General features: G+C 34.7%; 2 protein-coding genes across 2 annotated transcripts; both read right to left on the bottom strand.

Annotated features, from left to right (window-relative positions):
• Window positions 1-7,943: 7,943 nt before the first annotated feature.
• Window positions 7,944-66,851, bottom strand: LOC141494319 (liver carboxylesterase 1-like). Its single transcript, XM_074195431.1, is given in 15 exon segments — window positions 7,944-8,067; window positions 24,415-24,487; window positions 26,787-26,936; window positions 28,980-29,128; window positions 29,813-29,892; window positions 31,036-31,176; window positions 35,055-35,093; window positions 37,003-37,107; window positions 37,379-37,395; window positions 37,835-37,922; window positions 54,516-54,660; window positions 57,250-57,383; window positions 58,640-58,784; window positions 65,766-65,853; window positions 66,791-66,851. Coding segments are annotated over 15 exon segments (1,539 nt in total).
• A 4,117-nt stretch (window positions 66,852-70,968) lies between these two features.
• LOC141505447 (liver carboxylesterase 1-like) lies at window positions 70,969-97,144 on the bottom strand. The gene is made up of 14 exons (XM_074211285.1): window positions 97,037-97,144; window positions 90,997-91,201; window positions 89,569-89,713; window positions 87,848-87,981; window positions 86,130-86,283; window positions 84,804-84,908; window positions 83,820-83,924; window positions 82,113-82,151; window positions 78,196-78,336; window positions 77,322-77,402; window positions 76,089-76,236; window positions 74,783-74,914; window positions 73,515-73,587; window positions 70,969-71,508 (listed from the first exon to the last, which is right to left on the bottom strand). The coding sequence occupies exons 1-14, from the start codon at window positions 97,116-97,118 to the stop codon at window positions 71,352-71,354; spliced, it is 1,701 nt and encodes a 566-aa protein (XP_074067386.1). The 5' UTR covers window positions 97,119-97,144; the 3' UTR covers window positions 70,969-71,351.
• Window positions 97,145-121,896: the final 24,752 nt, after the last annotated feature.

The following is a 121,896-nucleotide window of genomic DNA, read 5'->3' as shown; positions in this document are numbered from 1 at the left end:
TTCTACCTCCTATTATTTTCTTTAAAATTTTTGCATCAATATTTACAAGGAAAATTGGTTTATAGCTTTTTTTCTCTCTACTCTTAATCTTCCTGGTTTAGGTATCAGAACCATACTTGTGTCCTAAAAGGAATTTGGAAGGAATTCTTTGTTGATTTTCCCCCAAATTATGCATATAACATTGGAATTAATAATAATTTAATGCTAGGTAGAATTTCCCTATAAACCCATCAGTACTGGAGATTTTTTAAGGGAGTTCATTGATGATTTGTTTGATTTCTTTTCTAAGATGGCATCATTTAAGTATCTTAGTTTTTGATCCAACAATACCAGTACTCAGTCTGTATTTCAAAGAGATTTTTTTAAAAGGGGGTAGGAGAAGGAAGTATTTGTTAAAAAATATTCAAAGCAGTTCTTTTTTTTAATGGCAAAGAATTGGAAATTGAGGGAATGCACATCAATTAGGGAATGGTTAAATAATTATTGTTTATTATTGGAATGGAATATTATCATGCTAAAAGAAATGACAAAAAGCATAATTTCCAAAAAAATCTGGAAAGACTTATATGAACCGATAGAAAGTGAAGGAAACAGAACCAGGAAAGCATTTTTATACAGTAAAAGCAATATTGTACAATCAATTTTGAACAACGCAATTATTTCCAGTACTACAGTGGTTCAAGACAATTCCAAAAGAGACATCTAAAGAAAAAAATGGAGTTTGAATGAAAATTGAAGCCATTTATTTTATTTTGTTTTGTTTTTTATTCTATCTTCTTTTACAATACAACTAATATGAAAACATGCTTTGGACTATTATACATGTATAACCTATTAAAACTACTTTCCATCTCAGTGAGGAAAGAATTAGGTAAGGGAGGGAGAAAATCTAGAACTCAAAATGTTTAAATGAATATTAAAAATTGTCTCTACATGTAACTGGGAAAATAAAATATTATTTAAAAGAAAATCAGACAAACAATTAAATGACTGATTTCACAGATATGTTTTTTCCTTAAACTTTTTTTTAAAAAACTGATATTAACTTTACTAATTAATCCATTTATATTTTTGTTCCACAAATCAGCAAGATTTATTCAGTAGTTTTTAATCTTAGAACAAGTACCTCATATACTAAGGTGTTAAAGTTTTATGAGTCTTAAGGAAGGACAGTATAATAAGCAGAGAATATTGACTTTCTCCTGTTTGTAATTTATAGATAAACCTATGATTTTATGGGTGTGTGGAAACTTAAGATATATTGTTATTCTCCCCAACTGAAATTAAATTCCCACCCTAAAATCTAGGTGTGGGGCTAGGTCTTGAACTCTAAGTTCTTCCCAGTTGCCAGCATGTTGCAAGACTCCAGAACTATTTACTAAACTTAATTACTATAAACTGCTAGCAAGTCTGGTAAGATCTTAGGACTGCATTTTATAGGTGAAGAAATCCTAAAATATCTTGGTTATACCAAATTTACAGAAAGTTATTACCACCATCTAATATGTTTCTAAATAGTTTTAAAATATATTGGCATGATCTTTTGAACAATTGAATCTAAAAACAAAGAGGATTCAGATTTAAATAATAGATTTTCTTTTCTAACAATATTTCTAATACATGAATTATCAAATTTATGTTAGGCATTATCTTTATCCACTTTACAGATTAGTGAACTGAAATAAAGCAAAAGTCACAGAACCAATAAATTTCTTGATGCCAAATAGCAATTGCAGTTTGTGGAAAGTTCTAATATACTACAATTACCCCCGTAGAGGAACACATTTAGAACACATTATGGTTTAGTTTCAGAACATATTTTGACCAAATTAAATCTGAATTTTTTGAATAATTCATGGTGACTTTAAAATCTCAAAAATTTCTAGCAGCACTTCAAAATTGATAGCAATTGTTATCAATTAGCTCACTATTAAAGACAGGTGATGGCACTCCCAGTTCTCAATAATTTTTGCACTATTTTCTTTTCAAATCACCCAAAAAATCTGATGCAGTCCTTTTGCATCAATAATATAGCCCCCAACATTTCTTACCTCTCTTTTCTAATAAAGAGATGTCCTTTGTGGCAGCTTCAAATTCCCATCCCCCAACTTTGGAACCTAGGAATTTCAAGCTACAATTTTATTACTATAGTTTCCATATAATAAAGAATAAAACAAATGAATTATTTTCAAACTGAAAGACTCTTCCTTGACTCCTTCCCTATAGGGTGATGGTCTCTGTTTCCCCAATGCCAACTAGAATATTAAACACACAAATACCATTTAATCTGTGCCAAGGTTTGATTAACAAAGCTTCTCTGAGAAATTTTTATCAGCAAATATTTCAGCTAGATCTAGTCCTACAAACCTTCTAGTATTTTCTGCATTTAATTAGTATTTGCTAAGGACCTTATCAACAAAAGGGAGAGTTAATCAAAGTCCCAAGCAGTTTTTTTTAATCTTCTTATATTGATACCAGAAAGGAAAGGAAAGCACCTGAAGAGAGACATTCATCACTTGCAAAACTGTTTATCACCTCCTGTTTTTTTACTTGTCCTTATCTGCAGAATGCTATATTGAAGCTCACAAATTAGGGAGAAAATCCCACCTTTCTTGTCTGTATCTCCTGTCAACCTTCTAACTTTGTCAGCATTAGAAGATAAAGGAAGATACTTTCTGGAGAAAACAAAAAATAATTTGCTTACTATCTAGCTCTTTGGGATCATGTGGCCCCAGGAAAGAGCTAGTTTGACTTTAAATCAGTTTGGGAGAGGGAAGCACAGAGAAACACACACACAAAGCCAAGGAGAAAAAAAAATAGACCATATTTTTGTTGCCCCCTCTTTACACAACTGGAATCAGGAGCTATTCTTGCCCTTAATGAAAACTTTTCTCAATTTTTAGATTGAAGAAGGAATCCTTAAAATGTTTAAAATACCTCAGTCTAAGGTCAAAATCCTCCTTTAGAGAAGGCTCCTCAGAACAAGTAAATTTTCTGATGTTTAAGATTGCTCCAAATTGGGGTAACAACCCCTCCTGATAATAAATCTAAAAGCCTCCACCCTCAAAATAGAGAGTAACAAGTTCCTTAGGAAGACTCCCCCAGCTATATATTGCCCATTATTTTCTAATTATTACATTGAACTCAGAACAGCACTCTAAGACAAATATAGAGAGAATTGTAATTTTTCCCTAACTGGGGATGTAATTCAAGGCTTGGGGAAGATTTAGGAGGAGTTCAAGGGGAGTTCCTGCTCTCACCCTGGATCTCTAGAAAAAGCCTTCCCTTCAGGTGGAAAATTCCTCCAAGTGTACCTAGAAGAAAAGAGAGGTGTTCTGACAAGAGAGTTTGGGGAATGAGGCTCTCAGTGGAGCCTCCAAACTGTATTGAGTAAGTTCAATAAAATTCCATACATTTTCCAAGTACAATTTTATTAATAATGACACATATAGCTGTTAATAAAGCACACCAGACTTTTTACTTCAGTAAAAAGAGGAGAGAATGGGAGAGAATTTTTTTTATTGACAGATAGGAAAACAGAGGGTCTAACTAGTTGGGGAACATTACAGTTAGTAGCATTATGATGAGTAAAATCAGTTTGTATACAGGTATGGCTCATCATGCCCCTCTCTGACAATTAAGGAATGATCATTGTTTTATGGGATTCATCTGTCTCTTATAATCTTTATTAGTACCAATACCATTAGCCTAACTGGTCAATTTTCCCTAATTTCACAAGGACAAAAAACAAAAACAAAAACAAGTGGCACCGAGTTTAACCAGTTGGGATTTACAACCAACAATTAGATATCCCAGAGGTTAACAGCATAAATGATAACAACTTTTACTTTAAACTAACGTGGAGGAAAAACTAAATTCCTGCGCTTAACTCAAGAATGGAGAAAGGTAGTACATTCTTGAGCTTAAATCAATGATGGATAAATGTGGTTTGATGAAATGAGCCAGTAATAAAATGTAGGGTCATAGAATGAAGTATTATATGACACAGAATAATTTTAATTTCCTTACTTTAATATTCTTCCTCCTTGATCTCTTTTCATACTATGAACCAACAACTCAACCTCTCTTCCTTGATTTTAAACACCAGTTCCTGGTTTATTCTGTCTAGTCACTTCTTCTCAATTCTTTAACCTAGGTCATCATCCTTCTCCCATTACCTATAATAAGTAATCCCTCAAGGTTGCATTCTGAGTCTTGGTCATATTCCTTTTTTATACTCTTATGTTTTGATGATTTCCTTTGCTCCCATTGATTCAGTAATTACGTCTATACTAGTGACTTTAAAAATCCATTTTTCTAGACTTAAACTTTCCCCTGAATGCCAATCCCAGTTTTCCAGCTGCCCATTGGATATCTAAATCTGAAAATTCTTTTGTCATCTCAAATGTTACATTCAAATTTAAACTCAAACTTCCCATAAAAACCTCCACTTGCATCAGCTTTTCCTATTTCTCTTATGGGTATCAATTGTCTCAGTAACTGAAGGCATAAACTTGATTCATGACCTTGGAAACATTCTTGATTCTTCCCTTTAACCCTCCATATCCAATTAATTGCAAGATCCTCCAAATATTTCCTAATCATTGTCTTTTGTCCCTTCACACACCTATAATCCTAACTCAGGTCTTCTAATCTAGACTTTTATGATACTTTCTTCTAGTCTAGACTTTTATAATACCTTTCTCAATACTGCTTTCAGAGTACACACGCATGACTATCCTCCATCCATAAAGCTGCCACAACTTTTCCAAAGTACAACTCTAAACATCATGATTTAAAAACTTTCAGTGGATTCCTATTGTCTTTATGATGAACTAATTGATTAGACCTATGGCCTCCACAAAGCAGCTCTAACTTAATTGTCTAGCTTTATTTCATAGTGTTCTCCTTGGTTTCAGTAAAACTGGTTCACTAGCTATTCTGTTATCTCTATGCATTCTTTCAAGTTATGTCTCATGCCTATAGAATGGGATGTTCATATTTCCCTGTGAACAGAGAAAATCTCTGAAACTTAAACAGGTCAGTTTTCGGTAATTGGAGTCCTGAACAGTAAGCATTGTTTTCATCCCAGTCTCAGGGAAATGCAGACATTGGAGTTTGTTTATGGACTCAGGAGAGTGGGAATATATCTGGGGAAAAAACATAGCCATAGTGCAGTGCTGCTGAGGGAGAGATTTGATGTCAGAGTACAGATACTGGAGTCTGAAGTGTTGTGGGTTGGCTCCAGGACTCACAGTTTTCTACTATTTTTAGAAAAAATGACAAAGTACTCTTTCATGAATAGCTATGAGTATGGTTGATAAGAGACTGAATGAAGTTTACTAAACTATTGTTGCACCTTGAGATCTGCAAAATCTACAGGTGTTTAATTGCTTGAGCAAGCATTTTCTACATAATTATGCTATTTCTCTAGTCAAGTATCCTTTATTGCTTTAAAAAAACTAAGATTAATCACAAAGACTCTGTGATATATACATACCTTAATTTGCAAAGGCATAAGGATGATTAAGCAGACTTAGAAAATATAACAGGTTTGGTAAAAGTTTCTCAGATAACCTCAGACTGATAATCTTTCTCCATCTTTGTTATTTAAGGAAGGCATTGGGGTTAAGTGACTTGCCCAAATTCACACAGCTAGGCATGACTTGAAGGCCAGTGCTCTATGCATTGCACCACCTAGCTGCCCCAGACTGATAGTCTTAGGTAGAGTTTTCTCTGTTTAGGTTTCTTTTCTTTCGCATTTTGTCCTTGATGAACCTGGAGAAGAGTTGCTGCCAAAGAAAAGTCCAGAATTGGCTGGCAAAGGAAGGAACATTTTTTCACATAAAAGTGTAAACTTCTTCAAATGGAATGATTTTGTGATTATGGCAGGAACACAACTATCTCACCTCCAACTCTAAGAATCACATTGTGCCATCTTGACCATAAAATTTTGTATGAGTTTAAGGATTTTGTCCTTCTACTTAGTACCTTTGCAATTCAGTTGTAAGAGGTCAGTCTTGGCCTCTTCTCACCTCTCTCTGACTTAACCTTATTGACTGAATGAGTACTGCCTCACTCAAACTGTGTCCAAGAAATGACCTACTTTTTAAAAATCCAAGGTCTTCCACTTTCATCACCTGATCCATATCTGGACAGTGGGTCCAGATGGTTCTGAAGGGGAAAGTCAGGTTGGTGACTTAGCACAGCCCCCCTCACTCAAATCCAATTCACTCGCATGTCATAGCATCACCTCCCTGATGTCATGGTCTTCTTTATTAAAGATTGAAGTACATATTTGATTCTTGTCCTCCTATCCTCCAATAAGTTCTATGGAAAAGGAAAGGAAAGTTTCATTATTTTCTTTCTGTTCTCATTCTTCGCCAAGTACCTTACCTACAATAGGTGCTTAGTAAATATTATAGTTTATTTTCCCTTGTTTCAGTTGAGTCCAACTCTCCATGAACATTTTTGTATTTTTCTTGACAAAGATACTGCAGTGGTTTGCAATTGCCTTTTTCATATCTTTTTCTATAAGGGAAAGTAAGACAAACAGAGTTGAGTAACTTCATAAAGACCACACAACTAGTAAAAGTCTTATAGTAGTGTTTACTCGTAAAAATGAGTCTTCCTTATTTCAGGGCTAGCATTCAATTTAATGTCACCTACTTTTTTCATATGAGCATTGATAGCTTGGCTTTCTTCCTTGGAAAGGTACTTCATCATATCCTTCAACCATCTAACAATTGGGGAGGGGTTGTTAATCTTACAAATTTTAGTTAGTTCCTCTATATTTTAGATAAGAGACCTTTATCAGAGAAATTGGTCATAAAGATTTTTTTCCATTTTACTTCTCTTTTATGTACAATGGAAGAAATAACTTTTTTGAGTTCATGTGGCATATAACTTCTGTCAATATATATTTATAATAATGGCAGAAATTACTGAGGTAAAAAAATGCTCTGGCGCAGATATCAGAGAAAATCTAAACAGTCTTGGATATTCTGATAAAGCCTCTTAAAGGCAAAATTGCATCAGAGTGACAAAGAAATATTTCTTTTACGGATTGAAAATCTTATACATTACTCAGGCTATAAAAATTAAAGAGGGAATAGAATCATAATCCCATGTTTCCTTCAATATCATAAAACTTAAACAATCAGATGCAAAGTCTCTTAAATACCCTAAGAAAACAGATCTCATCAAACTATGAAGATAAATTAAGTTACAGATTAAACTACTGTTGGAGGGTTCACAAATAGGTTGGTTGAGGAAGAGGATTTATATATGACCAAGGAGTCAGTAACAGTTGAGAATCTTCTCTTGCTTCTTATGTAAGGAATAATTAAGGCTCTAAGTAAAAGAAAATGACAAACTTCTTTTCTAAGTATCTTTTCTAAGGAAAACCCCAAGGAAAATAGTCTACATCCTACAGGATCATATAGAATTTGATATAATTAAATGTCTGAACAACAAATTTTCACAGCCTAAAAAACAAATTTTGGTCAAGCAATGAAGGTAATAACAGGAAATCAAAAATATCTATGACATAATTTTAACACTATATTTCTGCAAAATGTTTTTAACTTTATTGAATCAATATAGTTTCTTTTATCTTGTGTGACTATTTCTAACTCTTGTTATCCATAGATATCAAAGGTAAGTCTATCCTTCTACTCTAATTTTTTACCTCTTATATCAAGATCATGTACCACCTTAGCTTATGGACCAAGACTGGGGGGGGGGGGATAAGGGAACATTTTAGCTAAAAGAAATTTTACTAAATATGGGGGAAAAGCAAAGGAATTTTAAAATTCAGTGCAAGGTACTTTTTTCTAGGAAATGATGAAGCACAACAAAATCAGAAATAGAGAAATGGAATCCAGGGTGTAAAATGAGCAGTGAAGGACAGCAGAAGATACTATATTTTTAATTTGAATCTTTCACCAAAACTCCAAACTCTTGTCCTTCAATTTCTTTCCAATAGCAAGATTTATATCAAATTCTAAGTGTTGTTTATTCTGGTCATATGCTGGCCACTTCAGCAAACCTTCCCCATTAGGATCCCTGGAACTGAAATTGCTAGAATTAATTTCATATTTATAGCAATAGTAGCAATAAAATAGAAATTAGTTGTCTATCAATTGGGAAATGGGCAAACAAATTATGGAACCTGACAACAATTGCATATTGCTGTACTATCAGAAATGAGCGTGAAAAAACAGAGAAGCATGAAAAGACTGACATACAATGTTGCAAAGTACAGCAACCAAAATCAGGGGGAAAAAATGGTTACTCCAACAATGTAAAGACAAAGAACAAAAGTAAAAAAATTTAAAAATTGAATTTTGTGAAAATTATAAAGAACAAATTAGCCCCAAAGAAGAATCATGAAGAGATACCAATTCCTGATCCTTTACAGAGGTAAAAATGAACTATGTGCAGAATATTTCATTTTTTCCTAGATTTTTTTCATCGATCACTTTTACTCATCCTTTTTTCTTCTTCCTTTCTTATTTTATATAGCTACATATATATATATATATATATATATATATATATATATATACACATACATATATATGTAGATTATTAGGGAAAATCTCTAGGAGATAGATGGTGAAGTATTTGGAAAAAAGTCCAGGCAACATTAAAGAAAAATGTTAATTTTACTTATGGAAAGAATTAAATTGAATAAATATTTCAATCCCCGATTAGGTAAAAGTGTCTGTTACATCTTTCATCTTGATCAATGCAAAATTAGATCAGTATATCATTATTTTTTCTAAATTATTCCCTTTCCTCAGTAGTAACTCAAAAAAAGAAAATAGAAAGCTGAAATGATAAAGGATAGATAAAAAGAAGAGGATGGATAAAAAGAAGAAAAGGGGGGGAAGAAAATGAGGGAGAATAAAAAGAAAGAAAAAAGAGAATAGCAGTAGGAAGAGAATAAAGAAACAAGTAGAAAAACCAAATGTCAAAGAACAAGAAGAAGCAGAATGTGCTGGATAAATGGATGAAATAAAAACAAATAGTAGAAGAAACATAAGTATTAGATATTGAAAAAGGACAAAGAAAATCAAAGGAAAGAACAGCAACATCAGAAGCAGAGCAAACAAAAGGAAAAGAAGCAACAAAAGATACAAGAAAAGAAGCAGACACATCAAGAGGAGAAGATGATGAAAGCACCATGCCATGATGGAAAGAACTGGACAGTTATTTAACCCTCTAAATCTCAGTGGTCCTTATTTTTAAGATACTTTGAAATACGACCAGTAAAGATACTGGAGTTATGGAAATATAGGCAAGGTTTCCCCACAACTCTTCTACAAAGATCTATAAAATACACAAAATAAAACTCCTCCTTTGAAATACAAGTCTTCATACAGAGCAAACAAAAGTTTGGGAACTTTGTGTAGGCAGGAACACATTGCATGGAATTAGCCAGGTTAGGACTAAATGAAGGTCAGCCTGCAGTATGCCAAGAAGAGATCCCTTATCTTCTTGGGTAGAAGGAACAAGGGCTCTAAAATTCATTAACCAATTCTATGGCAAAGATTCAGGGCAGGCTGAGAAACGGAGATGCATCATTGACTAATATTTCAGGGAAAAGAATGATCACTGATCCTAATCTGTCTACTGAGCAGTAGTTATGTGGTCCTGACCCCCCAGAGAGGAAAGGGTTATCAGTAACAACACTTAGCCTAGTCTGAAACTTCAAGGGGAATAACTGGGAATGGTATACTAGGCCAAAAGGAAGCCTACAATTTTGTCCTCTGAACCAGCGGAAGTATCTTTGTCTAAGTCCAAAGGCAGTCTACTAAAACTTCAAACAGAGACCAGTCCAAAGTTTTGATTCTCAAACAGAAACCCAAGACAGGAACTTACTCTATTCAGACCAAGAAGGAAGGATGTTCAGAATTTTCCCCAGATTACCCCATGTGAGAACACTAAAATGTAGTTCTCAGTGTGAGCTGTTTCTAAGATGCCACAACACTCAATAATTTGAGAAAGTAGCAAAAGGACACTAGTATTACCTATGCATCCCTCTATATTTATGTAAATCCTGGACATAACATAAAGTCTAAAGTCAGAAGTAGGATAAAAGAATGTCACCATCACAATTTAATACAAAAACATAATCCTTCATGACACAAGGCAAGAGGAAGAAAATGAATTCAAAATAAAACAAAAAATAAATGAAATAAGAGATTTTTTTAAAATTAAAATGTTCAAAAGAACAATTTGGAACTATACCCAAAGTATTATAAAAGTTTTCATATCCTTTAACTCAGTGATACCACTACTAGGTCTTTATCCCAAAAAAGATCAAAGGAAGAGAAGTTATATCTACAAAATGTTTATAGTAGTCATTTTTTGTAGTAGATTGAAACACACTTATTCATTTCATTTCTTTGCAATAAACCTAATATAGAAATATGTTCTACATCACTTGACATGTATAATTGATATCATAACGTTTCTCTTCCCAATATGTGGGGAAGAGACAGAAGGAAAGGAGAGAATTTGGATCTCAAAAACTTTTTAATGTTAAAATAAAGTATATATATATATAATATATATATTTACAAGTTAAAATGATTTTTTTTAGGTTTTTGCAAGGCCAATGGGGTTAAGTGGCTTGCCCAAGGCCACACACCTAGGTAATTATTAAGTGTCTGAGGTCATATTTGAACTCAGGACCTCCTGACTCCATGGCCAGTGCTCTAGCCACAGTGCCACCTAGCTGCCCCAAAAGATACATGTTTTAAATGATTTTAAAGACAAAATTAGAGTTGTAGAGAAAAAATGAAAATAAATGAGAACCATGAAAAAATAAAAAACAAAATTTATAGTTTGCACAACTAGTATGAAACCTTATCCCAGCAATACATTCCATGAAACCTAGAATAAATCAAATAGAAATTGAAACAATAAGAATGTTTTTTGATTTCCAAAGTCTATAAAAGTAGAAAAATATGACTTCTCATAGCAAAAACAGTTGACTTGGAAGACAGATTGAAACAAAAGAGATAATTTAAGAATAACTGAGCTATGAGAAAAACATGGAAAAATTTTTAAAAAGTTTAGACTTCATGTCATAACCTGAGTTAACATGCGACCTCAGAGACACACTTGCTGTGTAACAATAAGCAAGACATTTTACCCTGTTTTTCTTCAGTTTCCTCATCTGTAAAATGAGCCATAGAAAGAAAGGGAAAATCACTCTAATAACTTTGGCAAGAAAACCCCATATGGGGAGAGCTAGGTGGTACGGTGAATCCATGGTACCTTTTAAGAAGCTATAGATTCCTTTCTTATCCCTTTTAATAAGATGGTTTTTGCTTTAACTGCATATGAGATCAGGATTGCTACCCCTGATATTTTTTACTTCAGCTGAGGCAAAATATATTTTACTCCAACCTTTTACCTTTACCCTCCCTGTATCTCTGTGCTTCAAATGTGTTTCTGCAATCCACTTCCATTTTCTGGGACAGTTGATCCCATTCACATTTACAATTATGATTACTAATTCTTTATTTCCCTCCATGCTATCTTTCTCTGTTTATATTTTTCTCTTTCCTCTGATTCCTCCTCCCCAAAATTTTACTCCCTTTCCCCTTTGACTTTTCTTTTAAAATTTGACTTTCAGTTTGCTTTCACTTTTACCTTTGGCTTCCCTTTTTTCAGTCCCTTCTTCCTTTATCTTTCCCTTTCCCTGTTGCCCCTTCCCTGTAGATTAGTATAAATTTTTAAACCCAAGTTGGAATGTATCTTATTCCCTCCCTGGGTCAAATCTACTGAATAGAATTTACTGAGTTCATACTTTCCCTTCTTTCCCTCTAAAATTATAAATCTATATGCCTCTTCACTTAGTATTATTTATTGCTCTAGTACTATTGATAAGGTACCATTGATCACAGTTTGATTATTTGATTGCTTGATAAACTCACATTGTTAGCAAAGTATCACCACAGAGTGCTTGCTTGATTGCTTGATAAACAGCATTGTCTCAAATTACATCAAATTATAATAATAATCTTTTTCTACCTTACCCCCTTTTCAAGTACCCTCCAAGGATTCAGTCTTCCTCATGAGCCAAAGTATCATCCAAAGTGAAATCATTTCTTGAACTATTTGTGCCTCTCCCCACTCTAGATCTATTTTTCTCTCACACTTTACACACCCACACACACACAGGCAGTATTTAATCTCTTGTTAAGTGAACCAATGCCTATTTTCTCTCTTATTTTCACCCACTCCCAGCTCCAGCAAAGGTATTTTATCTCTTGTCAAGTGAAGTACAGTTTACTTTTTTCTCACATTTTACCCCTACACACACACACACACACACACACACACACACACAAACACACACACAGAAACATACACACACACAAACACACATATTCCCAGGGTATTTAACCCCTAGTTAAGTAAAATTTTACCCACCCCTTCCCTACCCAGGGTACTTAAGCCCTTGTCAAATAAGGGTGAGTTAGATCAAACCCTGATCTAATTAACTGTGAGAATCTTAAAAGGTCTCTAAGTACTGGGAGCTCTGAAGGTCTCACTTGAGAAGTTTGCAAATGATTATAAGTTACAGAGCCACTGACTTAGAACCTCAGTTTCTCATGCCCTCATTGTACAAGGTGCTAAGACTTGTCAGCACAGCAGAATTAATTTAGGTCAAAGGATAATGAAACAGTTAAATATTAAATTAATATCCCAGCTTTTCATCAGGGCTTTTTGTCTTAAACATAGTGATGTCATCTTGGATCTCTTCAATAGAGAGATAAGACCTAACTGTACTCATATCCTTTAAATCCAATCTCTTCCATTATATTCAAGCTTTTAATTATACTAAGAGAAGTAAAGTTCTCAAGAATTAGAAGTGTTATATCTTCTAGGGTTGTATACAATTTCATGGTCTTGATTAACAGTTGTTTTGTTTTATTTTGGTTTTTCCTTCCCTTTTTCAGTTACCTTTTTAATGCAATTCTTGAGTCTTATATTTAGCAATTGAATTCTATGCTCAGCTCTGGTCTTTATGTCAGGAAATTGTGGAAGTCTTCTGTTGTGTTGAACATCCATCTTTTTCCCTGACACTATATGCTGAATTTTGCAGGGTAGCATATTCTGGGTTGTAATCTAAGGTCCTTTGCTCTCTAATATATGTTATTCCAAGTCTTCCAATCCTTCAGTGTTGAGGCTGATGGGTCTAATGTGAGTCTGATTTTGTTTCCTTTATATTTGCATTGTTTTCTTTTTCCTTCCCAATATTCTCTCCTTTATTTGAGAGCTCTGGAATTTGGCTATAAAAGCCCTTTGAGTTTTTATCCTGGGAGCTCTTTTTGGAGGGTTTCTGTGGACTTTTTTCAATGGTTATACTCTTGCTCTAGCGGATTTGCATAGTTCTCCAATTTACTGCATGGTTTCCAGGTTATTTTTTTGATCTAGGCTTTCTGGTAGTCTGCTGATTTGTAGATTGTCTCCCTTGGATCTATTTTCCAGGTCATTTATTTTCCTAAAAAGCCCTTTTCTTCATTTTTTTCCACTGTTTTTATTTTGTTTGATGGAATCTTGTAGTCTTGTAGATTTGCTGTTTTCTATTTGTTTAATTCTAAATTTTAGGGCTTTATTTTCTTCAATTAGCTTTTGTGTTTCCTTTGCCAGTTGGTTATTTTAATTTTTAACTGACATGATTTTTTTTGCCATTGTTGTTTTGTTTTTTGTTTTTTGCAAAGCAATGGGGTTAAGTGGCTTGCCTAAGGCCACACAGCTAGGTAATTATTAAGTGTCTGAGGTCAGATTGGAACTCAGGTACTCCTGACTCCAGGGCCAGTGCTCTATCCACTGCCCCACATATCCTCCCTGGGGACTTGATTTCTTTAGGCATTTTTCATAATTTTTCTCCATGACTCTCATTTCTTTATTCATTTTTCTCCTTCCTCTCTTCTTTGTTTTATACATTTTTTTTAAAGTTCTTCAATTAGATTTTTTTAAGCTTTTTTTTTCAAGGCAAATGGGGTTAAGTGGCTTGCCCAAGGCCACACAGCTAGGTAATTATTAAGTGTCTGAGGTCAGATTTGAACCCAGGTACTCCTGACTCCATGGCCAGTGTTTTATCCACTACCCCACCTAGCCACCCCCCCTTCAATTAGATTTTGTATTTAGGTCCAATTAATAGACTGTTTTGATAGTTCCCCTGTGAGTGATTTTTTTTAATCTAAAAATAAACATATGCAAATGTATGAAAAAATAAAGATGCTTCTCAAAAAACGAAGAAGGGAAAATTCTACAAGACTATAGGTAAGTGAGCTTTACTTAAGTTCTTAAGAATATTCTAGATGGGATCATTAAGGAGACCATTGGTAAATATCTGAAAGGAAGTACTGATAGACTTTACTAAACTTCTGGGGTGGATCCAAGATGATTGTGTGAAGCTAATATGTTCCCAGAGTTTTTCCCTACCAAAGATAAATGAAGCCTCTACTCTGACCTTCAAACTACAGATACCACAAAGAAAAAGAGAAGATTAAAACAAGCTTTGAACTGTAGACATCATAGAGGATCTTCTCTGTCTCTTTGGGGGGAAAAGAGAAGTAAAGTCTAGGAAGTTGGAGAGTAGGGAAAGCCAGCAGGAGGCTTTTAGCCACAGTGCAATACAGGTCGTGACAGTTTGACATCAGCAGAGGTTCCACAGCTGGATAGCAAGTTAGCGAGGAAGATTCCAATCCCAACCAAAGACTGAACCCTGGGTTCACGTTAGCTTCATACTAAGAAATGAAGTAAAGTTCACTTGCCTTTAGTTTTGTAGAATGAACTATGTGCAGAATATTTCATGTTTTGTTAGATTTTTTTCATTGCTCAGTTTTACTGGTCCTTTTATCTTCTTCCTTTGTTATTTTATATACATACATACATACATACATACATACACACACACACACACATATATATATAAATATATTTATATATATATATATATATATATATATATATATATATATATGGATTATAAGGGAAAATCTGTAGCAAATATATCGGGAATTATTTGAAAAAAATCCAGGCATTATTAAAGAAAAATGTTAATTTTACTTCTAGAAAGAATTAAATTGAAGTTAAAGTAAATATTTCAATCCCTGTTTTTGTGCATGTGGCTGTTATATCTTTTATCTTGATAAATGCAAGTTTAGACCAGTATATCATTATCTTTTTCTAAACTATTCCTCTTCCTCAATAGTAACTCAAAAGAAAGAAAATAAAAAGATAAAATGATAAAGGATAGAAAAAAAGAAAAGGATGGATAAAAAGAAAAGGATGGAAAAAAAGAAAAGTGGAACAAAAAAAAGAAAATGAGGGAGAATAAAAAGGAAGAAAAAAGAGAAGAGCATTAAGAAGAGAATAAAGAAACAGAAGTAGACAAACCAAATGTCAAAGCACAAGAAGAAGCAGAATGTGCAGGATAAATAGATGAAATAAAAACAAATAGTAGAAGAAATATGAGTATTAGGTATTGAAAAAGGATAAAGAAAATCAGAAGAAGGAACAGCAACATCAGAAGCAGAGCAAACACAAGGAAAAGAAGCAACAAAAGATACAAGAAAAGAAGCAGACACATCAGTAGGAGAAGATGATTAAACCACAATGCCATGGTGGAAAGAACTGGACAGTTCTTTAACCCTCTAAATCTCCATGGTCCTTATTTTTAAAATACTGTGAAGTATGACCAATAAAGATAGTGGAGTTATGGAAATATAGCCAAGGTTTCCCCACAACTCTTCTACACAGATCTATAAAGCATACAAAATAAAACTCCTCCTTGGAAATACAAGTCTTCATACAGAACAAACAAAAGTTTGGTAACTTTGTATAGGCAGGAACACATTGCATGGAGTTAGCCAGGTTAGGACTAGATGAAGGTCAGACTGCAGTATGACAAGAAGAGATCCCTTATCTACTTGGGTAGAAGGAACAAGGGCTCTAAAATTCATTAACCAATTCTATGGCAAAGATTCAGGGCAGGCTGAGAAACGGAGATGCATCATTGACTAATGTTCCAGGGAAAAGAATGCACTGATCCTAATCTGTCTACTGAGCAGTAGTTATGTGGTCCTGACCCCCCAGAGAGGAAAGGGTTATCAGTAACAACACTTGGCCTAGTCTGAAACTTAAAGGGGAATAACTGGGAAAGGTATACTAGGGCAAAAGTAAGCCTACAATTTTGTCCTCTGAACCAGCGGAACTATCTTTGGCTTAGTCCAGAGGCAGTCTACTAGAACTGCAACCAGAGACCAGTCCAAAGTCTTGATTCTCAAACAGACACCCAACTTACTGCATTCAGACCAAGAAGGAAACGATGTTCAGAATTTTCCCCAGATTGCCGCATTTGAGAACACTAAAATGTAGTTCTCAGTCTGAGCTGTTTCTAAGATGTCACAACACTCAGTAATTTGAGAAAGTAGCAAAAGGACACTAGTATTACCTACACATTCCTCTATATTTATGTAAATCATGGATATAACATAAAGTCCAAAGTCAGAAGTAGGATAGAAGAATCTCACCATCAAAATTTAACATAATAACATAATCCTTCATGACAGAAAGCAAGAAGAAGAAAATGACTTCAAAATATAACAAAAAAACAGAAATGAAATAAGAGGGTTTTTAATTTAAAATATTCAAAAGAACATTTGGAACTATGCCCAATATATTATAAAAGTGTTCATATCCTTTAACTCAGTGATACCACTACTAGGTCTTTATCCCAAAAAATATTAAAGGAAAAGAAGTTATATCTACAAAATGTTTATAATAGTCATTTTTGTAGTAGATTGAAACATGCTTATTCATTTCATTTCTTTGCAATAAACCTAATATACAAATATGTTCTACATGACTTCACATGTATTATTGATATCATAATGTGTCTCTTCTCAATATGTGGGGAAGAGACAGAAAGAAAGGAGGGAATTTGGAACTCAAAAATTTTTTAATGTTAAAATAAAGTATATATACATATATATATATATATTTTATTACAAGTTAAAATAATTTTTTTTAGATTTTTATAAGGCAAACGGGGTTAAGTGGCTTCCCAAGCCCACAAAGTTAGGTTAAGTGTCTGAGGCCATTATTTGAACTCAGGTCCTCCTGACTCCATGGCAAGTGCTCTAGCCACTGTGCCACCTAGCTGCCCCTAAAGATACATGTCTTAAAATGATTTTAAAGATAAAATTAGAATTGTAGAGAAAAAAGGAAAATAAATGACAACCATGAAACAATTAAAAAGAAAATTTATAGTTTGCACAATTAGTATGAAATCTTATCCAAGCAATACATTCCCTGCAAACTAGAATAAATCAAATAGAAATTGAAACAATAAGAATCTTTTTAATGTCAAAAGTCTATAAAAGAAGAAAAATACAACTTCTCATAGCAAAAACAGTTGACTTGGAAGACAGATTGAAACAAAAGCTATAATTTAAGTATAACTGAGCTATCTGAAAAACATGAAAAAAAATTTTAAAATGTTAGACTTCACATTTCAAGAAATTGCGAATGAAAAATGTCTAGTTCCCCTTGAACCAGAAGGCAAAGTGAAAATAGAAAGAATCTCTCAATTATCTTTTTGGAAAAAAAACCCATAATAAGAACATTATAGCCCAAATCCAGATCTTCCAGCTCAAAGAATAAATACAGCAATCAACCAGAAAGAAAGAATTCAAGAACCAAGGACATAGAAATGTATAGGCTTACACTCAAGAAAAAAATTATCCAGAAAAGATAAATATTAGCCTATAAAATAAAAACAGACCTTTAATTAGACAGCTTCCAAATATTCTTAATTAAAAGATCAGAACTAAAATTCAAATAGAGGAGAGAGGAGAAACATAAAAAGCAGAGAGCAATACTATGGATTAAAACAAGGATATGTTGTTGACATTCTGATATGTGAAGAAGAAACTTGTGTCCCATCAGAATCCTAACATCATTAGGGATGAGAGAGTTTGCTGGAATGTTTTGCTAAATTTTATAGACTAGAAAGGGAAAATAAAGGAAAGATAAAGATATTGCATATAATTTTGGTGCACAAGTAGAAATTGATAAATAAGTAGAAATGAGTGTTAAAAATGGGCCATACTTGAAACTTACTTTTACCTGGACTTTTCAAAGGAGGGAAGAAAATATGTAGTAACTGTAGAAATATATTTTGCTTAACATAGAAAATGGAAATGGGGAAAAAGAATGTCAGGGTGGAAAAGGAAGAGTAAATGAAAGGAGGAATTAGTCTTAAACCTAACCATGATCAAAAGGAGATCTTGAAGTGGGGTTTAAAAGGAAAGGTAAAAAAAGAAAAACCTGTGATTAGCCTCTGGGGGTGGGGAGAGAAGAGGAGCAGGGGAACAGAAGCAGATTGCATCTTTGCTAGAGCATCAGTAATGAAGACTTTGCCATCCCCTTCATAAACAGAAGAAAAACAATAAGAGGGAATATTAATGATAAATATATTATGTATTATATATCAAATAAATATAATTGCATATCATATAAACAAATTGATAAAATATTCAAAATGAATCATAATCATAAATGTGAATTGGGTAAAGTCACAAATAAAGTAGAAAGGATTGAATGGAATATATATCTACTAAAGCAAATGGAAGAAGATTAGAAAGCAAATTCAAATAATATATTGCTTACAAAAATATATTTGAAAGAATATGCATTCAGTTAAAATAAGGGGATGGATCAAGATCTATTATGCTTTAACTTCAGTAAAAATAAAGGCAAGGGTGGCAAGTATGATCTCTGATAAAGTAATAAAAACATTTAATCAAAACATATAGATAAATTATGTTTTATTGAAAGGTATCAAAGACAATGAATTTATATCAATGTTAAATATATCTTCCAAATGTCATAGCATATGAAGAATTACAGGAAAAATTAAATAAATTATAGGTAGAAATAGATAGTAAAATAGTAATAATAGCAGAAGAGCTTTATGTACCTAAACGATACTATACGTATACAAGGCTAAACCCCACAAAATTAATAATTTAAGAACTTGAATATAACTTTAGAAAGAAATTGTAAAAGGGTAGCTAGATGTCTCAGTAAATAGAACACTAACCCTGGAGTCAGGAGGAACTATGTTCAAATCTGGCCTCAGACACTTAATAATTGTGAACTTGGTCAAGTCATTTAATCCCATTGCCTTGCACCTCCCCCCATACAAAAGTAAAACATCTCAAAGAAAATAGTGAAAATATGGGAAGGAAGGAGATGTAGCATTATAAGAGCTCAAACTCTACTAAAAAGCAGTAATCACCAAAACAAATTAGAACAAGCTAAGAAACAGATCCTGATAAGTAGAGCAGATTAATTACACAATATTTTGTTATTGTTATTGTTCAGTCATTTTTAATTATGTCTGATTCTTCATTACCCCTTCTGAGGTTTTCTTGGTAAATGTACTGGAATGGTTTTCCATTTCCCTCTCTAGCTCATTTTGCAGGTGAGGTAAGTGAAGCAGAGTTAAGTGACTTGCCATGGGTACTAGGTACCTGAAGTCAAATTTCAGTTCAAGAAAGATGAATCTTCCTGATTGTAGACCTGACACTCTAGCCATAATGCCAGCTAGTTTAAATCAATTTCTCAACAAACAGTGCAAGAAAACACAGTAGTCTAGTGTTTGATAAACTCAGAAGTCCTAGCTATTTGAGAAAGAACTTACTCTTGAACAAAAATTACAGAGAAAATTGAAAACATTCTGACAGAAATTAGGTGGAGAATGATCTCACTGTAGACCAGGGTATGCTCCAAATTGGAATATAACTTAAATATCAAGAGTGACATCATAAATAAATTACAAGAAAAATCTATCGATAGTCGAAAATTTCCTGACCAATCAAGGACTTAGAGAGGCTCACTGGAGTAAAAATGAACAATTTTGATTACTTAAAAATTTTAAAGTTTTTGCACAGGCAAAACCAATACAGTTGAAATTAGAAAAGAAGCAAGTAATTGAGTCAAGAAGATCTTTGAAGAAAGACTCTTGGATAAAGGTGTCATTTAAAAATATATAAGGAACCAATTTTATCTTATAAGAATTATTGCCATTTCCCCAAAATGATAAGTGGTTATTTGTTTTTATTCTCATTTTGTACAAATGTATTTCTTTACATTAATAAAATATACTTTTTTACAAGTAAACAAAATACCCCTCCCCCATGAATATAGATAGACTTGCTTGGGCAAAAAAGTAAAGGGGGGGAGAAAAAAATTAAAATTAAAAAAAAATAATAGTAATAATTGTAGCTATGGCCAGGTGGTGCAATGGACGAAGCACCAGCCCTGGAGTCACAAGCACCTGAGTCCATATCCAGCCTCGTAAGCCCAATAATCACCCAGCCATGTGACATGCAAGCCACCCGATCCCCACTGCCCAGCAAAAACCAAAAAGAAGAAGAAAAAAAGACCCAAAATAAAATAAAATAGTAATAATATTAGGGGTGGCTGGGTGGCAGACAGAGCATTGGCCCCTGAGCCAGGAGCACCTGGGTCCGAATCCGGCCCCAGCTACCCAATGATCACCCTGCTATATGGCCCCAGGCAGGCCATCCAGCCCCACTTGCCCTGCACCCTGCCCCAAATAATAATAACAAAAAACGTGTTTCAGTCTTTGTTCCAACACCATCAACTCTGTCGTGAGTGGATCACATTCTTTATGATAAGTCCATCACAAAAGTTACTTCCTTATTTTTCCAACGTTGCCATTGCTGATCCCAACTCCCTCCTTTCTTATTTCTCCACTACTGTGTACTATATTTTCTCTCTCCTTTCACTCTGCCTCTGCTGTAGGGTTGCTGAGTGGCACAGCAGACAGATCCCTGGTCCTGGGGCCAAGAAGTCCTGAGCCCCCATACCACCCCTTAGGCCCAGAATCCACCTGGCCCTATGGTCCTGGGCAGGCCATCCAATCCCAGCCCCTTGCAAGAAGTAAAAAAAGAAAATGTGTTATATCTGACCACTGTCCCCCCATGGTCCATCCTCTCCTCCTTTATTCACATCCCCACCCCTTCCCCCTACTCCCCCCCTCCTTCTTACTCCAGTTGTCTATAACCCATTGAGTATATTTGCTGTTTCCTCTCCTAGCCATCTCTGATGAGAGCAAAGGTTCCCTCATTCCCCCTTGCCTGCCCCCTTCCATATCATTGCAATAGCTCATTGTAATAAAAAAAAATCTTATTATGTGAAATAACTTGGACTATTCCCCCTCTACTTTTTCTTTCTCCCATTCCATTTCCCTTTTTTTCTTATTGACTCCATTTTTACACCATATTTTATCTTCAAATTCAGCTTTCTCCTGTGCTTCAACTATAAAAGCTCCCTCTACCTGCTCTATTAACTGAGATGGTTCATATGAATATTATCAGTATCATTTTTCTATACATGCAGTTCATCCTCATTAAGTCCCTCATATTTCCCCCCTCTCCTCCAATCTCCATGCTTCACCTGAGTCCTGTATCTGAAGATCAAACCTTCTGTTCAGCTCTGGACTATTCCAAAAGGGACCTTTGAAATTCCCCTGGTTCATTGAAAGTCCATCTTTTTTCCCTGGAAGAGGACATTCAGCCTTGCTGGGTAGTTCATTCTTGGCTGCATTCTAAGCACTTTGGCCTTCTGGTATATTGTATTCCAAGCCCTACGAGCTTCCAATGTAGCTGCTGCTAAGTCCTGTGTGATCCTTACTGCAGCTCCATGATATTTGAACTGTGTCCTTCTGGCTGCTTGTAATATTTTCTCTTTGACTTGGGAGTTCTGGAACTTGGCTATAATATTCCTGGGGGTTGTTTTTTTGGGATCTCTTTCTCAGGGGGGGGATCGGTGGATTTTCTCCATTTCTATTTCGCCCTCTGCTTCTAGAATATCAGGCTAATTTTCCTGTAGTAATTCTTTGAAAATGATGTCAAGGCTCTTTTCCTGATCATGACTTTCAGGTATTCCAATAATTTTCAAATTATCTTTCCTAAGTCTGTTTTCCATATCAGTTGTTTTTTCAATGAGATATTTCACATTTTCTTCTAAGTTTTCATTTTTTTGGTTTTGAAGTATTGATTCCTGATTTCTGGTAAATTCATCAATCTCCCTGAATTCTATTCTTTGTCTGAAGGATTTATTCTCCTCAGAGATTTTTCTTATCTCTTTTTCCATCTGGCCAATTTTGCTCTTTAAAGCATTCTTCTCTTCAATAACTTTTTGAACTGTTTTATCCATTTGACCTAAGCTGTTTTTTAGCAAGCTATTTTCTTCAGCATTTTCTTGGATTTCCTTGAGTACGCTGCTGACTTCATTTTCATGTTTTTCCTGCATCTCTCTCCCTTCTTTTCCCACTTTTTCTTCTAACTCCCTCATTTGATTTTCAAAGTCTTTTTTGAGCTCTTTCATAGCCTGAGCCCAATTTCTGTTTTTCTTGGAGTCTTTAGATGCAGGAGCTTGTGCTTCCTCATCTTCAGACTGAGTATTTTGATGCTTCTTGGGCTCATTTGCAAATTATTTCTCAATGGTCTTCCTCTTGTTTCTTTGTTCATTTTCCCAGCCTAAACCTGTTTTTGGGGGGTGCTTCCTGAGCTTTTGGGACACTCCCACAAGGGTCTCAGTGTGTGAGGTTCTGTCCTTCCTCCTGGTCTGTGAATGACCATAAGCGCCCCCCTCTGCCACGGGGCTGAGGTGGGGGGGGGGGGCTGCTGTTCTATGGGGGGGCCTAGACTGGGATTAGGATCTGAATGTGGTCAGAGTCCCAGAGTCCTGTTCCAGGGGCAGAGGACAGAGTTCTGCAGTCTCTCTCTTTTCACTCCCCTCCCTCAGCTCAATGGGCTCATGCCCTGGGGGCTCCTGCTTACTGGCTCCACCTGCTTCTGTTTCCTGGATTTGAGCTGCCAAAAGACCAGGCTGCTGGCTGTGTGCCCTGAGGGCTGGGCTCCATGTGCTCCCTCTGGCAGAGGTCCCCTGCTGTTCCCCCACTTTTTGCCAGTGCTCCCCGGGGTGCAGCTCAGGAGACTGCCCCACTGCTGTGAACTTAAGGTCCCAGTGCCCTGGGGCTGCCTCCAGGAGGCTGAAGTTCTTTGGCTCTGGTGGGCCACCCCTCTGGCAGGCTGCCCCTCTGGCCCCGGGGAGCAGAGCCTTTCTTTTTCTAGGTTACCTTGAGTAGAACTGCCTCCCTGAGTCCCTTTGTGGGTTCTATCTCTCAAAAGTTTAGTTAGAGTCCTTAGTTTATGAGTTTTTATCAGAGAGCTCCTAAGACTCGATCCCTTCATGTCGCCATCTTGGCTCCGCCCCAGGAAAAAAAGGTCAAAGGTTTTGAACAAGAAATTTTCAGAGATAGAAATCCAAGTTATCAATTGTCAGATGAAAAGAAAATATTCTAATTAATTAATAATTAGAGAGGTTTCACTTCATGCAAATGTTTAAGTTGACAAAAGAAAAAAAAATGAAGGTTGAAAGAGTTTTGGAAAAGCAATTACATTAATGCACTACTGGTTGAGTTGTGAACTGGTTAAGTCATTTGAAAATGCAACTCGAATTATACCCAAGAAATTTTAAACTGTGCACACAACATACTACTACAAAGTCAAACAAATAGGAAAAATATTCATAAGTACAAAATGTTGATAGTAGTTCTTTTTACTGTAGGAAAGTGACCATTAATTGAGGAAATAAATTATGGTATTTGAATATGATTGAATGCTATCATGCTCCAATAAATTTTTAGAGAAATGTGTGGCCACTTATAAGAAATGTTAGAGAATAAGGTAAATAGAACCAGGAGAACAATTTATACAATAACAATATTATAAAGACAAATAACTTTGAAATATTGAAGATCTTTGATCAATATAATGGCCAATTCCAGGGACTTTATGATGAAAAAGTACCTAATTCCTGACAGTTCTGTCTGTCAGGACATATCTAAGAGCAAATATTCATCCAGATGTATATACATGTAATAATATATGTATATGTTTCCAAATACACATACATTTGTATATAAACAGCTATACAAGTTATATATAAAATAGAAAAAAATAGACAGCTAGATGGATAGATAGATAACATTATACATCTCTTTCTCTTGATAGATAAAACAAATAATGTTTTGTTTTGTTTGACCATTCATATGTCTTACAAAGATTTTTGTTTTCCATGGGAAGAGGAAGGAATATTTGCTAATTCAAATAAATCAAATTAAAAAGAAAAATGAAGAGGTTGAACTAGGTGGACTTTATCATGATCTTAAGAACTCTATAATATTAAGAAAAAATAGGATAATCATTAAAAATTCTGAGACACATAATCTAATATTTAGGTACTAAACTCTCACCTTCCTTTGTTAAAAAATCTCACCCATTTCGAGCAAAGTTGGCCCAGTATTTCATCATTGTCCTGCTTAGTTGCTTCTCTTCTTCTGAAGCACCCTCTGAAGGTGAATATCAAAGATATTAGTATGGGATGTATATAGTTAGAAATAATATTTGTCTTTAATTCATACACCTCTCTCCTTTCACTTCAATTTCCTCTTACCATTATGGTTATCCTTGATCTTCTACTTTACATGATGATCCATCCTGACATATCAAGGCAATGCCTTGAAGTTATCTATAAACCTCCCTGTTTTTTTGCATTAAGTATTCCTAAGTATTAATTTTTAGAACTGATAGAGTGAGTGAAGAAGATAAAACTGATAGGTATTACTTAGGAACTTTTTTTAGAGCTGTAAGGAGCTCTATCTAGTCCAATTCTTTCATTTTTTTAGATAAAAGAACTGGGTACCAGAGGAGTTAAATGACTTGTCCAAGTCATAATAAGGAACACTGCTAGAATTTGAGCCCTCAGTCCCTGACTACAAATCCATAATTTTAATATTTCCAGTTTAAAACGTAAAATCTGAAAGCCATTGCTAGTATTGACCCTTAAATGGCAAACGTAAAGGAAGCCTAGACTTAGATTTTTCTCTCAGAGTAGGGAATACCTAATTGCCAGAAGTCCAATGGTGACATATAGACAAAATTAAACTGGAGTAAATTATAGGGGGCCAAAGCTTTAAAATGCATTAGTTACAATATCATGGCAATTTCATTAACCTCAAAAATGCTATTGGACATGTTCACCTAGAATTATGGAGACTTGTCCATGTATGACATCAACATTGATTCTCTTCTCTCTCCAAGCACCTTCCAAATCAAAGTAAATGATCTGTGATTAAGCCCTTGGAGCTAAGCCTTCTTGAAAACCCATGGAAATAAACCAATAGAAATGAATTTAGCATCAGAATATCTCTGATTTTGTTCCAATTCATCATAAACAGGTATCTTCTCAAGAATATCCACAAAAATAGTGATCAACCAACCTCTAATATAGGACTACAAACAATGGAGAGCCCACTACCTCCAGAAGCAAAATAAGAATGCTTTTAGACAATCTTATCATTAGGAAATGTTTCTTTATATTGGAACCAAAATCCAAATTACTGCAACTACCATCCATGTTGATTAGTTCAGTCCAAATATCCCTAGTATCACATCCACAGGATAGTCTTTCAAATATTTGATGGTAGACATTTAGTCCCAAAAATATCTTCACTAGAGGCTAGATGATGCCAGTTCTTTCAAGCATTCTTCATGTGGTATGGTCATGCTGACAGGACTAGGGTTCTCCCTATTTTTCTGCACTGTAGGGATTAATTTTCCGCAAAACACAATGAACTTTTTGTTAAGATCTTATTGGGGAGCAGCTAGATGGGACAGTGGATAGAGGACTAGCCCTGTAGTCAGAGTATCTGAGTTCAAATCCAGCCTCAAACACTTAATAATTACCTAGCTATGTGACCTTGGGTAAGTCACGTAACCCCATTGCCTTGCAAAAACCTAAAAAAGAAAAGAAAAAAAGATATTTTTGGTCTATGACTTCCTTAATGCAACTTCTCAATCACTTAAGACATAAAACAGTCTTGCCAATATGGAGTCCAAACCTATGACTCTATTGATAGCTGAAGATCTGAGAATCGTCATGACCAAGTCTATTGAGGCAAAAGGGTTACATATATAGAAACTAAATGCCACTATATACTTGTTATGTGACCTCACCACATTAGGACTAAGTGTACCACCTTTTGTTAATAGTTCAGGGCAATATGTGTGTCTCATTTTGCCTTCAAAATTGATCTTGAATTAAGAGGGTGCTAATGTTAAACCTGCCCCTAATAGTCCTGTACCATCCTGTTTACTTTCCTCTGGATAATCTCCAGCTCATTAATGTCCTTATTAAAATGTGGTGCCCAAAACAGAGGAAAAAGAGTAGAGCAGAAACATCCTCTGTTCCTCTTCTCAAAACTTTCCTTCTGTTAATGTATCCTCAAGGTCGAATTAAGCAAAAAGAGATATTTGTTTATTGCTGACACATAAGATTAAGGACAGATTGCCTGGTCAAGTTAATCTGGGACTGAGAGATAAAAGACCTTTGCTCTAGCCCCTTCTCTGTCATTAACTTGAGTCAAATCATTTCATTCTGGTCCTTGTTTTCTTACCTATAAATTGTGAATAATAAAGCCTAAATAATAAGTAGCTCTTCTATTTATCCAGTCCTTTTAATCCTATCAAAAGATCTCCAAATTTTTGCTCTCATTTGATTCTTTTTATCTCACAATGTTATTGCAAGAAGCAAGATAGACAACAGAAACTACTTGTTAGTAGTCAATTTTTTCATAAGGCTTTTCTAACCAGCATAGGTTCATCACCTTTTAAAAAATGGAGCCCCCAAGACAGGGAAAATATCATCCCTATGGTATGCCTTCACAGATTCTGGTTTCATGTTTCCCCAAAAGCTTGACCGATGTAAAAATTCATACATGTAAGTGGGTGCACCTGAAGCTGAAAGGAAAGAAAATAATGGAAAACTCAATATTTCAAGCCCCTTAATCTGGATATATTTAAAAGGGTCAAGAAAGTTCAGAGACGATAGTGGGAAATCTGTGAAAAGTGTGTGATCTGGTACCTTATGTGAAATTAACTCCCATCTCTAATATTTATTACCTATATGACCAAATCACTTCACCTTCTTGGACATTGGTTAGCTCACCTGAAATGAAAAGGTTGGGCTAAATAGTTTCTGAGATCCCTTCTGTCTCTTGACTTATGATTCTATAATGCTATGACTCTAGATCCTAGAGACACAGTAGACCCAAAGGTGCCAATGGAGACATACAGGGTGATGGGCCACACTGAATAAAGACAATCTAATATTGATGCCTATCCAATGATAATTCAGTAAGCAATATGTTCTCTGGGTCCCTGATCAAAGAAAGTTAAAGTTGGCTAAAAACCTAGAAGTTATATTGGACAATATATCCTTATCTGATGTAGGATTCTCCTTTGTGGCATTCTCAAATGCTAGTCATCAAGATAATTTCAACAAAACAGCTCATTCCAGATTCTAGGCTCTGAGTGTCATCATGATGTAACTAGCTGAATATTGGCCTAATTCTATGAAGAACAATGTCTCTTGATAAGTGACCAGCACTGTGCCATACACTAGGCATAAAAAGAAATGAATTAAATAATTAAATTATTGTAATTCAAGGAGTTACATTCAATTGAGGAAAATAACACATATATATCACTCATAACTATATACATAATATATGTAAAATATGAGGAGACTTTGGGAAGGAGGACACTAGTCTCTGGAGGATCAGGAAAAACTATGAAACTGTGTAAACAGTGGTGCTCAAGATGGGCCTTGAAGGAAAAAAGGTGGAAACAAAAAAGGGTGTTCTTTGCATCAAGGATTATAATTAGTACAAAGAAAAAGAGATGGAAGAGAAGTTCTGGGTGTGAGAAACAGCAAGAAGGACTGTTTAGCTAGACTGTAAAGTTGCAGGAAATATATATGTCTGTGTGTGTGTGTGTGTGTGTGTGTGTGTGTGTGTGTGTGTGTGTGTGTGTGTGTGTGCGAAATGAAGGTAGAAAGGTAAATTAGAGCTAGGTTTTGAAAGGTTTTAAGTGACAAAGAGAAGGATTTATATTTCTTCCTAGGGAGCACAGGTAACCACCTGAGCATACTGAGTAGGTGAGTAATATGGTCAGACCTATACATAAGGAAAATTACTTTGCAAGTTTGTGGAGTACAAATTAAGGGAGAGAAGGACTTGGAGTAGGAGATCAATGAGAAGATCATAACAACAGTCAGTTAAGAAGTGATGAAGATCTGAATTAGTTGTGTGAGTAGAAAGAAGATGTTGTGGAAATAGAAGTGACAACTTTTTTAACTGGTTTCCCTATAAAAAAGTGAAGGAAAATAAAAATAGAAGGATGAAATTTAAGTTATATAATAAAGGATTCTTGATAGAAATAGGGAAGTTTGAAAGAGAAATGGAAAAGAGTGGAGCTAAGTGAGAAGAGAATAAGTTATGTTTTAAACATGGGTAATTTGAGAAATCTCTGGTAAATACAATTTGAAATGTCTAATAGGCAATTAGTGATTGAAACTCAGGAAAGAGACAGGACTGAAGAGAAATTTGGTAGTAATCTTCATAGGATGATTATTCAATTCATGAAAGCTGAAGGGATCACCTAGTAAGAGTGTAGAGATTAGAGATGATAGCACAGAGCAGGGACTGGTTGTAGCCCCTTAGTTAGGGAGTTGGGGTATGAAATAATAAGCCATTAAAAGGGAAAAAAATCACTAAAAAATGAGGGGAATTATTTATTGTCCTAAATCCCAGATACAATTTGGAGATATATCTTCATCTATCCAAGTTCAGTACTCTTTTCCTTATGTGGAAAAAAGTCTACTCAACTTTTAAGTAATGCCTATCCCAAATAGCTTTAAGACTTAGCATCTTTGGCAAAAACACAGGAGAGCTAAAGTTGGTTTTGTCATTACCTTCTTCCCTGTTTTCCATCATAATTCACCCATATGAAATCTTGCCACCATCACAGCTGAGATCCCAGTGAAGAAGTCTCCCAGCATTTCCATGAATAGAGATTTCTTTTTCACAGTATCATTTGTAATTCCAAGATACTCCTCACTTATCAAAGGAATAAGATTTTGGGGGATTTTCTGAAATGAACAAGTTGAGTAAGGAATTTAAAATGTTTAATTATTTATTCATTTTTTCTGTTTATTAATTTTATACTCCACATAACATTGTCACAACCAATTTCTTTTTAACAATGTTAATGCATTTTAATATGTGCTGAATCCATATATCACATTCTTTGGAAAATACAGAAATGAATAAGAAGAGCTCTACTCCTCAAGGCTTACATTTTAATAGTGGAATTATATAACAAGCATAACTATAATAAAAAGTTTAGTATACTAAGTGAGATATGAACAATATGCCATGGGGCTGTTTCAAAGGGAGAACAAACAAATTAATCAATATGGCATTAAACCATTACATGAATTTTCCCACAGGCTTTTACTGTATCTTTGGGAGAGATCATAGTTTAATTCTTCTACCAAGGTAAAATACTTTCCTCTGAGAATGTTTGTATGAATAGGAAAAATCATGATACCATGGAATATACATAAACTTGGTTCAGTCACATGATATTTGCATGACTTAAGGGAAATAATTTCTCTGGTATACGACTTGGTTTGCCCAGTTTATAAAAGAAGGATGTCAATTTAAATGTTTAAGTTTCTTTGAGTCCTTCTATGCTTTAAGATCCTTGCTATCCCTAACAACCTATCATTTAAGTTCCTTCCCATTTCTGATAGTCGTTATTCAAGCTCTCTTAGAAATGGATAGGACTTCCAAACCAGCAACATCGCCTTCTCTTGATCCATTAGGTCTTCAATTGGAGGATACTTCATGAGCTACACAAAAGAACCAAAGTGCACATAAAACACTAGGAAAAGACAAACATATGGATTTAAAGCAGCCTGTGAGAAAGAAAGAAGGAAAAACTCTCAGTTTGGCTGTGGAACAAAATTCTCTGATGTTAGTTCAGTGAATTCATTTGGCTTATAGCAAAAATAAAAAGCAGTCACATAAAAAACAATTTTTAAATCATGGAAACAGAAGATAGCATATCTTAAGCCTCAAAAGGGTCAGTCAGCATGCAGTACCCAGCTTCCTGTCTGAAAGGATTCATCTGTGAAGGACCTGAAACACTGAGATTGAAGATGTGAAAATCAAATGAGGTAATATTTGGAAAGTATTTAGGATGATGCCTGTTACAAAGCAAGAGTTTAATAATGCTTGTTTACTTCCTTCCATTTCTAAGAATAACAATAGAGAACATTTCTTCCATTTGTCTTTTGTCTTCCATTTGTCTGAGCTTCACTCCTTTAAGTCACCTGTGTGCCCTTATTAGAATGCAAGTCTCACTAATAGAGGTAACATACTAAACCATGAACAATAGTTATTTATTACTGAGTATGAGTTCATTTATCACAGAATTTAGATCATCTAGGGGAATGACCTCATTTTACAGATAAGAAAACCAAGGTCCAATAGAAATGACTTGATCAAGGTCATATAGATAGCGAGTAATTCAGATAGTTCACATTTAGGTCCTCATATCCCCAAAATGGCACCTTTTCTATCATGCCATCCATATTTCCTCTATATTGCACAAGAAGTTTGGACTTCAATCTAGGGCCTCATACAAATATTTTTTTTCACTTAATAGGAAGGAGGTAGAAGAGATCACAAGGTATTCATGATTAAAGTGGAGTTCATGAATTTTTTTTTAATTTTATTTCAGGATAGTTTATAATTATGATCCCATGTGTTTAATTTGATGCATTTAGAAACATTGCGTAGACAAAATTTCCATAGACTTCACCAAGGTTAATAATCTTATTCGTGGAGGTAGGATTTAAGCGCATGGAGTTCACTGAAAAGCAGCAGGAACAGATATATCTTATCAAGTCATTAATTAATTTAGTAAGGGATTACTGCCCTGTAAAAGAAAAGAAAGAATTAAATTCTAGAAGAAACCAAAGGACCCTTACAGTTGGAAGAAGCCAGCTGAATTCATTGTTGTTGATTCCTACAATGTAGGGGATGTGATTGTACTGCTTTTCAGCAAGGAGTTCTTTGGGGTTTTTAGGGAAAAATACTCCATCCAGGATTGCAGTTATGAATGAAATTTCCTATAAAAAATAAAAATTATACACCCACTCTCCTTTCCCTCCCTTGCCCCCAAAATTGAATTGTATAGTTTTGTATGACTATGACTTATAGGGTGTCATATTCCCAGTAATTAAGGATTGGCACAACAGAGAAGAGGACCTGAAACTTTGAATTGTGTCTCTGAATGACAAGACAAGCTATGGATAGTGTCTTTAGCTCTAATTATTAGTCATTAATAAATGGTTATTAATCAATTACTTTTGCCAATCTTACAATTATTTGCTGCTAACAAAAATAAAGAAAAAGATCAGAATACAAATTCTGATCCTTTAGAAAGATTGGTCAGGTTTAGTTAGTGAGTCATAAAAAAATGCTAAGAAATTATTGGATCAACTATTCATTTTCACCTCATTTTTTTCAAGGTCAAAACCAAATTGAAACTTCCCTCCTCCCACAGCTCCCCCTCCCCAGAAATCCTTTCCTGATCACTCTAGCTCTCTCCAGCATCTGAAATCATTTATTATTCCTTGGGGCATAAAAAAGGTACTGAAATTAGAATTTTAAAATTAGGGTCCTGACTCTAATACTCCAATACTTCCTTGTTATGTTGTCACTTATTTATTCTCTGGCTTTCTAAGATGGGAACGATAACACTTGTATTGACTATTTCTTAAGGTTGTAGGAAAAAAGGTGTGAAGTAGTATTCCATCATTGTTTTCTTTCACATCTTTATGCCATTTATGCCTTGACATTAATTTATACTTTGTGTAATAAGAATAAGGATAGGAAGGACAGCTAGATGGTACAGTGGACAGAGCACTGGTCCTGGAATCAGGAAAATGGGAGTTCAAATCGAGCCTCTGACACTTGCTAGCTGTGTGACCTTGGACAAGTCACTTAACCCTGATTGCCTCACATCCAGGGCCATCTCCAGTCATCCTGATTCACATCTAGCCACTGGACCTGGATGACTCTGGAGGAAAAAGTGAGCCTGGTGACTTGTCACAGTGCCCCCTCACTCAAATCCAATTCACATGATTGTCATGGCATCACCTTTTTGATGTCATGTACTTTTCAAAAATGAAAGACAAACATTATTATTGTTTTAAGAATATAATGTCTATATAAATTTAGTTAGTGTATTTAAGTTTATGTAAATCTATAACTCTATGCTTAAATCTATATAAGTTTATACAGTTTTAATTCTCTGTTTTCTGTCTGTTTAGAAAAAAAAAATCACAAAATCTCAGAGTTCGAAGGCACCTAAAGGAATATCTGATCTAACCTATGCCAGAAAAGGAAAAAAATCCCCACTTCAACATCACCAATAGGTGTTTTGTAGTCTTTTACTGAAGATTTTAAATGAGAGGTTGGGAGAGGGAAGGGTTGATGGGAAACTTGCTCCTGTGTAAGACATGCAATCAAAATTAACCTCCTTGAAACTTGCACTCCATGCTCCTAATGTGTCTAATCCCTCTTTAGAATAGACCTTTAAGCTCTTAAAGACTGCTATGATGTCCTTCAAGTCTTCTACAAACAAAATATCCCTGGTTCTTTTCCCACATCGTAAACCAGAAATAAGCCTCTCACCATCCTTATCTCTATCTTCTAGAAGGTGGCCCCCCAGAAATGAATACAATATTCCAGATTTGCTCTTACCAGGCAGAAGAGGAGCATCAAGGTACTGCCTGCTCCTTATTGCAGGGCTAATAGTCCTTTTGATTTTTTCTTTGCTTTTTTAGAATTACGAACTTAAACATACAAAAACATGAACATAATTCATATAGAAAGATAAGACAGGATTCAGAACATTGGATCTGGAAGTCAGTAAAACCTGGGTTCAAATCAGCCACAGGTACTTCCTAGCTGTAAGAGCATGGATTTGTTACTTAATGTGTTTGCCTCAGTTTCCTTAAATGAGATAGCATTTGTAAAGTGATTAGCACAGTGCCTGCACTTAATAAATGCTTATATCATTCCAAAAGTAAAGAAATAGAATTTAATACAAAACCACAAATTCCTATTATATACAGCTATTTTAAAGTATATATTAAGATTAGTTTAAAGATACTAATAAATACCCTACTTCTCCATGTCTCCTGAATTTTCTTCTGCTCTCTTCTATGTGTTTTTTTTAAGTTTCACTGAGGCAAAGTTATGCCTTTCTTAAAGCAGCCCCCAGTTTCTTTTTTCACCAACAAATATATCTTTGTGTGAATAGATGTATATCAATCATTCTTTCCAGTTGACAAAGCCCTTTCACATCCAATATCTCATTGGCTCTTCACAATGCTATGAATTAGGTGGCATCAGTATTATCCCCATTTTACAGATAAGGGAACAATCACAAAAGAGTTCGAGGTCCTTTGGGGGCAGAGCAACAAGGGACCTTAGTCCCTATTCAATGAATGGAAGAAGAAGGAGGGGGAAAAAACATTTATTTTACTCTATTATACTAAGTAGTTCCCTTGTAATTGATACTGTACTGAGAGTTTTTTATATTACCTTTTTGAACTTTACAATAATTCTTCAAGATAGTTATTATTAGTCCCATTTTACAGGTGAAGAAAATGAGACAAACAGAAATTGCCCAGAAAGTAAGTATCTGAATCCAGATTTGAATCAGGTCTTCCTAACTCAGTAAATTTTCAAATCAACATACATTTATTAAGAGTCAGAGTCATGTAGTGTTTAAAGTCCTGGACTTGGAATCAGGAGGACCTGGGTTCAGACCCTAACTCAGTAAATACTACCTATATGACACTGAGCAAGTAAGTTTCCCCTCTCTGTACTTCAGTTTCCTTTAATGTAAAATGGAGGTAGTTGAAACTTGGTGTTCTCCAACATAAGGCCATTTCAGCTCTTAAGTCTATAGTCTTCAAATATATTTGTTATGTGCTAGTCACTGGAAATACAAAATTTAAAACCAACTAATACCTGCATTCAGTAAACATATTCAACTGTAAAAAAGGAATTCTATGTTCTCTACTTATACAGATTAGGAAATTGAGGCTCAGGAAGGGAGATATGAGTTTATCATGTTCTCCTAATTGATAGATGGCAAAGTCTGAACTTTTGGAATAATCTTCGATCTCCTGGCTCTTAATCAACATTTCTTTCTACTATTATTACATTGTCATTTATTTAAGCTAGAATACGCAGATAGTCCTTCAGTTTATTATGACAATTAAATCAAAAAGAGAGGAAATATTTCCATTTTGTACAAGTCAGGACTGAAGAAAAGTCATGAGTGATGAGCTGGAGAGATTCAGGAGGGGCCCATATTTAGAGACAGTAGAGTTAATTAGTCTTCTACTTATTCTAATAGGACTTCTTAAGTATAAATTAATGTCAAGGCTTAAGAGAAGGGAGTCTAAAGTATTCTATGAATACAAGGCAACTAACTAAAAGGGACAACTAACTTGGTACTGATGGTGATGGGAGATGAAGAGCTGAGGAGAATGTTCCGTATTGCTAAATTAAAAATTGGAATCTCCAAAATGTCAAATCATTCTTTGATTTAATAATTAGTTGAAACCGTATTGTAGGCCATCTTGTACCAAACATTAACCTCACAGGATAAAATAAAAGTCAGCCAGGTTTCTTTGAGGCCTTGACCTTATTTACAAAAGTTACTGAAGCAGTCAGCAACTCAGCTGAATAGCTTCCTCAGGTATTTATCTGAAATACATAAGGTCAACTTCTAAAAGGGCCCTACAGCTATGTACCTGTGTATCTTGGACTGGGTAGGTCAACACTACAGGATTGAAATGATTCCCTGTGAGAGAACGAAGTTCATTCCTTTTTTGATAAGGAATAATTTAATTTATTTTGTTTAATTAGAACTTAAATGAACCAAGATTTAAAATTTCTACTTAAGAAGCCCAGGACAATTTACCTTTGTAGATTCTCCAAAAACATCCAAACTGAATAATTTCTGTGGGGGGAAAAACAACAAAGGTGAAAGAACTTCTCAAAAAGAGTTGGTCTTGCTATTTCTTGAAAATATCAAGTTCTGTTCAGGGATGAAGTAGACGAGGTTCTGATCCCTACCCCTCACAACACAATCCACAGAAGTGGATTCTATTAAGAATGATAAGACCTATTGGATCTCAGCTTTGTAGTTATCCTTCCAAGTTCTGAATCACTCCTCCCACTTATCCTTAATTCTAAGATTCTGAAAAAAGAGTTCTGAGAAATGTAGGTCTGTATATAACAAGGATTTTTTCCATCGTTTGTATAAGGCAAACTCTTCAACATCCCTCTCTTTTTTTCACTCATCTCATTACTTCAGATAAAAAAGCAAAGGAAATAAAAATACAGCATTTTTTATTTATATAATCCTGCAAGTAAAGTTGAATTTAGTAGAAACTTTGAAAGTGGCCTTGGAACTAAAATGGAAACAGTTCCCTCACTATCTCCTTTATAAACTATCCAGGGATGACATTTTCTAAGACATTTTGAATGTTTCAAGATTGCTAGATTCTACAGATTCCCAACTAGTCTAGGGAAAAAGCAGAGAATTGTTGCATTTATCTAAATTATTCAAGGGGCAGCAAATATGTGTATACCCTTTGATCCAGCAATACCACTACTGGGTCTACACCCTTAAGAGATTATGAAAAAAAGGTAAAAATATCACTTGTACAAAAATATTTATAGCAGCTCTGTGGTGGCAAAGAATTTGAAATTAAGTGAATATCCTTCAATTAGAGAATGGCTTAACAAACTGTGGTATATGTATGTCATGGAACACTAGAAACAAGGAGGGTTGGGAATTCAGGGAAGCCTGAAATGTTTTGCATGAACTGATGCTGAGCGAGATGAGCAGAACCAGAAAAACACTGTATACACTTAAAGCAACACTGGGGTGATGATCAATAATGATGAACTTGCTCTGGGCTATCTGCAATGGAGAATACCATCTGTATCCAGAGAAAGAATTGCAGTGTTTGAACAAAGATCAAAGACTGTTACCTTCAATTTAGAAAAAAAAAATGTAATCTTATTATGTAATTTTGCTATATCTTATAGTTTATTTTTCTTCCTTAATGATTTCTCTCTCATCACATTCAACTGAGATCAATGTATACCATGGAAACAATGGAGCCACTAACAGAATGCCCTCTCTGGGGAGTGGGGGAGAGGGAAGCAAGAATGGGAGGAAAATTGTAAAACTCAAAATAAATAAAATCTTTCTAATAAAGAAAAATATCCAGATCATTCAGGCCCCTACAACCTGTCTACTTCAGTTTCTTCAACTGTAAAATGAAAATAATAATATTATAATCATAGTATCTATTTACTAGGGAGGATGGGAGGATCAAATGGAATAATATTTGCAAATCATTTAACATAGCAGGCACTATATAAATGTTTATTTGCTTCACCCTCTTCCATGTTGAGCATAGACCCCTTTGTGAGGGAAGGGACTGATATTTTGGCTTTCTACCACTCCTAGGTGTCTTTCCACTCCCCTCTACCTTGGTTTTCCATGGGATGATAGATTCTAGAAGCAATTGACTATTTGAATAATTAAATAATGAGGGATTTCTAATTATCTTCTAGTCTACCCTCCTTGGCCTCAGACAAATGGACACAAAGACAATGGATGTGAAAGCCTGAAAATAATTTCTCATGTTATGGGTGATTTGTACATTAATCAAAGTGAATTGAAGAGCTAGTTTAATTCATTCTTAAAAGTACAACTACCTACAATTCTGAATATCAGAGTTTTGCAGACATGGGAGCCCATTCATTCTGCCTGGAGGAACTGGAGAATTCAAACATCATAATGTACAATGAAACTTGCTAAAGAGCTATTGGGTCAGAACTCTGTCACCTACCATCTCAAGAGTTGTATTCAGGATCTCTTCCTCAGTCTTCTGCTGTATACAATGAACCATGCTGGCTGAAGTAGTTATTTTACACCCAATCAAGGTTATAATTTTCTGCCAAAGGAAAAAAATACAAAAAACTGGGTATAACTAACTTTAGCTATTATATCTACTTCTCCATTGATATCTATGTATCTATCTCTTTTATTTCTATATTCCAGGAACAATTTCTATCTATATAGGAAGAATAATGAAAAATTAAATCAATTTTACCAAAGAAGAGCTACTAAAAGAAATCAGTATATTCTTAAAGTATGATCTCACAGGACAGCATATGCAGTACTAGATATGATGTCAAAGGACCTGGATTAAATCCTAGGTGTGCCTCCTTATGACTTCTGACTTTGGACAAGTTATGTCTCTGGAACACATTTGTCTCCTATGTAAAATGAAAAAGCTGAACTAGAAAATTACTGATGTCTCTTTTAGTTCTAAATCTTGTGTAGGGAAGCTAGTTGGTGCAGTGGTTACAACATGGACCCTGAAGTTAAATGGACCTGAGTTCAAATTTGCTCTCAGGCACCTGACTCTTACTAGCTGTGTGACCCTGGGCAAGCCAGTTAACCCTGACTGTTCCCCATCCTGGACATCTCTAGTCACACTGATCCATAACTGGTCACTGGACCCAGATAGCTCCAGAGGAAAAAGTGAGGCTGGTGATTTTGCATAACACACCCCTCACTCAAATCTAATTCACATGTTTGTCATAGCATCACCTCCCTGATGTCTTGTCTTCTTTGAGAATGAAGGAAAAACAAAAATGCAAGAAGTCTACCTCAGCTGTTAGAACTATATAGAGATTCCATAAGGACAACTCCACTCTGGGAAATAGCCTGGTGGAAGAGACTGTTGGTCAAAGGAGATAAAATCTGAAAGGAACAAAGTGAAATTAAAATGATTTCAGAGCAGAGCCATAACTGCATTGAAGCAACTGACTTTTCCTAATGCATAAAAATTTAGAGAATATGACAATGGCTATTATGTCCACAGCATAAAATAATGGAGCTTAGTTCTTAATTATAATAACAATTAGTTAACATAGGAAGTTAACTACTGTTACACTTCCTCCCCCAGGTGAATTCCTTCCCAACCTGCATCACACCTGCAAAAACTTCTAACTCATCCATGTATATGTTGTTGCTCTCATGAGAAATGTAAGCTCCTTGAGAACAAGAACTTTTTCTTTTTATCTTTGATTCTTAAGCTCTTTCCATATTGTCTTTTATCTAGTGTATACTTTATAAATATTTATTTAAAAACAAACAAAAAAGAGTCCTCCAGTCTCTCCAAACACCACCTAGGTTTGTTGTTTCAAAAGTCTTTCCCTCCACCTCAGTTAGTCTTCAGAAGATAATCCATTCAATGATTCATATTTTTTCTTTTAGGTACATTTTCTAAAACTTGCCCTAGGTACCCAAATTGCTAGTTAAACATACCATCTAGACCAACAAATAGGGTGGGTCAGGGCTTAAATGCTAATGGATGAGCTGTCCATTCTTCTGGGACAGGAATAAATGATAAAAGGATTTTAAAAAATGTATTTATTTTTTCTTTAGTGACCTGATATTACCAAGGTTGACTTTACCCTAGAATTTTGTTTTTCAGAAAGAACATCAGAAAAAATTAACCAAGTAGCATATGTATGAGTGATATGAGCCAAGCATATGTGACAAAGTTTTTTTTTTTATCCTAGGAAAAAGCAGTTGTAATTTTCTTCCAGCAATATCCCTCTGCTATCTTCATTCACTACTCTCCCTTCTTTTTCCTGTTCCTACCCTAAAATACCCCACTTCTTAGGGAAAGCTGCCCACAGAAGTATGGATAACTAAAATGTAATAGTCTGATCCTCCTAGAGTGATTTAGGTTTTAAGTGTAAACAAAGCTTAAGTACAATGAAATTCTATTAGAGTATCAGAAGCCAGTGGATGCCTTTTAGCACAAGGGAACTTCCAGTAGGCTCTGAAATTATGGTTTGCCTATAAACATGGTTCTGTATTCATCTGCTGCCAATTGGCAGTATTGTTACCAAAAAAAAAAAGGTTTAAAGGGGATTAAAAATTGTATTAAGTCAAGAAATATCTCACTAATTTTCTATGTCAGTTGAGGATCAGAAAGGTTGAGATCAACAAAGACAGACCATTTCTTCAGAAGCCATCCCTTTTGCTATATTACTCAGATAATTCTCAGTGGGGCTCCTGCTGGTGAGAAGGAAGTAGGAAGTTTTGCTTTATTCATGCCCCACTATAAAAGGTTTAAATAGCCTCTCCCTATAACTATTCTAATATCCAAGCCAGAAAGGGAGAGAAAAATACAAAAATAGGGAAAGGAGAAGACAATAAAGAGAAAAATGGGGAGCTAAAAGGAAGAAAAAGAAAGAGAAGAAAAAGAATTTTCTTCTTTAAATTTTTCTAATTTTCCAAATGCCAAAACTCTACCTTTTTACTCATAATAAGTAACACCCTTCACTTTCAGATCTCAAAAAATACTGTTCTGTACCACTAATGCATTTTATTTATATTAAAAGTGTTATTCAAAACATTGTTGATAAATGCAAAAGGCTAAACTTGCTTAATTATTAACATGCTAATTGATTTTTTAAAATTTTTATTTATTAACTAAAATACATAAAAGAGAAAAAAAGAACATTTCCCTGTACACAGTAGAGGATTCAATGTAAAACCATGAATTTCCATTTCAGACTGTTTGCTTTTTTTTTGAAAAGCGATGTAATAAATATTACACATTGCTTTCAAAACTACCTTGTTTATCCTGTGCTTTCTACCAAGTTTTCTTTTGTTCTTTGCCAAACAGTTTTTATTTTTTTCCTCCATCCCTCCATGGCTCTCCATAGGACGCTATGATTAAATATAATTATATAGAATATGCATATATTTACACAATCATATACATATATATACATATACATATAGATCTACATATATATGAAAATAATATCATGGATACTTCTATTCATCAGTTCTTTCTCTAGAGATCTATAACATCTTCCTCCATGGGTCCTTTGGTTTAAGTATCTATGATACTAAAGATAAATTAGCTATCCAAATTTGTTTTTAGCACAAATATTTCTGTTACTTTGTACCACATTCTCTTGATACTACTTATTTCATTTTTCATTATTATATGTAGGTCTTTCTATGTTTTTTAAACCAACTACTTTATAATTTCTTATAGCACAGTATATGTCATACAATCAAGTATCACAATTTATTTAGACATTTTTCAATTGAAGGTCATCTATCATTTCCCCAGTCTCATAAGTCTAAGATTATAAGATGTCATCTCAAAGTTGATTTAATTTACATTTCTCTAATCAATGATGATTTAGAGCATTCTTTCATTTGACTATACATAGTTTTGATTTTTTCATCAAAAATTATTTATATAACCTTTGACTATCAGTTCAGTTATAACTTGTAATGAATAAATTTAATAAATTTGAGAAATGAAACCTCTAGTTGAGAGACCATCTATGAAATTTTTTCCCAGTTTTCTGCTTTCTGTTCTTGGCTACATTGATTTTATTTGTATAAAACCTTTTTAATCTAATATAATATTTTAATTAATTCCAAAATCTAATGGTTCATAACATTTTTCTTAGGCTTTCTAAGTCCCAAACAATATTCTTTGTACATTTATTCACTTTATGTTCACTTTTCCTCATGTAAAATCTTAGAGAAAAGTTTTCATTTTGCATGCTGGGTGACAAAAAGTAATATTCTATGTTAGGTAAAGAGCTGCTTAGGGGGAAAATATGGCTCTTTATAGACATGTAGAGTTCAGAGAGGAAAATTCCTCAGTCTTACCTACACTGATGCTTCCTGTCCTCTCTATGTCTTGAAAGAGAAAAACTCATCAAAGCCCAAAACAAGATCTGAATAGTTTTTCAGTTCCCGGGATTAAATGGCACTATTTTTCTCTTTCCAGAGAATCCCATCCATGAAAGATAGATATATTGCTGATCAAGGAATCAGATTAGCAGTTTCGGAGATTTCAAACTTAAGACTGTTGTCCTACTGTTAGCAGGACAAATAGGTGGTACAGTTGATAGAGCACTAGCCCTGGACTCAAGAGGACCTGAGTTCAAATTCGACCTCGGACACTTAATAATTACCTAGCTGTGATGACCTTGGGCAAGTCACTTAACCCCATTGCCTTGCAAAATAAAAAAGACTACCAAGCATTCTGCTTCAGAATACCAAGCCTGAGAATAACAGAGAAAAAGCTTTCTCCAACAGACCAGAGAAGCATAGAAGAGGAGTGGTTGATGGGTGATACTACCCTTTTCCTGAGGAAATCACAGACAGCCAAGCTTGCCATCCAGAATTTTGAATGGGTTACCTTTTACACATTACTAGGTTTCTGTCAGCATATTCTCATTCTCCCTACAAATAGTGTTGATATTGATGAAAATGACTCAGATTTATGAATGAGCTCTCATGTTTGAATATTACAGCATTTGATTTTTAGTTAGAAATTGTTTAATATTTAATAGTAAGTGTCGTTATTTTCACTGATTTGTATAAATGGAATAATCCACTAGGGGACACTCATAAGTTATAATCAATATTTTAATGGATATTTGTCCCCAATAATGGAGGTACTGCTGGGATTCTGAGAGCGATTTATAGCAATGTGACAGTTATATTTGGCTTCTCCCTGGGATTCCACACCCCCCTGCCTCAACCTTCCACCAAGAGTGAATTTTAAGGTGAAAAAGTCAAACCAACTGGAGATGGTATACATTTGCCACATAGGATCCACAGCCTCTATAATCATATGCTCAAGTGTGTATACTTTGTATTAGTATATTAAGGTCTTTCTAGATTTCATCATGTTCCTCATATGTGGTAGCCTTAATTGCTTCATAGACTTCTTTTATGCTAATTTTCTCTAAATTTGTTTAACTTTTCCTTTTTTATTTTCTCAACATTTATCTTGTGATTTTTAAGTTACAAATTCTCTTGTTCCTTAAAACCCTTCTCCTATTCATTGAGAAGGCAAACAATATAATACCAGTTATACATGTAAAGTCATGAAAAACGAGTCTCCATATCAGGCATTTCACAAAACTGATAATAATGTGAGCAAGAAAATAAAATGAAAAAATAATATGTTTCACACTACACTTGGAGATCATCAGTTCTCTTTTAGGGAGGTGGTTAGCATTTTTCATCATGAGTCCTTTGAAATTGACAGGCATCATTGTATTTATCATAGTAGCTAAGTCTTTCACAGTTTATTATCATGACAATATTGCTGTTACTGTGCACAGTATTCTTCTGGTTCTGTTCACTTCACTTTACATCAGTTCATATATAAGTCTTCCCAGTTATTTCTTTTGACACCATACCCTTTGTCATTTATAGAACGACAGTATCTTGTATTACCATATCTAACATACCATATACCACATATGTTCAATAACCACAACTTGTTCAGCCATTCCCCAAATGATGTTATCCTCTCAGTTCCCAATTCCCAGCTCTACAAAAAAGAGCTGCTAAAAATATCTTTCTGTACTTGGACCCTTTCTATTTTCTTTGATCTCTTTAAGATTGCACTTGCTCCCCACAGCCTAACCAGTATTTATTGTTTTTATCATGTCATTGTGTATGATGAGTGTCTGTTTCTGTTTTTTACCTCTATTATGTCAGAATAGGGAATATTTCTTTCTCAAAATTGTGTTTTCCATAGAAACTAATGCAATATTTTATAACAAATAAATACTTTAGAATGTTAAAGGAATGAAGAAAAGCAAAGAAGTAAATGAAGAGAGGAGGAAAGGAGAGAGGTAAGTTAGAGGATTTAAGTGCCAAAAATCACACTTTGCCTTCCACTCAAGTTTTCCAAGTTCATCCCTCTATCAGAGGAAAGTAGGGAAGAAGCATTTGACAGAATTTAAAATAGTTTCCTTTCTCTTGGAAAATGAGTTGTTTGGAAAGCCCTTAAAAAACTATAGCACCATCATATTTTATTCTATGCCTCCTAATGCTCTCAAAAAAACTTAATGAAAACTATTCTCATTCTACTTTCCTCCAAACCATTTGGACCACCATGGAGAGACATTGGGCTATTTATCATTTTATTTTGCTCTAAGCCACATTGAGTATACAACAGGAATTAGGAGGAATGCTCTAGATTTGAGGTCAGGACCTGAGTTTGATTCCCAACTGTCATACTCTAACTTCATGAACTTAGGCCGGACACATTCCATCAATGAACTTCTAGTTCCTCATCTGTAAGACTAATAGTTGTATAACCTATCTTGTGAGATCGCTATAGGGAAAGTTCTTTTGAAGCACTATTTTTAAAAATATTATTATAACAGAAATAGTATTTTTCAAATTATATATATTATATATATATATATATATATATATATATATATATATGACACCTTGATACATACTTTTATATTAACTTTTTTTTTCAGTCAAGAATCTCATGTTGGGGGCAGCTAGGTAGGACAGTGGATAAAGCACTGGCCCTGGAGTCAGGAGTACCTGGGTTCAAATCTGGTCTCAGACACTTGATAATTACCTAGGTGTGTGGCCTTGGGCAAGCCACTTAACCCCATTTGCCTTGCAAATTCCTAAAAAAAAAATCTCAGGTAATGGGGGGTGGAGCCAAGGTGGCAACAGGAGAGGAACCTTTCTTAGGTGCTCTCTGTCTGACATTTCCAGTTTCCTGACCTACACCCTGGTGAGCATCGGATACAACTAGAGGGATGGGGGGGGGGGGGGCTCTGCCAGAACAAGCACGTGAAGCCCAGCCCTCGGGCACTCAGCAAGCTGCATGGCCTTGGCAGCCCAGATCCAGGAACCAGAAGCATGCAGAGCCTGGTAAACTGGAGCCCCCAGGCTTGAGTGCTGAGCCTAGGCAGCGGTGTGGAGAGAGACTGCCAAGGGCTGTCCTTTGTCCCTGGAACAGTACTCTGGGGCTCTGACCACATTCAGATCCTGATTACAGTGTAGGTCTCCCATAGAACTGCAGGGCCACCACCTCGTTTCCATGGCAGAGGGGTGAACTTGTGGTCATTCTTGGACCAGGAGGGAAGGCATAGACTCACACACAGAGATCCTTGTGTGTGTGTGGGGGGGTGTCCCAATAATACTCAAAATCTCAGGAAGCACCCCAAACCAGGACAATGCTGGAGAAATGAGTAAGCAGAGAAAAAAAAGATGAACACCATTGAGAAATACTTTGTCTATGATCCCAAGAAGGATCAAAAATATTCAATCAGAAGATGAGGAAGTCCAAGCTCCTGCATCTAAAGACTCCAAAAAAAAAAAACCAGAAATTGGGCTGAAGCTATGACAGAGCTCAAGAACAACTTTGAAAATCAAGTGAGGGATGTGGAAGAAAAATTGGGAAAAGAAATGAGAGAGATGCAGGAAAAACATGAAAAAGAAGTCACCAGCTTAGTCAAGGAGATCCAAAAAAAAAATGCTGAAGAAAATAAAAAAATGTTAAAAATCAGCATAGGTCAAATGGATAAAACAGTTCAAAAGTTATTGAGGAGAAGAATGCTTTAAAAAGGAGAATTGACCAGATGGAAAAGCAGATAAGAAAGCTCTCTGAGAAAAACAAATCCTTCAAATGTAGAATGGAACTGAGGGAAGCTGCTGAATTTATGAGAAAACAAGACACAATACTTCAAAACCAAAATAATGAAAAATTAGAAGAAAATGTGAGACATTTCATTGAAAAAACAAGTGATATGGAAAACAGATTCAGGAAAGATAATTTAAAAATTATTGGGATACGTGAAAGACATGATCAGCAAAAGGGCCTTGACATTATTTTCAAAGAATTACCACAGGAAAACTGCCCCGAGAGATTGAGAGAATCCACCAATTTCCCCCAGAAAGAGATCCAAAAAAAAAACAATTCCCAGGAATACTATAGCCAAGTTCCAGTACTCACAAGTCAATGAGGAAATGTTGCAAGCAGCCAGAAGGACACAATTCAAATATCATGGAGCTACAGTCAGGATCACACAAGACTTACTAGCATCTACATTAAAGGTTTTTAGGTATTGGAATATAATATTCCAGAATGCAAAAGAGTTCAGAATGCAACTGAGAATCAACTACCCAGAAAAACTGAATGCCCTCTTCCAGGGAAAAATATGACTTTCTATGAACCAGAGGAATTTCAAATGTTCCTTCTGGAATGTCCAGAGCTGACCAGAAAGTTTGATCTTCAAATACAGGACTCAGGTGAAGCATAGAGATTGGAGGAGAAGGGGAAAATATGAGGGACTTAATGATGATGAACTACATGTATTCCGGCATAGAAAAATGATACTGATAATACTCATATGAACCTTCTAATGTAATACAGCAGTTAGAAGGAACTTTTATAGATGAAGCACAGCACAGGAGAGAGCTGAATTTGAAGATATAATATAGTGTAAAATGGAGTCAATGGCTAAAAGGGAAATGTAATGGGAGTAAAAGAAAGGAGAGGTGGAATAGGCTAAGATATTTCATATAATAAGATTTTTTTTATTATGAGCTATTGCAATGATATGGAAGGGGGAAGGCAAGTGGGAAAGAGGGAATCTTTGCTCTCATCAGAGGTGGCTAGGAGAGAAAACAGCATGGGATATAGATATCTAGAGTAAGAAGGAGAGAAGGGGGATGGGGGAATGGGAGGAGATCTGAGTGATGGAGGAGAGGATGGACCGTGGCGGGGAGAGTGGTCAGATATAACACATTTTCTCTTTTACTTCTTGCAAAGGGCTGGGATTGTATGGCCTATCTGGGACCATAGGGCCAGGTAGATGCTGGGCCCAAGGGGGTGGTATGTGGGCACAAGACCTCTTGGTCCCAGGGCCAGGGATCTGTCTGCTGTGCCACTCAGCTACCCTACAGCACATTTAACAAGAGGGACAGAGTAAAAGGAGAGAGAAACTATAGTATATGGTAGTAGGGAAGTACAAATGGAGGGAGTTACGATCAGCAATGACAAAGGTAGAAAAATATGAAAATAGCTTTTATGATGGACTTATCATAAAGAATGTGATCTGACTTCTGGCCAAGATGGCAGAGAGAAAACAGGCACAGTTCTAATGTCTCCTGATCTTTCCCCCATCTATCATAAGAAACAAACCTTTTAAAATAAATCTGACCCACAAAACCCAGAAAGAAAAGCCAGGAGAAAGAACATCTACCACAGGATTTGTCTCCCTCAGCAACACTGGATGAATTTGGGCTGGTGAGTCTAGGCTCAGAGGGAGGATCAGGCCCAGATCAACCAGATTAGCAGCTGAATTTTAGCCAGGAGTCTGAGGGCCCAAGGGCCGCACCTGTTGGATTAGTGGTTGGGCTAGACAGCAAGGGCTTGAGTCAACTAGGGAGCAGAGGCACTGGTGTTGGTGCTGTCCCTCTGGAGCTTGCCTACAGGGCTGGGGGGAGAATTTTCCAGTGCAGGAAAGCTGCAGACATCATCCCTGGGCTCCTCTGGTCTGAGGAACTCAGAGTCCATGCCTCCATTACACCTGAGACATCTTCTCAGAACAAACAAATGAAGACTACTTCTGCCCTCAGGCCCAGGTGTGTGAGCAGAAGAACCAGCCCAGCTGATGAATGACCTCAGGCCAGGGTAAAGAGCACCACTGATTGAAGGCAAAGGAATTCAATAGCTCCAACTCCTCCCTTCATGCAAAGGGGGAAGGCCTCAATCAAGGTCACAGACACTCCAGAGAAAGCAACCAACACCTCCTACTGGCCAGCCAGAGAAATTGCATTCTGTGAGTAAAGCCTCTTGTGATCCCAAGCCCCAGTGAACCAGCCCCTCCCCAACTCAAGGTCTTAGCAAAATGAAGAAGGGTCAACCGAAAGATGGATCCATAAAAAAATTCTTGGAAGGGAAAGACCCTAACTCAGAAAGACCTAGAACCTCTGAGGAGAATATGATCTGGTCTTCAACACAGAAAGACTTCCTTGAAGAAATAAGGAAAGAGCTTAAAAATCAACTGGAAAATTTGGGAGAGACAATTAATACCTTGCAACAAGAAAACTAATCCTTAGAAAGTACAATTGGACAAATACAAAATGAGAATAAATCTCTCAGACAATCAATTGGAAAATTACAAAATGAGAATAAACTTTTCACATCATCAACTGGATAAATACAAAATGAGAATAATTCTTCGAGATCCTCAATTGGGCAAATATTAAAAGAAAATAATTCTCTCAAAACCTGAATTGGTCAAATGGAAAGTTCTTTCAAAAGTAGAATTGACCAACTGGAAAAAGAGTTGCAAAAGATTAATGAAGAAAACTCCTCCCTAAAAAAAGAATGGAGTCTCCAGAAACTAATGACTCCATGAGACAGCAAGAGCCAGTTAAACAAAATCAAAAACTAGAAAAAAATAGAAGAAAATGTAAAATACGTCATCAATGAAACGACTGACCTCGAGATTAGGTCGAGGAGGGTCAACCTGAGAATTATAGGACTTCCTTAAAACATTGAAGAGAACAAAAGCCTGGACTTAATATTACAGGATCTAGTGATGGAAAACTGCCCTAATATCATGGAACAGGAGGGCAAAGTAGTTATTGAAAGAATACATTGATCCCCTCCAGAAAAAGATCCTAAAATGAAAACACCAAGGAATGTTGTGGTCAAATTCCAGAACTATCAGATAAAAGAGAAAATCCTGCAAGCAGCCAAAAAGAAACAATTTAAATATCAAGGAGCCACAGTAAGGATCATGCAGGACCTGTCTGCATCAACATTAAGGGATCCAAGGGCCTGGAAGGAGATATTTTGAAGAGCAAGGGAGCCTGGAATGCAGCCAAGAATCTACTATCCCATAAAGCTGAGCCTTCTCTTCCAGGGGAAAAAGATGGACATTTAACAAAATCGAAGAATTCCAAAAATTCCTCATGAAAAGACCTGAGCTTAATAGAAAATTTGGACATCAAACAGGAGGTTCAAGAGACACATGAAAAGGTTAAAAAAAGGAGGGGGGGCATGGTAAAAGGAAAAAAACTTTTATCCAGTAAGTTGAAACTGGCTATATCCCAGCCTGGGGAAAAAAAGATTCTCATCAATCTGGAGAATTGTAACTCTAACAGAGAGAATATACCTAGCCAGAAATGATGGATATTCATGACCTATCCATGAGACTGCTATCTAAAGAGTTGTAATGGGCTTTAACCCCATTTAGGTTAATAACTCTCAGGAATTTTGACTCTATTTAATAGAATATACTTAACTAGAAGTGACAGACACTCAGAATTTTCTATGACTAAGAATGATCTAAAAAAAAACACCACCTCCTTAAAAAAGGGGACAGGAAAGAGATGGGAGGAGGGAGGGGATTGAATGGGCTAAATCTCATTACACTAAGAGGTACAAAAAAACCTATGGTAATAGAGGGGAAGAAGGGAGCAGATGAGAAACACCTGAATCTTCTTCAAGTCAGACTTGACTTAACCTACACATACTCAGTTAACTTATAAAACATCTAATCTTTCAAGAATTAAAAGGGGAAAAGGGGAGGGAGTGGAGAAAGGGAATGGGGAGTGGGGGAAAAGGGGGGAACTAACAAAAGGAAGGAAAGGGAAAAGGGAAAAAGGGAAAGGGTAAAAAAAAGGGAGGGGTGATATAGGAGGGCAAACACCCTGAAAGGGGTGGTATTCAGAAGCAAAAATACTGGGGAATATGGATAAATGGGGGGAAAGGGGGGGAAATACAAACAGGGGGAAGATAGCATGGAGGGCAATAAAGAATTAGTAATCATAACTTTGAATGTGAATGGGATGAATTCTCCCTTAAAATGTAAGCAAATAGCAGAGTGGAATAAAAACCAGAATCCTACAATATGTTGCTTACAAGAAACTCATCTGCAGCAGAGAGATACATATAGAGTAAAGGTAAAAGGCTGGAGCAAAATATATTTTGCTTCAGCTGAAGTACAAAAAGCAGGGGTAACAATCCTTATCTCAGACAAAGCAGCAGCAAAAATAGATAGCATTAAAAGAGATAAGGAAGGAAACTTTATCCTCCTAAAAGGTACCATAGACAATAAAGTCATTTCAAAATAGAATATATATGCACCCAGTGGGACAGTACCCAAATTCTTAGAGGAGAACCTGAAAGAATTACAGGAAGACATAGACAGCAAAACTCTAGTAGTGAGAGACCTCAACCTCCTGCTATCAGATCTAGATAAATCGAATCATAAAACAAACAAGAAAGAAATTAGGGAGGTAAATAGATTGTTAGAAAAATTAGATATGGTAGACTTATGGAGGAAAATGAATGGGGATAGAAAGGAATATACCTTTTTCTCTGTAGTACATGGAACTTATACAAAAATTAACCATGCACTAGGACATAAAAACCTAATGATCAACTACAGAAAGGCAGAAATAGTGAATACATCTTTCTCAGATCACAATGCAATAAAAGTCATATGCAATACTGGGCCAAGGATAGACCCAGAAAAAATTGGAATCTGAATAACCTCATTTTAAAAAATTAGTGGACCAAAAAACAAATTATAGAAAGAATTAACCATTTTATCCTAGATAATGATAATAATGAAACAACATACCAAAACCTATTGGACTCATTCAAAGTGACTCTCAGGGGATATATTATAGCTTTAAATGCTTACATGTATAAATTGGAGAAAGAGGACAAAACATGCAACTAAAAAAATTAGAGAAAGAACAAATCAAAAATCCCCAATTAAATACCAAATTAGAAATTCTAAAAATTAAAGGATAAATTAATAAAATTGAAAGCAAAAAAATTATTGAATTAAAAAATAAAACCAAAAGTTGGTTTTATGAAAAAAACAATAAAATTGCTTAACCTCTGGTCAATTTGATTAAAAAAAAGAAAGAAGAAAACCAAATTGCTAGTATCATAAATAAAAAAGGTGAACTCACCACCAATGAGGAGGAAATTAAAGTAATAATTTGAAATTATTTTGCCCAACTCTATGCCAATAAATTTGATAATCTAAGTGAAATGGAGGAATATTTACAAAAATGTAAGTTGCCCAAGTTAAATGAAGAAGAGATTAAATACCTAAACAACCCTATCTGAGAAAAAAAGAAATTCAACAAGCCATCATTGAACTCCCTAAGAAAAAATCTCCAGGGCCTCATGGATTCACAAGTTAATTCTACCAAACATTTAAGGAATGACTGGTTCCAATTCTATACAAACTCTTTGGGAAAATAGGGAAAGATGGAACTCTGCCTAACTATTTCTATGAAACCAACATGGTGCTGTTACCTAAACCAGAGAGAGTTAAAACAGAGAAAGAAAATTATAGACCTATTTCCCTGAGGAATATAGATGCAAAAATCTTAAATAAAATCTTAGCAAAACGATTACAACAAGTTATCACTAGGAAAATATATTATGATCAAATAGGATTTATTCAAGGAATGCAGGGTTGGTTCAATATTAGGAAAACTGTTAGTATGCTCAATTATATCAACAACAAACCTATCAGAAATTATATGATCATATCAATAGATGCTGAAAAAGCTTTTGACAAAATACAGCATCCATTCCTACTAAAAACACTAGAGAGTTTAGGAATAAATGGTCTGTTCCTTAGAATAATTAGCAGTATCTATCTGAAACCATCACCAAGCATTATATTCAATGGGGAGAGGCTAGAGGCATTCCCAGTAAGATCAGGGATGAAAGAAGGGTGCCCATTATCACCACTACTATTCAATATTGTATTAGAAATGTTAGCTTCAGCAATTAGAGAAGAAAAAGAAATTGAAGGAATTAGAACTGGGAAGGAAGAGACAAAACTCTCACTCTTTGCAGATGACATGATGGTCTACCTAGAGAATCCCAAGAAATCATCTAAAAAACTACTGGAAACAATTAGCAATTTTAAAAAAGTTGCAGGTTATAAAATAAAACCTCATAAATCCTCAATTTTTCTATATACGTCTAGCAAGATACAGCAGGAAGAGCTAGAAAGAGAAATCTCATTCAAAGTAACCACAGACAATATAAAATACTTGGGAGTTTATTTGCCAAGACAAACTCAAAATCTTTTTGAAAACAATTATAAAACACTTCTCACACAAATTAAATCAGATTTAAATAACTGGGTAAATATCAACTGCTCATGGATAGGTAGAGTTAATATAATAAAAATGACAATTCTATCAAAAATAACTATCTGTTTAGTGCCCTGCCAATCAAAATTCCAAAAAAATTACTTTAAGGAGTTAGAAAAAATTGTAAGTAAATTCATATGGAGAAATAAAAAGTCAATAATTGCCAGGAGCTTAATGAAAAAAAGTGCAAAAGAAGGTGGATTTGCCCTACCTGATCTAAAATTATATTATTAAAGCATCAGTTATCAAAATTATTTAGTATTGGCTAAGAAATAGAGTGGTGGACCAGTGGAATAGACTAGGTACATTAGCAGGAAATGATTATAGTAATCTGCTGTTTGATAAACCCAAGGAATCCAACTATTGGGATAAAAACTCTCTCTTTGATAAAAACTGCTGGGATAATTGGAATTTAGTATGGAAGAAACTTAGATTAAACCAAGGTCTCACACCCTTTATGGAGATAAAATGCAAATGGTTACTGGACTTAGGCATAAAAAACAATACTATAAGCAAATTAGAAGATCGAGGACTGGTTTACCTGTCAGATAAATGGAAAGGGGAGCAGTTTATGACTAAGGAAGAGTTGGAGAACATCACCAAAAACCAATTAGATGATTTTCATTACATTACATTAAAAAGCTTTTGCACAGATAAAACCACTGTAACTAAGATCAAAAGAAATGTAGTAAATTGGGAAACAATATTTACAACTAATGATTCTGACAAAGGACTCATTTCTAAAATACACAGAGAATTGAGTCATATTGTTAAAACAAAAAGCCATTCCCCAATTGACAAATATTCAAAGGATATGCAAAGGCAACTTACAGATGAGGAAATCAAAGCAATTCATAGACATATGAAAAAATGCTCTAAATCATTAATTATTAGAGAAATGTAAATTGAAGCTTCTCTTAGGTACCACCTCACACCTCTCAGACTTGCCAATATGATCAGAAAGGATAATGATCATTGTTGGAAGAGTTGTGGGAAATCTGGGACACTATTACACTATTGGTGGAGCTGTGAACTCATCCAACCTTTCTGGAAAGCTATATGGAACTACACCCAACGAGCAACAAAAATGTGCATACCCTTTGATCCAGCAATACCACTACTGAGTCTATATCCTGAAGAGATGATGAAAAAAGGGTAAAAACAACACTTGTACGGAAATATTTATAGCAGCCCTGTTTGTGGTGGCAAAGAATTGGAAACCAAGTAAATGTTCAATTGGGGAATGGCTTAGCAAACTGTGGTATATGTATGTCATGGAACACTATTGTTCTATTAGAAACCAGAAGGGATGGGGTTTTAGGGAAGCCTGGAGGGATTTGAATGAACTGATGCTGAGTGAGATGAGCAGACCCAGAAAAATACTGTACACCCTAACAGCAACATGGGAGTGATGATCCACCTTGAAGGACTCACTCATTCCATCAGTGCAACAATCGGGAACAATTTTGGGCTGTCTGCAAAAGAGATTGCCATCTGTATCCAGATAAGGAGATGTGGAGTTTGAAAAAAAAGTTCAAGGACTATTCCCTTTAATAAAAAAAAAACAGATATCTTATTGTCTGATATTGTTACCACTTAGACTTCTTGTCTCTTCTTTAAGGATATGATTTCTCTCTCATAACACCCAATTTGAATCAAAGTACAACATGGAAACAAAGTAAAGACTGATAGATTGCTTTCTGTGAGGGGATGGGGGGAGTTAAGTAAGATTGGGGGGGGGAATTGTAAAAGTCAAATAATATCTTTAATAAAAAATAAATTTAAAAGAACCTGCATGCTCTACCTCTCAATGAATTCTAAAATCAGCTTAACTATCTTGGCTGGCAAAACACAGTTTTAATCTTGGGTAAAGTTTACTTCCAGAATGATAAGTTCATGTGATATGTCTCTATAGTAATTAAAGTATATAATAATACAGACTCTGGTCAAGTAATTTGAGGGATTGTCACCCAAACGAGATAAAATAATGTGGTATTCAGAAAAATCAACTTTTATAAACCCACTTCAAGCATTTTTCTCAATTCAACCTAAATTCAATATTCAGATATAGAATCCCTGCCATGGCTTTAGCATGCCTTTCATAAGTACTCCTGTTAACAACTAATAGCAGTCAGAATTAGAAAGGAGAGGATAATGAATCAGTCGGAGTCTGAGAAGTGGTCACACAGAGGAGAGAGAAGTGTCATGGAAGCCAAGAAGGAGAGATTACTATGAGATCAGGATAATAGGCCTGTCTTATTTGGTTGTAATTCTAGGGAATAGAAATTTACAGCAAAGCCATATGGATAGATCAGATATTTTGATTCTAACAAACCATAGGAAATTTCTTCCTTCATGGGAAACTTTGCTGCCACAAGCAGAACAATAGAAAAACACCTGTTCAGCTTGCAATAACTTATTGACCTGCTCAAATATTACTTGTTCCCAGAATGTTCCAGTCAACTCTGTATAGTCTTGTTTAGTCTTTAAACTTTGTATGCCTTCGTCTATCTTGTCAAGTACTTTCATTTGCTTCATTTTGTAGTTCTTTCTTAAAAGAGTATAAACCTATTCTTCCTGTCCAGTTCTGGAGAAAAACTATTTTCCATTACTAAGTCTATGTGATTGTGTATAAAATTCTTCTTGCTTTATTGCTATAAGTAATAAAGAATGTTTTAGTCCAACAAAAAAAAGATCCACTTGCAACAGAGCTGGAGGTGGTGAAACACAGAATGAAGCACATTTATTATTATTATATTATTATTTTGGGGGGGTTGCAGGGCAAATGGGGCTGGGTGGCTTGCCTGGGACCACACAGCTTGGTGATTGTTGGGTGTCTGAGGTTGGATTTGGACCCGAGTACTCCTGGCTCCAGGGCCAGTGCTCTATCCACTGTGCCACCTGGCTGTACCTATGATCATTTTATCATTATCATCATCATTATTATTGTTATTATTATTATTAGCTCTTTGCTTTATCACTCATGCAAGTCTATATTTGGGGGGCATTATGTTTACTCTTAAACAAGAATATTTTAGTAATGTATAAAAAAATCATTTGAATCATTTTTTTAAAAAAAGAATCTCAGGACATGGTCAGTTCTCCCTATAAGTCTTACATAACTTTCTCTCTGGTTCTAGGTTTGCTCCATAACAAAGAAATTCAGTGCCTAGAAACATAAATAGATTCTTGGAGACTATTGGAAGAACCAAGGAAAATTTTGATATTAACCACAGTTGCCCATACCCGGGGCTACTGCTCTATACCAACAGCCATTGATGGAACCCTCCTGAATCAAGGAACAGCATCCTGGAAACTCACCAGGGCGGAAACACACCTGCATCCTCTGGACTCGCCAAATATGGTCACTAAGCCTCCAAAGGTAGCAATGTTCTTCTGGATCCAGTGGAGTGCAGCCACTTGGTCTAAGTAACCCCAGTTTCCCCTAGCAGGTTCATCACCAGTACTGTGAGAGAGAAGACAGATGTAAGCAGATGGTATCTGGAAAGGAGAGAGAAGGGAGTTCAGGCAAACATCCTCAAACCAAAGAGGTCAGGGCAGGGGAGGGGGGGAGAGGGGAGAAATAGTAGCTTATTTATGAAATCGGGAAAGAGGCTGAACTTTCCACCTCCAGGGAACTCAGGGATTCATTTGCTACATTGGATATTTTGGGATCTTAGTTGTGGGACTTGTTTTCTTATTAGATACAATTTCCCTGAAGGTAAGGATAGTATTTCTAGCTCCATATCTCAACTGACACTAGGAACATTATCAATATTCATGACTAGATTCCCTTTGAGAGACCTGAAAAACATCTTCATGCCTTTGGCATCACCTTCTTTTTTGGTCCTACCTATTCCTTGATCAGGCCCAGATTGAGAACTAGCAGCAAATGGAAAGGGCCTTATTCTAGGTCACTACAGCCATAGTAGGTAGTGGCTTGTCCAGGGTCATATAAATAATAAATTTAGGAGCCTAGATTTAAAATCAGGTATTCCTGATTCTCAAGTCTAGCAATCACTATTCACTGTGTCATCCACCTGTGGAAATATTGGAAATACCAATATTTTTGGCTTTCTAAATCAATCACCTCTCTGTTCCATGTTGCACACAACTGCCTAATGATTTACTGAGATTATGCTATTTCTATAATCAAAAATTTCTCAGGACTCCCTATTGTTTAACCCATAAACTCCTGAACTTAGCATGCAAAGGCATCTACAAGCTGGTCACAACCTATATGTTCAGCCTTTTTTTGTCTTATTCTTCTCCTTCACTTATGATCATTTATCATTCTGATTTCTTATGTTTTCATGTCTTTGTTCTATGTCTAGAATGATCTCCTCTCCTCTACATATATGTGTGTGTGTGTGTGTGTGTGTGTGTGTGTGTATATATATATATATATATATATATATATATATATATTGACTATCATGTTTTCCTTCCTTCAAATCCCAACTCAGGTGCCATATTCTTCATTGTGTCTTCTCTGATATTCTCTCCATCTTTATCACTTTAGATTTCTTAAAGGACTTTACCAGAATTTCTCCTTTGCACTTCACTGACAAATGTAGCATAATTTTTGATGTACTTGTTATTCTCCCCATATACTTTGAAGACAGACTTCTTTTAAAAAGATCTGTGTTATATCTATTTTTGAATTTCCAGAATCTATACTCTAGAAGATACTTAATAAATGTTTGTTTCAATTAAATAAGTAAGAATCTTATAGCTTGTGAACTCGTCCAACCTTTTTGGAGAGAAATTTAGAATTATACACAGAGTACAACAAAACTGTGCATACCCTTTGATCCAGCAATACCGCTACCTGAAGAGATTATGAAAAAAAGCAAAAATATCACTTGTACAAAAATATTCATACCAGCCCTGTTTGTGGTTGCAAAGAATTGGAAATTAGGTGAATGTCCTTCATTTGGGGAATGGCTTAACAAACTGTGGTAAATGTATGTCATGGAACACTATTGTTCTTTTAGAAACCAGGAGGTGGGTGGCTAGCTGGAGTAATGGATAGAGCACCAGCCCTGGAATGAGGACTACCTAAGTTCAAATCCAACCTCAAACACTTAATAATTACCTAACTGTGTGGCTTTAGGCAAGCCACTTAATCCCATTGCCTTGCAAAAAAAAATGCAAAAGAAGGAAACCAGGAGGGATGGGAATTCAGGGAAGCCTGGAAGAATTTGCATGAACTGATGCTGAGTGAGATAAGAAGAACCAGAAGAACATTATACATCCTAACAGCAACATAGGGGTGAGGATCAATCTTAATCGACTTGCTCATTTCACTGGTGCAACAATCAGGCACAGTTGAGGGCTATCTGTGATGGAGAATACCATTTGTATCCAGAGGAAAATTGTGGAGTTTGAGCAAAGACCAAAAATTATTACCTCTAATTTAAAAAAAAATATCTTATTATGAATTTTGCTGTCTTTTATACTTTATTTTTCTTCCTTAAGGATATGATTTCTCTCTCATCACATTCAACTAAGACCAATGTATATCATAGAAACAATGTAAAGACTAACAGAATGCCTTCTGTGGAGGGTGGGGGGGAGGGAAGCAAGAATAGGGGAAAAATTGTAAAACTCAAAATATATAAAATCTTTAATAAAAAAGAATCTCATAGCTTTAGTATAGAAGATATTCAATAAAAATTCACCAAATGAATTGACAGTGGTTCAATCCACGTTTGCTTAAATTGGGCTGACACCAAATAACAGCCCCAGTCTCATATAACCAACTATTCAGGGGGTGGCAGAACAACAATGAATTAAGATACATATAATGCTATGCCACAATCCCTGATCTCAAGTATACATCATAGAAGATGCCCATCAGACCCATCCATATATAAGTGAAATTCTAAGAGTTCAAAGGCAAAAAACAGGAATATACTCTGCTAAGAAAAGTTGACAATTTTCATTTATTCTTTGAGGACCACTGGAGAATCATTGCCATAAATCTGAAGGTAGTACCACAGTGATGAGTGTGCCAAATATGTCCATTGGGTTCCTGAGCTCTAGATCTTACTTATAGAATCCAAAATTTCCCAGACGGTACTGAATGGTCATAACCACAATATTTTCAAGAGTTGAAAGAGCCAGCCCATCATAAGTTAATGCAGCACCTGTCAACAAACCTCCTCCATGGATCCATACCATCACCTAGAGAAGAAAGGAGGAATTAGTCATGGAAACACATTCCAGTCCTGGCCAAGATCTTCCTACATGCTTCTAGAACAGTTCCTCTCTCAGTGTGCTAAGGGAATGCTAAGTCATTTTCAGAACCTCCAGAGGAAAACAGAATTAGAAAGCTAAACTTCCATCATGAAAATCAGAGGGGGGAAAAAGGCCAAAGACAATCTGAAAGGCTAAACTTGATCACTCATATTGCTGTTCCCCTTTGATCTGTTACTGATACTTAGGATCTGACCTGATCTATTCATTTTATGAAATATATGAACAACTAGATGGCACAGTGGATAGAGCACTGACCCTGGAGTCAGGAGGACCTAAGTTCGAATCCCATCTAAGACACTTAATACTTACCTGTGTAACCTCAAATAAGTCACTTAACCTCATTGCCTTGCAAAAAAATATGAAAACATGTATATAAATATGTACATATATGTTCATATAGATACATATATGTATATATAACTATTTGAATATATATGTGTGCATATATATATGAATTGTGTGTGTGTGTGTGTGTGTGTGTGTGTGCGTGTGTATGTGTATTACTGATTTGCCTAGGCTAGTAGAACTTTGAACTAAAAGTTAAGACACCAGGACTGGAAAATCAGTTGTAGGAAATGGGGACTTCCAGTATAAAGAAAAGAACTGGGTCGGGGACATGAATAATGTCTTCTAGTCTTTCTAGTCTGTCATGTGGGAAAAGATTCAATTTTTTTTACAGAAAATAGAAGAATCTTTATAGAACATACAGAACAGAAGATTTAGGTTCATTGTCATAAAAAAAAATTCCTAACAGTAAGAACTCTCAAAAAGTGGAATGGGCTGCCTTAGGAGGGAAGGCGTTCCCTATCACTGAATGTATATAAAGGAGATTCTATGATATTGTGATAGTTCCAACTCCACCACTAACCAGCTATGTGATCCTGGGCAAGTCAATTAGATTCTCTTAATCTTCTTTTTTCAAATAAGGATTATAAAAGGATATGTAGAAAAGTTCTTTGCAAATGTAAGACATCACCATTGTTTTCCAACATCCCAATCCATAGTTAAAGAAAATTGAGACCCAGTTAAGTGAATTGTCCTGTTTTCCAGGTCACACAGACTGACCAAGGGAGAACTAAAGATCTCAAAACACTGATATTTCTATTTCTTCCCCACTATAGATGCAAGAAGTAATCCACAGAATCCAAAGTTTTGATCAACCATAGCCTTATTATCCTTACAGGTAACTTCATCATTTTTGTAAGATCAGCTGGACTATAAATGTTTAAGTATAAACAATCTTCAGATATTTTCAAGAACACTTTTTCATTCCAGTTTGTAAAAAGGTCAGAGAATATTTGTCCCCCACCTGGATCCTGAGTGCACCTATGTGATAAAACGTAAGACCATTTCTTTTCAATAACTGATAGGAAATCTCATGGTTTTCTTTCTTTTCCCTAATCCTTTTTGTTCAAAATGACTAATGTTAATAGTTAAACAGGAATGTACATGTACAACTTTTAGTAGACTGTCCCCAAGGGGAAGGAGCAGGAAGGGAGGGTAGTAGAAAAATGTAAAACTTTTAAATTTGAAAATATATGAATATTGAAAAACTACCATAGTATTTAATTGGAAAAAAATAAAATAAAATATCAATTAAAAATAACTAAAGGAAGAATAAATTGGATTCACAGGATCATATAACTTAAATCTTAGATTTTGAAAGTAGAAAGATCTAAGAGAACATCTGGTTAAGCGATTTCATTTTGTTTTTTTTAATTTTTTTAATTTTTTCCATATATATATATATATATATATATATATATATGTATATGTAAAGGTAGTTTTCAACATTCCTTTTCTGTAAGATTTTGAGTTCCACAGTTTTTTCCCTTCCTCCCTTTCCTCTACCCTCCCCTTGACAGTAAGCAATTTGATATAGGTTATGCGTGTACAACTATGTTAAACATATTTGCATATTAATCATGTTGAAGCACCCTCATGTTAGGGATGAAGCAACTGAAGCATAGAGAGGAAGTGTGTGCATAAAACTCAGCAGTTTTTTGGGGGGGTTGGATTTTTTTTTAGGTCTTTGCAAGGCAAATGGGGTAAAGTGGCTTGCCCAAGGCCACACAGCTAGGTTATTATTAAATTCTGAGGTCAGATTTGAACTCAGGTACTCTTAACTCTTAGGCTTGTGCTCTATCCACCGTGCCACCTAGCCTCCCCAGTCAGTAATTTTTCAATGGGATATTTCATGCTTTTTTTTATTTTTTCATTCTTTTGATTTTGTTTTATTTCTTTTATACCTTATCAATTCATTAGCTTCCACTTGCTAAATTGTAAAACTGAAGGAATTATTTCTTGATTGAGTTTTGTACTCCCCCCTTTTCCATTTGACCAATTCTACTTTTTAAGGAATTCTTTTTCTGAGTGAATTTTGTACCTTTCCTTCAGCATGGCCATATATTTATATATTTAATTTAATTTAACCATATTCATACAATTCAATTTAACCATACATACATACATGTATATATATATATATATATATATATATATATATACACATAATTTTTGTTTAATTGTTATCATCTCTAGGGCAGGGAGGGAAGGTAGAAAAAATTAATTAACATGATAACGTTTATTTGAAAGAAATAGCAAGTTGTGCACAGTAGTTTGCAGTTTCATGTGCAATCATCTTGTTATTATATTATGTTACAGAAATGTTTATTTTATTTCATAAATTTAAAATAAAATTAAATAATGAATTAAAAAAGGAAATGGAAATTTGAAGAACATGTATCATATTAATTATCAGACACTGATGGTGAAACAATTTATGAATAGACAAGAGATAGCAAAAAGTGAAATGGGAATAATTGAAATTACAATAAATAAAATAAATGTAGCCAATATCAACAAGAAAGCAAAAATTGGGAGAGGGAATTTATAGAGTTTCTTAGATAAAATTTTCATAATTCAAATGCATCAAGAATTTTGCAAAATCTGTAAGATTATGAGTCATTCCTCAATTGATAAATGGTCAAAGGAGAGGACTTCCAGCCAAGATGGTGGAGAGAAGCCAGGCATTGTCCTAAGGTCTCCTGGCTTTTCCTCAGAACTAAGATGAATCAAGCCTCTTAACAGAATTCAAATCCACAAAACCCAGAGAGAGCAAAGGAGAACATCTCCCAACAAGGTCTGCCTCAAGGGAACCTAGGTGAGCTGGGGACAGAGAGCAAACACTGGAAGCAGGTGAGACTGTGGTTTAACCTGAGAAAAGCTGCAGAAGCTCTGGCTGTGTGAGGAGGGAGGAGAGCTCCAGTGCAGCAGCTAGACATCAATCCAGCCAGCTCTGCTTCCTAGAAGCCCAGGGTTTTGAGGCCCACATTTTCCAGTTTAATGCCTCCCCCATCCCTGTGGAAGAGAGAGAGACTCTTTCCAAGGACAAACACAGTAATCACTCCCCTCCCAAGGTATGGGCAGCAGATCTCTCTCAGTATTGAATGAATAATAAGATTTACTATATAGCCCAAGGGTCCAGCACACATTGTTCAAGGATAATTTAGACCCTGCTGCTCTCCCCATTCCACCCTCAGACCTAGGGAGTGGGCCACAAATCTAGGTCACAGACACTCCAGAGAAAGCAACCAATACAACCTATTGGCTGGCCCACTTGGAGTTACTAAGCCCAGTGAGCAAAGGCTCTAGTGATTTCAAAACCAAACCTCTGTGAGTCAGCCCCTCTCCCAACACAAGAGCCTAGGAAAAAGAAGAAAAGAGTGGGGGGGGGGGGCATAGAAAGCTGTCTTGAAGAAAAAGATTCTAACTCAGAAAGATCTAGAACTTCTGAGGAGAATATGATTTGGTATCCAGTCCAGAAAGACTTCCTTAAAGAAATCAAGAAGGGATTTAAATATCAATTGGAAAAATTGGGAAAAGAAACACATGAGAAAATTAATACCTTGCAAAAGAAAATTAACACATTGCAACAAGAAAACAAATCCTTGGAAAATACAATTTGAAAGAGTGCAAAAAAGAAAATAATTCTCTCAAGACCTCAATTGCGCAAATGGAAAAGGAGTTGCAAAAGGTAAATGAAGAAAATTCTTCTCTAAAAAAAAAGAATGGAATCCATGGAAACTAATGACTTCATGAGACAACAAGAATCTGTTAAATAAATGTTCAAAGGATATGAATAGGCAGTTTTCCAATGAAGAAATGAAAAGTTTATAGTCAGATTCAATTGAAGGTAAAAGTGATAAATGTTGGAGGGGATGTAGAAAAATTGGAACTTCCATTCATTGTTGATGGAATTGTTAAATGATCCCACCATTGTGGAAGACAATCTTGAATTATGCATAATGAGTTAGTAAACTGCTTATAATTTTTGACCCAGCAATACCACTAAGTAGGTTTATTTTCAAAGATGATACAGAAAAAGAAGAATTGATAATATTCTAAAATATTTATAGCAGCTCTCTTTGAGGTGATAAAGAACTGAAAATTATAGGGATTCATGTTGAGGAATTACTGAAGAAGTTGTGGTATATGATTAAGATAGAATACTACTGTGTATAAATATGATGAACTCAAAATTTGAAAAAGAAAAAGAGCAGGGGTAGAAGGTAGAGAATTTGGGGTGGAAAATAAAAATGAATTTTTTAAAAGATCATTGATAACTTTGGAAAGAACAGTTTTAACTGAAAAAATATATCAGCGAGAGAGAAACTGCAGAAAATTAAGAAGAAAATGAAAGAAAAGGATGTAAAGCACCAATTGTAGATGATTTCAAGGAGTTTTATCATAAAAAAGAGGATAGATATGGAATCATAATTAACAGAGTTTGAAGGATAAATTAAAGATTTTCTGAATGTACCTGTAGGCAGTACAAAAGTATCCAGTAGACAGAGAATCCTTAAAGATAAAAGAGTGCTACAAAGAAAGTAAGGGGAACGAAAAATCAATACAAAGTATCAAAAAAGCAGAAAGCAAAGAGGAGATACACTATGAACAAAGAAAGTAAAAATGAACATACATGAATTGATATACAAAATATTCTGTTGGGGACTTAACAGGAACAAGTTATGCTGTTATTTTATGCTATGAAATTAAAGCATGGAAATAGCCCCTTAACTCAGCAGCAATGGGGAAAAATATCAGAAAAATCAAAAAAGAGCCCACATGGCTTTATCAAGAACTGGTTAATCTTTTGACTCAGCAGTACCACTACTACGTTTATATCCCCAAAAGAGAAAGGATGTATCTTACAAAAAATATTTATAGCTACTCTTTTTGTGATGGAAAAGAGTTAGAAATTGAGTGAATAGCCATCAATTAGGGGGATGGCTAAACAAGTTGTGGTACATAGTGGAATTCAATCATGCTATAAGAAATGACCACAGCATGATATCAGAAAAACCAGGAAAGACTTACATGAACTGATGCAAAATGAAGGGAGCATACCAAAGACATTTTACATGCAATACTGAATGTTGAGCAACTGTAAATAACTAAGTTATTTTCAGCAATACATTGATCCAAGATAATTCTGAATGCCTTATGATGAATAAAATGTTATCCTTCTCCAGAGAAAATATTAATGGAGTGTGAATGCAGATTGAAGCATAATTTTTTTCCTATCTTTTTTTAGGAAAGTGATCCTTGTGATTTCTTTTGTTATATGGCTAATATGAAAATATATTTTATATGACTGCACATGTATAAGATACAATTGAGGAAATGCTAATCCATTGAATTGATCAATCATGGAGTATATAATTGTAATGGAATTATTGTGCTGTAAAAATAATGGCAAAGAAAATTATATAGCAATAGAAATACTGTAATGATAAGCGACTTAGCTACTCAGAAGACAAATAATCCAAGACAATTCCAAAGGTAATGATGAAAAATGCCAGCTACCCTCAGAGGAAAGAAGTGATGAATTCTGAATGCAAACTGAAGCATGCTTTCATACTTTATTTCTCTTGGGTGTTTTCTTATGTAACATGACAAATTGGACATGTATTTTCATGACTTCACAGGAGATACTGATATTAAATCACTTGTCTGCTCTTATGTGGGTAGCAGGAAAAGGGAGGGAGAGAATTTGGAATACAAATAATTTTAAGTGAATGTTCAAATATAATTGGAAAATATTTAGCAAGATGATATATATTTTAAAATATCACTTTATTTTTTCATGTTGTGTTCTACCTCAAGGATTCAGAGATGCCCCAGGCTGACCTTTGCATAGGGTCTTTCTTCTGTCTCTGGGTTTGGAATTGACTAGAGTTCTACACTAGACTTCCTTCCCCAACTAATATTCTCTGGGTGCTTCTCCCTCTTACTAAACTCCTCCTTCTATTAATTTTGGAGATTAGAGGGTCTAACTTGCTCAAGGCATTTCTGCAGTTTCTGAACTTTGACTGCCAGAGCTGATCAAACCTGGAGCTCCACAATGAATTGGCCTGGAAATGCTTTTGGTTGCACTTAAGGTGAACTTCATCCTCCAAAATCAGTCTCATATTTACTACATCTGTATCTTTATTTTAAATCACTGTAGAGAAAGAAATAAAACAGGATCATGACTGAAGAACATAGGGAAAACAAGGAAAGGAAACAAAGAATAAAATTTTCTTTTATTTGCATGTTCATTTAGTTTTGTCAGTTTCATTAAAGGATATAAGTTTTGTGTAAAATTTTGCTATTTTGTTGATTTTTTATAATTTAAAAAATAAGTCTATTAAAAGATATCTTTTCCTAGTCTATGGCTTAAATATCTCCATTTCCCTATTTCCATTAGTTCATAAAAGTAATAGAATCATAAAATTTATGCTATGAGAGATCTTTGACATCATCTTTTGTAATGTCTTCATGGTAAAGGTGATGGCACTTGAGATCAAAGAACAGCATATTGTCAGTATTTTGTTAACCTACTATCCCTTCCTTGAAAAGTTAGCCAAAAGTTCTCAGAAGACTTTCTTATAACTGATCTCCTTCCAGTAAACATTGCATTCTTCTCAGCATTCATTCATCCTGACTCTCCTGAGAAGCTTATAGACAGATGGATCTGGAAAGGACCAAGCTCATAAGCTGTTCTAAGAACACTAATTTCCTCTGACCCACAAAAAGCAGCAATTAACCTAGTGGAATTGGAGACCAGTAGGAATGGACCCTAGTCTACCTCCATACCTCAAACTTTAAATCTGTTTCCATGCACAAAAATACACAGAGTGAAGAACTGAATTATATAATGGAGAGTCACAATACTTAGATAAGAAAATTTGCTTTTCATTTATAATATTAGGGTTCTAGGCAATTACCTCAATTTACCACATAACTTACATGTTTGTTCCAGCCAGAGCAATTTACCTTTAAAACCTGTCTATGCTAGCCTCCTAAATTCATTCATCCAACACTGAATCTTATTGAGACAGCTATTTTGGACATCAATAAGAACTTATACTTTTTCAGGAGAAATCCCTCCCAGCACTGTTTTATTTTCCTCTCATCCTTTCTACCAATTCACACTGATCCTCTCCTTTCTCTAGATTGGTTGATTTCACTCAGTAATACTTCATGTCCCTCAGGTTCCCACTTTTTAATGCAATTAAATATTATAGACCATTACAGAAGAAAAAAATTTAGATTTCTACAGAAAGTCAGCATGCTATAAGAGAAGCCACTTGGCTTCTAGTCAAGTCTCTGTACCTGGCTAGACTATCCCTTCTCTCAATTCCCATTACAAAATGTGAGTATGGGAATTGATTTTCTGTGATTTTCTCTTTTCAATACTGACATTCCAGAACTTCAATTTTCTAAGTTAAGGGAAATTTTTTTTCTTTTGTCTTGAAAATCTAGAAAATGACTGAAACACTCCCTTTCACAGTTTTAGACCCATTGTCTTTAAACAAAGAATATTTTGATTTTTGTTGTTGGATTCTTATTTTAAGTGAGTCATTCCTTTCCATACCAAAACCAGAAACCCTGAGACTTCTCTAAGTAAACCATCCTGGAGTTCAGATGGTCCACAGTGTCAGCTCCCTTTACCTGTTGCTGAATTCATAAAATCAAAATCTTCTCCCTGTGGAAAACCACAGAAAAATTAGTTCAAGTTATGGAATTCTATCAGAAACATGATTCCTTTTGCAACTGAAGTTATAGTTTTATACTCATTTTTTTCACATTGAAATATTTGTGAGTATAATAATAAAATTCATAATAATTTTTTTTCAAAAATTGACCAAGTGTTGCTGACTTTTCAACTAAGACACTATTAGCAGTTCTAAGTAGCTCTTTTTCTATTCTTTTTGGAAGGGGGAAAATAAAACTAAACAAAGGAAACACCCCGAATCTTACCCAGGCTGATGATCACAATAAAGGAGCAGAGAATCAGGGAAACCAACCACATCTTGTTGAGAGCCGTTCTTTGCCAATCTGTGGCACCCTAAAGGAATGAAGCTGCTTCTATACACAGGTGTAAATTAAATGAGTGACACCCCTGGACTCAATCAGAGAAAGACAAGTTTGGAAAAAGCAAAAGAGAAATTCACCTTCTTCTAATATTACCCTGGTAAGAGCCAAGATTGGTGTCTTGAGCCTCCACCCACAATTACTCATGCCCTTTATTTGAGGGATTCTAATCATAATATATTTCTATGAAAAAAACTGAATGCCATATCAGCAAACAAGATAAAGGTTACATAAGGTGTATTTTAACCCTGAAAGATATTTGAATTTTATCTCTGTCTTCAGTGTACAACTTGGTGTGCTAAGAGTGAATGGGGTCCTGCCAGATCCACCTACTGGCTTACTAGGTAATGTTAAAGGATGTTCCATTTCTTGTTGTTTTTACTTTTCATCAGAACAAATCTAGTTTAGGAGGGGAGGAAAGTCTGTGATTTTTCAAGGCATATTGAGTACTGATTGAAGACTGCATACAAAATGGGAAGAAAGGAAGAAAACATAGAGAACAGACCAGTCCTTATGCAATTGAAACCTAATTTTGACAATGCTAAAGTTTATTTGGGAAAAACATTCAAATCAAGGAAATATAAATGACAACAGGATAAAAATAACTCATATATCTCAAGTATTGTAAAGTGTGAACTTTTCTCAAAACTCTATAAGACAGGGGCAGCTAGGTGCTACAGTGGATGGAGCCAGCCCTGAATTCAGGAGGACTTGAGTTCAAATCCAGTCTCAGACACTTAATACTTACTTAACAGTGTGACCTTTGGCAAGTCACTTAACCTCATTGTCTTGCAAAAATCAAACAAAAAATACTCTCAAAGACAGGGTAAGTACACTGTTATCCTTTTTTCAGATGAAGAAACTGGCCATTTGAGATGCTGTTTATTTACTCAATTTCTTCCAAGAAATACCAGACTGGTATAAGATTCGAATTTCCAGATGTCCTGATTTGAGATCAAGTGCTCTTTCCATTATTCTAACAAACAGCTTACAGGAAAACATTGGAGGGCAATTCAACCTCCCCTTGGTGTTCAGCCTTTCTGGTGCCATCTGATGTCCCCAAATGTCTGATGTTTTCTTGCAGTTCACCTAAACTTTTTCCATAGTCCTGCCCTTTTCTCAGATGGCCATGTGTCACAGAGACAGAGCACTCTGCTAGGCATTGGGGAGAAAATGAGAAATGAAATACATTTTTTTATCCTTTATCCCCCAAACCTCCAGTTATTTATCTTTTCTTACTTCAAAATACAGCTAAGGCACAGTGAATAGAGCATTAGCCCTGAAGTCAGGAGGATATGAGTTAAAATCTAGTCTCAGATACTTAAAACTTACTTAGTATATGACCTTGGGCAAGTCACTAAGCCTCATGGCCTTGCAAAAATAACCTCAGTTGCCATCTTCTACAAAAAGCCTTTCCTCATGCCTCAGGTTCTTAATATTCTCACCTATTATTTTTTTTAGTTTTTTTTTTATTTGCAAGGCAAATAAGTGACTGCTCCAAGACTACACAGCTAAGTGTCTGAGGCTGGGTTTGAACTCAGGTACTCTTGACTCTAGGGCTGGTTCTGTATCTTCTGTGCCACCTAGCTGCCCCATATTTTCTTATCTTCTTGAAGTTACTTGGTATTATTTTGTGATTTAATGTTTCTTCTGTGTACATGTTTCTCAACTTTGGAGAATATTTTTGTAGCATTACTAATTCTTTAAATTTTTGACAAAATTCTTCTGTGAATCTTATCGTACTGCTTTTTTCCACTTCATAGTGGAAAATATATTTTTTAATAATTTTTCTATTTTTTTCTAATTTTTAAAATATTTTTTTCTAATTTTAATATTTTTTCTTTGCTTTTGGAGATTAGATTTTTAAACATCCAGATTGGATCTTCTCTTTTTTTGTTTTTGTTGAGTCATTTCAGTACGATTCTTTGTAACTTCATTTGGGGTTTTTCTGGCAGAGTACTGAGGTGTTTTACTATTTTCTTCCCTAGCCCACTTGAAGAAACTGAGACAAACAGAATTAAATGAGTTTGGCCAGAATCCCACTAGTGTTTACTAGTCTGAGACCAGATTTTAACTCAGTAAGATGAGTCTTTCTGACTTCAGGTCCAGAGCTCTAACCACTGTGACGTCTAGCTGCCCCTTATCTCTACCTAGTCTGTGTATTTTGTACTTCTGAAAATATTCTTTAGTTATTTTATTTTCTCAATTTTGACATCATTTTTTATTTTTCTGAGTTTTTTTAATTTTCCTCAAATATTTGCTTATTTTGATTTGATCTGTCCTCTTCTATTAAATTCACGTTATTTTCCTGATTATTTCTAAGTCTCTTTGGATTCCATTCAATATATTTCTCCATTTTCATTATTTCATTTTTTGTGATTATTTAATGTTTGTGCTTTGAATATTTTGAAGTACACGTTCAGTTACTTAATCTTTTCCTTTTCTCTTTCTTTAGTAAATTTATAGGGATATGATTTTACCCTGATGACTGCTTAAGCTATATCTAAGAAATTTTGGTATATTTTTTCACTATCTTTTCTTTCACATAGTTTTGTTTATATGATTTTTATTCTGATCTCAAAGTTTATGATTTTACTGAAAATTTTCCATTTGTCAGTAAATTTATTTGTGCTTTAAGAACTAATTATTATATTTTATTGCCTGTATATCTATATATGCACCATGTACATACATATATTATATATATGTGTATGTGTGTATGGGTATGTGTGTAAATGGATTATCTAAGTCTTAATATATAGACAATTTTTCTAAAAGTTCAATAATACTGAGAAACATAGATGTCCTAAGTATTTTGGCTCTAAATTTTCCATAAAGTTGTTCAATTTTATATTTTCCATTTTTAAAATTTTCTGTTAGATTTGTTCATAGTTGAAGTTTCCTACTATTATTACATTATTATATTACTCTATTATTATATCTATTTGTTTCTTATATATCAGTTAATTTTTCTTTGCTTTCCTTTTCCTTTCTACAACCTGGTACCATTTTTTCAACCTTGATCTCATATAATACCAGTTCTCATTCTCTTTGTTTTAGTTGAACTGAACAACTGTCTATGTCTTGAATTCATATTGTTCTCTTATAACTCTATGCTTTGGTCAGGAGATTAATATTTATTTTTATTTCTCCCTTATCATACTACTGTCCTCTACTGGACAGTTTGAAAACAGACTCGACAAAATTTCATTCTTATATGTTAAAGAGCAACATCTTACTTCAAAAAATGATCTTGAAAGATTAAAATTTTTTGGGGGGGGCAGCTAGGTGGTGCAGTTAATAGATCACCAGCCCTGTGGTCAGGAGGACCTAAATTCAAATCTGGCCTCATATACTCAATAATTGCCTAGCTGTGTGACTTTTTGCAAGTCACCCAAACCCCCTTGCCTTAAATAAATAATGTTTTTTAAATTTAAATTTTTCTACTATTATAAAAAATTCTATCTAATTTGAAAAAAACTTGCTCAAGTAACATCTCTTGAATAAACTCAAAAAATGACACCAATTTTATTAAATCTTATCAAAAATCTTCTGGTGACCACCAATTTGTCCCTAGGATTTGCTGCAATCATTATATTGACTAAAACTATATCACATTTTAAAAAGTGACATGTAAATGATTTTTGACTAAAAGGCTTGGGCCATATCTACAGCTGAGAGGAAGAGCTGATGTATTGGAGTCAAGATCAGAAGAGAGAAAGAATTTACAGAACTTGAAGAAAGATGATAATATTCTTCCTCCACTTATTGTCCTATGTTGCTATGTGGTGAGGTGGATTCTAGAAATTTTGAGTGCTAATCTTAGCTCTTTTACAACCTAGAAAACCTTTAGCAAATTTGTCTCTTTGATGCTCAGTTTCTCTATATGTAAAATGGGGATAATACATACTTTCAATTGCCTGTCTCACAGGGTTGTATGGGAAAAATGGCTGTAAACTTGTAGGAATAGGAAGCTTCTATGTATCAGTTTGTGTATGAGGGGGACAATAGAGAAGTTGAATATATTGAGGACAAGGAAAATCGCAGTTATTTAGGGTTAAAGATCTTAATTCTAATCTTGGATTTGAAGCTCATTAGCCAGATGTCTTCAAAAACAAACAAGCAAAAATTGAAAGTTTCAACACTTCCATTCTTTCATATGTCAGATAAAGCTAAAACCCTTGACTTATCTGTCTAATAAAGATTTTGGGAAGAATAATTGAGGCCAGAAAGAGGAAAAAGAAGGTGAGTGAAGAAGAAAGGGGGTAATAAACAGGTTCATTGTTTCACTTTAACCCAATATATTTATCTGACTTCAGACCATGTTTCACATTCTAATCAGTTATTTACCATGTCACCAGACCTATCCAGGGCCTTGTCATTTATTAGAACACAACAGTCCCTCCTCCTGGTTTCTCTTTCTTTGTATTGCCAATTGGACCAAATCAATACCACTATTCTTCCTGGAAAGGGATGCAACAATCATGTGACAATCTATATTTCTTCTTGAATATAGTATTCTAATATTAAGCTTCTTGTGGGCAGAGCTGTCTCTCTTGTGTGATTGTTTGCATAGCACCCAGCATAACAGCTACCTACAAGTAAAAACTCTCAAAAATTTTTGATTAAATAAAAATAGGGGAAAAAAGGAAGTATAGAAGCAGAAAAAAAGAATTTTAAAAGGGAAAAAAGGAAGAAGAATAGAGAAAGAAAATAAAGAAGAAAAGAAAAATAAAGGAAGGAAGGAAGAAAAAGAGAAGAATCTTAAATACATATCATGCCACAACTACTGGGGGACTTGAAATAGATTGTGATAGAGTGGGTCTGACTATAAGCAAGAGGCTTCAGAGGGTAGGAAAGAGAAATGGTACATTGAAGATATGTGTTACTTCTTGGTGTCCAAGGATTTCAGTTCATGAGCAAATGGCCTTCCCTAATCTTTTTGGTATGCCAAGTCATATGAGGAAAATAGAGATTCTGGGATGATGCACTTAAAAATCTAATTTTGTACAATAATCCTAAACTTCTATAATTCAGTTACAGAGAAAAACTGTGATGACATTCAAATACAAGAGCTAATATTGATTATTCCAAATGCTCATTTATTCTCATAAGAAAGACAAAATCTCATGTATATATATATGTAAGTAGCAAGAATCACAAAAGAAAGATTGTATATAATCCAACCCAAAACAACCATACCCATTGAAAACTGATTCTTTATAGCACTATGAGAAGAAAATATTTTAGACTCTGGACTCCAAATATGTCAGTGTCAAAGCAGAGGGGCCCCTCACCCTCATATTCATGATGTTGACAAATGATTGTTTGCATTTCTGCCTAGTACCCTGGTGCTCCATCTTCATGTTCAGAATTTCCCTTACCACCAGAGCTAGGCACCCAAGCAAGGCAACAATTTCTTCTTGTCCAGGTCCACAGGTTGACCTGTACAGGTCATTAAAAATGATCTCCCTACTCTTCATTTGGTTCCTTTGCCAAGAGCTCAGTTAAAAATGCCACTTCCTTAGCCTTCAACTTCTTGGCTATTTTGCAGGTAATGTTAATTTGTAGATACTCTTCATTCTGATCATATTGAGGCCACTTCAGCAACCCTTCACCATTAGGGTTTCTGGAAATATAACAAAGAATTTTTAAACATTATTACCACTTAATTACTGGTGATCATAGTGAGAAAAGTGAAGAAGTAATGGAGAATTGAATAAATATACTGAGACAAACTTCTAGTATTTGAGCATTATTATGTTCCATGTTTGTCGATAACACTTCAAGACATCCTATAATACAATAAAACAATAATTATCAAAATTATTTTGTATAGGTTAAAAACCAGAAAAATAATCAGTAGAACAGACTGGATAAGGAAGATTGATAAACAAATGAACTCAGGAACCCAGTGTTTGATAAAGCCAAGAAGATAAATTACTTGGGTAAGAAGTCCTTATTTGATGTGGCTCTTTGTTCCATTTCTACTTAGATAACTCAAGAAGAAAATATAATCAATGATGATGACTTATTAATATATTAATAAAATGGAAACATCCTTGTGATCTCTTTACAAAATGTGAACATCTGTCTTTGAATTAGAAGAAGCAAATACCTACTAGAAAAATATTGTTAGGTCCCTTTAATGAAGTCCTTTAAGGAAGAACCTGGACCTTGAGAGGTATTGACTGAGGATAAGAAAAATTTCTCCTTCCTTCCCCTTTTGGAAATAGTATCTAATAGGAGCACTATTTGTCCAGAAGTAGAAACTAGTTCAGTAGTTCTAGAGTTACTTACAGATTCAGAAAGACAGTCATTCATGTGGTAGTACCTCTGAGAGGGGGGAAAAAGAGCTATCTAGGAATTCAAGAGAAAACTAGTTCTAGCAATCAAGAGTTATTTGATAGGGAAGAATAGGTACTAAGACCCCCAGTTCAGCAATATATCCATCAGAGATGCAGTACCTCAAGTGGGAGAATTAAAAGGACTCCAAATGAAAGAAAGAACATTTAGGTATAACAATAATAGTGTAATGATTAGTCTTGACCATATAATTCCCTACGTTTCTACCATCTTACTCTAAATTTATCCTGACTCTCCATATAGATGTCATATGCATTTATGGGAGAGTATATCGCAGATTTATGAAAATAATATTTTCTTTGTCAAATATTTCTAATAAATGTTTGACACAAAAACAAGACTAAAATATATTCCCTAATATTCCATATGAGAAGCGTTCATAAAAGGATTGCAAATTATAAACAGCCAGATAAAAGAACTGTGAATCACTTCTAGGAAGAGAAATACAAACCAAAGCAATCCCAGTGTTTCTCCTCACATCCATAAAATTGACAAATATGTTGAAAGGACAGATTAGTCAAGGTTAGAAAGATTACAGAATGACAGGCAAACTAATGCACTAGTGGTAGAATTCTGAAGTGTTCCAACCATTCTAGAAAATAATTTGGTATTATGAAAATAAAAAAGATCAAAAGGTTTAGACTCTAAGAATCCCATTGCTAGTCATTTGGCTCAAGGAAGATAATGACAAAAATCAAGATATAAAATTATTTTGTGCAAAAATATTTATACTAAAGTCTTCTGTAGTACGAAAGAAATGGGGGAGAGTTCCATGTTCCAACATGATTTGAAGAATGGATAAATATGTTATAGAACATGAATGAAATGGAAAAGTAATGAGCTATAAGAAATAATGAATATGATGAATTGCAGAAATATTGGAAGACCTGAACTGATGTAAATGGAGAAACCAGAACCATGAATAACATGTAATAATTAAAAAACATTAATGAAAAGAATAGTAATGATTCATAAAAATGAATTCTCTCATAGTAATGGCCAAACTTGGTCTTAAAAAAGAGATGTGAAAATCCCTTCTCTATACTTCTTACTTTCTAGAGGTGGGAGACCATCAATAGATATTTCATCATCTGTCATATATGGTTCATAAGTTTGTTATTTTTGCCGAAACTTTTTGATTATTTGTTATCAGAGGAAGCTCCTTAGGAAGAAAAGGAAGAGGGGATATCATGAGAAGAACAGGTGATATGAAAACAAAACATATCAACAAAAGTTTTTAATTATTTCCATTTTCTATATGAATCTCACCCATTCCAAGCAAAGTTGCCCCAATATTTCATCATCATCCTGCTAAATTGCTTCTCATCTTCTGAGAAACCATCTGAAATTAGAATTATAGGTATTGGAATGTGATTAGAAGTTGTAAATGAGCAAAACTGCAAAATTTATCTTCAGTGTCCACCCCACTTTCTTTGCTTTCATAGCTTAATTGCTCTTAGAAGCTTCCTACTCCTCCCAAACTTCTTGGCCCATTCTTTGCACATTGCCTCTTTCCTATGTGCTTTTCCTGGAGCTGAATATATGATAAATATATATATATATATATATATATATATATATATATATATATATATATATAAGATTTTATAGCTGAGAGGACTCACCTCTTTGAGCCCCAACCTTTTACAGTTTGGGAAGCTGAGAGCCAAAAAGGAGATTATGTGACCTTTCTAAGAGTGTATAAGTAAGAGAGAGATGAGATTTGAACCCAGATTCTAAAGTTTCAAATCCATTGTTCCTACCATTAGGTCAAGTTCCAATGAGCCATCTAAAACCTGAGTGTTTATAGTATTAACATTCTACCTGAAGACTTCTTGTGGTGTGCACAATGGAAAAGTAAAGTCAAAAGAAAATTGGACTCAGATAATTTTTCCTGAGTGGGTAATACTTAGGAATCCATAGGCATCCCAATGAAATCAGTTACCATTTGCCATACTTGAACAGAAAATTTGGGAAAAGAATAGAGGTCATAGCTCAAAAATGGAAGGAAGCTACATGTCTATAGAATGCTGATGTGCTCTCCAATTTTGAAAGACAGAGAGACTCTTTGCTCTCTTAACCTTCTTTCCAGCATCTCCTAAAGTAAGGCAACAATGAAAGGAAACTATATTTCTGAAGAAAAGTTATCTTGAAAGCTTGTGGCATTACTTGTGATAAATTAGAGAATCTTAGGGTCAGAAAGGATCTCAGATGTTCCCTATTTCAATCCACCAAGAACAAGAATCCCATATATATTCCTGACAAGTGGTTGAGACTTTTGATGAATAGTCAGAAATGTGACAGGAGACTAACATCTCATGTCAATTTACTCACTATTCCCCAGTTTTCTCATTCATAATTTGGGGATAATAATCTACTTCACAGGGGTGTTGTGAGGACCAAATAAGATAAAGGATAGGAGGACACTTTAGTAATCTAAAGGTATTGAAAACATATAAGAACTAAAAATTATTTTTCAAAAAAGACCAGTAGGTAGTATTTTTATAAAGCTTATGTAGGAAATAAAGATCCATTACCTCTTAAAAATGGAGACCCAAACATAAAGAAGAGATCATCTCCATGATCTGCTCTGACTGTTGCTGGTTTCAGGTTTCTCCAAATACTTGCGGGATGCTGAAATTCATATATGTAGGTGAGTGCCCCTGAATCTGAAAGGAAAGAAAGTGGTAGAAAATTCTAGAATCATTTATTACAGATGGAAATCCTGAAACAACCTCTGGAAAGCTTTTTTAAAAAGTTTGTGCTATGCAACATTATAATTTTAAAAATTATAAAGCCTAGGTTCAAGACATAAAATAACTGAAGGTGTCAACAGAGGCATGCAGAACAATGGCCCACATTGAATAAAGTATGTTATTTTTAAAGTTGTTATTTATCCCAAATCATTTCATTAAAAGTCTAAGCCCTGCCTTCCTGGTATAGAATCTTATATTTAGCTATGAGAATAGAGGCCATCTAGTTAAGGCCATTATATCCTGTAGAAATACCCTTGATATCATCCCTTCACAGTTATCCAGCAATTGATTGATAAAGGCAACCAGATCTAGTTTTTCACACAATAGATATAATCTTGGGAAGTTCATGCAGTCTCCTCTTTGGCTCCCAAAATGTAAAGGGAAGGAGCTCAACTAGATGATTCCTACCAACTATAAATCCCTTTCACCTCATGGGAGTTAGGGGCATAGATCTGGAAGTCTGAATTTTTCTTTTTTTTTCTTTTATTCATTGTTTATAATACCTTATAGTAAAATTTAGCTGGATATTATATAATACTATACAGATCTTTTTGCATTTTTGAGCTTTGAAATTTTTTCTTTAACATCTACTGGCCTTTGTGTGCCATTTGCATCTTCTACAAAACTCTCAAAAACAAACCTCTCAAAAAATTCTCATTTAATTTCTTATGCCAGCCCTCAATATCTCAAACCTATGATGGGAAAACTTATGATGGGGAAGGAATAACTGCATATTATGCAATCAATATTTATCAGCCATGATTAAGATTAGGGTGCTTCTCTTCTCCAGTTGACCAATGTCCCTAATCTAGGTTAAGCTATCCCCCTTTCTCACAATCAGTTCCTAACTCCACCATGATATACTGCATGTCCTTGCACTATGCATTTCTATACAGGAAATATTCAAACAAGGATTTCCATTCAGGTCTTCAAATCTATTAACTTCTTTCATTATATAGGCAACTATCTATCCTTTTTCTGGGTATGGTCCATCCCAAGTGACCAGGGAGTAGGCTAATATCTTTGACTAAAAAATTGAAGGAATATCTTATGCTCATCTCCTCCCTCATGGTTCTCAGAAACTTACCCCTGAAATGCCGAGCCAAAATCACAGTTGGAATTCCAATTGTCAAGTCTCCTAGCATATCCAGAAAAAGTCGTTGCTTTTTGACAGGATCATTGGTCACTCCAAGATACTTCTGAGTTATCACAGAAGTAAGATTTTTGGGAATCTTCTAAAATGGTCAATGAAACAAGAAGTAAAAAATGACTAATTGTTTCTATCATTTATTCATCATTTCATCTTTCTATTTACTTGATGTCTTGCTTAAAATTGCCCCAACTCACATCTTCTACAACATTGTGAATGTATTATCAACATTGTAATTTGCATTGCAATATTATGAAATTCTGCTTTAAATTGTCTAGGAAAATAACCTATTTGTAGCATTGCTTATTATGCTGACTTAACCTGAAATGTATCTTATCTAAAAATGTTGTTTAGTGGTATATATTATTGACAGTTGGAGGAATTTTAAGGATTATTACTTTTTTGCTAGGTCCCTGTGTGAAACATTTAGCAGAATATAGGGATGAAAAGGAAGAATTCCTATTGCAGGAAATGGTAGATAGGGAGCTGAATAAGTTCATGGTTATGTGATTCTGTAGGGGAATTTTTCTGGCAAGACATAACATAAAGCATATTTGGATAAATGCCTTAGAAAAGATAAAACAAAAAAGTATGCTATTACATTGCTTCAAGGTGGGCAAGAATACTTCCAAATAGAGTGGAGATATTGGTTAGAGAAGATATGATGAATTCATTATATGTATTTTTCACTGGTTTTAACTTACAGGTGAGAGGACCACATCTCTTCCTTCTTTATGGGTAATAAATTCAATTTTTTGGTTATTGCTGAAATCATTTTGCCCTCTAACATTTATGATGCTAGAATATGCAACTTTCAAAATTTGCTTTAATTAGATAAAACAAAACACGGAGTTTTCAGTTTTCTAACCTAAACATACATCTATCAGTTAAGCTACTTTGCTCTCTGAGTAGTACTTTCTGTCTGTCCTGAAAGGGAAAGAATTAAATTGCTCTGGAAATTGTACTGCAATGGACATCAGGAGACATGGATTTAAGTCCTACCTCTGTCACAGCCTAGATATGTGACTTTTGGAAGATTACATCCCTTCTCAGGATCTCAGGGATTTGATGGTTCCCTGAGTTCTAACATTCTAAGTGTTTTCTGACTTTGGACATCCATGTTTTAAGTTCCCTCCTAGATCTTATATTCTATGTCTCTAAATTTCTTACAACAATTGGATAAGAGTCCCACAATAGTTCTGCTGCTTCCTCTTGGTCCAATCCATCCTTTGACAAAGGATATCCCCTTGCCTGCAAAAGAAGAAGAAGAAGAAAGTTCAAAGTTTAAACCATAAAGCATAAGTGGTTAATGAGAGGAAATTAAAAATATCTATTTGACACAAATGAAGGAAATTATTTTATCTTCAAATTTGAAGTAAAATTCTCTGATGAGTAGGATGAGTTGAATGAACTGACATGGTTCACTATATGGACCAAGAAATCACACAAATAAAAAAGATGAAAAAATAGCATTTTTTTCAACTTTTAAAAGTAGCATTTGTCCCATTTCTTCTAGGAAGACAGAACTGGAATTTCTATGGTCCCCAAAGGATTGGTCAATGGACAGTTTCTAGCTTCCTTTCAGAGCAATGAGACCCAAAGGGAGCCTAACTAATACTAAAACCATATTCTATTACTTTTTAAGAATGTTATCCTTTAGAATATAGATACCACTTGTAGAGATTATTTTGAACCCTTTATACATGAATAGTTACCATTTATATGTGTGTGAGCAAATTTATCACAGGTTTTAGGAGCTCTTCAATCTAGTTCAACATTTTACAGATAAGGAAATTGAAGTTCACAGAAGAGAATTAAATAATTTACAGAAGGTTATAATAACAAAAAAAAGACCCAAAATTCAAACCTATGTCAGCAGGTCTCACATTTGGTGCTCTTTCCACAGTATCATATTGCTTCACGGCATATTAAATGAAGGATGAGAAAATCCAATATACTAAATGAAGCCTTTTCTCAGTTCAGTCAATGGGAAATTGAGAAAAGGAAGAGAACCCAAGAATTCAGAATAAACACAAGCTCTTACAGTTGGCAAAATCCAACCAAATTCATCATTGGTAATTCCCATCAACAAGGAAATGCCATCAAATCGCATTTCAGCCAGGAGCTCTTCAGGACTTTTGGGGAAAAATGCCCCATCCACAACTGTAGGCAAGAATATATAATTCTGGAAGGAAAAGAAATAACAATATGACTGAGGGTTGAATTTCCTCAAACAAGAAAAATTTTATTATATAACTTTCTCTAAAGCTTATGGAGGGACACAGTACTTTATCTTTTGATAAGATCAGCAAAGAAAAGAATCTGATTTCTGAAATTCAAGGATAGTTGTGACATTGTCTTTATCTCACAATGAATTAATTACTTATGATCAATTACTTTTGACTTGTATACAACTATTTTAGTACAATAGATTAGAACATCTGAAAAAACAACTTGTTAAACTTGTTGCATGTTCAAAGTATATTAAAAGATTACTATATAAGTCCATTGTAAAAGATTCTCCTGGTTACGAATTATTGAATGTGGATATGTTATTTCCTCATCTTTTTGAGGCCAAACAAGTACATTTTTCCCAAGGAATTTTTTCTCATTATTTTATTTCATATAGATTTCTTTCCTCTTTGAAAGTAACTTTTAATTTACTTAATCATAAAGTAAAAACTATAGAACATGGAAGCAATAAGTCAAAGTTTGATCCATGACTCCAATACTTATGACCAACTGTCAGGACAAATCCCTTACAGTCTCTAAATATCAGTTTACAAGACTACATGTATTACAAGATGGTTCATGTAAAATGTGTTTTATATATAAATATGTATATATTATATATATCACCAAATTATGAAGCAATCAAAACCAGAACTGTGAGCTAGTATCATAACCCATACATATAGAAATATATTTTTATTTTTACATACACATATATATATTCATATAAACCCATATAGTAATACCTATTGACATAATATATGAAGACAACTCTATATATGTTTGGATTTATATATATACTATACAAACAAGCAAAATAAAACAAAAAAATACACTGTCACATATGTTTATTTTGCATGTTTGGTTTATTTATTCTGTCACAGAAGTTAAAAATCTAAGTCAGAGAAATGAGAATTCAAAGGTCATCTATTCTAAACTGAACTTGAACTGGAATTTCCTCTATAATTTATTGTTTTTAAATAGTTCTAATTATTAAAAAAGTGTTCTTTTAAAATCAAGACTCTTCAGTTTCTACCCATCATTCATAGAGGTAGTCTACAAAGTCAAAATTGAAAAAATCAAATTGCTTTCCCACATGACAACTCTTCATCTTCTTCAACACAGCTACCATGTCCTTCCTCTATATTCCCTTCTGGAGGCTAAATATGCCTCTCCTTAATTTTAATCTCCTATGGCCTAAACTAGATGGTCAGTGGTTCAGTATAAGTTTTCCAAGAGATCCACATCAGAGTTTTCCAGGAACACACATCTGGTTGTATGCTATTTCAGCTTTTAAATTCCTGGTTCTGATAAAGGCCTATAATGCATGATAGTAAATTTGCACATGAGCCAGTGTTAGAAGAACAAGATAAACATAATGAATGATAGTATTCAAAAATATATTGAAAGAGCATTGGACTGAATGTGATAAAATCAGATTTAGTGGCAATAAATGTTAAATCTTATACTTGATATATTTCCTAAGTACAATATGGAGGAGATATGGTTAGATTGCAATTTGTCTAGAAAAGATCTGGAGACTTTTTTATATAGACAATATCAGTCAGGATAGAGAAGCCAAAAAAAAAAAAAAAGCTAATTTAAACTTAGGTTGTATTAAGAGAGGCATTGCTTTCAGGAATAAGACAATAATAGTCCCACTGTACTTTGCTTGTATTACACATCATCCAGAGAGCATTGACAAGTTGAAGGGTACCCAAAGGAGTACCTGATGAAGTTATTTAAATGGTGAAGGAATTTAAATCTATGATATATAAAGTTCTATTGAAGATCCTGCAAAACATAAGACTTGGTAGAAAGGGTAAGATAACATCAGCCATGTTCAAGAATGTAAATTACTGTCAGGTAGAAATTGCAAAGAACTCATTTAGGCTTCATGTCAGGAAAAGTTTATTAATTAGAGCTTTCCTAAATTGAAATGCAGACAGGTAAGTCACACAGTGAGTAGAAAGTCAGTCCTGGATTCAGGAAAACCTGAGTTTAAATCTCTCCTCAGACGCTTACTAGTTGTGTGGCTCTGAGCCACTCTGTTTGTCTCAATTTCCTCACCTATAAAATGAGGTGGAGAAGGAAATGGCAAACTGCTCCAGTATCTTTGACAAAAAACTCCAAAAGTGGCACAATTAGTGAACACAACTGAAACAACTAAGCAACAGCAACAGCATCAATAGCAGCAAAAATTGAACTGAATATCCTTAGGTGACAGTGATTTTTTGTATGAGTTGACCTAGACAAGTGCAAATAAAGGTCCTTCCAATTTTTAAATTCTATGATTCCATGAATCCATAAATAAAATTGTCTAAGGTAGGGCCAGCTAGGTGGTACAGTGGATAGAGCACCAGCCCCGGAGTCAGCACGACCCAAGTTCAAATACAGCCTCAGATACTTAATAATTGCCCACCTGTGTGACTTTGGACAAGTCATTAACCCAATTGCCTAAAAATAATTTTTTAAAAAAATTGTCTAAGGTATAAGAATAGCACTTTCATATATATAAGTCACATAGGCATCTTATCTCATTTTGTTCTGACAATGTCATAAGGTAAGCAGTGAAAGGACTATTATACTGCATTTTCAAGCAGATAAGAAAACTGAGGTTTAAGGGGTTACAGGATCATAGGAATCAGAAGTAGAAGGGATCTTAGAAATCCCTTAGACAAGTACCCTTATTTAACAAATATTCTATTCCATAAGCATTTTCATAATTATATGCTAGTGATAGATGAATTCCGAAGTTGGAACTCAAACAGTCCTTGTTCTTAAGAAGCTTTCATATTCACCTAGAGGAAAAGAAATTCTTCACTGCATCTTTTTAACAGGTGAGAAAATTGAGGCTCTAAGAGGAGATTGACAAAGCCCAAACTAATACACTAATCTGAGTTTTCCTGATTTCTAATCCAGGACACTTTCCTCTGTAGCAAACTGCCATAAATAACAACAGGATTACAGAAGGAGACTCTCAAAGGATTGTTATAACTAAAGTACATATCAGAACTTGAGTACAATCATGGGACAAAGAATTAGAAAATTCAGGAGACCATACATAGAAATAGAGGAATTGGAGAGAATCTCTTTTTCTTAGTTCAAGAGATCTTCTTGAACTTACAATTTTAGGAAAACAACTTTAGAAAAATGGAATCTTCGTGACTTCTGCATACATTAATCTACCTACAAGGATGACTAAATTTATAGTAAAGATGATAAGAGAAGTGGGATTAGGATGATCTGTAATTTCTACTAAATCAAATCAACAAGACTTGGAATTTCAAATGGACAAGAAACTAGATATTTTCCAGTCAATAATTAATGTAAAGTAAAAGTCTTCTGTTGCAATTGCAGTTGTTTCACAGGGTATGCAAAGAGTGGTAGAGATTTGTAAGAATAAACTTAATTGCCCAGAGCCTCGGCCTCATCTCTGAGAGTTTCTGTAGGGCATCCTTGACTCACCTAAAATGGTTCTCTAGTCGAGAATGTTTTTTGTATTTTTTTACTTCAAATTATCTGGTATGAATTTTAAAAAATATTTCTGGAATCCTCTACTATAGAACTATTTTGGCAGAGACTTTAGGATAGTAGAGAAAAAAAGTTACATAAAGCCTTAATAGGGTTTCTTAACCTGGTATCTATGAACTTAAATGTTTACTAGCTTAAGTGTTAACTAACTTAAAGGAATCAAAAGTTAAAATCAAAATAACAAAGATAATTTACCTTTGTGGGATCTCCGTTAAAAGCCAATTGTTGAAATTTCTGTGAAGGAAAAAAAATAGAATGCACTGAGAGAAATTTCCCAGAAAGAACTGATCTTGCTAATTCCCTTCATCATCAGCTTCATTCTCATAGTGTTCTCAAGAAGGTGCTCAGGAAAGAAGTACAAAGTTTATAGGTATCTGGTCTACCACATTGCCTAGCAATGCCTAGATGTAAAAGTCACAAAGAGAATCGCAGGAACCACTACCTCAAGTCCTTCTCTCTCTTATTTACGCCTAACTCATCATAGGCCTTTGGAAGAAAATACAGGTAAGACAAACTATCTTAGAAATGATTGGTGGTTCCTTTTATTCCAAATTGTTCAAAATCTAATCTTTCATAGAATATCTCTGCCTCATACAATACTTGACCTCCATTCCAAGAGAGAAAATGGAGAAAAGAGGATAGCACTATCTATTCAGTATGCCTAAAATAAAGATTGTATTTGGTGCAGACTATGCCCATGTTGCTGACATTCTTCTAGGAAGAATTCCAACATTGCTTTAAGTACTTAAAATATTTTCATAACTGTTTTTGAACATAATTCATTTCCCCTGTAATTGTATGTATTTCACTATAATCTCTACACTCTCCCTAGATTCCTTGCTAACAAAATAATACCACATGTGGAAAGTAAAGAATTGAAGGAAATGTAAAAGTCACTATAGGTCTAATAAACATCTTTCCTTCATTTGTCTAACATCATTTTAATTTCAGGAATTAAAAGGTCATTTCAAGGCTATATTTTGCCCTTCATATGTGGATACAATCTTAATCCAGGGTTAGGATGATTCATGGAGAAAATAATAACTGATATGGTAAATATCCCTCTCTTCAGGGAAAGCCTTAACACCTGAGACTCTCTATGGCTCCAGGATACATAGGCCATTATCCCCTGCCTTAGACTTCTTTAAAAGAATAAATTCTCTAAGATACGTGAATTGAGGGAGAATCAAATGGTTTTCTTGCCTAGACCGTTATACTGAGACATGAGAAAATCATAAATGAAACCAAGAAATTCATTTCCCAGATCATATCTTAGGTGATTGTCAAATCCACTAGAGTCTGTTGCAGGGACCTTTGTGAAAATCGTAGCTATAACTAGGATGGGATTAGCAAGACTTTTTTCATACTGTATCAAAATACAGATACAGATTGTAGTACTTTATTTTAGGGGGTTTTTTTGCAAGGGAAACGGGGTTAAGTGGCTTGCCCAAGGCCATGCAGCTTGGTAATTATTAAGTGTCTGAGACTGGATTTGAACCCAGGTACTCCTGACTCCAAGGCTGGTGCTTTATCCACTATACCACCTAGCCACCCCTAGATTGTAGTACTTTAAATCTTCAACATATAAACAACCAAACCTAGCATCCAGTTAGCAAAAGTAGAAAGCTTCCAAATGGTATGCAAGTTGTAGTACAGGAGACAAATTCTTTGCTGGCCTTCTTATAAGCCATAACATATACTCCTAACAATACAACTAGTATTCTGGCAAAAAAAAAACTTCTAATAAAACAACAAAAACCATGGGTACTTATCATTCCAGAAATCACAGCATATTGACCATAAAAATCATTCATATTGCATGGGGGAAATTTGAGACTGAAGTAACCACTTACAGTGAAAGTTACTAAAGGGACAAGAAATAAGGACTTTAAGGTCACCTACCATCTCCTCAGTTATGTTCAAGATCTCATCTTCTGTCTTCTGCCTCATACAATGAACCATGATGGCTGATGTAGTTGTTTTACATCCTGCAAAAGCTGCAATTTTCTATATCAAAATATAATGGGATATTTTAGCCTAGTAGTCCATAGGATAGAATAATTATATACAAAGGACTATATGTGTGACTTTTTAATAACATATTGTGGAAAAGAATGCAGTAAATCTGAAGTCAGAGGACTTGACTTCAAATCCTGACTCTGTCCCTTGCTTCCTATGTGACATGAGGAAGTCACTTCCCTACTCAGGTCCTCCATTCTTTTCTTATTTAGTATTTTATTTTCCCCAGTTTCATGTAAAACACTTTTAACATTCACTTTTAACACTTTAATTTCTAAATTCTCTCTTCTTCCCTTCTCACTTTTACCCCCCCCCATTGAGAAGGCAAGGAATTTGATATAAATTATACATGTGTGGTCATGCAAAAATTACATAATAGTCATGTTGTGAAAGAAAACATAGACCTAAAAAATTAACCCTCACGAAAAATAAAGTAAAAAAGCATACTTCAATATGTATGTACATACCACCAGTTCTTCCTCTTAGGATAGATAGCACTCTACACAAGTCCTTCAGAGTTATCTTGAATCATCATATAACTGAGAAAAGCTAAACCATTCACAACTGATCACCTTATAATTGTGCTCTTATCAGCTCATGTAGGACTTCCCATGTTTCTCTGAGAGCATTCTGCTCATCATTTCCCATGACAAAAATAGGATTCTATCATAATCACATACCACAACTTTTTAAGCCATTCCCCAGCTGATGGGCATCCCTTCAATTTTCAATTCATTTGTCATCAGAAAAGAGTTACAGGATCTCAATTCTTAAGGAAAATGAAGTGGTTAAAATAGATGACCTCTAATGTCCCTTGTAGCTTGACCACTTCAATGCAGTCAAGTGTTTGAAATGTTAAGAGCCTACCTCAGCAATTGGTTTGATGTTGTTAGTAAACAAATCTTTGGAAAGGACAACTCCACTCTGCAAAATAGCTCGATGAAAGAGATTCTTGGACAAAGGAGACAGAACCTGAGAGAACAGCAGATGGAAATGAAATTATAATTCACCCCCACAGTTGTAACTAGGGTAGAGCAACCATGGCTTTGGAGGATTTAAAGGATGCTGACAAACCCTATCTTCATTTGCTAAATTTAAAAAAAAAACTGGATTTAGCACTTAGTTACTAAAATAATTAGCTAAAATAAAGGCAGGGTCAGTGAGAAAGGGGCTGATATAATACATGGAAGGTCAACCTTGGAGTACAAGTTTTTCCCTTAACACTCACTGATTGTGTGACCCTGGACAAGTGATTTAATTTGTCAATCTCTTCAAGGAGTTTTCTAAGACCATAAATTACAGAACAATTACTAATTTACATTTTTTGCACATCAGGCGTTCATATTACTGATGAAATCATGGAATTGAGCTCTGCCTGAAATCTACCTAAAAAACAGTCAAAATAAGAAAATAGCAGAGGGAACATTCCCTTCCCCAGCTTATCACACTCCATTATAGTTCTGCCTAAATTTTAAAAATGCTTGTAGTAATAAATGTACTAGAATCTTCCTTCCCCAAAGTTTATTTTTTGTTTCCTCTCCCCCACCCCAATTTGTCTTAAAATATTGATTCAAAGCCTTGTCTTAGATGCAAAATGATTCCTTACAGCATGATTCAAAAGTCTCAGTGCAATCAAATAAAATATGGTCAATAGTGTGCTAATTTCATAAAGTTTATTTCAGTTATCTTAAGGAAATATTATGTAGATTTTGATGATACTCTGAACTACCTAGAGTACATGGAAAGAACACTGGATATGGAATCTAGAGACATGGGAATGAGTCCCATTTAGACTTCATGACAGTGAGACTTTAGCCACTACATCTGCATCTCAGTTTTCTTATCTTTAAAAATAAGAGGAGGAATAATGTATATATTACCTATTTATTATGGAATCTGTAAGGAAAACAATTTTAAAGTATGCTAAAAGTGATAGTTGTTGCTATTATTAATATAAAAGTATATCATTTTGAAAAATGAGTACATTCTATACCCCCTAGATCTCTGTACTTAAGTCATATTCTACTATATGCTAAGTAAATATGTCCACTATTTTGCATCACATATGATCATTGCATATTGTTTAAAGAACTAAAGTATCTTTTTATACCAGAAGCTTGGGCTTCTGTTTTGAGTTCAGAAACAATGAAAGAACCCATGGATCGATCAAAGCAAGGTACTTTGAAATCTCACCAATGCTGAAGCACTAAAACCTCCTGATGCTTCACCAAAGATGGTCACTAAGCTCGGGTCTCCTCCAAAGTTGGCAATATTCTTCTGAATCCAGTGTAGGGCTGCCACTTGGTCTAAGCAACCCCAGTTCCCCGAAGCATGTTCATCTCCAGTGCTTCAAGGGAAAGAAAAGGTGGTACAGGAATACAATGGAAATTTATTGTGCTTTAAAAAACATAAATGTCAGATTCTAGGGAAGCATGGAATGAGTTGCAGGATCTGATGCTAAATGAAAGGAGTAGAACAAAGAGAAAAATGTACACATCAACATCAACATTGTAAGGTGATCCATCTTGACAGAAGTAGCTCTGCTCTGCAGTTGAGAGAGCTAGGTCAACCATATTAGATGGGCTATGGACAATCCCCATCCAGAGGAAGAAAAACAAAACAAAACAAAAACAAAACAAAACAAAAACAAAAACCCTTCAGAATCTGATAAACATTTTATAAAAATTATCTCTTATGTATCTCTTTTCCTTAATCCTAATTCTTCATACCAAGTTTGATTTATCTGTAAACATGTTTATCAAAAATGTATATGTACAATGTTAACCTGACTGTTCTCTGCTGAGGGGAGGGAGGTGGGAAGAGAGGGTGGAAGGAAATTTTGTAACTTAAAAAATATCCATATGCATATAGATGGATGTGGAAAAAACTTTCAGAACATATCCTTGAAAAAATAACTTATCAATGAAAAAAATGAACTCCTGGCCAAAACTACAGAAAAACTGATACTGGTCTACCTGACCAGACTTTTCTCAAATTATTCCCCTTTATATATTCTCTGATTCAGTTTAACCTTATTATACTATATCCCACTTTCTCATCCTGGCTTCTCTCTTCTTGACTTTATTCACATATCGCCCATGCCAGCAATGGACTCACCCCTCCCTCCTTAGATATCTGTCCAATCTTCTCTTTTCCTTTTTGGTTCAAAGTCGGTACTGCCTCCTGCTTAAACCTTCCCTGGATATTCTTCTCTCATAAATGAAAAAGGACTTTCCCTCTCAAATTTCTCATAAGATGTTTATACCTCTATCTCCCCATTATTTTTAACTTTCCTACCATTAGACTGTAAACAAGATTACCTCCATGCCTAACTGTGTCCAACTTCATAATGAATGGTGAGCATGCTAGTCATTTTTAATAAATGTTTGTTCATTTGAATTGTATGGTTTTTACATGGAAAGGACTCAATGTGTACAAAAGGAATGAATGAATACATAAAGTATCTTCAGTCCAACCTTGATAGATTGGACAGATATCAACTGATACCCTCTGGCAACAAAGGACCAACTAGAGTGTGACAAGTGACATTGGTACTAATTACATGCTCACAGTACAACAGGCACAGTCCTTACCTCAGGCCCTGAAACCTTAATATTACATGATAAAAGTAATACAACAAATACATACACACACACACATACACACACACCCATATATATTATATATATTTATATATAACATAATATATATATATATATATGTATATAATACAGGTTCCAGGAAAGTCACTGCAGGAAATAGAAATATTCTTTGTCAGGGTGAGTTCATTAAATTCATGCTTTTCAAATATCAGACTCTAAAAGAATCAGAGAACTTCAAAAATGAGAATACTAAGGACAGCTTCACGCAACTTGTTGGTATCATTTGAATTTCTGAACTCCAGATCTTACCTAAAGAACCCTAAGATGTCCAATCGGTACTGAATGCTCACCACCACCACATTCTCTAGGGTGGAGAGGGCCAGCCCATCATAAGTTGAAGCTTCACCCAATCTCAAGTCCCCTCCATAGATCCACACCATCACCTGAAAAATAAGGAGGAAAATTGTTTTGATCAAAGAACTCTGAATTAAGAGAAACCTCAGAAAGTGAATGTCTGAACTACTCAGAGCATATACATTTTATAACCCTTTTTTTAGGGAAGAGGTATGTTATAGTAGAAAGGCTCCTTGAATAGAGATCAACAGACTTATGTTCAAGGGCATACTATATCACTACCTTGTTTTATGATCCAAGGCTAATTAATTTCCTTTTCTAAATTCTAAATTGGTGCAAAGATTGTGATCCTTAAAGTCATCTCTAGCTCTGACATTTTGACCCCATGTTACTCCATGGAAATACTTTTTTCATTCATTCATTCAATAAAGGGAAGAAAATTTGTGAAGGTATACTGCACATATAAGCCAACCAATCCAACAAATATTTATTAAGCATATACTATGAATCAGATTGTACCTTGTGATGTCTAACCTTTGTTCTCAAAAAGACCATAACATCAAGGGAGGTGATGTCATGATGAGCACTTAAATTGTATTTGAGTGAGGGGGTGCTGTGCTATGTCAACATTCTCACTTTCTCCTCTAGAGTCATCTGAGTACAGTGGCCAGATAAGAATCGGGTCAAATGGAGATGGCCCAGAATTTGAGGCAATCAAGGTTAAGTGACTTGTCCAGCATCACACAGCTAGTAAATATCAAGTGTCTGATGATGGATTTGAGTTCCAATCCTCCTGACTTCAAGGTCAGTGATCTATCCATTGTGCGACCTAGTTACCCGCTGTGCCTCATAGTAGAAAAACCAAGACAAAATCAGTTCCCCTAGGGCTTACATTCTGAAATACAAGATTACACATATGTATGTAAATATATATATATATATATATATATATATATATGTAAAATAGATTAAAGACAACTTTTTAGAAGAGCACTTGGAACTGGGGAAATTAGGAAAAATCTCATTTAGGAGGAGGTGGTATTTGAGTGCAACTTTGAAGATAACTAGGGATTCTATGAGGTAGAGATAAGTCTATGTAAAGACATTGAGGTGGAAAATGGCAATTCATGTGTAAAGAAAAATTCAAAGGCAATTTGGACTGATATGGTGAGTATCTGAATGGGCATCAATAAATTCAGAACGATAGAATTACAAAATTATCTCATTTGATCCTCATAACTCTATGAGGGGGTGTTATTATTATTAGTAGTACTGATAAAATAGCAAGGAAGTGATAGGGTCACATCTGAGTTTTAAGAATATGAGGACTTCAGTTGAATGTGGCAAAAGAATTGGAATAGGAAGAAGCCTAAATAAGGAGAACACTTAAAAAAAACTGTGGTATTTTATTATTTCACTATTTCTTGTTTTCTCCCAGATTCACTTTGCAATCCTCTCCTAGGTTATCACTGAGGAAAACTGAAGTGAAATAGATTAAACTAAATGACTTTTCTAAGGTCATAAAGTTTAACCACTGGGCATGGGAGATTTCAACTATTACTACTCCCTCCAGACAAAGGGCTGTTTCCAGATGTCTAGTGCTATAGAAACAAGAGGTAACCATGATTAATCTATTGATTCCTAATCATAGCCAACCCCTGCCCTAGGCTTCTTACCGGTAAGTTAGTTTCCTTAGTCAGGTCAGCTGGTGTGTAAATATTTAAATACAAACAATCTTCAGAAAACCTCAATGAGATGCTTTCATTCCTTAAGAGATAGAGATTTCTAAAGTACATTGATGCAACAGGGTTCTGGGTACATCTGTGCAACAAAATATGAGAAAATCATTCTTTTTAATCAGCATTTTAGTAAAGCATATTTGGGTTCACAGAATTACATGTAAGAGGCTGTCAAGTTTAGTGATCACTTAGTCAAAGATTCTTATTTTACAACTAGAGACCCTTAGAAGGAAACCAGCTTATCTGAGGGCATATGGGAAATAAATAAGAGTGAGAAGACAATTCAGATCATCACTCCACCCCTGGTTGCCCCTCGATTAATTAAGGTTTGACAAATTACTGAACATTTCTTTGATTTTCTTTCAGTTTATATTCCACTAAAATTTTTACTTTGAACATGTCACTTAAGTTTTCTTTTTAGCAAAATGAGATAGTAGAAAATAGATGGTTCCCTATGGTCTCTTTCAATTCTGATCATCTATGAATAAAATATTGACTAGTGTTAAGAACAAGAGTGGAAAAGGAGAAGTACATATGTATATATATATATAAATGTAGCAAAAGTATTTTGAAATATTTATGCTTTTCCAGGGGGCATTCAGATGCAAAATCAGGTCCTAGACTTGTACTAACAATAATTAGGGTTCATTGGCCCTCAATATTTTCCCTACTGTACTAAAATGTATGTTTTTTTTCTTCTTCTATACTTTATTGTAAGTAATGCCTATCATATTACCAGAAAAAAGCCTATGCCCCATTTCATCAATACAAAAAACAAGTGGTCAGGTTATTTGCCCTGAATTACAGCTACAAAGTAACAGACCCACAGTTAGAATCCTCATTTTTATTTGAAGGCTTTTTGTTCCAAACTACCCTGCTTCACATCCTCTGAACCCGATGAGAGCAATGAAGAAATTTTATAACTAGGGATGACACTGGCATGACATTAATGGAAGCAAGGGGCATTTGCTACTCTGCTAGGAATTTTATGCCTATGACTTTATTTGACTCTAAAGGAGAAAATAATTCAATGTACACAGCATCTATCTGGGTTTCCATACTGCCATAGAACCATTATTTATTTCTTTATTTTTACTGAAGTTCCCAGAGTAGGTGAATCATGTCATATCTCAGGAGCAGCCCAACGTGAAAACATGAGAGGCATGTCTCCAACAAACCCTCCAGTGTCTGATAAGGTTTACGATAGAAGGCTGAAAATGAGAAAAGCAGTACTATTTCCCAGGGGAGGACAAAATGAAGGATCATTAAATGGTTTGACTAGAAACTAATCCAAGCATAAGAACATAATTCTTCACCTTTTTTCTCAATTTTATTCCCTCCCTTCCCAAGAAAACTAATACTTACGCGGGTGGGTATGAGGTAGTGTTCTTCACATAACTCCAAGGCTCTGGAGGTTGGGGTGGACTGAATCTCAGAGGTCCAAGAGGAGGTTTGGCAAAAGGAATACCCAGGAAAACATGGACAGGTGTGTCAAATTCTTGCAGTCTTAGTTGTTTTCCTTGGACTTTCCCATATTCAGTGTTCACTACTATTGAAGGCTGCCATTGCCCTGTACCACAATGAGAGAAAGGAAGTTAGGTTCACGAGGGAGGAAACAGAACCACGGACAATCATTAGGATTATCAGGAACCATAGCCAGCTCTGCCTGTTTTTAGAAGGACAATTTTAGCTTAGACAAGTTAGTTTTCTAGGCTTTAGATTTCTCATCTATTAGTGTTAATAATAGTAGTCTACTGAATTCTTTCATATTTCAATAAAGAACATGGATATGAAAATGATCAGAAGCTATAACTAAGAATAAATCATATTTCTATAAAACTTTACTATTTTCAGAACACTCTCTTCATAGTCCTTTATAAGATGAGTAGTAGATTTTATTTGAATTTTATAGATGAACAAATACAGATTCATAGGAGTCAAATAACCTGCCCAAGGTTACATAAACAGTGTTTCATAAAGGTAAGTTCAATGTGTTTTACACCATCCCATAAGGTGCAACAAGAAAACCATTTGATAGTGATACACATGATCTCTATTTTTTTCCTGTGGAAAACCTGTAGTTTTTTAATCAATTCATTTGTTCATTTAATCAATTGAATTTATTGAAAATTTATCAGCAGTTCATTTTTCTTGGCCCTGATGGGTACTAGATGAATGAGATATAGAGATGAATTCTACTCCTTTTGGAATGTTGAATTACACATTCCACCTCAGAAAATTTATGCTATGTTATGATATGGAGCCAAGAGGCATCAGCCCCTTGTCATGTACTCACTTGACACTCATTGATACCAAATCACTAAACTACTCCTGGGTTGCAGATTTGGTCACCCTAAAATGGGACAGGCTAAATAATATAAAATATGCCATGACCAACAGTTTAAATTCTGCTAGAGATCATTGTGACTTGTTTTGGTCAGTTTTCTCAAATAGATTTCATGAAACAAGCCATTTTTGTTCATAGATGACAGTCTCCAAGTCCAGATAGAGCCTGGATTTGATGATGTGTGGGAAAGGATAGAAATGCAATCTATTGGCAGCTCGAGTGCCTGCAGAAAAAAGTAATAGATTAGCTAAGAGTTCAGAAACCTCTCAGAAGATATCTGGTGTCTGGGTACAGTACTATGTTACCTAATGGCACTTTACTATACATATATATATATATATATATATATATATATATATATATATTATATTAATTGGATACACTGCAAGCTACTTGGTTTGCACCACATGCTACTTAGCTTCCTTATCCTTCCTTCCTTTGGAACATATTCAGATCACCTAATATGCAGGCAATAATATGAATGTAAAGGACCTGATTCTTGGAGAAGATATTCTGCCTTCCTTTAGTACATGCATTGTAATAGCCTTTGCCCTATACTTTCATAACTAAAAAAATGTGCATCTTTAAAACAACCATACTGTGGTACTCTAGGGCTTTTTTTTGTGCAGCATTCAGAAAGAGAGATTTAAGATCACCTACAGTTACAGAGCTAGTGAAGAGAAAGACTACCTTACCTTCCCTTAAAGGCCTTATGGATCAAAAAAAAAAAAAAAGAACTGAGTTTCGATCTGTTTTATTTGACCCATTCAGTTCCAGGAACAAGCACTGGAATCATGGTTCCAATTTGATATGGGAATTCTATCACTAAAAAAGATGATGATGAGGTCTTCAACAGAAAGGGGAAAAATTTGAAAAAAAAGAGATTATTGTTGAGGAATAATCAGTTCCATTTAGGACATCCAATAGGTTCTTGGTATTATAGGACCAAGGTTAGGACTAGCAGAAACAACTATTCAACAATTGAATGATAGGAGCTGATAAGAGTGATGAAAAAAATGGCAGGTCTAGGACACATTCACAAGGAATTTTCAACATTAGCATTCAGGTGATCAATGTGATTCAGTGATGACCTAGTAATAGAAACTAAAAAATAATGTCTGAACAGGCAGGGGAGCTGCAAAAATATAAAACATTTTGCAAACTTTAAAAGACTATACAAATATTCTAATCATAGCAAAAATTAAGAAAATAATTATATCATTATCATTTATTCCAATGAAATTCAGATTCATCTGGGACATGTTAATATCCTGCCATTATTCATCTGATATAAGTTATACATGGACAACCACATTTAATGTATTTCCTTATAATGCATGTTGTAAAAGAAGAATCAATACTAAAATGGGGGGAAAATATGAGAAAGAAAAAAAGAGCATAAAATAAGTTTTAAAAAGTGAAAATGTTGACCTGCATTCTGACTTCAGTTTTTTCCTTTGGATGTAGAAGGCATTTTCCAACTCAAGTTTAGTGGTATCATGAAATGGCTCTACCAGGGCTGTTTGCCAACGAAAGGTGGCTTCTCCATTGCAACTAATTTTCATTTATTCAGATATCTTTAGAATCATCCAAAACTTTGTTACCTGCTACTGTGGCTGGTGAACATCTCCACTACAGCAAAAAGACAATAGCTCTGTCAATCTATTCTTTTTAAAATTTAAACTATTGGGGTGGCTAGGTGATGCAGTGGACAGAGCACTGTCCCTGGAGTCAGGAAGACCTGAGCTCAAATTTGGTCTCAGACAATAGTTACCTAGCTCTGTGGTCTTGGGCAAGCCACTTAACCCCATTACCTTGCAAAAAAAAAACCCTACAAAAATAATTTAATCTGTTGCTATTCATTTTGATTAATTTTGATTTTTTAAATTAATATGAATTTGCTTTCTCTCTCTTCCATCTCCTCCCTCTGCCATGAATGAGACAGAAAAAAAAAACAAAATTTGTCAGAATTATGTATAAGGAGGTAGAAAAAAATTCCCCTATTGTCTCTAACTGAAAAAAAATTTCTCAGTCTACATGTTGAGTTCATTGCCTCTCTTTTAGGAGTTGAATGACAAGTTTCATCCCAAGTGTTCTGAAATCTTTCAATAATGTTCTACCACAAATTCTTTTCCTCACATCATGCTGCATTGATTCAAACAATCAATGTCAACCAAATCTTTGAACTTGATCATGTACTGTGGTTGTTATAGTTACTAAACTTTTCACTTCAGGGAAAGGCTTCAGTTTTCTTTTGTCAGTAATTTTAATCAATTATTTAGCTAGACCACGCACAGAAAATAATGCTAAGAGCATGTCTTTGGACTCACTTTTCTGTACTGCATTCTTTGAGTCCCCAAGTTTAGTTCTCATTTGATTTATGATCAGAAACCAATTTATTGCTTACTTTTTATCATTTTATCATTTTGCCCCAGACAGATCATATTGTTTAGTGGAAGAAATCTCTCCCAACTCTCTGATACACCCCTCTCATCCCTTTGCTTATTGATACCTATTTCCTTTTAGTTCTGGACTACTTGATCTAACACAAAAGAACTCTGTGGCCTTCAGTTCACTATTTCTTTACTACAGTTGATCACTACAGTCCAATAGGAAGATAAGTCAAAAGTGTAGCTTAAATATAGTTTCTGCAGAGTGGCAGCATGAAATAATAATGAAAAGGCTATGAGAGTAGCCACCTGGCTTCTGGTCCAATCTTTATTACTGAATTACCCTTCTCTCTTTTTTCCTCTTGACCTCAGTTTCCACTGCAGAATGGGAGTGCTAAAATAGATCATCTCTAAGCTTCCATCCAACTCTGACATATCAGAATCTGGACTATGAAATTTCTTTTTGACCCTTTTTGTCTTGCATAAGTTAGGTAATTATTCTCTTTTTCTTTGCCACAAGGATCACATTGCCTTTATATTAAATAGGGACAACTTTGTTACTTTAAGTGATTCATATTCCAGAGTATTTTCTATACTGTTGGACCTTAATCTGTGTTGGGTCATGGACCTCTTTGGCAATTTGATGAAGATGAAACCCATCTTAGAATAATGCTTTTAAATATATAAATAAAATGTACAGGAATACAAAGGAAGACAAATATGATTAAGTGCTATTATTAAAGTATTTTGAAAACCAGTTAATTCACAAATTTCTGGTTAAAAACCTTTTCACTAAAGTGAACAAAATCAGGAAAACATTGTAAATACAGTAGCAGCTAAACTGTATAATGATCAACTATGATCAACTTAGCTCTTCTCAGCAATACAGTGGTCAAAGACAATTGTAAAAGATTTGTCAGGGGCAGCTAGGTGGCACAGGGGATAAAGCACCGGCCCTGGAGTCAGGAGTACCTGAGTTCAATTACGGTCTCAGACACTTTATAATTACCTAGCTGTGTGGCCTTGGGCAAGCCACTTAACCACATTGCCTAGCAAACACCTAAAGAAAAAAAAAAGATTTGTCATGGGAAATATCACTCACAACCAGGAAAAAAAAAAGAACTATGAAGTCTAAATGCAAATCAAAGCACTTTATTTTCACTTTTCTAATTTGCTTTTTCTTTCTTTTGTTTTTCTCTTTTGTTCTGATTTTTGTTTCACAGCGTGTCTAATATGGGAACATGTTTAATATGATTGTGCAGCTTGGGGATGGGGGAAGGAAGGGAGAGATGGAGAAAGTTTTACAAAAATAAATGTTGCCTCTCAGGCTGGCCAATGTGACCAGAAAGGACAATGATTACTGTTGGAAGGGTTGTGGGAAATATGGGACACTATTACCTTGTTGGTAGAGCTGTGAACTTATCCAACCTTTCTGGAAAGCAATTTGGAACTATACCCAAAGGGCAACAAAAATGTGCATATCCTTTGAACCAGCAATACCATTGCTGGGTGTATACCCTGAAGAGATGAAGAAAAGGAGTAAAAACATCAATTGTACAAAAAATATTCATAGCAGCTCTGGTTGTGGTGGCAAAGAATTGGAAAACAAGTAAATGTCCTTCAATTGGGGAATGGCTTAGCAAACTGTTATATGTATTTCTTGGAACACTATTGTTCTATTAGAAATCAAGAGGGATGGAAATTCAGGGAAGCCTGGAGGGATTGGCATGAACTGATGCTGAGTGAGATTGAGCAGAACCAGAAAAACACCGTACACCCAAACAGCAGCATGGGGGCAATGATCAATGTTGATGGACTTCCTCATTCCATCAGTGCAACAATCAAGGAGAATTTGGGGCTCTCTGCAATGGAGAATACCATCTGTATCCAGAGAAAGAAATGCGGAGTTTGAACAAAGACCAAGGACTATTACCTTTAATTTAGGAAAAAAACCTGATATCTTATTGTCTGATCTTGCTGTCTCTTATTATGTTTCTTCCTTAAGGATATGATTTCTCTCTCATCACATTCAATTTGGATCAGTGTATACCATGGAACCAATGTAAAGACTGGCAAATTGCCTTCTGGGGGGGATGGGGGAAGGGAAGTAAGATTACAAGAAAAATTGTAAAACTCAAAATAAAATCTTTATAATTCAAATAAATGAAGGTTGAAAGATATCTCTACATGTAACTGGAAAAAAATTATGATGATTTTTTTAAAGAGACACTCTTCACTAGACAAATACAAAACCAGAGTCACTAAAGATTGTTCTAAGTAGAACACTCATCAGCCTAGAAGGGTCAGCTTTCTCCTGATTCTGCATTAAAATACATGGAAGCATATGAGTACGGACACGTGCACACACACATATGCACACAGACACACATATACACTTTTTCCCATGACAAGTCAAAGAAAAACAAGTATACATTTTAAATTCTATCACAAAAACTAGTCCTCATGTAATAGAAATTTACAATTTTGCATACAATCTTTCTTGTTAGGGTTTGTTCTTTGTTCATTGAAATATTTTTGTTTATTGTAAATTAAGTTCATAATAAAAAAGAAAAGAAAATACCTTTCTAGTTTTCTCCCAAGATATTAGCAAGAGTCCTGTTTGTGTCTATTATGTTTTTGGAGAGAGAATAAAACACCTTACCCTTACCTGTGAAAGCAGTGATAAAGCCAGTGGAGCACAGAACCACTGAAATCAGCCAAAGCTTGTTGGTATCAGTGGTTTGCCACATGGTTGTTTAGGAAGTTGAACCCTCATTCAGAGCTACTGGTGCTTTTATAATACACAGGGACTACTGGTTGAGTGACTGATTAAAGGGCGGAAAATTAAATCTCATAAAATCAAGAAAAGAATTTTCCTCCTTCCAATGATAATCTTGGAATGATGGTTATCAGTGATGGTATCTTAAAGCTGCACCCTTTATAACTCACTATCTTAATTTGTATAGATTTATTTCTAAAATGCTCAAATTAAAAGCTCAACACATATCAATAGGTAAATACAAAGTTATAGACAGTCTACTCTAAAACTGAATGTCACACAGCTTAGTGTCTGATGTGCAAATTGTGGGCTCAGAAAGTCCACCACCCATTCTTCCTGGCCAAGTGACCACGAAGAACAGCCCTAATTTCTCACTTTTCTTTCTTCTTCAGTAAAAAAAGACATTTCTTAGGTATAAGAATCAGAGTCCTTTGGGAAAAGACTGTTATTTGTAAAGAAAGGCTGAATTTTGAGTATAGACTGAGGAAAGTATGGGAAACAGGAAAAGAAAAATAAAGGACATACAGCTGTCCTCGAGGTAGTTTAAGTTTATAGGAGTTTCATATCTGTGAAACAAATCATAAAAATTACAATACTAAAGAAATAACAATTTACACTTTCTTTTTATCATATAATATAGTTAATCTGACTGTACTTTCCAAGGGATGGGTCTTATATATTTTACTCATATTTGCAATATTTTATCACTTCCTCAAGTTCTCTGCTAGCCTAAGAAAAGTTGAGGACTCTCTCATTTGACTGTCATTATATTAAATTTCATTGATCGTATTTCCCTATCCCCCAATTTTAGGGACTAAGTGACTAGCTTCTCAGTTACATTTCATTGTTCAACGTTGTATTTGTTTTTATAAAGGAATATTTACTTCAAAGTCAGAGCAATAACGTATGTATATTTCCCTCAAAAGCTTGCGGACAAAATGCCGCCTACTCTTCCTCAGTTTCTAGGGAAGAGAGTAGTTGTGTTGCTTCAAAGCATTAGTCCCATCGAGTTAAAGTCCAAAGTTTCATTGGGCTAGCATTTCAGGGCCCTGGCTTCTTTTTGGGGATGACTGGTAACACAAAACCTGTATTCCTCCATTTCCAAATCCCATGACACGAATTGTTGGTTTAGAGATTCCACTCTCTATACACCAAACAGAAAAGGATATAAGAGAACAAAATCCCATGCTAATTTCTCTGAGCCACTTGGACTAAAGGGAAAGGATGAGAAAAGAACAACCCTCAGATCTTCCTCCATTATTATATGAAAAAGTCCTTTACCTTCAGTGGGAATTGAAGGAAAAATCACCTGAACTGCTAACTCAGGTCATGAGAAAAATGTTAATTTTTCCAGCTATGTGGTCAACAGAAAAGATCACTTTCAGCAATCTAGTAGACCAATGAAAAATATCCATAAACACTTCAGTCCTCCAGTTTCCTGGAAGTATGTCCCCAAATGGCATGCAGACAATGTCATCTTAGATAAGGGGCAGATGTACTAATGTCCCATTAAACTAGAACTTAACATTCACCACATAGGATAAGCATTTGATATAAAAAGCAGAATAGAAAAAAAAGAAAATTGTACATGCAGCCTTCATCCACAGCATGTTGTATTCTTTTAGGTGCCTAACAAATTTAACATGTTATTTTCAAAGCTACTCAAATTATTATATGATTCTTACTGTCTGTATTTCTTTGTTCATTATGCATCTTGAGAATGAATAAATGACCCTCTTTCTTCTTTTTACCCCATTTTATTACCCCATTATTATTTATTATTTATTATTATTTACCCCATTTCTAGAACCCATTACTCCATAGATCCCTATCCCCAAAATGATAAGAATGAAACTAAAGCTTATACCAAATATGAGTTAAGAAAACAAATTTCCACATTTCCCATTTTGAAAATAGGTCTCATTATAAACTTTGAGTTAATTACCTTACTCTTGGGAGTGGGTAGCATTTTTCACTGTTCTGGAACAATCACAGGTTATTACAATGATTAAGGTTCTTAAGTCATTTTGTTACAATGTTGTGTTTATTGTATAATTTATCCCCCTGATTAGAGTCAAATCTTACCCTCTTGTTATCTGAAAGTCTTTTATAATTTCTTTCAGTAAAGTATAAATCTACTTTCACATATCATAATTTTCAACTATTTCACATAGATTCTCTACTATTTTAAGTTTTATTTCTCTACCAAAATACACTAGTAGAAACATTTTTGTATATATGTGACTTTCACCATTTTGTTTAATCTTTTTGGAGCTAGAAGCCTAGCTTTGGGGTATTTTGGGGGAGGTATTCTAAATTACTTTCAAGTGAGATCATGCTTGTAGTTGTTGCATAGCCATTTTTTCATGGAATTTAGATTGATTTTGATAGTGTACTTAGTCTTTCTTCAGTCATTCACATCATTTATTCATCTATTTATTAACTATCTTTCTTGAGCTTTTGAATTTTTCCATTTTTTCATATTTTCAGACATTAGTCTATGATTTTATCCTCCCACACTCCCTTCCTTTCAGCTGCTGTACAGACCCCTGAGAATGGGCTCACACTTTGTTTTTAGCCTCTGCGAGTAGTAGAGTGTATGTATATATTTATCCATGTATATATGCATATGTACATGTATGCGTGTGAACCCTAAATGCATGGGCACAGAGGGTTGAGTGTGTTGACTTGGCCCAGGTAACTATTTAAAAAATAAACCTCTTAAACATTCTAGAGTAAGTTCAAGAGTAAAAGGACAGGATTTAACTGGAGATTTTGATAGGGTTTTTTCCCCACCTGGATGATTCTGTGCTGCATGCAAATTACTTCTTCTGATCCTCCTCTTTTAGTTTCTCTCTATTTCCTTTCTGTGGCAGGGCAGAATCAGTACTCATTAACTCTTAAGGGATAACAGAAAGGATTTCAGCCCAAGTTCCTTCTTTGAGAGGAGCAGGAAGGAATGATTAAATCACAGACTTAAGGGTTTGCTTGAATTCATATAATGAGCATATAAAATGAGTTGGGGGATAGGAATATTTCAGTGAGAGATTAAAGAATTTTATGTTCACTGATTTGATTTCACAAGGTTTTTTATCTCAAGTGATCTTATAAATTCCACCTTAGTTACCCTATATATAGGAGGAAAAATATTTTTTCTTAGGTTTTTAAGTTGCTGAAAGCAACTACTTTACAGTCTTATTGATCATATATTCTGGATTCAGATAAAAACTTCAGAGAAAACAGAAACATACAGATGTGTGTGTGTGTGTGTTTATATACACACATAGAAAGTAGATGTAGACTGAAAAATGGAAAAGCACACAGAAATGCTGGATTTGAATGCCTGGAGTATGTCTTATATCACTATATATGCTCTGCAAAAAAATACATGCATCTAGGATTTGTTTTCATATAGATACATTATAAAAATAGACATACCCTCAATGAAAGGAAGAAAAGATATTTGGTGTATTGTTGATTGAAGGCAGGAAAGGAATGGAGACATCCAGATTCACCTGAATTTGAGATAGGCTATAAGGCTGAATCATTTGTATGGCCCCAGTTGAAAGAAGAATCAGCACAAATAGCAAATTAAATATATATCTCTTTTCTGGTACTGTGATCATAAGGCATATGGGAATTGCATTTGGGAAGGAAGGGAATATTGCAAGAATGAATTGAGGTGTCCCTCCCACTGAAGATCTCAAGTATGCTCTTTTGTGTCTTACTCCTTAAGTAATTGGAGGTCGTTTGCTACTCCTCTAATTCAAGAGGACTATATTAGATGATAGACTAATACAAACTTTAAGGGATAATAAAAGTTTAATAGATGCAAATTTGAAAGTTTCGATGTAAATAGTCCATCTGTGACCCTTCTACAAAGGAATGTAAGAGAGAAAAGCCATGACTGGAATTCAGACATGAAGGCTAACCTCCTTACATCCGATATGAGATTATTTATCATCATATATAATACTAAAGGAAACCTGATAGATGGAGAATTGAATTCAGAAATAAGATCTGAACTCAAATTCATATTCTTCCTCTGATATATACTGTTTGGGTAACTTCAGCTCTCTATATTTTCGAGAAGAAAGGAACTGTTCTGAATGAGAAGAGAGAATTTTCTCAGATTTCGGTTTATTTAGTATTGTATTTTCCCCAGACACACGTAGAAACAATTTTTAACATTTATTTTTTAAAACTTTGAGTTCTAAATTCTCTTCTTTCCTCCCTTCCACCCCATTGAGTAGGAAAAATGTGTGGTCATGCAAAACGCTGCTATAAGTCATGTTGCGAAAGAAAATATAGATCAAAAAGGCCTCCAGAAAAATAAAACAAAAAAGTATGCTTCATTCTATATTCAGACATCATAAATTCTTTCGCTGAAGATGGATAGCACCTCTCATAATGAGTCCTTCAGAGCTGTCTTCATTCATTGCTCTTCTAAAACTTACTAAATCATTAACAGCTTACCATATTGATGCTACTTTGCACATGGTACATTTCACTGTACATCAGATAATATAAGATTTCCAGGTTTTTCTAAGAGTATCCTGCTCATCATTTCTAATAGTACAAGAACATTCTAATAGCATGATAATACCATAATTTATCTAATCATTCCTCAATTAATAGGCATCCCATCAATTCCCAGTTCTTTGACCACAAAAATATAGCTGTTATAAAAATTTTTGTACATTTAGTCCTCTTCCTGATTGTTTTCTATCTCTTTGAGATACAGATCAATTAGTAATAATCTAGGTCAAAGGGAGTAGTTCCAAATTGCTCTATAGTCTGGTTGAATCAGTTCACAACTCCACAACAGAGCATTTTTTGTTTCATTTTTCCCACATCCCCTCCAACCTCTGGCATTTTCTTTTTCTGTCTGATTACCAAATCTAATAGTAATGAAATACTAACACAGTATTGTTTTAATTTGCAATTCTACAATTAATAGTGAGTATTTATTTCATATGGGTATGGATAACTGATTATTTCAACGGAAAAACTTGATATCATTTGGTCATTTAGCAATTTGAGAAAGGCTCTTATCTTCACAAATTTGACTAAGTTCTCTATATGTTTGAGAAATAAGGTCTTTATATTTTTTCACAGGCAGAATTGCGTCCTATTTCTCCCTCTAATCATTCTATTTTTTCTCTCTCCTTTCACCTTGTCCTTACTCAAATGTGCATTGCTTCTGACTACCTCCTTTCTTCTAGCATGCCTCTTCTTAGATTCCTTCCTTACTATTTTCCTATAGGGTAAGATAGTTTTTTATACTCAATTGACTTACCTGCCACTATAAAAGCTTTTTCTTGTCTCTTTTTTTGAGATATAATTTACCCCTTTCTAGCTCTCCCTTTGCCTTTTCCCCGATATATTCCTTTCTCACCCCTTAATTTTGTATTAGATATCATCCCCTCATATTCAACTCACTCCTGTGACCTCTGTCTATATATATTCTTTCTAACTGCTCTAAAAATGAGAAAGGTTTTATGTGCTATAAATATAATTTCCCCATGTAGGAATATAAAGTTTAACCTAATGAAATCACTTATATTTCTCTTTCCTTTTCATGCTTATTTTGCAACTTGTTTATGAAAATCAACTTTTCTATAGAGATCTGATTTTTTCATCTGGAAACCATGAAGGTCCTCTATTTCATTAACTTTCAAGTTTTCCCTGAAAGGATGACACTCAGTTTTGCTGAGGTAATTCTTGGTGGCAATGGTAACTGTTTTATCTTCCAGAATATCATAATTTAAACCCTCTGATCCTTTTATGTAGAAGCTGCTAAATCTTGTATTATGTTGACTGTGACTCCACAATACTGGAATGAATTGCTTCTTTCTGGTTATTTCTAATATTTTGCTCTTGAACTGAGAACTCTAGAATTTAGCTATAATATTTCTGGTAATTTTCATTTTGCAATCTCTTTAAGGAGATGATAGATGTCTCTTTTCATTTTTATTTTAACCTTTGATTCTAATATATCAAGATAGTTTTCCCTCCAAATTTCTTGAACGATGATGGCTCCTTTTTTGATCATGGCTTTCAAGTAATGCAATAATTTTTATATTATCTATACTTGATATATTTTTCAGGTCAGTTGTATTTACAATAAGATGTTTCATATTGTCTTCTATTTTTTAAATTTTGGGGTTTTGTTTTATTGTTTCTTGATTTCTCATAAAGTCATTAGTTTCTATTTGCTCAATTCTAGTATTTACTCTTTTTACATGATTTTCTTGTAAAACTCTATTTTCTTTTCCCAATTTTTCCTTTCCCTCTCTTCCTCTAAAATCCTTTTTGAGCTTTCCCATGGCCTGAGAACAATTTATATTCTTCTTGGAAGCTTTGGATGTAGGAGATTTGACTTTGTTATCTTCTGAGTCTATCTTTTGATTTTTCTAGTCACTACAGTAACTTTCCATGATTCGAATTTTTTGTTTTTTCTTTACCCAGCATATTATTGAATTTCAATTCCTTTAAAGTAGGATCTGGTTGTAAGGTAGAGGGTGCACAATCCCAAACTTCAGGGTTTGTATGTAGATGTTTACAGAGATATTTCTAGGGACTGTAATTTTTCACTTCTCCCAAGCAGAGGTGCTAACTAAATTGGCCTGTGCTCTGGTTTGTGAGTGACAACAAGGACTCCACCCCCCCCCCGACCAGAACTGTTAGGAGGCTTCCTGATCTCCTGAAGCCACATGTTCTGGTGTACTAAGGCTCCTCCTTGCCCTGGGAATGCCACCTAGGACTGCAATCCAGTTCCAGGTATGGGAAAAGTAATAGAGACCTGCCTCAATGCAAAGAGACACTAGTCATCTTCTGATTAGCCCCCCCTTACTATCTGTGGGCTGAGATTTCCAGACAGTTGTTACCACTACTAATCCAGTGAATCCCAGGACCTGCTCCTGTTTTCCTGGAGCTGGGTCTTCACTAGCACTGCCTTCACTGTGCTGTGCTCCAACCTCACCCAGAATCCTACAAAATGCAGCATACAAGAATCATATTTGAAGCAGAGAGTTACACACACAGAGAAAAGGTAAAAGATTGGAGCAGAATATATTATGCTTCAGCTGAAATAACAAAAGCAGGGGTAGCACTCTGTACTTGAGACAAAGAAATTGTAAAAACAAATCTCATTAAAAGGGATAAGAAAGGTAAGTACACCCTCCTAAAGGGTACCATGGACAATGAAGTAATTTCAATACTAAAAATGTATGCAGCAAGTGCTATAACATTCAAATTCTTAGAGGAGAAGCTAAATAAGTTACAAAATGACATTGATAGCCAATCTATACCAGTGGGAACTTCAACCCCCCCCTTAGAATTAGATAATTCTAACCATAAAACTAACAGGAAAGAAGTTAAGAAGATGAACAGAATGTTAGAAATGATAGACCTCCAGAGAAAATTGAATGGGGATAGAAAGGAATATACCACTTTTCTTTGGCACTTGGCACCTATGCAAAAATTGACCTTATATTAGGACATAAAATCATCATAATTAAATACAAAAAGGCAGAAATATAAAATGTATTCTTTTCAGACCTTGATGTAATAAAAATCATGTGAAATAAAGGGCATGGAGAGAAAGCCAAAATTAATTAGAAACTAAATAACATAATTTTAAAGAATGAGTGTGTCAAAAATCAAATCATAGAAATGATTAATAATTTCATCCAAGACAATGACAATAGGGAGACAACATACAGAAACTTGTAGGACACAATCACAGTTATTAGGGAAAATATTATATCCCTAAATATTTGCATAAATAAAATGGAGAAAGAAGACATCAATGTACTGGGCATGCAAATAAAAAAGCCAGAGAAAGAACAAATTAAAAATTCTCAATAAATACCAAATTAGAAATTCTGAAAACTAAAAGAGAAATTAATAAAAATCAAAAGTAAGAAAACTATTATATTAATAAATAAATCTAAGAGTTTGTTTTATGAAAAAACCCAATAAAAGAAATACTCCTTTGGTTAATTTGATTTAAAAAAAGAAAGAAAACCAAATTACCAGTTATCAAAAATGAAAAATATGAATTCACCACCAATGCAGAGGAAATTAAACTAATAACTCAGAGTATACTGTATAACAATAAATTTGACACTCTAAGTGCTGTGGATGAATATTTGCAAAAATATAAACTACCTAGGTTAAAAGAAGAGGAAATGAAATACTTAAATAATTCCATCTTAGAAAAAAAGAAATGTAACAAGTCATCAATGAACTCTCAAAGGAAAAAAATCTTTAGGGGCAAGTGGATTCATAAATGAATTCTATCAAATAGTAAAGGAGTTCTGCCAAATTTCTTCTATGACACCAATATGGTGCTGATACCTAAACTAGAAAGAATAAAAAATAGAAAAATAAATTATAGAAGAATATCTCTAATGAATGTGGATGAAAACATTTTAAATAAAATATTAACAATGTGATTACAATTCTAGGAATGCAGGGTTGATCTAATATAAGGGAAACTCTAAGTATAATTGACCATATCAATAACAAACCTAACAGAAATCATATGATTATTTCAGTAGATGCTCTGAAAAAGCTTTTGTCAAAATACAGCATCGATTTCTTTTAAAAATTTTAGAGAGCATAAGAGTAAGTGAAATGTTCTTTAAAATGATGAAGGATATGTATCTAAAACTATCAACAAGCATTTTATATATAATGGGGGAAAGCTAGAAGCATTCCCCCCCAAAATAAGGGGTGAAATAAGGATGCCCATTATCAACACTATTATTCAGTATTGTATTATAAATGATAGATTTAGCAATAAAATAAAAAGAAATTGAAAAATTAGAATAAGTAATGAAGAAGCAAAACTCTTACTCTTTACAGGTAATTTGATGGTGTGCCTAGAAAACCCTAGAAAATGATCTAAAAATATATATGAAACAATTAGCAACTTTAGCAAAATTGCAAGATATAAAATAAACTCCTACAAATCAATAGCATTTCTATTTATTACTAACAAGATACAGCAACAAGAAAAAGAGAAATTCCATTTAAAGAAATTGTAGACAACATAAAATACTTGGAAATCTACCTGCCAGGGTAGACTCAGAAATAATATGAAAAGAACTATAAAATACTTTTCACGCAAATAAAATCAGATTTAAATAATTGGGCAAATGTCCATTGTTCATAAGTAGATCAAGCTATTATAATAAAATTGACAATTCTACCTAAATGAAATTATGCAGTGCCCTATCAATCAAACTTTCAAAAAATTACTTTATTGAGCTAGATACAATAGTAACTTAATTCATGTGGAGGAACAAAAGGTCAAGAATATCAAAGGAATCAAAAAATATGCAAAGAAAGGTTATCTGGTCATACCAGATCTCAAATTATAAAGCATCAGTCATCAAAACAGTTTAGTACTGGCTAAAATATACAGTGGTAGACTTGTGGGATATATTAAGTACAAAACAAACAATAGTAAATCACTGTAATAATCTATAGATTGATAAACCCAAAGATTCCAGCTTCTGGGATAAGAACTCACTCTTTGATAAAAAAAAATACTACTTGGAAAATTGAAAGAAGGTATGGCAGAAATTAGGCTTAGATCAACATCTCACAACCTTATACTAAGAAAAGTTTGAAAGGTGTGGGATTTAGACATAAAAGGTGATATCATAAGCCAATTATAGCAGAACAAGGAATAGTTTCCCTGTCAGATCTATGGAAAGGGGAGCAGTTTATGACCAAAGAAGGGTTAGAGAACATCATAAAAAGCAAATTGGATAATGTTGATTACATTAAATTGAAAAAGTTTTGTAAAAATAAAATCAATGCAACCAAGATTAAAAGGATGGCCATAAAATGAGAAATAATTTTTATAACTAATATTTATGACAAAGGACTAATTTATAAAATATTTAGAGAACTGAGTCAAATTTATAAGAATGCAAGTCATTCCCCAATTGATAAATGGCAAAGAAAATGAAAGGCAATTCTCAAATGAAGAAAATAAAGCTATCTATTGTCATATGAAAAAATGCTCTAAATCATTATGTATTAGATAAATGCAAATTTAAACAACTCTGAGATACCATCTCACATTCATTTGATTGACTAATATGACTAAAAAGGAAAATGGTCAATGTTGGAAGAGATGTGGGAAAACTGGGACACTGATATATTGTTGGTGCAAGTGTACACTGACCCAACCTTTTTGAAGAGCAATTAGGAATTATGCCCAAAGGGCAATACAACTTGCATACCCTTTGAGCCAGCAATACCACTGCTAGGCCCATATTCCAAAGAGATCACAAAAAGGTTAAAACCCCGTATATACAAAAATATTTATATCAGTTCTTTTAGGAAAGAACTGGAAATTAAATGAATGCCCATCATTTGGGAAGTTTGAACAAATTATGGTCTTTGAATATGATGGAACACTATTGTTCTAAAGAAATCACACTGGACAGGACTTCAGAATAACCTGGAAAGATGTGTGCGAATTTTTACTCAATGAAGTGAATAGAACAAGAAAAATATTATACACACTAACAACAACATTGATTAATTATCAGTTATAATGGTCTTCACTTCAGTAGTACAATCATCAAAAATCATTCGAAGACTTGTGATGGAAAAATTACATCCATATCCAGAGAAGGAATTGTGAAGTTTAAATCCTTAATATCTTCAATTCTTTAAAGTTGTCTTTTGTATTATTTTTTCTCCAATGTATTTTTTTCCTATTTGATCTGATTCTTCTTTGCATGTGTGGTCTATATTACACTGCTGTATGTCAGGAGGAGGAAGGAAGGAAAGGAGGGAGGGAGAAAAATGCAAAATTCAAAACCTTGCACAAAATGATAGTTGAAACCATTGCATATAGTTGGAAAAATAAATAAACAAAATATTTTTTTCAAATTATATGGTCATAACTTTAATTTTTTTTAGTTTTTTTTTTTTTTTTTGCAATGGAAACAGTGTTAAGTGGCTTGCCCAAGGCAACACAGTGAGGTAATTACTATGTGTCTAAGGCCAGATTTGAACCCAGGTACAACTGACTCCAGGGCCACTGCTTTATCCACTGGGCCACCTAGCTGCCCCTATAACTTTAAATTTTTAAACATAGGTTTCTGGATTTTTTTTCTTCCTTCATTTTTCTTACTTTCATTTTGTTAAGATAAGGGAGATTCAGCAATGGAATTGCTAGTTCCTCAACCAGAAATGGAATGGCTAGTTTTCAACCAGTTAGCCACCTAGATAATTTTAAAACTTCCTCTTGATAGGTTTAAATAGATGTTTTTGCCTTTAAATTCTTTTAACAAGGAATAATTAAATCATGTTTTAGTCATCAGTTATTGTGAAGGAACTTTCAGTTGTTCGGGGTTTCTCAGAGTGAGGAACCCATCTAGAGAACCCTATGACCAGTCGCTGACTAGGTAGAATTTGGGGGAGTGATCCCACTCAAGCGTTCTGATACCATTTTGAGAGAGCAATAATTTGGGCTAGAGCTGAGAGCATTAGGGGAGAGAGTTGCAGTTCAACTATTAAGTTATTAAGGCATGTGACCACCTTGGAAATAATCCTACCCTTTGCTAAGCTAAGAAGGCTCATTTTAGTTTTATAAGGATGAAGAAAAGAAAAGACTATTTTGGGGGCAGCTAGGTAGTACAGTGGATAGAGTCCCAGCACTGGATTCAGGACCTGAGTTCAAATGTGACCTCCGACATGTAATAATTGTCTAACTGTGTGACCTTGGGCAAGTCATTTAACCCCATTTCCCTGGGGGAAAAAAAAGACTATTTTCACTTAAATTTGCTTAGGATTAAGTCAGTCACTGATAATCAGAGATACATTTTCAACAAGTTTTAAAGGAAAGTAGATATAAATTTTCCTAGAAATTCACTTATAAAGGATCTTTAGGCATTAGTTAACTAGTCTTAGGACCCTAGAAGGTAAATCCCAAAATTACGAATTAGAAGTTTTGGATAATTTGACAAAATGAATCCTTGAATATAACAGTTTAGGTGTAGGAAAGATGTCCATAAATAGAACTCAGTTGCAGACCTTCTCAGATGGAATAAACCAAGAGGTGGGTTCCTTAGGAAACTAGTTCAATTCTTTAAGGGGAAGTTCCTCCAAAGAGTGCCACTCCTGGTTGCAGATGCACAAAGGAGATAAAGGGTCAGGCCTAAGAGGAGAAATGATTCCATTTGGGACAAGGGTGGACTCCTTGTCAGAAGATGACAAGCTATTAAACTGTGCAAAGTTAGGTTTGAGAATACAAAAGGTTTAGGGGATTATTTTGATCAAAGCAGGGAACTGTTGATTACTTAGGAAGTTACAGAATTTTATCATGTTTAAATCAATTGCTTAGTGAAAATAAGTTCAAATTTGAATATCTATATACATAGATGTATATATGTATATATATATATGAATTCAGCAAATTTAATAAATTTTTGAGGATAGAATTAAGCAAGAATATGAAGAAAGACAGTTATAGAAATAAAATGAGTACTTGCGCATCTAATAGAAGGTGCTCAGATTACAAAAGATCAAACTGAAACGAACATATGGCTTATAAAGCTATAAAATTCTGAAATTTTGAAAAGGGAAAAAGAACTTTCAAATTATTGAAAGAAGCAAAATAAATGGACTTTATTTTGAGTGATTTGAAAGGGAGTACAGAAAAAGCTATTCCTTGAACACTTCAGAAAAGTACAATCTCTATCAAATAATGTTGAAGGAGTACTATTCCTGTTAAACTTTTGTTCCATAGTTGGGCTTTGGCCTGTCCCCTTGGCCATTGCAAACATAATTAATAACTCTTTACATTTAATTTTAAATTGCTTTCCAGAATGGCAGCTGGAACCATAGTCAAAACAATTTTGTCAGTAGTCCTAGAAAGAGGATCTCACTGCACTCAGTAATCTATTGACTTGTAAAACCAAAACACTCCTCCCTAAAAGATTTTCTTTTTATTTTTCTAACTATTGTATTTGGTTGATAGTATATAGAATGATTAATGATTTTGTAAGTGGATTTGATATCCTGCTACTTATTGAAGCTATTTCAATCAGTATTTAGTTTAATCTCTACTACAGAGTAATTTATCTATGCATATCTTAATTCTTCCAATTTCTTTTACTTATCTTGTTGCTACAGGTAGTATTTTTTGTTCCTCAGTCAATTCAGTTGTGTTCAGCTCTTCATGCTACCTATTTGGGTTGTTCTTGACAAAGATATTGGAGTGGTTTACCATTTCCTTCTTAAATTCATTTTATAGATGAGACAACTGACGTAAATAGAGTTAAGTGACTTGTCCAGGGTCACATAGATAATAAGTGACTGAGGTCAAATTTGAACTCAGGACTTTGAATTTAGTCTTCCTGACTTCAGGCAAAAGTACTTAATACACTGTACCACTGCCTAGTCAGTATTTCTAGAATTTAATTAAATAAAAGCAATGACAATAAACATTCTTCTTTTATACTTGATCTTAATAGAATAGTTTCTAGCATTCATTAGAGAATTATGTTTCTTTGACTTTAATAAGTAATATCATATCAATAAATGGTTAACGGGCAGTTAGGTGTTGCATTGGATAGAGCCACTCGCCTGGAATCAGGAGAACATGAGTTCAAATTTGACCTCAGACACTTAATTACATAGCTGGCTAGCTGTGTGACTGTAGACAAGTCACTTAACCCCATTGCTTTGCAAAATTAAAAAAATAAAATAAATGGTTCAATTTTCCATGATTTTATCACAAATTGATATTGCAGTTTTTAAAAATTTTTCTACCCCTATTGATATAAACATGTAGTTTGTGTTTTCTTCTAACTAATATCACTAATGGAATTTATAATTTTCCTAATGTTAAAGCAAACCCTTATCCATGGAAAGAGGAGGTAGGAAGTAAAGAGATGGAAAAAATATGAAGATAGGTCTAAAGGAAATAAAAAAATAATAATTTTTATTATGGATGTGTATAAGACAAATTTATCCATAAAAGAGAATAGACTAAAAGAATGGATTTGAAAGTAGAATACAGCAATATGCTATTTACAATAAACACATAACACTGTGATATATGAAAAGTTCAAGACATATAGTTTCTGGGTAATTAATCATTCTAGAAATAATGAATAAAAAGTTTTGGTGGTATTTTTGAATATTAAAGATTCCTCTGAAATTCTTTCAACACTCATATGACCTTGAAAGGATGATTATTCCTGAAGATAGCAATCCACTCTGACAGGTTAAAAAATATTGAAAGAATGAATATTATAAGGAGAAATGTTTTTATCTAATGAGGGGCTGTTAGATGGGACACATCATTCATCCTTAGACAAAGAGGTATCTCTTATACAGATTACCTCTGCTCAGGACAATCTAGACAAAAGGGGGTTCACCTCGGCTCAGCCCTTCCTTAATGGGGAAAAAAATGAACTGGAATTCCCCTTAGATAAAATTCTTTACAAGGTTATCAAAATCAGACAATTTCTATTTCAAGAATTTCATTTCATCATGACTACCTTTCAGAAAACTAAGTTTTGACCTAATTTCTAAGATGAGGAAGAGAAAAAATCCTGGACCTCCTCAATATTTAGTTACTTAATAATCATTTTTCTCATTCAGAAAGATTCTAACAGAATTTGAGGATGGAAAAAAATTTATTATTCTTAAGATAAATTCAAAAGAAACGAGAAAAACGGGAAGAATTTGTAATAGCAAAAAACATAAAAAAACAAAATTGAATCACTTTAGAAGTGTCATCAATGCAATAATTAAGCATGATTCTGGAAGAACTGATTGGAAATATGTTATCCACTTCCTGATGCATTCAGAGTGTGCAATGAATCATTCATGTTTTGGCCTTTGACAATGTAGGACATTTATTTGCCCTCAGTATGCAGCTACACTGTTAAATTAAGAAAATATTTGCGCCATTTTCTTGCATAAGAATCTAATTTTGGGGGCGGCTAGGTGGCGCAGTGGACAGAGCACCGACTGGCCTTGTAGTCAGGAGTACCTGAGTTCAAATGTGGCCTCAGACACTTAATGATTACCTAGCCGTGTGGCCTTGGCCAAGCCACTTAACCCCATTGCCTCGCAAAAACATTTATAAAAAAAGAATCTCATTTTGAAAACATATAGAGAACTGAATCAAATTTAACAGAATAAGAGTCATTCCCCACTTGATAAGTACTCAAAGGATATGAACAATCACTTAAAGGTAGTGAAGTCGAACAATGAATAAAGTGCTGGGTCTAAGTTCAAATCCCACCCAGATACTAATCATACAATCCTAGTGAAGTTACTTAATGAGAATAAAAATAGCACCTACCTCAAAACATGGTTCCGATTATCAAATGAGATATTTGTTAAAGGCACATTAACATAATGGATATAGCAGGCACTTTATAAAGGCTTGTTCCCATCCCTTTTTGAAAGGTCTAAATCCAAGACATCCAATGGACATAGTAAAAAAAATCTAAATCAATAATGATAAGAGAAATGTAAATTGTAATAAATTCGAGGCTTCACCTTATACCCACTATGTTGGCAAAATTGATAAAAAAAAGAAAAATAACAAATGTTGAACTATCTGTGGGATAATAAGTGCATTAATGTACTGTTAGTGGAACTGTGAACTGGTCTGGTCATTCTGGAATGAAGCTTTGAACTATTATTTCAAAACTAATAAACTCTGCATATTCCTTGTCATGGCAATATCACAAGTAGGTCTTTATTCAATGAGATCAAGGATGGAGGAAAAGAACCCACATGCACAAATTGCTTTTTTGTGGTGGTAAAGATTTGGAAACTGAGGGAATGGCCATCAATTGGAGAATGGCTGAACAAGTAATGGTATCTAAATATGATGGAATACTATTGTACTGCAAGAAATTATGACAGATGATTTCAGTGGAATTTGGGAATACTTTCATGACCAGAAGAGATGAATAGAGACTGAAATGAGCAGAGTCAGGAGAAAAATTGATATAATAACAGTTACATACACATATGCACTTATACATATATATATATATTTATAAAACATATATTATACATAAATTTATAAATATTACATATATACATGTTTGTAAAAACAAACAACCTTCAAAGATCAACAGAATAACCAACAAAATCTAGAGAACACAAAATGAAGTATATTAGACCCATTTCCTAAAGAAAGGCAAACACACATTTTTTGGGGACAAGGTCAATATAGTAATTTGTTTTGTTGCCTTATATATATACTTATAACAGGGTTTTGTTTCTTTTATTTTATTAATTGTAGCTCTGAAGGAAGGTTTGAGGTAATGTGAATGTGAAAATAAGATCACATGTAATTTCAAAAAAACTACTGCTTGAGACAGTAAAGTAGCTCAGCAGATTGATCATTGGACCTAATATTAGGAAGGCATGGGTTTGAATCCTGATTCAAAAACTTAATAGCTGTATGACCCTGAACAAATATGTGGAATGCTTTGCAAACCTCAACAAAATATAAATGCTAAATATTGTTTTTTATGACAGTGCTGAATATCAGGTGGGGACGGAGAGCAATCTGCTGACATTTTTTCACCAGAACTAAGTTGAATGACTAGAGACTAGTAGCAGCACTAATCAATTAGAGATTCAAAATAGATTAGTCAAACGTACCATACACATAAATAATGAAACCTGTAGAATTAGTGAAGACAGTCTGTAATACGGAGGAAATTGAAATGGAGCCAAATGTAGTATTTGGGACTCTCATCAGGGAGTGCTTCATTAGTGTTTGTCCACTTTATTACACTGAAGCAATTATCTTATATTGTTCTTAGAAACCAGGTGGCAACAACCCAACACAGTGAATGATTATACCAAATAATACAATCTTAAGCAGCAAAGGAATAACTCTGAGGTTTTCAAGTTCCCTTTTTAAAAGATTTTCTAATCATTAAGACAATGCTAGAATGGGAGCAGCACAATTTATGGCAGATTGGAATTTCTGTCATGTGTGGTACAAGGAAATGGTTAGTGCTAACTGAAGCATCTCATTTTATTGCTGAAGTCCCTCTATGAGGACCAAGACAGAACATGAGCAAATAAGGAATAAATTTTACTGGTTCCAAATGGCAAATGTGTATATAGGAAGTATGAGAGTCCTGTCCAATGAATTCAAAGTAAAATACTACCAATTTTTTCTATATTCTTAGAGTGTGTGTATTTCTTTAGCACTTTGTGTCCATCATTTGCTGTCCTTGGAAGAAAGCATTAAGAACATAATCCACAACCTATAGTAACAACACATTTCCTTGGTAGCATAGGCACAACAAACTAAAAATCATAAAGCTCCTAGTAAGGCTCAGAACCTACACAATCCTTGATAATCTGTTATAAGTATTACCCATAAACTAATATTAACTATAAACAGTTCAGCAATTGTAAATTAGACAGGGAACCATAAGGAATTTAAAATTCTAAATCAGAGTGGAATTTCTGATAGTGATTACATGGTAGGGAGTATGGTGTAAGAAGATTGGAAAGAATGGGGGGAGGCATAGATACTGAAAGATTTTGAACACAAATAAAGGATTTTATATTTGATCCAGGAGATGATAAGGAACCACTGGAGCTTAATGAATAGGGATATGTCAAGGAAAGGTATGAATTACTCCCCTACATATATTGATCTTGATTACATATATTCCCTTCTTGAGTATCTCCAAATTCAAGTCCTCTAAGTGTGCTCATAATTTCCATGGATTCTGCAGGTATTTGTGGAAAAATTTTACCCATGTTTTAGTGTGGGAAAAAATATTCATTTCTACTTTTTTGTAAAATGCTATTTCATTAAATTCCCTTTCCTTTCATTAATTAATCTTCTAGGTGAGCAATAAAAGTAAATATTGGTGGGGATTTGTTAGCTCTGGTTTTGAGTTCATCCAGATATATGGAGTGCATTGAAACCAGTTTAAACATGGTAGGGAGAGCCATTTGTTAGTTGGGTGATGTCACTACATGTAACACTTCAGAAAAGCCACGGTGTTTATTGGTGAGATGCTCCCTCCCTATGATACAATTCATAGCAAACCCCTTCTAAGTTTAATAGATACTTTTCACTTGCCTGACATTGATCTAAAGACAAACTTTTCTAAAAGATTTTTAGGCTAACCCATGAACAAAATAAACTCTCAGGTCTGTACATAAAGCCTTTGCAGTTAAGTAGGATCAAACTTATTTTTCATTAGCATTCAAATTCAAAATATTTTTTCTAAGCATTTATTTTGTGCATTCAATATTTTACGCCACTGCCATAGATGCTAACAGAAGAAGAAATGAAAGGAAGGAGACAGGGAGGAAAAGAAGAGAAGAAGGAAGGAAAGGAGAGAGGGAAGTGGGAGGAATTAAAATTCTTACTTTCTGAGCCTGTTCCTTTCTAGTTTCAATATCTCTGTCCTTGACATTGGAAAATAATGATAATCGCTAAAACAAACTTATTCAGATCTTGATGTTCTATGTAACAGGTTTATTTGAAGGAGAAACTTTTGGTCAAAGAGGAAAATAGGAAGTAGCACAGAGCTTCTCAAATTTTTATCAGTTGAAGAAGTTAAGAGTATTGAAGCTGGAGAATAAAATTAAATCTAAAGCAGTATTTGAAAAGCTATCACACAATTCAAGAGTTAGGCTTGTTCTGTTTGCCCAGAGATCTGAAATTGGATGAGCAGTGGGAGTTAAAGGGTACTAGATTTTACTTCTATGAAAGAAACATTTCCTAGCAATTTAGTTATCCTCAGAGAGGATGCCTTAGTAGGTAACAGGTTTCCTTTCATTGAAGGTGTTCTAGCTAATAAATTGATTAATTTAGCTAACAATAGCTGTTTATTTTAAGGGAATACGTGAAGATTTAAAACTTATGAGACTCTTTTTTTTTAGTTCTGAGACTGACTAAATTAGAGAAGAGTGACCAGCATGATGAGAAGATTACAAACTCTTTCCTGTGAGGATTAGTCAAAATAATATGGTATTTAAGTTGGAGAAGGTACAGGTCAAGATTTTTCATTGTCTCAAATACCTGAAGAGGTGTTACAGGTTGTTTGATTTCAGAGAATAGAATTTAGGATCATATGGAGATAAATTCTGGCTCAGTCCAAAGGAGGGATCTCCAACAATTAGAGCTACTCAACAAGTAAAATGATATTATGGAGTTAGAAGTCAGTCACTGACCTAAGCAAAGGAGCTTCGGTTTTATATCCTATTATTAGAGACAAAATCTTTTGTCTAAATGAGAGAAATTGAGATGAAAAACAACTCTTCAAAGTGTTCACGTGAACTATTCGTCCTCAATTTATATTAGATTTAAGGCATACTCTCTGAAACTACCAATAGTTTCCAGGGATAGCCTTTTTATTTAAGTTTTTGCAACTCAATGGAGTTAAGTTGCTTGCCCAAGGCCACACAGCTGATAAGTGTCTGAGGCTGGATTTGAACTCAGGTACTCCTGACTCCAGGGCTGGTGCTCTGTGCCCCATAGCAATTTTCTTGATGTGCTCAGTAAGTGTGGACTCTTTCCCAAGGATTCCTGAACCAAAAAAGTATGAGAAGGAAATGTACTTTTTAAAAAAACCCAAAATGCTGGTCACAGAAATCAGTTCAGTTTTTAAAACTTATCCAAATTACTATTCCTCTTTTCTGCTAATATGGATGATTGAGAGCTAATCTAACTGAATCATTTTTTCTATGAAAAAAATGCTATTTTCTGTGACTTTTCTACTTTTTTAGAAGAATTGTGAATTGAGACATGGAATCAAGGACTGGTTTCAGAAATGGGATATTTAGCAAGGAAAAATTAATAGGGCTATATATAATAGATATTTTCAAACATTTGAAAATCTGTCATGTATAAGAAATATTCATATTTTTTCATTCTTAAACTTAAAGGACAGATTCAGCAATAATGGCTAGAAGCCACAGAGAGACCAATGAAAATCCAGCATAAGCAAAGTTCTCCTAAAAATTAAAGCTATTCAAAAGTAAAATGTACTATTTCTGGAGTTAATCCGTGGATTCTCCCTTATTGGAAATTATCAAGCAGAGGTCCGACAACCATTTTGCAAACATGTTTTATAGGAAATTCTTTCTTATAAATGGATTGGATAAGACTGACTCTGAGATGGATGTGCTCTTCTTGCTCTGTAATTCTGTGTCATTTCCAATCAACAACTATATGACCTTCATCAGTTCACTTAAAATCTCAAACCCTCAATTTCCCCTTCTATAAAATGAGGAAAATAACAATCATCCCTAGCTAAAAAGGTAAGGATCCTCAAAATTAAATGGAAGGATGAATATGAGCTGTTTTGCTAATGTATTATTTTTGTTATTTATATTTTGTTAAATATAAAGGCATACATTTTTATGAATTTATATTAATATTTTTAAATTATATTTTGTTATAATATTTTATTGAATTATTAGTTTTTCTTTAGTGTGAGCTTCTTGCTCCTGCCTCTGTCTATAGATGTAGAAAAGCTAAATGCCATTTCTAAAAGTCATAGTATTAATACTGAGGACCAGAAAAGTGCAAGGAAGATGCACTAAAAATCCCACCTGTGGGATCCATTTTGAGGACGACAGTTGGCCCTTCTACATCATGGGGTTTGGGGTCTGGCACCCCCACCATGAACTAGAAAATCTGCATAAATTTTTTGGCTCTGTCTTAGTATCAAAGAAGAAGAAGTCTGAATTTTTTTTAATGACATGAAGCAATAACAAAATATAAAATTATGATAGATATTATGCTATACATGCATACATACATATGTGTTTATGCATTTCTGAGTTTCTAAACTATTTTTCATCTGTTGACTTCCATGTGTTTTCTGAAGTTTCTGCACAATTTTTCCAAAAATCCTCCTTTAATTTCTTATGCTAACCTGTGATATACCAAAACTGTGAATTGTAATGTGGGATGTATAAACTATATTTTTTTTGCCTTTACTATGGATTCAAGAATTTTCCTGACTCTAAAATCATAATCAGTCCTAGTCCTACACTTCTTACAGATAGTTTGATTTCCTTTCTCAAGGCAGCTGGAGAATCAATGCTTAAATAAAATTTTCAGATATTTCAAGGGTTTTTTTTATTCTGGTGATCATGGAATGTTTATTCTCCACCTGAGTTCTGGAAGCATCTGTATAATGAAACATGAGAAAAACACTTATTTTCTGAAGCAACTTGGCAGAATCCTACATAGATCATAGGTCATAATCATTAGCATGTTCACTTCCCTAGTAAATTGTCAGCATTTCAATGACAGACACTGGGACTTTCTTTTGTCTTTCTTTGTATATCCAGTGCTTAGCATGGTACCCAATACATGCTAAGTGCTTGAGAAAGGTTCATTGCCTGACTCAGAGAATATCTGGTTAAGCTCTCTAATAGCTCTTCTAAGTAAAACATTTTATGGATAAAGCACTACATATTGGATTTAGGAACAACAGAGTATGAAAGGGAGTGTTAGCTTTAGTGATAGAGAGGATATAGAGATATCTGAATTTCTTGTAAAACATTGTTAGCCAAAAGTCAAATGGATATCTTTGGTTTGTTCCTATACTCATTGGAAGGTTAGCCTGCTCATTTTCTGAGTGCCTCTCATACTTTTGACCCTAAACATGCCAATATAAGCTATCCATACTGAATCCCAAAGGTCTTTACATTATAACATCTGCTCCCTCCTTTAGAAAAGTATTGGAATAAATTTTCATCCCATTATACAAACAGACCTAAGGTCACAGAGATTAAAGTCAATCTGAGCTAAGATCCTAATACTTATCAAAGTATTCTTTCTCAAAAATCAAGTTTTTTAAAGTCCTCATGACCATCAGTGGCAGGAAAGCTTTTGGCTCACCATGGTCCGAGCAGAACTGATAAATGGAGAGGAAGGCTTTCCATCATCCTGCCAGGCTCACTGTTCCCAGAGATGCAGTTGATTATAAATAAGCAGATAAAATCAAACAGTCCCTAAGTAAATGTAACATTAGGTTATAATGTTATATTACAAGTTGTCACTAAATTTTTATAGTTTCATTTTCATGTGTTTGGTATTTCTTTTGTGTGTAGGAATACTATACTCACTACAGATTGTACCTGAGTATCTTTCTACTAACTTCTTGCCAAAACCTAAGCCTTTTGCAATTTTTCTTTGGTGTACCTGGGGTTAGGGATACAACAAGTTCAAAAGTATGAGAAAAGGGAGACTAATCCTTCTCAGTAGAAGTCAAGCTCCCCCAAAATTAAATTTGATCAGTTCTCCTATAGCATCCAGAGCAGATGGGGATCTTTAATAGAAAAGGACAGAGGTAGTAGCCCAGTTTTTCCCTCCCTGCTGTGGATTAACTATTGGGACATTATTTCTTTTTCTTTTTATCTTTCACTATCTAAATCATTGTCTCAGTTTTCCACTTCACATGGTAGGTACAGACACCAACATTACACAGATTTTACTTTAATAAGGGACCAGTTATTTTTCTTTAAGTGGTCCATTCCCCCAAGGATTCACTAGAAACCACAGTCAGAAGTCCTTGCAGCTATCCTAAGCAGGTTATCAACTATTCTTGAAGCAGATGATCTTGCTTTAGCAAAACCTTTTCGCAAGGAAAACTTCAAGCAGGCAGGAAATTTTGTTTTCTTGACAGAGAGCTTTGAAAACATCAAATAAAGTCGTTGATTGGGTTTTTACCAACTTGTCTTGAATTGTGAAGTGAAAGAAGGAGCACAGAACAAGGGAAAGGGTCCACATCTTCTAATAAGTGATGTTTTATTTTTTTTTCTTCCAAGACAAGAATCTAAGCTTTCCTGAAGGGCTCTCAGTAATTCTATTATTTTAAGTTCCATACACGTGAACCTAACTCATTGATTAGACATAAAATAAAGACAGCAGGAAAAAAAAAATGGAACACCTCATTCCAAAGATCACCTTGCTAAGGTGATTTGTGTAGTTCTATTCTCCACCCCCTTCCACCTCCACTCAGTTTACAAATGATTCTCAGAACATTAACAGAGATAAAAGTTATAAAAGGTAACCTTTAACCTTGAATTCCTAGAAACCTCAAGATTTAATCACCCTGTGTTTATGGCAAATCAATCCTAAAGCTTGGTGCCATAAGGAGAACAAGGTCTGAGTCCAAATATACTGCCTGGCTTGGTAACCCTGAATGACACTTTTAACTTCTTACTTTTTTCATTTGTGAAAAGGGCATGACAACCAAGCCTTATCTTTAAATTCTTTAAAGAAAGAATCTTAAAAATTTTTAATTTCAAATCCCTGAGTACAAATTATGGAAAGAGTATACTGTGAAAATATAATGGAAACAGAAGCATGCACACTTGCCCTAAAAGAAGTTAAAGTTTACTGGAAAATATTAGTGCCTCCAAAAATATAAATTTTTTTTAAATTTATTTTTTATTCTCATTTTGTGCAAATGTATTTTTACATTAAAAAAATATTCTTGTTTACAAGTAAACAACATACCTCTCCTCCCCCATGAATATAGATAGACTTCTTTGGGCGAAAAAAGTAAAGGGGAGAGAAAAAAATTAAAATAAAAAAATAATAATAGTAATAATTGTAGGTATGGCCAGGTGGCGCAATGGATGAAGCACCAGCCCTGGAGCCACGAGCACCCGAGTCCATATCCAGCCTCGTAAACCCAACAATGACGCAGCCGTGTGACATGCAAGCCACCCGATCCCCATTGCACTGCAAAAACCAAAAAAAGAAAGAAAAAAAGAGACCCAAAATAAAATAAAAAAATAATAATAATAGTAGGGGTGGCTGGGTGGCAGACAGAGCATTGGCCCTTGAGCCAGGAGCACCTGGGTCCAAATCTGACCCCAGACACCCAAAGATCACCCTGCTATGTGGCCCCAGGCAGGCCATCCAGCCCCACTTGCCCTGCACCCTCCCCCAAATAATAATAACAAAAAATGTGCTTGAGTCTTTGTTCCAACACCAACAACTCTGTCATGGGTGGATCACATTCTTTATGATAAGTCCATCACAAAAGTTACTTCCATATTTTTCCACCGGTGCCATTGCTGATTGCAGCTCAGTCCTTTCTTATTTCTCCACTACCATGTACTCTATGTTCTCTCTCCTTTCACTATGACTCTGATGTAGGGTCGCTGAGTGGCGCAGCAGACAGATCCCTGGTCCTGGGGCCAAGAAGCCCTGAGCCCCCCTACCACCCCGGCCCTGTGGTCCTGGGCAGGCCTTCCATTCCCAGCCCCTTGCAAGAAGTAAGAAAGAAAATGTGTTATATCTGGCCACTCTCCCCTCATGGTCCATCCTCTCCTCCTTTATTCACATCCCCACCCCTTCCCCCTGCTCCCCCCCTCCTTCTTACTCCAGATGTCTATACCCCATTGAGTATATTTGCTGTTTCCTCTCCTAGCCATTTCTGATGCGAGCAAAGATTCCCTCTCATTCCCCGTTGCCTCCCGCCTTCCATATCATTGCAATAGCTCATTGTAATAAAAAAAAGTCTTATTTGAAATATCTTGGACTATTCCCCCTCTCCTTTTTCTTTCTCCCATTCCATTTCCCTTTTTTTTTCTATTGACTCCATTTTTACACCATATTTTATCTTCAAATTCAGCTTTCTCCTGTGTTTCAACTATAAAAACTCTCTCTACCTGCTCTATTAACTGAGAAGGTTCATATGAGTATTATCAGTGTCATTTTTCTA

This window comes from Macrotis lagotis, chromosome 1 (genome assembly GCF_037893015.1).
Source record: "Macrotis lagotis isolate mMagLag1 chromosome 1, bilby.v1.9.chrom.fasta, whole genome shotgun sequence".
Taxonomy (NCBI): Eukaryota; Metazoa; Chordata; class Mammalia; order Peramelemorphia; family Peramelidae; genus Macrotis; species Macrotis lagotis.
The sequence above is the reverse complement of the archived record's forward strand: the minus strand, read 5'-3'. Positions and strand labels throughout refer to the sequence as shown.

Bases quoted from the DNA above. Each gene is read 5' to 3' on its own strand.
- LOC141505447 (XM_074211285.1), bottom strand. From the start codon at position 97,118: ATGTGGCAAACCACTGATACCAACAAGCTTTGGCTGATTTCAGTGGTT. The intron at 76,237-77,321 runs GTAAGAAATTTA...TGACCATTTTAG, and splicing joins GGGACTCTTATCCAATTGTT to AAGATTCCCAAAAATCTTAC. The intron at 73,588-74,782 runs GTAATGGATCTT...TTCTAATTTCAG, and splicing joins TGGGTCTCCATTTTTAAGAG to ATGGTTTCTCAGAAGATGAG.